At 43.6% G+C, this 142851-nt stretch overlaps 9 protein-coding genes across 17 annotated transcripts in view; 6 read left to right on the top strand and 3 right to left on the bottom strand.

The window, feature by feature from the left end:
- Positions 1–8027: 8027 nt before the first annotated feature.
- On the bottom strand, positions 8028–31628 carry si:ch211-67f24.7 (uncharacterized). 2 transcript variants are annotated; one of them, XM_031829313.1, is made up of 15 exons: positions 31317–31628; positions 29248–29294; positions 28858–28908; positions 27022–27186; positions 26439–26557; positions 25257–25396; positions 21255–21375; positions 18085–18223; positions 17229–17333; positions 17024–17113; positions 16505–16653; positions 15366–15479; positions 14027–14762; positions 9544–9638; positions 8028–9472 (listed from the first exon to the last, which is right to left on the bottom strand). In XM_031829313.1, the coding sequence occupies exons 1-15, from the start codon at positions 31333–31335 to the stop codon at positions 9364–9366; spliced, it is 2199 nt and encodes a 732-aa protein (XP_031685173.1). In that variant the 5' UTR covers positions 31336–31628; the 3' UTR covers positions 8028–9363. The 2 variants fall into 2 exon arrangements, with proteins under 2 accessions (XP_031685173.1, XP_031685174.1); XM_031829314.1 differs by lacking the exon at positions 28858–28908.
- Position 31629: 1 nt separating this feature from the next.
- On the top strand, positions 31630–35251 carry cdkn3 (cyclin dependent kinase inhibitor 3). Of its 2 annotated transcripts, none has more exons than XM_020488432.2 (7): positions 31630–31748; positions 32196–32287; positions 32428–32528; positions 32847–33069; positions 33268–33299; positions 33392–33495; positions 33691–35251. In XM_020488432.2, the coding sequence occupies exons 2-7, from the start codon at positions 32205–32207 to the stop codon at positions 33778–33780; spliced, it is 633 nt and encodes a 210-aa protein (XP_020344021.1). In that variant the 5' UTR covers positions 31630–31748; positions 32196–32204; the 3' UTR covers positions 33781–35251. The 2 variants fall into 2 exon arrangements, with proteins under 2 accessions (XP_020344021.1, XP_031685175.1); XM_031829315.1 differs by having other exon boundaries at positions 31664–31748; positions 32196–32355; positions 33691–34615.
- On the bottom strand, positions 34276–47311 carry cnih1 (cornichon family member 1). The gene is made up of 5 exons (XM_020488433.2): positions 47102–47311; positions 45934–46002; positions 41743–41855; positions 37054–37197; positions 34276–35557 (listed from the first exon to the last, which is right to left on the bottom strand). The coding sequence occupies exons 1-5, from the start codon at positions 47180–47182 to the stop codon at positions 35530–35532; spliced, it is 435 nt and encodes a 144-aa protein (XP_020344022.1). The 5' UTR covers positions 47183–47311; the 3' UTR covers positions 34276–35529.
- A 188-nt stretch (positions 47312–47499) lies between these two features.
- On the bottom strand, positions 47500–54752 carry gmfb (glia maturation factor, beta). The gene is made up of 7 exons (XM_020488431.2): positions 54634–54752; positions 53483–53579; positions 52961–53010; positions 52761–52810; positions 51368–51450; positions 50781–50854; positions 47500–50481 (listed from the first exon to the last, which is right to left on the bottom strand). The coding sequence occupies exons 1-7, from the start codon at positions 54634–54636 to the stop codon at positions 50410–50412; spliced, it is 429 nt and encodes a 142-aa protein (XP_020344020.1). The 5' UTR covers positions 54637–54752; the 3' UTR covers positions 47500–50409.
- Positions 54753–54972: 220 nt separating this feature from the next.
- Positions 54973–57548, top strand: LOC109894730 (uncharacterized). Of its 2 annotated transcripts, XM_031829316.1 has the most exons (5): positions 54973–55134; positions 55463–55477; positions 55587–56636; positions 56883–56951; positions 57083–57548. In XM_031829316.1, the coding sequence occupies exons 3-5, from the start codon at positions 55609–55611 to the stop codon at positions 57150–57152; spliced, it is 1167 nt and encodes a 388-aa protein (XP_031685176.1). In that variant the 5' UTR covers positions 54973–55134; positions 55463–55477; positions 55587–55608; the 3' UTR covers positions 57153–57548. The 2 variants fall into 2 exon arrangements, with proteins under 2 accessions (XP_031685176.1, XP_031685177.1); XM_031829317.1 differs by lacking the exon at positions 56883–56951 and having other exon boundaries at positions 54975–55134.
- Positions 57549–63168: 5620 nt separating this feature from the next.
- LOC109894729 (synaptojanin-2-binding protein) lies at positions 63169–72917 on the top strand. The gene is made up of 4 exons (XM_020488428.2): positions 63169–63397; positions 68176–68312; positions 68652–68747; positions 69015–72917. The coding sequence occupies exons 1-4, from the start codon at positions 63331–63333 to the stop codon at positions 69165–69167; spliced, it is 453 nt and encodes a 150-aa protein (XP_020344017.1). The 5' UTR covers positions 63169–63330; the 3' UTR covers positions 69168–72917.
- An 846-nt stretch (positions 72918–73763) lies between these two features.
- LOC109894006 (deubiquitinase DESI2-like) lies at positions 73764–102670 on the top strand. Of its 3 annotated transcripts, none has more exons than XR_004210682.1 (6): positions 73776–75502; positions 88394–88466; positions 90100–90193; positions 99378–99519; positions 99719–102459; positions 102502–102670. XR_004210682.1 is itself a non-coding variant. In XM_020487222.2 (5 exons), exons 1-5 carry the CDS (start codon positions 75464–75466, stop codon positions 99968–99970), a joined length of 600 nt encoding a protein of 199 aa, XP_020342811.2. In that variant the 5' UTR covers positions 73764–75463; the 3' UTR covers positions 99971–102670. The 3 variants fall into 3 exon arrangements, 1 of the variants encoding a protein (XP_020342811.2); XR_004210681.1 differs by having other exon boundaries at positions 99719–101997; positions 102040–102670; XM_020487222.2 differs by having other exon boundaries at positions 73764–75502; positions 99719–102670.
- Positions 102671–103383: 713 nt separating this feature from the next.
- Positions 103384–111380, top strand: LOC109894728 (serine/arginine-rich splicing factor 5). The gene is made up of 8 exons (XM_020488427.2): positions 103384–103497; positions 103933–104067; positions 104322–104392; positions 104608–104754; positions 107987–108059; positions 109634–109707; positions 109967–110074; positions 110350–111380. The coding sequence occupies exons 2-8, from the start codon at positions 103942–103944 to the stop codon at positions 110687–110689; spliced, it is 939 nt and encodes a 312-aa protein (XP_020344016.1). The 5' UTR covers positions 103384–103497; positions 103933–103941; the 3' UTR covers positions 110690–111380.
- Positions 111381–124877: 13497 nt separating this feature from the next.
- Positions 124878–142851, top strand: part of pacs2 (phosphofurin acidic cluster sorting protein 2) — a 105588-nt gene continuing 87614 nt past the window's right edge. For 2 of the 4 annotated variants that reach the window (XM_031829323.1, XM_031829320.1), the window contains exon 1: positions 124878–125471. In XM_031829323.1, the coding sequence (XP_031685183.1) occupies positions 125356–125471 (116 nt within the window). In that variant the 5' untranslated portion in view covers positions 124878–125355. The remainder of the gene's footprint in view (positions 125472–142851) is intronic. The other 2 variants (XM_031829318.1, XM_031829319.1) reach the window with 2 other exon arrangements.

Consider the following 142851-nt stretch of genomic DNA (forward strand, 5'->3'; position numbering starts at 1 on the left):
AAGGTAAGTAGGGGTGTAAAATCTGTAAATGGTAAGTAGGGGTGTAAAATCTGTAAATGGTAAGTAGGGGTGTAAAATCTGTAAATGGTAAGTAGGGGTGTAAAATCTATAAATGGTAAGTAGGGGTGTAAAATCTGTAAATGGTAAGTAGGGGTGTAAATCTGTAAATGGTAAGTAGGGGTGTAAAATCTAAATGGTAAGTAGGAGTGTAAATGGTAAGTAGGAGTGTAAATGGTGTAAATGATAAGTAGGGGTGTAAATCTGTAAATGGTAAGTAGGGGTGTAAATCTGTAAATGGTAAGTAGGGGTGTAAAATCTAAATGGTAAGTAGGGGTGTAAATCTGTAAATGGTAAGTAGGAGTGTAAAATCTTCTGCAACCCCCTGATAAATTGAAAACTTTTTTGCTAAAACAAAAATGATATAACTACTCCTTATATAATTACATCTGAACACTGACTGAATGCGCGTACACCAAGTAAAGTATCGATTGACTTGTGTTGCGGCCATATACATTTAATCCATAGAAGGGAACCTTTCACTGGTAAACTCAAAATGGCTGCCAATCCTGATTTATAAATGGGCACTTCAGTTCTATTTGTCTTTGTCCTGTCAGTGTATAGCTAATAGGCCTTTTTGCAAATTAAAAAAAATACAATTGTAGGGAAATACTTTTGGAAAGCGACTGCTGAAAAGAGAAGATTTAATCTGTCCGTACAGGCTACTATTTTCTATATCAACAGTGACGGAACAGCACTGTTTTTCAGAAGTAACTTGAGCCTATCTTGAGACCATCACCAGTGAGAAGGCTAGGCTGCGCATATTCATGCTGTCTTTATCATCGGGTGAGTCGGTGATCCTGGAAAGTTGATTTAGTAGTCTACGGTAGCCTATCATACGGTAGCCTATCGTATATATTTCCTCCTGATGTTGTACAATCCCTTCTTTTTATTGGCCCTGGTCCATGTCAAGACGTTTTATTAATCTGTTTGACAGGGGAGAGGGGGATTCCTAGTCAGTTGGAAATGGAGAGGGGGATTCCTAGTCAGTTGGAAATGGAGAGGGGGATTCCTAGTCAGTTGGAAATGGAGAGGGGGATTCCTAGTCAGTTGGAAAGGGGGATTCCTAGTCAGTTGGAAAGAGGGATTCCTAGTCAGTTGGAAAGGGGGATTCCTAGTCAGTTGGAAAGGGGATTCCTAGTCAGTTGGAAATGGAAAGTGGGATTCCTAGTCAGTTGGAAATGGAAAGGGGGATTCCTAGTCAGTTGGAAATGGAGAGGGGGATTCCTAGTCAGTTGGAAAGGGGATTCCTAGTCAGTTGGAAATGGAGAGGGGGATTCCTAGTCAGTTGGAAAGGGGGGATTCCTAGTCAGTTGGAAATGGAGAGGGGGATTCCTAGTCAGTTGGAAAGGGGGATTCCTAGTCAGTTGGAAAGGGGAAGAGGGATTCCTAGTCAGTTGGAAAGGGGGATTCCTAGTCAGTTGGAAAGGGGAAGAGGGATTCCTAGTCAGTTGGAAAGGGGAAGAGGGATTCCTAGTCAGTTGGAAAGGGAAAGGGGGATTCCTAGTCAGTTGGAAAGGGAAAGGGGGATTCCTAGTCAGTTGGAAAGGGAAAGGGGGATTCCTAGTCAGTTGGAAAGGGGGATTCCTAGTCAGTTGGAAAGGGGGATTCCTAGTCAGTTGGAAAGGGGGATTCCTAGTCAGTTGGAAAGGGGGATTCCTAGTCAGTTGGAAAGGGGGATTCCTAGTCAGTTGGAAAGGGGGATTCCTAGTCAGTTGGAAAGGGGGATTCCTAGTCAGTTGGAAAGGGAGATTCCTAGTCAGTTGGAAAGGGAGAGGGGGATTCCTAGTCAGTTGGAAAGGGAGAGGGGGATTCCTAGTCAGTTGGAAAGGGAAAGGGGGATTCCTAGTCAGTTGGAAAGGGGGATTCCTAGTCAGTTGGAAAGGGAGAGGGGGATTCCTAGTCAGTTGGAAAGGGAAAAGGGGATTCCTAGTCAGTTGGAAAGGGGGATTATTAGTCAGTTGGAAAGGGGGATTCCTAGTCAGTTGGAAAGGGGGATTCCTAGTCAGTTGGAAAGGGGGATTCCTAGTCAGTTGGAAAGGGGGATTCCTAGTCAGTTGGAAAGGGGGATTCCTAGTCAGTTGGAAAGGGGGATTCCTAGTCAGTTGGAAAGGGGGATTCCTAGTCAGTTGGAAAGGGGGATTCTTAGTCAGTTGGAAAGGGAAAGAGGGATTCCTAGTCAGTTGGAAAGGGAGAGGGGGATTCCTAGTCAGTTGGAAAGGGAGAGGGGGATTCCTAGTCAGTTGGAAAGGGAGAGGGGGATTCCTAGTCAGTTGGAAAGGGGGATTCCTAGTCAGTTGGAAAGGGAGAGGGGGATTCCTAGTCAGTTGGAAAGGGAAAGGGGGATCCCTAGTCAGTTGGAAAGGGAAAGGGGGATTCCTAGTCAGTTGGAAAGGGGGATTCCTAGTCAGTTGGAAAGGGGATTCCTAGTCAGTTGGAAAGGGGGATTCCTAGTCAGTTGGAAAGGGGGATTCCTAGTCAGTTGGAAAGGGGGATTCCTAGTCAGTTGGAAAGGGGGATTCCTAGTCAGTTGGAAAGGGGGATTCCTAGTCAGTTGGAAAGGGGGATTCCTAGTCAGTTGGAAAGGGAGAGGGAGATTCCTAGTCAGTTGGAAAGGGAGAGGGGGATTCCTAGTCAGTTGGAAAGGGAGAGTGGGATTCCTAGTCAGTTGGAAAGGGAGAGGGGGATTCCTAGTCAGTTGGAAAGGGAGAGGGGGATTCCTAGTCAGTTGGAAAGGGAGAGGGGGATTCCTAGTCAGTTGGAAAGGGGGATTCCTAGTCAGTTGGAAAGGGAAAGGGGGATTCCTAGTCAGTTGGAAAGGGGGATTCCTAGTCAGTTGGAAAGGGGGATTCCTAGTCAGTTGGAAAGGGGGATTCCTAGTCAGTTGGAAAGGGGGATTCCTAGTCAGTTGGAAAGGGGGATTCCTAGTCCGTTGGAAAGGGGGATTCCTAGTCCGTTGGAAAGGGGGATTCCTAGTCCGTTGGAAAGGGGGATTCCTAGTCCGTTGGAAAGGGGGATTCCTAGTCCGTTGGAAAGGGAGATTCCTAGTCAGTTGGAAAGGGGGATTCCTAGTCAGTTGGAGAGGGAGATTCCTAGTCAGTTGGAAAGGGAGAGGGGGATTCCTAGTCAGTTGGAAAGGGAGAGTGGGATTCCTAGTCAGTTGGAAAGGGAGAGGGGGATTCCTAGTCAGTTGGAAAGGGAGAGGGGGATTCCTAGTCAGTTGGAAAGGGAGAGGGGGATTCCTAGTCAGTTGGAAAGGGAGAGGGGGATTCCTAGTCAGTTGGAAAGGGAGAGGGGGATTCCTAGTCAGTTGGAAAGGGGGATTCCTAGTCAGTTGGAAAGGGAAAGGGGGATTCCTAGTCAGTTGGAAAGGGGGATTCCTAGTCAGTTGGAAAGGGAAAGGGGGATTCCTAGTCAGTTGGAAAGGGGGATTCCTAGTCAGTTGGAAAGGGGGATTCCTAGTCCGTTGGAAAGGGGGATTCCTAGTCCGTTGGAAAGGGAGATTCCTAGTCAGTTGGAAAGGGGGATTCCTAGTCAGTTGGAGAGGGAGATTCCTAGTCAGTTGGAAAGGGAGAGGGGGATTCCTAGTCAGTTGGAAAGGGAGAGTGGGATTCCTAGTCAGTTGGAAAGGGAGAGGGGGATTCCTAGTCAGTTGGAAAGGGAGAGGGGGATTCCTAGTCAGTTGGAAAGGGAGAGGGGGATTCCTAGTCAGTTGGAAAGGGAGAGGGGGATTCCTAGTCAGTTGGAAAGGGAGAGGGGGATTCCTAGTCAGTTGGAAAGGGAGAGGGGGATTCCTAGTCCGTTGGAAAGGGGGATTCCTAGTCCGTTGGAAAGGGGGATTCCTAGTCCGTTGGAAAGGGGGATTCCTAGTCAGTTGGAAAGGGGGATTCCTAGTCAGTTGGAAAGGGTTATTCCTAGTCAGTTGGAAAGGGGATTCCTAGTCAGTTGGAAAGGGGGATTCCTAGTCAGTTGGAAAGGGGGATTCCTAGTCAGTTGGAAAGGGGGATTCCTAGTCAGTTGGAAAGGGGGATTCCTAGTCAGTTGGAAAGGGGGATTCCTAGTCAGTTGGAAAGGGGGATTCCTAGTCAGTTGGAAAGGGGGAGGGAGATTCCTAGTCAGTTGGAAAGGGAGAGGGGGATTCCTAGTCAGTTGGAAAGGGAGAGTGGGATTCCTAGTCAGTTGGAAAGGGAGAGGGGGATTCCTAGTCAGTTGGAAAGGGAGAGGGGGATTCCTAGTCAGTTGGAAAGGGAGAGGGGGATTCCTAGTCAGTTGGAAAGGGGGATTCCTAGTCAGTTGGAAAGGGAAAGGGGGATTCCTAGTCAGTTGGAAAGGGGGATTCCTAGTCAGTTGGAAAGGGGGATTCCTAGTCAGTTGGAAAGGGGGATTCCTAGTCAGTTGGAAAGGGGGATTCCTAGTCAGTTGGAAAGGGGGATTCCTAGTCCGTTGGAAAGAGGGATTCCTAGTCCGTTGGAAAGGGGGATTCCTAGTCCGTTGGAAAGGGGGATTCCTAGTCCGTTGGAAAGGGGGATTCCTAGTCCGTTGGAAAGGGAGATTCCTAGTCAGTTGGAAAGGGGGGATTCCTAGTCAGTTGGAAAGGGGGATTCCTAGTCAGTTGGAAAGGGGGGATTCCTAGTCAGTTGGAAAGGGGGGATTCCTAGTCAGTTGGAAAGGGGGGATTCCTAGTCAGTTGGAAAGGGGGGATTCCTAGTCAGTTGGAAAGGGGGGATTCCTAGTCAGTTGGAAATGGGGGATTCCTAGTCAGTTGGAAATGGGGGATTCCTAGTCAGTTGGAAATGGGGGATTCCTAGTCAGTTGGAAAGGGGGATACCTAGTCAGTTGGAAAGGGGGATTCCTAGTCAGTTGGAAAGGGGGATTCCTAGTCAGTTGGAAAGGGAGATTCCTAGTCAGTTGGAAAGGGAGAGGGGGATTCCTAGTCAGTTGGAAAGGGGGATTCCTAGTCAGTTGGAAAGGGAGAGGGGGATTCCTAGTCAGTTGGGAAAGGGGGATTCCTAGTCAGTTGGAAAGGGAAAGGGGATTCCTAGTCAGTTGGAAAGGGGGATTCCTAGTCAGTTGGAAAGGGGGATTCCTAGTCAGTTGGAAAGGGGGATTCCTAGTCAGTTGGAAAGGGGGGGATTCCTAGTCAGTTGGAAAGGGGGATTCCTAGTCAGTTGGAAAGGGGGATTCCTAGTCAGTTGGAAAGGGGGGATTCCTAGTCAGTTGGAAAGGGGGGATTCCTAGTCAGTTGGAAAGGGGGGATTCCTAGTCAGTTGGAAATGGGGGATTCCTAGTCAGTTGGAAATGGGGGATTCCTAGTCAGTTGGAAATGGGGGATTCCTAGTCAGTTGGAAATGGGGGATTCCTAGTCAGTTGGAAATGGGGGATTCCTAGTCAGTTGGAAAGGGGGGATTCCTAGTCAGTTGGAAATGGGGGATTCCTAGTCAGTTGGAAATGGGGGATTCCTAGTCAGTTGGAAATGGGGGATTCCTAGTCAGTTGGAAAGGGGGATTCCTAGTCAGTTGGAAAGGGGGATTCCTAGTCAGTTGGAAAGGGAGATTCCTAGTCAGTTGGAAAGGGAGAGGGGGATTCCTAGTCAGTTGGAAAGGGAGAGGGGGATTCCTAGTCAGTTGGAAAGGGGGATTCCTTGTCAGTTGGAAAGGGAAAGAGGGATTCCTAGTCAGTTGGAAAGGGAAAAGGGGATTCCTAGTCAGTTGGAAAGGGGGATTCCTTGTCAGTTGTAAAGGGAAAGGGGGATTCCTAGTCAGTTGGAAAGGGGGATTCCTAGTCAGTTGGAAAGAGGGATTCCTAGTCAGTTGGAAAGGGGGATTCCTAGTCAGTTGGAAAGGGGGATTCCTAGTCAGTTGGAAAGGGGGATTCCTAGTCAGTTGGAAAGGGGGATTCCTAGTCAGTTGGAAAGGGGGATTCCTAGTCAGTTGGAAAGGGGGATTCCTAGTCAGTTGGAAAGGGGGATTCCTAGTCAGTTGGAAAGGGGGATTCCTAGTCAGTTGGAAAGGGGGGATTCCTAGTCAGTTGGAAAGGGGGATTCCTAGTCAGTTGGAAAGGGGGGATTCCTAGTCAGTTGGAAAGGGGGATTCCTAGTCAGTTGGAAATGGGGGATTCCTAGTCAGTTGGAAATGGGGGATTCCTAGTCAGTTGGAAATGGGGGATTCCTAGTCAGTTGGAAATGGGGGATTCCTAGTCAGTTGGAAAGGGGGGATTCCTAGTCAGTTGGAAATGGGGGATTCCTAGTCAGTTGGAAATGGGGGATTCCTAGTCAGTTGGAAAGGGGGGATTCCTAGTCAGTTGGAAAGGGGGATTCCTAGTCAGTTGGAAAGGGGGGATTCCTAGTCAGTTGGAAAGGGGGGATTCCTAGTCAGTTGGAAATGGGGGATTCCTAGTCAGTTGGAAATGGGGGATTCCTAGTCAGTTGGAAATGGGGGATTCCTAGTCAGTTGGAAATGGGGGATTCCTAGTCAGTTGGAAATGGGGGATTCCTAGTCAGTTGGAAAGGGGGGATTCCTAGTCAGTTGGAAATGGGGGATTCCTAGTCAGTTGGAAATGGGGGATTCCTAGTCAGTTGGAAAGGGGGATTCCTAGTCAGTTGGAAAGGGGGATTCCTAGTCAGTTGGAAAGGGAGATTCCTAGTCAGTTGGAAAGGGAGAGGGGGATTCCTAGTCAGTTGGAAAGGGGGATTCCTTGTCAGTTGGAAAGGGAAAGAGGGATTCCTAGTCAGTTGAAAAGGGGATTCCTAGTCAGTTGTAAAGGGAAAGGGGGATTCCTAGTCAGTTGGAAAGGGGGATTCCTAGTCAGTTGGAAAGAGGGATTCCTAGTCAGTTGGAAAGGGGGATTCCTAGTCAGTTGGAAAGGGGGATTCCTAGTCAGTTGGAAAGGGGGATTCCTAGTCAGTTGGAAAGGGGGATTCCTAGTCAGTTGGAAAGGGGGATTCCTAGTCAGTTGGAAAGGGGGATTCCTAGTCAGTTGGAAAGGGGGATTCCTAGTCAGTTGGAAAGGGGGATTCCTAGTCAGTTGGAAAGGGGGATTCCTAGTCAGTTGGAAAGGGGGATTCCTAGTCAGTTGGAAAGGGAAAGGGGGATTCCTAGTCAGTTGGAAAGGGGGATTCCTAGTCAGTTGGAAAGGGGGATTCCTAGTCAGTTGGAAAGGGGGATTCCTAGTCATTTGGAAAGGGAAAGGGGGATTCCTAGTCAGTTGGAAAGGGGGATTCCTAGTCATTTGGAAAGGGAAAGGGGGATTCCTAGTCAGTTGGAAAGGGAAAGGGGGATTCCTAGTCAGTTGGAAAGGGTGATTCCTAGTCATTTGGAAAGGGAAAGGGGGATTCCTAGTCAGTTGGAAAGGGAAAGAGGGATTCCTAGTCAGTTGGAAAGGGAAAGGGGGATTCCTAGTCAGTTGGAAAGGGGGACTCCTAGTCAGTTGGAAAGGGAAAGAGGGATTCCTAGTCAGTTGTAAAGGGAAAGAGGGATTCCTAGTCAGTTGGAAAGGGGAATCCTAGTCAGTTGGAAAGGGAAAGAGGGATTCCTAGTCAGTTGGAAAGGGGAATTCCTTGTCAGTTGGAAAGGGAAAGAGGGATTCCTAGTCAGTTGGAAAGGGGGATTCCTAGTCAGTTGGAAAGGGGGATTCCTAGTCAGTTGTTCAACAGAATGCCTTCAACTGAAATGTCTCATTTAACCCAACCCCTCTGAATCAGTGAGGTGCGGGGGGGCTGGCTTAATCAACATCCACGTTTTCAGCGTCCGGGAACAGTGGGTTAACTGCCTTGCTCAGGGGCAGAATGACACATTTTTACCTTGTCAGCTCGGGGATTCGATCCAGCAACCTTTCGGGTTACTGGCCCAACGCTCTAACAGACAGATCAATTAAAAAATATATATATTCGTTTCACGTCTCCTTTCATGTAGGCCTAAATAATGTAGATTTCCATGAAATGTGTTTATAAAAATGTCCCCCATGTGTGGAAATCCTCCAAAACGCAGAACTTTATTCAACTATGTGATAAAATATGACGTTAGAATGTGTTATTACAATTTCCTGTAAATTACAATTACCTGTAAATTACAATTACCTGTAAATTACAATTACCTGTAAATTACAATTACCTGTAAATTACAGTTACCTGTAAATTACAGTTACCTGTAAACAGAGAATTACCTGTAAATTACAGTTTCCTGTAAACAGAGAATTACCTGAAAATTACAGTTACCTGTAAATTACAGTTTCCTGTAAACAGAGAATTACCTGTAAATTACAGTTTCCTGTAAACAGAGAATTGGGTGCCATTTGGGACACACATCTTCTCATTTCTCCTGAATGTCTTTTTTTTTCAGGACCTCTGTGTTGGTCAGAGCGACTGATCTGGAATGAGTCCAAATCGCTTCTGATTTTCAAGTGTTCTTCTTGTTTCAGGATGTTTCCTCTCCACTTTATTCTCTTTAGGGGAACTGTGCTGTTACAGGGATGTCTAGTGTGTAATGCTTAGTCATGCAGGCTGGTCAATCTTTCAGATGATGCTGCAGTGAAGACCTTGAAGATGGACTCTGCAGTTGGGGGGAAACGACGTCACTGGCCACCCCACCACCATTGTTATTGTTTTTTTGTTGCAGACCTTAGACCGTCTGTGATCAGGATTATCTCTCTCTCACACACACAGTACAAATTATCTCTCACACACGCAGTACAAAGTCTCTCGCTCACACAGTACTGCAGACCTTATGGGTTGGTCTCTCAAATGATGGTCTCTCTCACACAGTGCTGTTAGTCCTCTGGGTTGGTCTCGTGACAGACCATAAATGCTAATTAAGTAGCCAGCATGCAAGAGATTTGGTTGCTGTTCTGATTGCTCGTTTGGTGTCCCACAGTGCTGTAGACCTCTGGGTTAGTCTGTCAGACAGTCTTTCAGATGGTCTATATCTCACACAGTGCTGCAGACTGTTGGGCTGGTCTCTTAGATGAATCCCTCCCTCACACAGTGCTGTAGACTGTTGGGCTGGTCTCTTAGATGAATCCCTCTCTCACACAGTGCTGTAGACTGTTGGGCTGGTCACTTAGATGAATCCCTCTCTCACACGGTGCTGCAGACTGTTGGGCTGGTCTCTTAGATTGAATCCCTCTCTCACACAGTGCTGCAGACTGTTGGGCTGGTCTCTTAGATGAATCCCTCTCTTACACAGTGCTGTAGATTGTTGGGCTGGTCTCTTAGATGAATCCTTCTCTCTCACAGGGCTGTAGTCTTGGTCGGTTGATCTCTCAAATAGTGCTGCAAACTTCTAAATTGGTCTCACAGACAGTCTCCCTCTCTCATACGGTGCTACAAGGCCCCTCACTGTCCTCCTCACTCTCATCCCACACTGCAACACCTCCCATGGCTCCTGCCTGGACGTGGCCAACTCTCGGCTGGGTTTCGAACCTAGGAGACGGGGAATGAGACCCTTCTTTTAACCTGTTATTATAATGTTAAAAATAACCAGTATTCCTTACCTTAGCTTTTTGAAGTTAGGAAATGTCTGCCTCTCAGTGGCTTGAACCGGTCTGAAGCCTTGTGGTGTATTTTCCTTTACGGGTGCTGCATCTTCCTAGTTCACACAGTGTAAAGGGAACAGGATTAGATGTGTCTCCAGTTCACACAGTGTAAAGGGAACAGGAATAGATGTGTCTCCAGTTCACACAGTGTAAAGGGAACAGGATTAGATTTCTCTCCAGTTCACACTGTGATAAGGGAACAGGATTAGATTTCTCTCCAGTTCACACTGTGATAAGGGAACAGGATTAGATTTCTCTCCAGTTCACACTGTGATAAGGGAACAGTATTAGATTTCTCTCCAGTTCACACTGTGATAAGGGAACAGGATTAGATTTCTCTCCAGTTCACACTGTGATAAGGGAACAGGATTAGATTTCTCAACAGTTCACACTGTGATAAGGGAACAGGATTAGATTTCTCTCCAGTTCACACTGTGATAAGGGAACAGGATTAGATTTCTCTCCAGTTCACACTGTGATAAGGGAACAGGATTAGATTTCTCTCCAGTTCACACTGTGATAAGGGAACAGGATTAGATGTCTCTCCAGTTCACACTGTGATAAGGGAACAGGATTAGATTTCTCTCCAGTTCACACTGTGATAAGGGAACAGGATTAGATTTCTCTCCAGTTCACACTGTGATAAGGGAACAGGATTAGATGTCTCTCCAGTTCACACAGTGGTACGGGAATATGATTAGATGTAGATACTGTAGAGAACATTGTAGCAGAGATCATATCTGTCCTGGCCAGATCCTAGCCTGGTCCCTATTCTTTTTGCAATGACAAGACAAGTATTCACCCTTTGCCTTGATGACAGCTTTACACATTATTGGAATTCTCTCAACCTGCTTCACCTGGAATGCTTTTCCAACAGTCTTGAAGGAGTTCCCACATATACTGAGCACTTGTTGGCTGCTGTTCCTTCACTCTGCAGTCCAACTCATCCCAAACCATCTCAATTGGGTTGATGTCGGGTGATTGTGGAGGCCAGGTCATCTGATGCAGCACTCCATCAATCACTCTCTTAGGTCAAATAGCCCTTACACACCCTGGAGGTGTGTTGGGTCATTGTCCTGTTGACAAAACAAATGATAGTCCCACTAAGCACAAACCACATAGGATGGCGTATCGCTGCAGAATGCTGTGGTAGCCATGCTGCTTAAGTGTGCCTTGAATTCTAAATAAATCATAGACAGTGTCACCAGCAAAGCATCCGCACACCATCACACCTCCTCCTCCATGCTTCACGGTGGGAACCACACAGGCAGAGGTCATCCATTCACCTACTCTGCGTCTCACAAAGACACCACGGCTGGAACCAAAAATCTCAAATTTGGACTCATCAGACCAAAGGACAGATTTTCACCGGTCTAATGTGCATTGCTTGTGTTTCTTGTTCCAAGCAAGTCTCTTCTTATTATTGGTGTCCTTTAGTAGTGGTTTCTTCGCAGCAACTCGACCATGAAGGCCTGATTCATACAGTCTCCTCTGAACAGTTGATGGTGAGATGTTTCTGTTACTTGAACTCTGTGAAGCATTTATTTGGGCTGCAATCTGAGGCTGGTAACTCTAATGAACGTATCCTCGACAGCAGCGGTAACTCTGGGTCTTCCTTTCCTGTGGCGGTCCTCATGAGAGCCAGTTTCATCATAGTGCTTGATGGTTTTTGCGACTGCACTTGAATAAATGTTCAAAGTTCTTGAAATGTTCCGTATTGACTGACCTTCATGTTTTAAAGTAGTAATGGACTGTTGTTTCTCTTTGCTTCTTGGAGCTGTTCTTGCCATAATACGGACTTGGTCTTTTACCAAATAGGGCGACTTCTGTATACCACCCCTACATTCTCACAACACAACTGATTGGCTCAAACACATTAAGAAAGCCAAAAATTCCACAAATTAACTTTTAACAAGGCACAACCTGTTAATTGAAATGCATTCCAGGTGACTACCTCATGAAGCTGGTTGAGAGAATGCCCAAAAGTGTGCAAAGCTGTTATCAAGGTAAAGGGTGGCTACTTTGAAGAATCTCAAATATAAAATATATTTTGATTTGTTTAACACTTTTTTGGTTACTACATGACTCCATATGTGTTATTTCATAGTTTTGATGTCTTCACTATTATTCTACAATGTAGAAAATAGTAAAAAATAAAGACAAACTTTTGAATGAGTAGATGTGTTTTAACTTTTGACTGGTACCGTATATATTGATATAATAGTACTGTATATATTGATATAATGATACTGTATATACAGTTGACATTGGAAGTTTACATACACCTTAGCCTGAAGGTACCACGTTCATCTGTACAAACAATAGTATGCAAGTATAAACACCATGGGACCGCGCAGCCGTCATACCGCTCAGGAAGGAGACGCGTTCTGTTTCCTAGAGATGAACGTACTTTGGTGCGAAAAGTGCAAATCAATCCCAGAACAACAGAAAAGGACCTTGTGAAGATGCTGGAGGAAACAGGTGCAAAAGTATCTATATTCACAGTAAAACGAGTCCTATATTGACAAAACCCGAAAGGCCACTCAGCAAGGAAGAAGCCACTGCTCCAAAACCGCCATAAAAAATGCCAGACTACGGTTTGCAGCTGCACATGTGGACAAAGATTGTACTTTTTGGAGAAATGTCCTCTGGTCTGATGAAACAAAAATAGACCTGTTTGGCCATAATGATCATCGTTATGTTTGGAGGAAAAAGGGGGAGGCTTGCAAGCCGAAGAACACCATCCCAACTGTGAAGCACTGGGGGGTGGCAGCATCATGTTGTGGGGGTGCTTTGCTGCAGGAGGGATTGGTGCGCTTCACAAAATAGATGGCATCATGAGGAGGCAAAATATTGTGCATATATTGAAGCAACATCTCAAGACATCAGTCAAGTTAAAGCTTGGTCGCAATTGGGTCTTCCAAATGGACAATGACCCCAAGCATACTTCCAAAGTTGTGGCAAAATGGCTTAAGGACAACGAAGACAAGGTATTGGAGTGGCCATCACAAAGCCCTGACCCCATCCTATAGAAGTGGTGGGCAGAACTGAAAAAGCGTGTGCGAGCAAGGAGGCCTACAAATCTGACTCAGTTACACCAGCTCTGTCAGGATGAATGGGCCAAAATTCACCCAACTTATTGTGGGAAACTTGTGGAAGGCTATCCAAAACGTTTGACCCAAGTTAAACAATTTACAGGCAATGCTACCAAATACTAATTGAGTGTATGTAAACTTCTGACCCACTGGGAATGTGATGAAAGAAATAAAAGCTGATTCACTCTACTATTATTCTGACATTTCACATTCTTAAAATAAAGTGGTGATCCTAACTGACCTAAAACAGGGAATTTTTACTAGGATTAAATGTCAGGAATTGTGAAACACCTTAGCCAAATACATTTAAACTCAGTTTATGTAAACTTCCGACTTCAACTGTATATTGATATAATGGTACTGTATTTGTTGATATAGTGATACTGAATATATTGATATAATGGTACTGTATATATTGATATATTGATACTATGGTACTGTATATATTTATTTAAATGTACTGTATAATGGTACTGTATATATTGATATATTGGTACTGTATATATTGATATGGTACTGTATATATTGATATATTGATACTATGGTACTGTATATATTGATATGGTACTGTATATATTGATATGGTACTGTATATATTGATACTATGGTACTGTATATATTGATATGGTACTGTATATATTGATATGGTACTGTATATATTGATATGGTACTGTATATATTGATACTATGGTACTGTATATATTGATATGGTACTGTATATATTGATATGGTACTGTATATATTGATATGGTACTGTATATATTGATATATTGATATATTGATATATTGGTACTGTATATATGTATATATTTATTTAAATGTACTGTATAATGGTACTGTATATATTGATATAATGGTACTGTATATATTGATATAATGGTACTGTATATATTGATATAATGGTACTGTATATATTGATATAATGGTACTGTATATATTGATATGGTACTGTATATATTGATATAATGGTACTGTATATATTGATATATTGGTACTGTATATATGTATATATTTATTTAAATGTACTGTATAATGGTACTGTATGTGTTTATATAGGGATGTAATAATATCTGCCAGTTAGCAGGCGCCTTCATCCAAAGGGACAGTCATGTGTGCATACATTACTAGACAGGGGTCAGAGTTCAAGTCAAAGGTCAGTGTCGACAACCACAGCACTTTGACATTTTAAACGTAATTACGCTTGGGTCGACATCCGTAGCGTTCACCATGAGTGCGATCTCTGGGAGCCTTTAAAAGACGTGCTGTCGATCGAGAGTGCATTGCGCTTGACGACAACGTGCCATTGATTTGAACACAGCCAAGGTTGTATAAAGATGGATAAAGACCTGTTTTGGTGGTTCATCCCAGATGGGTCTGAAGACACTGGTGGGGATGAGAGGAGGTGGTCCCTTAGTGATGTTGATGACTCTGTTCCCATAGGGTCCTGCTGGCCCTGATGTCTGACCCTGTCCCTCCAGGCCCGCTGGTCCTGCGTGGTGTCGAGGACTTCGAGAAGAAGGGTACGGCAGCCTGGGTATCTGCCACCTCAGACATACCGTCCGTTCTCTGGGCGAATCCCTCAGCGACTGCTGCTGTGTGTACGAGGGCTTCAACAGAACAGGCACCTGACTGTCTGTGTCCTCTTCCTCGTCCTCGGTATTACTCGCTTCCCCCCTCAGGGTCCCGTCTGGGCTACAGGTGGTGACGGAGGAGTAGTCGAACACGGAGGTGTCCCCAACGTCCTCCTCCGTGTCACAGTCATCAGTGCTTCTCTGGACCATGTGAGGACCAGGGGTCTGGGGGCCGTGTCCATGTACCTTAACCCCCGTAGCCTGGCTAGGAGACTCCTGTCCAGAGTCGCTGTCCCCCCACCCAGGGGGTGCCGTATGGAGGAAGGCGCTGATGTCCCCACCGTAGACCAGTCCGGCCATGCCGCAGGAGTCATGGAGATGAGACTGGAAGGTCCCACCTGTCCTGTCTCTGTAACAGCTCTTCTTCCGTACAGTACCGGTAGACCAACGGGCAACAGGCATGCCCTGGCAGCCGGCGGCACAGTTAGATAGACGTGGCTGTTGTTCCTCTCTAGGGAGAGAGAGAGAGAGAGAGAGAGATCACATTAAAATAGCTTCACGTCAATTATAACAACACTTACAGGTAGCAGACAGACACTGTTATCCAGTAACTACAGAGAGTACATGCAGAAATTTTGTTGCATATGTAGCCGATGCAAAAACGGCGAGCTAGTTAGAGGTGGTGCGCGCTGGTCGCGTTTCAATCGGTGACGTCACTTGCTCTGAGACCTTGAAGTAGTGGTTCCCCTTGCTCTGCAAGGGCCGTGGCTTTTGTGGAGCGATGGGTAACGATGCTTCGAGGGTGGCTGTTGTTGATGTGTGCAGAGCGTCCCTGGTTCACGCCCAGGTCGGGGCGAGGGGACGGACGTAAAGTCTATACTGTTACACATACTCTGACATTTCAGCAGCCATTTTGTTGTGTAGTATGCATGCCATTTCAGCAGACGTTTTGTTGCAAACTATGCCATTTTAGCAAACATATTTGTGGCATTTTCTATCTGCGACTTTTGACAACGTTTCACTGCTGAACATGACTTTGGTGTATGTTCTGCATTGTGCCTCTAGAGGCCTCTTACCCTCCCAGGGCACCAGATGGCGACAAAAACACACTCACCGTTTCCCAGCAGCATCACGGGACTCCTGTCTGTGTTTCTGTGTGTCCGTGGCAGGGCAGAGCTGGCTTCTGTGATCGCACGACTTGGCACAGGGGCAGGCAGAGCAGCTGCCACTGAAAGACAGAGGAACTGCTGAGTAGGGGACGGTCTGGACACTCCAATATGTCGTGCATCAGGCAGATCTTAAAATAAGCATGACAGTCTATGTGACCGCCTGTCTATGTGACCATCTGTCTGATGATTGAAATCTCTCCCACAGAATCCCTTGATGGATCTTGGATTTGGAGAACATTTTTGGAATTATATTGAATTTCAAATATATATATACATTTTATATGGGTGTCTGCTTATTTTGTTTTTGAAATGTTTGGCCTGTTTATTGGCTTGTAAACGACTAAATTCCATGATTATTCAGGGAATGGTCTGTTTGACAGACCATTAACTGTCAAATTGAGTAAGCTGCCCAGTGTGCACATTGTGATTTAGTTCTGAATGGATTCCGTGATTCTGTGTGAAATGGAACCCTGGTCACTATAGGGTTTACTGCTTTAGACCAGGGCCACAGAGACTAACCCATAGGGCCCTGGTCACTATAGGGTTTACTGCTTTAGACCAGGGCCACAGAGACTAACCCATAGGGCCCTGGTCACTATAGGGTTTACTGCTTTAGACCAGGGCCACAGAGACCAACCCATAGGGCCCGGGACACAGCCAGGGAGTGTCTCTTACTAACCTGGGCCACAGAGACCAACCCATAGGGCCCGGGACACAGCCAGGGAGTGTCTCTTACTAACCTGGGCCACAGAGACCAACCCATAGGGCCCGGGACACAGCCAGGGAGTGTCTCTTACTAACCTGGGCCACAGAGACCAACCCATAGGGCCCGGGACACAGCCAGGGAGTGCCTCTTACTAACCTGGGCCCGGGACACAGCCAGGGAGTGTCTCTTACTAACCTGGGCCACAGAGACCAACCCATAGGGCCCGGGACACAGCCAGGGAGTGTCTCTTACTAACCTGGGCCACAGAGACCAACCCATAAGGCCCGGGACACAGCCAGGGAGTGTCTCTTACTAACCTGGGCCACAGAGACCAACCCATAAGGCCCGGGACACAGCCAGGGAGTGTCTCTTACTAACCTGGGCCCGGCCATTCTTCCTCCGTCTCCCCATCGAACATCGTCCTCCAGGATGAGGTGACAGCGGGAAAGGATGTTCCTCAGGACCCTCTCTGACCCCTGGAGGAGACTGCAGTCTGGGTGATCGCTGTCAGTCCACTGCAACAGACTCTACAGGGGAACAGGATTATACTCAGAGAAACCGATATATAATATACTAGAGTTGCATTCTGGGTGATCACTGCCTGTAGACAAACACTCTATAGGGGAACAGGATTATACTCAGAGAACCGCAATAATATAAAAATATATTCCATTTAGCAGACGCTTTTATCCAAAGTGATTTACAGTAGTGTATACATATTCATATGGTTGGGCCCAGTAAGAAATGAGCCCATGACCCTGCTGTTGCAAGGGCCATGTTCAATTAACTGAGTCATACTTCTTCTTAGTGTCACCGGTCCATTTGAGATTATCCTCACTAGATTGGCTATCACAGAGAGACACTCCAAAAAGAAAGAGAAGGAGAGGTGGTCCAAACCTGAATGAGGGTTAGGTAGCTGTGGATTCGAGAGACTGGTGCCAACAGCAGAGAGAACAGTTGAACTTCCTCTCTTTCCTTCGTATAGCTCTGTAAACAGCGTGAACGTGGAGATATTCAAAATCTTCCTCACTCACTACCACCATTTTGAAAGATAAAGACCTGTACATTAAAGATCCAGTAACAACCTATGGGATTTACCTACCTGTGTGCTTTGTATTTTCCCATTGAGCATTATTCTGTTGAATTCTATAGAAAGAAACGTGGCCAGCGCTGTCGTGTATCCGTGGTATATGTCCAAGAAAGATGACTTGAGGAGACAAACAGGAATAGTTGTGAGGAGGATATAAATGAAGATGATGTAGATAGATATGTATTATAATCTCTACAGTTTGAAAGAACAACCAAAAATATTTTTATTTATTTATTTTATTTAACCAGGTAAGTCCGTTAAGAACAAATTCTTATTTTACAATGACGGCCTACCAGAAGGCAAAAGGCAACACATAACAACATGGTAGCAACACGTAACAACATGTTGGCAACACGTAACAACATGGTAGCAACACGTAACAACATGGTAGCAACACGTAACAACATGTTAGCAACACGTAACAACATGTTAGCAACACATAACATGTTAGCAACACATAACAACATGGTAGCAACACATAACAACATGGTAGCAACACATAACAACATGGTAGCAACACATAACAACATGGTAGCAACACATAACAACATGGTAGCAACACATAACATGGTAGCAACACATAACAACATGGTAGCAACACATAACATGGTAGCAACACATAACATGGTAGCAGCACGTAACAACATGGTAGCAACAAATAACAACATGGTAGCATCACAAAACAACATGGTAGCAACACGTAACATGGTAGCAACACATAACAACATGGTAGCAACACGTAACATGATAGCAACACATAACAACATGGTACAAACATTATTGGGCACAGACAACAGCACAAAGGGCAAGAAGGTAGAGACAACAGTACGATAGTCAAGATGGGATTTCTGTATGTTTCCGTACTTACATCATTGTGGCCTACGAGTTGGACAAAGATGTCTCCCACAAGGCCTTTCCAGTCGTGAGCAGACAACCTCTGCTCCAGAGTGTTTCTGAACAGAAGGTGGCGCTGCAGCAACTCCTCCACAAACTTCAGGTAATTCTGACTAGAGGAGAAAACAAAGAGAAAACAGAGAGAAAACACAAGGAGAAAACAATGGGAAAACAAAGAGAGAAAACAAGGAGAGAACGAGAGAAAACAACGAGAAAACAAGGAGAGAAAACAAGGAGAAAACGAGAGAAATCAACGAGAAAACAAGGAGAGAAAACAAGGAGAAAACGAGAGAAAACAACGAGAGAAAACAAGGAAATCCCCAAAGACTTGGTTTTTAAGGGATGTAGTACTGTCAACATGGCCTGACTATTGATTGACAGGTGTCTGCATCCCAGTGGCCACCACATTGTTTTTGTTTGTACTTATACCCCATTTCTCTACCCAATGTCGTGGTTTCCAATTGGTAGTTACAGTCTTGTCCCGTCGCTGCAACTCCCGTACGGACTCGGAAGAGGCGAAAGTCGAGAGCCGTGCGTTCTCTGAAACACAACCAAGCCGCATTGCTTCTTGACACACTGCTCACTTAACCCAGAAGCCAGCCGCAGCAATGAGTCAGAGGAAACACTGTATACCTGAGGAAACACTGTCCAGCTGGCAACCGAAGTCACCTTGCAGGCGCCCGGCTCACCAGAAGGAGTCGCTAGAGCGCGGTGGTACAAAGAAATCCTGGCCAGCCAAACCCTCCCGTTACCCGGACGACGCTGGGCAAATTGTGTCGCCGCCTCATGGGTCTCCCGGTCACAGCCGGCTGTGACACAGCCTGGGATCGAACCTGGGTCTGTAGTGACGCCACTAGCACTGAGATGCAGTGCCTTAGACCGCTGCACCACTCGGGAGGCTGGCACCCTATTTTCTATAGCTGGAGCCCATAGGGCTAGTGAATAGGGCGCCATTTGGTACACAGCCTACAGATGTAGGATCTTAATTTGATCACTCTGTTACAAGAGACCTTTCCTGCCAAACTTGTAGTGCATTTGAGGTTTAAAAAGGCTTCTGAAGTTTGTAATTTCCACATTGAAATTTCAGACTTGATTTTTCCTTGTGAAAAATGTATCAAACCCTACAAAAATGTCCATTAATTATAATCCCATAATAATCCCCACTGGACTGTGGTAGCATGATAGTTTATAATCCCATAATAATCCACACTGGACTGTGGTAGCATGATAGTTTATAATCCCATAATAATCCCCACTGGACTGTGGTAGCATGATAGTTTATAATCCCATAATAATCCACACTGGACTGTGGTAGCATGATAGTTTATAATCCCATAATAATCCACACTGGACTGTGGTAGCATGATAGTTTATAATCCCATAATAATCCACACTGGACTGTGGTAGCATGATAGTTTATAATCCCATAATAATCCACACTGGACTGTGGTAGCATGATAGTTTATAATCCCATAATAATCCCCACTGGACTGTGGTAGCATGATAGTTTATAATCCCATAATAATCCACACTGGACTGTGGTAGCATGATAGTTTATAATCCCTATAATAATCCCCACTGGACTGTGGTAGCATGATAGTTTATAATCCCCATAATAATCCACACTGGACTGTGGTAGCATGATAGTTTATAATCCCATAATAATCCACACTGGACTGTGGTAGCATGATAGTTTATAATCCCATAATAATCCACACTGGACTGTGGTAGCATGATAGTTTATAATCCCCATAATAATCCACACTGGACTGTGGTAGCATGATAGTTTATAATCCCATAATAATCCACACTGGACTGTGGTAGCATGATAGTTTATAATCCCATAATAATCCCCACTGGACTGTGGTAGCATGATAGTTTATAATCCCATAATAATCCCCACTGGACTGTGGTAGCATGATAGTTTATAATCCCATAATAATCCACACTGGACTGTGGTAGCATGATAGTTTATAATCCCCATAATAATCCACACTGGACTGTGGTAGCATGATAGTTTATAATCCCATAATAATCCACACTGGACTGTGGTAGCATGATAGTTTATAATCCCATAATAATCCACACTGGACTGTGGTAGCATGATAGTTTATAATCCCATAATAATCCACACTGGACTGTGGTAGCATGATAGTTTATAATCCCATAATAATCCACACTGGACTGTGGTAGCATGATAGTTTATAATCCCATAATAATCCCCACTGGACTGTGGTAGCATGATAGTTTATAATCCCATAATAATCCACACTGGACTGTGGTAGCATGATAGTTTATAATCCCTATAATAATCCCCACTGGACTGTGGTAGCATGATAGTTTATAATCCCCATAATAATCCACACTGGACTGTGGTAGCATGATAGTTTATAATCCCATAATAATCCACACTGGACTGTGGTAGCATGATAGTTTATAATCCCATAATAATCCACACTGGACTGTGGTAGCATGATAGTTTATAATCCCCATAATAATCCACACTGGACTGTGGTAGCATGATAGTTTATAATCCCATAATAATCCACACTGGACTGTGGTAGCATGATAGTTTATAATCCCATAATAATCCCCACTGGACTGTGGTAGCATGATAGTTTATAATCCCATAATAATCCCCACTGGACTGTGGTAGCATGATAGTTTATAATCCCATAATAATCCACACTGGACTGTGGTAGCATGATAGTTTATAATCCCCATAATAATCCACACTGGACTGTGGTAGCATGATAGTTTATAATCCCCATAATAATCCACACTGGACTGTGGTAGCATGATAGTTTATAATCCCATAATAATCCACACTGGACTGTGGTAGCATGATAGTTTATAATCCCCATAATAATCCCCACTGGACTGTGGTAGCATGATAGTTTATAATCCCCATAATAATCCATACTGGACTGTGGTTGCATGATAGTTTATAATCCCCATAATAATCCACACTGGACTGAGGTAGCATGATAGTTTATAATCCCCATAATAATCCCCACTGGACTGTGATAGCATGATAGCATTGATAGCATTGGCTCTGTCCCAAATGGCACACGATTCCTTATACAGTGCACTACTTTTGGGTATATATATAGGAAATAGGGTACTAGTTGGGTTTGTCCTTACTATGGCTCCAGGTCCATCTGCAGAGCAGGAGGTGTTCTGTACTTTTCGTAGAGCTGGTTTAAGGTCGACACGTATTCCCATTCTGAGTGGAGAAGCTGCATCGTCACTTGGTGCCTTGCATCTGTGATAGAGAAGCTGGTGTAAAATTATTGTCGCGCCGGTGTTGTGCCGAAAAAGAGTCAAATATTTTCCGTGACACACATCAGAGTCAAATACTTTCTATAGAACAAACTTCGTCAGGAGGGACAGGGAAAAACATAGAGGAGGGAGTATAATGTTGGCAAGCAATAAACATTTCAGAACAATTCTAGCTGAAATATTATCCTTACACTTTCAAAAATACAAGTCGAATAAAACATGCGAGAGATCACGAATTTTGGCAAAGAGATTTATTTATAGACTAATACAAAAATCAGTAGCGGATTTAGGTACGGGCGATTTGGGGTGAAGGGGGTGTTCGCCCAGGACGCCATACAAGCTAGAACCGACACATACATTTGAAACAAATAGCCAAACCGAAAACTGCAGACCAAAAAATGTTTTCTGCTACTAAAATCAGTGAAACGTAGGCTAAACTGACAACGGAGTGAAAAGCAGACATCTCAACTAGCTAGCAAGTTGCAGCAATGAAGAACGCAAAGAGGGGAGATTTCTGTCAGGTGGAGATTTTCGGCACAACACCGGTCATCACGACAATATAGGCTTTGGTTGAAGCTCAATGTAAAATTCTGATCTCCCTACCAACATGATGCCAATGTCGAGGAAAATTTTGACAATTGAGGTCTGAACAAATGTTCTTAACTTTGTATTGAAATATATATATATGGGGGATTGGAAATGATGCAGACAATTACATTGATGGAATCCATAATATATCTGCACTATTAAAGCTGATCTCTCCACTAAATTAATGACGGTGTTGGAGTCGTGCCTGGCCGTGCATTCGTGGGTGAACAGGGAATACAGGAGGGGACTAAGCACGCACCCCTGAGGGGCCCCTGTGTTGAGGATCAGCGTGGCAGATGTGTTGTTGAGATGTTTAGTCCCAGGTTCCTTAACTTAGTGATGAGCTTTGAGGGCACTATGCTGTTGAATGCTGAGCTGTAGTCAATGAACAGCATTCCTACATAGGTGTTCCTTTTGTCCAGGTGGGAAAGGGCAGTGTGGAGTGCGATTAAGATTGCGTCATCTGTGGATCTGTTGGGGCGGTATGCAAATTGGAGTGGGTCTACGGTTTCCCGGCATGATGGTGCTGATGTGAGTCATGACCAGCCTTTCAAAGCACTTCATGGCTACCAACATGAGTACTACGGGGCGGTCATCATTTAGGCAGGTTACCTTCGCTTCCTTGGGCTCAGGGACTATGGTGGTCTGCTTGAAACATGTAGGTATTACAGACTCAGACAGGGAAAGGTTGAAAATGTCAGTGAAGACACTTGCCAGTTGGTGCTTTGAGTACACATCCTGGTAATCCATCTGGCTCTGCTGCCTTGTGAATGTTGACCTGTTTATCGGCTACGGAGAGCGTGATCACACAGTCGTCTGGAACAGCTGATCCTCTCATGCATGCTTCAGTGTTGCTTGCCCCTAAGCGAGCATAAAAGGCATTTAGCTCTTCTGGTAGGCTCGTGTCACTGGGCAGCTCGCTGCTGGGATTCCCTTTGTAGTCTGAGGTCCCGAGCGCTCTGGAGCAGGTTTTCATCATGGATCTCTCCGTACTTTGTTCCGTTCATCTTTGCCTTGATCCTGACTAGTCTCCCAGTCCCTGGCGCTGAAAAACATCCCCACAGCCATGATGCTGCCACCACCATGCTTCACCGTAGGGATGGTGCCAGGTTTCCTCCAGACGTGACGCTTGGCATTCAGGCCAAAGAGTTCAATCTTGGTTTCATCAGACCAGATAATCTTGTTTCTCATGGTCGGAGAGTCCTTTAGGTGCCTTTTGGCAAACTCCAAGCGGGTTGTCATGTGAGGAGTGGCTTCCGTCTGGCCACTCAACCATAAAGGCCTGATTGGTCGAGTGCTGTCGAGATGGTTGTCCTTCTGGAATGTTCTCCCATCTCCACAGAGAAACTCTGGAGCTTTGTCAGAGTGACCATCGGGTTCTTGGTCACCTCCCTGACCAAGGTCCTTCTCCCCCGATTGCTCAGTTTGGCCGTGTGGCCAGCTCTAGTCTTGGTGGTTCCAAACTTCTTCCATTTAAGAATGATGGAGGCTACTGTGTTCTTGGGGACCTTCAATGCTGCAGACATGTTTTGGTACCCTTCCCATGATCTGTGCCTCGACATAATCCTTTCTCAGAGCTCTATGGACAATTCCTTCAACCTCATGGCTTGGTTTTTTGCTCTGACATGCACTGTATTTATGGTAATAGTTTGTTCAAAAACGGTTTAGAGCTGTTAGAAGGCAACAGTCAGCAGGGTTTAAACCAGCAACCCTTGTAGTTATGCCAGCACACCACCTGTGCTATTAAGGCCCAGACCTTTTTGTCAGAGGCCAAATTAAAGGTTACAATAGCACTGCCAATAGCAAACTTTTGATTGATCAAAACAAATCTGTCTTTGCATGTGGAAATGTACGATGCACTTTTAACAGAACATTACCTGCCAGCGTAAAAAAAAAAAAAAAAAATGTTTTAAGTGAGAAGTAGGCATTGGTCTGAAAGAAAGGAAATTCACGAGCACCACAATGCCTACTTCACCCATGCTCCACCAAGGTTTTCCAGCACACAGCTTTGACCTACTACAGTAGTTATGTTGGTATTGTACTTCAAACAGGTTGCTTACGATTCAAACCTTCTCCAACAGCCTGTGATAGTTAGGATTCAAAACTTCTCCAAATGCCTGTGAAGGTTAGGATCCTGTTCCTGTTCCTGCTCCTCGCACTCGCCCTGAGGTGCGTGTCATCAGCCCGGTGCCACCTGTACCGGTCCCATGCATCAGGTCTCCAGTGCGCCTCCACAGTCCAATAAGTCCGGAGCCTCCAGCGACGGTCCCCAGTCCGGGGCCTCCAGCGACGGTCCCCAGTCCGGGGCCTCCAGCGACGGTCCCCAGTCCGGAGCCTCCAGCGACGGTCCCCAGTCCGGGGTCTCCAGCGACGGTCCCCAGTCCGGGGCCTCCAGCGACGGTCCCCAGTCCGGGGCCTCCAGCGACGGTCCCCAGTCCGGGGCCTCCAGCGACGGTCCCCAGTCCGGGGCCTCCAGCGACGGTCCCCAGTCCGGGGCCTCCAGCGAAGGTCCCCAGTCCGGGGCCTCCAGCGAAGGTCCCCAGTCCGGGGCCTCCAGCGAAGGTCCCCTGTCCGGAGCCTCCAGCGAAGGTCCCCTGTCCGGAGCCTCCAGCGACGGTCCCCAGTCCGGAGCCTCCAGGGACGGTCCCCAGCCCGGGGTCTCCAGCGACGGTCCCCAGCCCGGGGTCTCCAGCGACGGTCCCCAGCCCGGGGTCTCCAGCGACGGTCCCCAGCCCGGGGTCTCCAGCGACGGTCCCCAGCCCGGGGTCTCCAGCGACGGTCCCCAGCCCGGGGTCTCCAGCGACGGTCCCCAGTCCGGGGTCTCTGACCTTAGATATCTCTGTTTTCTATATATTTTGGTTAGGTCAGGGTGTGACTAGGGTGGGTACTCTAGTGTAGTATGTCTAGGGTTTTGTATGTCTAGGGTTGTTGTATGTCTAGGGGTTTTTGTATGTCTATGTTGGCCTGATATGGTTCCCAATCAGAGACAGCTGATTATCGTTGTCTCTGATTGGGGATCATATTTAGGCAGCCCTGTTAACCACTTTCTGGTGTGGGATCTTGTCTATGTATAGTTGCCTGTCTGCACTATTTGTATAGCTTCACCTTTCGTTTGGTTGTTTGTTGTTTTGGTGAGTTTCAGTTTATTAAAATGATGTGGGACTCTACTCACGCCTTGGTCTAATCATTATGACGAACGTGACATGCAGCCCCTTGTTTGGGGAACGTTGAGTAAAGGATTTACAGAAAGAGTGTATTTGAACAGTGTGGACCTACCTGTCCCCTCATACATCCCTGCTTTGAGCCCCTGCAGGTAGCAGTGGAGCAGGACTCTGCCCCGGTTCGAAGAGGAGGATGTGCTGCTACTGGCACTGCACTCACAGTGGCTCCTCCCATTCACCACAAGACCTGTATCACTACCAGAGAGTACAGACCAGAGAGTACAGACTTGTATTACCACCAGAGAGTACAGACCAGAGAGTACAGACCTGTATTACCACCAGAGAGTACAGACCAGAGAGTACAGACCAGAGAGTACAGACCTGTATTACCACCAGAGAGTACAGACCAGAGAGTACAGACCAGAGAGTACAGACCAGAGAGTACAGACCTGTATTACCACCAGAGAGTACAGACCAGAGAGTATAGACCAGAGAGTACAGACCAGAGAGTACAGACCAGAGAGTACAGACCTGTATTACCACCAGAGAGTACAGACCAGAGTACAGACCAGAGAGTACAGACCAGAGAGTACAGACCAGAGAGTACAGACCAGAGAGTACAGACCTGTATTACCACCAGAGAGTACAGACCAGAGAGTACAGACCAGAGAGTACAGACCTGTATTACCACCAGAGAGTACAGACCAGAGAGTACAGACCAGAGTACAGACCAGAGTACAGACCAGAGTACAGACCAGAGTACAGACCAGAGAGTACAGACCAGAGAGTACAGACCAGAGAGTACAGACCAGAGTACAGACCAGAGTACAGACCAGAGTACAGACCAGAGAGTACAGACCAGAGAGTACAGACCAGAGAGTACAGACCAGAGAGTACAGACCAGAGAGTACAGACCAGAGTACAGACCTGTATTACTTACAGATACTAAAGAAAAAGTAAATCAGAAATCAATCTGGGTGCCCGGATTCTCCTAAAACACACTTTGGCAACAAAAGGAGATAGCTGCTAGTCTGAAATCTAGAACCTGTTATATGTTGTACCATTCCACTCTTTGTACTCCGTGTCATTGCCAAACATTTGGAACGACAAGGAGTGGAATGATAGCAGAAACAGACTGGTACCCATGCTAGACAGCTACTGGACACTATTGATCTAATGCAATATATGTAGTCCTGTTTAGACAACAACAGTCTTTTTTTATTAAGATTTCTAAAAGACCAGCATATTAATCAATCATTACTATCTACAGATGATTTATTTGGTGTTTATGGATTACCTGTCTCTCTGGGTTGCCAGAGCTGATTGTGTCACCTTTACCTCCTGCTGTATAGGAGACCTCTGCCTGTTGCTACCACAGAGTTGCAGGATCTGGCAACGCATCTCTCCCAGTTCATCCTGTGGGGTAAACAATTGTTCGATGTTAACTTCATCTTCTCTGGGTTGCTGTTTTAGCAAATTATTGATTCAAAACATCATGATCGGGATCCCCATTCCATTTTTTATAAAAACAATTTTTAAAATGACCTTTATTTTACTAGGCAAGTCAGTTAAGAACAAATTCTTATTTTCAATGACGGCCTAGGAACAGTGGGTTAACTGCCTGTTCAGGGGCAGAATGACAGATTTGTACCTTGTCAGCTCGGGGATTTGAACTTGCAACCTTTCGGTTACTAGTCCAACGCTCTAACCACTAGGCTACCCTGCCGCCCCAAAGTTATCCATAGTCTCTATGCTCTTTATAAAAGCCTCGGCTGAGATTAAATCTGATCACACTTTCTAGAGCGTTGTCGACCATTTAAAGGCAGTGTTCCTGGGAACCCATCTCTCTGGTATCATGACCTGCTTGAACTCCATCTCACCCTGAGAGATTCAACCAGGGTCTCCATGCGCAGGGCCTTTCTCTCACAGCTCCTCCGGGCTTCTCCCACCTCCTCCCTGATATCACTGTCTCCATGCTGGATCTGACTCAGCTCATACAGAGCACTGGAGAAGCCCACCTTCAGCTCTGACACCAGGCCCTGGAGCTGGAGGAGGGAGAGAGAGATGGATGGATACATGGATGGATGGATGGATGGATGGAGGGATGGATACTTTGATGGATGGATGGATGGATGGATACATGGATGGATGGATGGATGGATACATGGATGGATGGATGGATGGATGGATGGATACATGGATGGATGGATGGATACATGGATACATGGATGGATGGATGGATGGATACATGGATACATGGATGGATGGATGGAGGGATGGATGGATGGATGAACAGATGCAGGACATGGATAGATAGTGTCAGATTGTTATAGGTACAGAGTATGTGTTCTCAATTACTTCGGCCAGGATTCAATCCGATTGTGGGTTCGCGACAACGCGGCTTTTAAATGTAGGCTAATTTCTAATTGAGACGACATCTACAGTGTTTACCGTGAATAGTCTCCGCGCACGAGGGAACATAGCCTTTAAAAGCCACGTTGTCGGTTAGGCGCGATCGGATTGAAACCAGTTTTTTCTTGGTTAATTAAAGGCAAAATGACATTACACTGAACAAAAATATAATTGCAACATGCAAAGTGTTGGTCCCATGTTTCATGAGCTGAAATGAAAGATCCCAGAAATGTTCCAGGTGCACAAACATTTTATTTCTCTTAATGTTTGGGCACAATTTTGTTTACATCCCTGTTAGTGAGCATTTCTCCTTTGCCAAGATAATCCATCCACCTGACAGGTGTGGCATATCAAGAAGAATGACTATTACACAGGTGCACCTTGTGCTGGGGGACAATAAAAGGAACCTCTAAAGATGTGCAGTTTTGTCACACAACGCCACAGTTTTGAGGGAGCGTGCTGAATGCAGGAACGTCCACCAGAGCTGTTGCCAGAGAATTGAATTTGTAACCTTTATTTAATTAGGCAAGTCAGTTAAGAACACATTTTAATTTACAATGACGGCCTACTCTGGCCAAACCTGGAAGACGCTGGGCCAATTGTGCGCCGCCCTACGGGACTCCAAATCACAGCCGGATGTGATACAGCCTGGATTTGAACCAGGTACTATCGTGACACCTCTTGCGCTGAGATGCAGTGCCTTAGACCGCTGCGCCACTCGGGAGCCCATGTTGAATGAATGTTCATTTCTTTAATGCCTCAAACGTTGTTGTGACCAACAGATGCACATCTGTATTCCCAGTCATGTGAAATTCCTTAGATTAGGGCCTAATTCATGTATTTCAGTTGACTGATTTCCTTCTATGACTTGTCTGTAACTCAGTAAAATCTTTGAAATTCTTGCATGTTGCGTTTTATATATTTTGTTGTTCTGTATAAATAAAAGAGAGATGGTGGGCTACACAACGGTTGTGTAAACATTTGTGTAACAGACAAACTCTCCATTGCACAATCATAATCATCGTATCAACTCCAATGCATACTTTATTGGCCCTGTACACACTCAAGTTGTACAACTGATTTTACAACACATTTGGCACAATCGTTGTGACACAAACGGAGAGTTTTACTGCACACAAGTAATCACACAAGGGTTGTGGAGACACTACAGAATGGTTGAGTAAAAAAAAATAAAAAATATAATTGTGCAGACAAACTCTTTCTATTGTTTCACAACAAAAAAAACATATATCCAGTTGTATTACAGCCATTGTGTCAAACTCATTATACATCAGTTGTACAACCTGGGTGTGTAGGTGACCATTGTCCTCAGAAAGGAAAAGTATTTCCACAGCCTGTCAACATAAAGATCAACATTCAATTAGATAACACACAACAACAACAACACACAATACAGTAGTGTAGGCTAGAACATGAAGCCGAGGAAACGATCAGAGGCAGCTACATCAGAGAGGGTCTATAATGTAACAGGGAAGTTAGTAACCCAAATGGCTCCCTATTACCAATATAGTGCACTAGTCCCTATAAGGGCCCTGGTCAAAAGTAGTGCACTATATAGTGAATAGGGTGCTATTTGGGATTACAAGCCAGACTTTGGGTGTGTTTTAAACATGGGGAATACACCGAGGTAGTTAATATGTGAGAGAGGATAATCAGGGAGTAAACAGGTTTACCTTGGAGATCTCACTGACTAGCTCTCCCTCCTGAGGCTTCATAACCTCTGTGGGAAGAAGAGCAAACATTTATAAACACAACTCCTCTGTCAGCTCAGCACAAGCTCGCAGATGTGTTCATTCATTACACTGCACTCTAACTGCAGTTACACTGCACACTAACTGCAGTTACACTGCACTCTAACTGCAGTTACACTGCACTCTAACTGCAGTTACACTGCACTCTAACTGCAGTTACACTGCACTCTAACTGCAGTTACACTGCACTCTAACTGCAGTTACACTGCACTCTAACTGCAGTTACACTGCACTCTAACTGCAGTTACACTGCACTCTAACTGCAGTTACACTGCACTCTAACTGCAGTTACACTGCACTCTAACTGCAGTTATACTGCACTCTAACTGCAGTTATACTGCACTCTAACTGCAGTTATACTGCACTCTAACTGCAGTTATACTGCACTCTAACTGCAGGTATACTGTAAAATTACTGCAGTAAAAAAATATATTTTGGATTCAGTATTTACAGCATACTGGAGATATACTACACTATAACTGCAATCTCTTTTTCTTAAGGGCTGCGGCTGTGGAGAGGAATCTCAGCTTTCTTTCCAAATGTTTAGCCCTTCACTGTGCGTGAATGCAACAACTGTTTAGCCCTTCACTGTGCGTGAATGCAACAACTGTTTAGCCCTTCACTGTGCGTGAATGCAACAACTGTTTAGCCCTTCACTGTGCGTGAATGCAACAACTGTTTAGCCCTTCACTGTGCGTGAATGCAACAACTGTTTATCCCTTCACTGTGCATGAATGCAACAACTGTTTAGCCCTTCACTGTGCGTGAATGCAACAACTGTTTAGCCCTTCACTGTGCGTGAATGCAACAACTGTTTAGCCCTTCACTGTGCGTGAATGCAACAACTGAGTACAGCATTTGTTTCCTCATGTTTTCTGAACGGAGTTGTCATTATTTTGGTCATATTCTTGTCATGTAGTATTTGATGCACTTGTTTTTATGCCTGCTAAGTAACTTTTCCTGTCATATTAGCTGGCTAGCTAACGAAGTTGTTTCCATTTTGTGTCTCGTTTTGAATCATTATATATATATTTTACCCTCTTCGTCATGGCTTTACCTCTCAGATCACAGGTTAGCACAGAGAGCAGAGCTCCATAATTCCTCTGGGAATTTCCTATACTCCAAACCAGATTGGATATCAGGAAGGCAGACAATAGTGACAAAGACTCGGCATTTAACCTCCTTTCTCTCTGTAGTCATGGTAACCTCTTCCTAACCATAGAAATATAATCTATAGAATGAGTGTACCACTCAAATTGCCAGGGTTTAAAAGCTCTTTCAATAGATTCTATGTTCCTGACTAACCTAGTCACTGACTGACCCAATAAAACATGTAAAAACATAGATCAAAAGTTTTGTATTTCCTTATAAAAATACGAAGTGAAACATTAACAAGTTGTTAGTCCTGACAACCTGACTGAATGTTATGTCCGGCTGTCTTGTCTTGATAAATATTTTTCAAGGAAACCTGCACCAAATCATAAATGTAGTATACTTATTGTACTATAGTCAGTGGTCTGACAGTGTCTGTTTATAGTACCCAAGCTAGAACTGCCCCTGCCAGCAATTCCCCTGGTGAGGGGGAAGTGACTAACCTGCCAAAGAGCTCTACACTGCAGGGGAGAAAGACAGAGGCCAAACTACCTCCTTCTAAGCCTAACAGCAGAAGGACAGATCAGATACAGTATTAAAACATAAAAGACAGCCCATACACCAGTTAATTCCTACAAGTCTTCAGATGGTTGATAAGTGGATAAGTAATTATATTCTCTATTCTATTTTAATATATTAGGTTCACTGGAAAGAAAAGTGAAATCTGATTCATATGAAATTACAATATATCCCATTTATTCTTTAAAAATAGCAGCTACATCTAAAAGTTATAATAATTATATAGTCTAAAATCAAGTCAACCTACCCATATTAAATGATGAAACATCTTCAAATGAAATTCTACCAACAATTTGATGAAACTATAAATGTTATCTTACCGTTATTTGCCACCGCCATTCAGATCATCAAGAAATATCTCATCAAGTGAAATTTTCTCCATCCAAATCCACTTATTTGAGCAAAAACTGACATTTCATTCATTGACACTGCACTCGTGGCGGCGCCCTGAACCTTTGAAAGCAGGTGCATTTGTGCAAGGGATGCACCGACGGATGCCTGATACAGTTCGTATCTACCTGGGTGCGTCCACGCAAGACGAGCAGCCTGCGTTAAATCATATGAATTAGTTGTTTTGACCGGCCGGGCTACTCCGAGCCTTAAATCGAGTGCACTCTTGGGCGTGGACGAGTCGAGCCTGGATCTGATTGGCTGGTTTGGACACTCGGTGTTTTTTTAAATCGTAGCTGACAAGCGTTCATGAACTCTGTCAAAATTTGTACAAAAAAAAACGTCAATTCATTGTGTATTTGGTAAGAAAGTCTTTATATTTTTTTTAGCTTCTGATTAACTTCAGGCAATGTTCTCACGATGCTATTAAAAAATATATATATAATAATTTGCTTTCCATTAGCTAGCTAGCACGATGGTAACTCCATAGCTAGGTCAGACAGGTCGTTAGATAGGTCGTTAGCTTGTGTATCATTCATATCAAATTATTATTTAGCTAGCTAACAATTCATGTCTAACACCGATTCCACATTAGCACAGATATGAGAGATCTTACAGGAGTTAACGTTAACTTGAAACAGCACTTGACCAAGACGGTCATGTAGACATGGAGTGTGTGTGTGTGTGTTTGGTCGCCAGTGGACCAAGTGCACCTACTTGTTCTGTCATTACAGTAACTAGCTAGCTATCGGTTAATGTCGTTTAAAAATGTGTGTGACTGACATAGCTTCCTTCCAACCCCGCCTCAGCCAGAAACAATGAGGACCACCAGTGAGTTTGATTCATCCTCTGATGAAGAGGAAATTTGTGAAGAGCATCTGACACCTTTCCAGATCTCCTGGCAAGTTGCTAACTGACACATGACTCAGGGCAAAGGTCACTGGCCTGGTTACACATGTCACTGATCAAGTAGGTGACCCATGTATCTATACATAGCCTAACGGACCTGGTAGTACATTGATCAACCATTCTCCCTGACAGGTTGCCCTTGTCCATAGTGGATTGTTCTCTGTTTCTTGGAATATGTCCTCTGCCAGGGTGCAAATTCAAAGATATCAGAAGAAATTTACTGAGAGATGTTGGTAAGTTGACCTATTTCTGTGAAATCAAGTGTCCTAATAGTAGGCTAATTCCCCTGAGAGGGCTATGGTGAGATTGGATGGGTTGTGAACTGTTATGTCTTTGTCATCATGGGTAATCATTGTTAGAGGGAGGGGGGGGTAAATCTTCTCTCTGTCTTTCGGTGCAGTCAAGGCCGACGTGACTAGTGTTGTTCTGAATCCGCTTGTTGACATTGTGTCCCAAACGGCATCCTATTACCCTATGGATGCTCTTTTATAAGGGAATAGGGGGACATTTGGTCCACATGCCTACAGTATCTTCACATCTTCTTTGTCCAGGTGAGCTGCATAACCAGGGGGTGCAGGATGTGTTTGTGTTCTGTACCAGAGGAGAGCTCCATAAGTACCGTGTGCCTAGCCTGCTGGAGACCTACAGGCAGCAGGGGCTCGTGGTGCACCACCTGCCCTTCCCTGACGGGGGCACCCCTGATCTGCAGCAGTGCTGCCAGATACTGGATGGACTGCAAGCCAACCTACACAACAACCGGAAGACTGTCATCCAGTGAGTACGAAAGTGTTATGCAATAAAAGTTCATCGTTTGACTTGATGCATTAATTTTTAGCCCCTATTAGTGCAATCTCAAAATATTTGAGATGGGGGGGGGGGGGGGGTGTTCGTTTTAAAGTGCCGGTAGCACGTTCGTCTTCACAAAACGAACACGTGTTTAACTACTAATATATTCTGTGCTTCTCTCGCCAGTTGTTATGGAGGTCTGGGTCGCTCTGGACTAAGTATGAATTATTATTATTATTATACATTTTTTGCTAGTCAGTCATTTTGCCTCAACAACATGACTCTGAACGGGTGTCACTGTCTTCAACAGTTGCTGCCTGTCTGCTGCTTCAACTGTCCGTCTCCATGACTCCCAACAAAGCCATCGAGATCCTAAGAGAGCACAGAGGGGGTGGGGCCATTCAGACAGTCAAGGTGAGGAGACACTTCTAATCTTTCTATCAAAAATCTCTTATTGTAGAAGCCTGGTCCCAGATCTGTTTTTGCTCTTGCCAGCTCCATTGCTGAGCCATAAATTCATTGTTGTCAAGAGAGCAGAAACAGATTTGGAGCCACTAATGTATTGTCTGTCCAGATTCTCTATAATGTTGCTGTAACTTCCTCTTTCAGCAATACAACTTCCTGCATGAGTTCCGGGAAAAATACTCTGCCTACCAAGAAACCAAAGCAGTCTCAACAGAGCGATCGGTGTCGCGGTGATACCATTACCCTTCAACTGAACTCTGTCCTTTTTAAATTAATTGGGAGTAATAAAAGCATTGAATATTAACCGCTCTCGAGAAGAGATGGTTTGACATGATTGTATGTGTTCTCTTATAGCACTTTTTAAAGCCCTATTCTTAAACTAAACGTTTTAGAGATTATCGTGTTGCTGTGCTCTGATATCTGCTTTACATTATGATTAACTTTGAAAGAACTATTTGAATCCCAATACAGTGGCTTCTATTACGTGGGACTGTTGTGAGGCGTGAGCTCCATGTTTGTACAGCATAATGGTAGATCAGCTCTGTCCATTGAGCCAGGAAATTAAACCAATCTGGTGCACATCAGTGTAATGAGGGTAGGTTTATTTGGAGTCAATCACTAGTTGTGATTTTGGGTCTAGATTCAATCTGTACTGTGGAAAATCCGCTTTAAAGACTATTCCCCCCCCCGATTCTATGCAGCACTTACCATGAATGTGTTCTCAGAACATTGCCTTGAAAATATTTTAATATTTTCCTTTGTGAAATGAGCTACTCTAGTATGAACATGAGGAAAGTGACACATCAATTTACTTCCTGATGACTTTACAGGTTGGATAAGTCAATTACAGAAGACAATGGGATAAATATTCTTTATCTTTTTAGAAAGTAGTCAAATTCCTGCAAATCAAATCAAATCAAGACAACCTGATTAGAAATCCTGAAATTGTCACAATGTAATAGGAGTGTGAAACTTGGCAAAAGACATAAATAAAAATGGATATTTTTTTGGTAGCCAAAATTGAAATACATTTTTAAACCAATTCAATAAAGTCAAATCTAAACAGGTACATGATGGAATTGGTTGTTTCTGAGTACATAGCAGGTTCAATGGTTACGTTTTTATGATCACACATTTCAGAAATGTCTACTCGGGATTGCTGTAGCGTCACATCAAAATAGCCTATTAGCATCTACAAACAAAAACGCCCCTTAAAAGCAAGTATGTATAACAAGGGGCCACAAAAGTAGAATGATAAGTTTTCAGAAAGCATAGTAAACCTAAACTAAATGTGTTTGATATAAGACAACCATACTGATTGTCCCTGTCTGTGCAACACATTTTCCATCAGGTGATCAAGATTAGACTCATTCACCTATTTAGGTGAGTTCTAGTTTTCAAATGTCTCTGGGCAAGAAAAGTATTTAATATTCTACAATTGAATAAGCATGTAATTATGACAACCCCAACACAAAATAAATTTTCACAAGCTTGGCATATAATTCACATCCTTAATACAGTATTTATTAGATAATAAGCAACACAGCTCTGAATAACTGATGGTGTTGATCACAACAGAATCTCTTCTAATTTGTAAACAGTCAAAAGTAGGGGGGGGGGGGGTCAAAAAAACTATTTGAAATCAATTTTAAAGCATCAGATAACCACCTAATGGGGGGGAAAAGGGTCCAAATGTCTGTCGTTGTTAGTCTTCCTCTCAGAAAGCATTCAGTGGACTGACTAAAACTATGAACGAGAGGAAAGCTGTGACCCAATTTGAAGATAAAAATAAAAAATGGGAGAAATGTTGTTTGTTTAGTTAGTAATGTCTGCTCTGGGTAGCGGAGGTTAGTCCATCCTGTTGAAACGGCAGACATCTTGTATGGCTCTGTGGTAAATAATCTTCCTTGCAGGTCCCGGTTTCAGCTTCTCCACTAAAACCACAGTGTTTCATCTCGTACATGCAGATCATTCCTCTGACCACTAAGAGCTCACCAACACGTAGATCATCCTGTTAGAGGAAAATAAATACATCAGGAAAATAAAGAGCATTTGTTTTAAGTTGGGGATGTTTAAATTGATTCTCTGGCATATCGTCTGGAGTGAAGACTGGATTAAAAAAATACACAAAAATGACTAATGGTGTGATATTCGTTAGATCTTCTCTATTTCAAATAATTATCCTAAGATTTTCCGTGTATTTACTATAAATGGCAAGTAACAACTTGAAAACAACGGAAAACCAGACAGCCTTTGAATAGGCAGATGATATTACATACCCATAGAGGTTGTAGAGATAACATACCCATAGAGGTGGTAGAGATAATAACATACCCATAGAGGTGGTAGAGATAATAACATACCCATAGAGATGGTAGAGATAATAACATACCCATAGAGGTGGTAGAGATAATAACATACCCATAGAGGTGGTAGAGATAATAACATACCCATAGAGGTGGTAGAGATAATAACATACCCATAGAGGTGGTAGAGATAATAACATACCCATAGAGAAGGTAGAGATAATAACATACCCATAGAGAAGGTAGAGATAATAACATACCCATAGAGAAGGTAGAGATAATAACATACCCATAGAGAAGGTAGAGATAATAACATACCCATAGAGAAGGTAGAGATAATAACATACCCATAGAGAAGGTAGAGATAATAACATACCCATAGAGAAGGTAGAGATAATAACATACCCATAGAGAAGGTAGAGATAATAACATACCCATAGAGAAGGTAGAGATAATAACATACCCATAGAGAAGGTAGAGATAATAACATACCCATAGAGAAGGTAGAGATAATAACATACCCATAGAGAAGGTAGAGATAATAACATACCCATAGAGAAGGTAGAGATAATAACATACCCATAGAGAAGGTAGAGATAATAACATACCCATAGAGAAGGTAGAGATAATAACATACCCATAGAGAAGGTAGAGATAATAACATACCCATAGAGAAGGTAGAGATAATAACATACCCATAGAGAAGGTAGAGATAATAACATACCCATAGAGAAGGTAGAGATAATAACATACCCATAGAGAAGGTAGAGGTGGTAGAGATAATAACATACCCATAGAGATGGTAGAGATAACAACATACCCATAGAGAAGGTAGAGATAATAACATACCCATAGAGATGGTAGAGATAATAACATACCCGTAGAGATAGTAGAGGTGGTAGAGATAATAACATACCCATAGAGAAGGTAGAGATAATAACATACCCGTAGAGGTAGAGACAATAACATATCCGTAGAGATAGTAGAGGTAGAGACAATAACATATCCATAGAGGTAGAGATAATAACATATCCATAGAGGTAGAGATAATAACATATCCATAGAGATAGTAGAGGTAGAGATAATAACATATCCATAGAGATAGTAGAGGAAATAGAGATAATAACATATCCATAGAGATAGAGATAATAACATATCCATAGAGATAGTAGAAGGAGAGAAGGCAGAGATAATAACATACCCATAGAGATAGTAAAAGAAGGAGAGGAGGTAGAAGGCCAGTTTGCACCAGCCCTCCTTTTGACAGAAGGCCAGGATGTCAGCGTTCATGATTGTTGTTGGATCATAGAGGCCTGGACCACTCATCACCGGCCTGCTCATATACCTGCAGAAAAACATATGAGACAAAATGTATGATTACCCTTTAGTGACATATGAAACATTTGACTCGTATACCTGCATGAAAACACAAGACATTAGCTGTGTTCGAATACTCATATAAACAGCACTATTTGTGATGCAATTTGAGTACGTAGTATGCTTTTTTGGTCATGGTATAGATAGTATGCTAAAAGTTCCCAGATGTCGTACTACATTCGCCAAAATACAAAGTATACAAACAGTTGGACACGATTTCCATGCTTTTAGGGCCCATCATGCAATTCTTCAGAAAATGGGCGTGGCTTCATAACGTTTCAGAATTGAAGAAAATGGCGGAAAATATGAAGCCGAAGTCCGACGAGAGCGGATACAAATTCATTGCTTTAACTAATGACAAAGGTTGAGCAGTGTAATAAAGTAATTACTTTTCAAATAAGTTAAGCTACACGTTATGTTGGCGGACATTTTTTTTTGCCTACGCTATCCTTACGCATAGCATATCATTACAGCAGTATGTAGCTGTATGTTAGCTAGCTAGCTAACGCTAATTGGCTACTAAATCCAAATCAAATGTATTAATATAGCCCTTCTAACATCAGCTGATATCTCAAAGTGCTGTACAGAAACCCAGCCTAAAACCCCAAAACAGCAAGCAATGCAGGTGTAGAAGCTACTAAAAGATGGAACTTGCCCTTATATTAACTAGATGATACCTAACTAATTACCCAAAGTTCATTGACGTGATTATTCAAGTCATTCTAGGCTAAGTGGTATAGTCGTTGTGCTTTCTCAATGGACATAAATTAGCTCTGGCTATCTACTCTGATTTCAGACCACTTTCGCCTTAGTGTGCCAGAACGCAGAATAACTGACGAATTTACGAACGTGCGACACCAGTTGAATGGCTGGTGTCGGTAAACGTCAACAAAAAAAGCAGAATTAAATTGTTGCCTGCAGCAGCAGTTCGTCACCAACGATCTGGATGATATTAAAACAGCCTAACCAGCTCTGCTAGAGAGGTTGAATGAATGGTCATTTGTGTCTGGAAGTAGCTAGTCTCTCGCCGAGAGGGAACGGACAAACAATTTACAAATGCCCAGAGCACACTCTGGCACTTCAGACTGCATTTACAAAAGACACCCAAGGTCATAAAATGTATAGCTAGTAATTTGATGCTAAAAAGATAGCAAGAGATTGCATAGCAACAGTATCAACTTCCGGTAGACAGACTTAGTGCTAGTACACTCAACTGAATGGATACTGTTTGTTTACAGTATACTAAAATGAACTAATAGTATATCCTCATTAAGTGTGTAGTATACAGTATGTTAGTATGGGTATTCAAACACAGCTATTTACTCATAACTAAAGGAACACATTAAACATTTATGGTCATTTATGAACATCTTGGTCATGTTCTGTTATAATCTCCACCCGGCACAGCCAGAAGAGGACTGGCCACCCCACATAGCCTGGTTCCTCTCTAGGTTTCTTCCTAGGTTCTGGCCTTTCTAGGGAGTTTTTCCTAGCCACCGTGCTTCTACACCTGCATTGCTTGCTGTTTGGGGTTTTAGGCTGGGTTTCTGTACAGCACTTTGAGATCTGGGCCGGCAGGGTAGCCTAGTGGTTAGAGTGTAGAGGAGGTAGGGTAGCCTAGTGGTTAGAGTGTAGAGGCGGCAGGGTAGCCTAGTGGTTAGAGTGTAGAGGCGGCAGGGTAGCCTAGTGGTTAGAGTGTAGAGGAGGTAGGGTAGCCTAGTGGTTAGAGTGTAGAGGAGGTAGGGTAGCCTAGTGGTTAGAGTGTAGAGGCGGCAGGGTAGCCTAGTGGTTAGAGTGTAGAGGCGGCAGGGTAGCCTAGTGGTTAGAGTGTAGAGGTGGCAGGGTAGCCTAGTGGTTAGAGTGTAGAGGAGGCAGGGTAGCCTAGTGGTTAGAGTGTAGAGGAGGTAGGGTAGCCTAGTGGTTAGAGTGTAGAGGCGGCAGGGTAGCCTAGTGGTTAGAGTGTAGAGGTGGTAGGGTAGCCTAGTGGTTAGAGTGTAGAGGCAGGGTAGCCTAGTGGTTAGAGTGTAGAGGTGGTAGGGTAGCCTAGTGGTTAGAGTGTAGAGGCAGGGTAGCCTAGTGGTTAGAGTGTAGAGGAGGCAGGGTAGCCTAGTGGTTAGAGTGTAGAGGTGGCAGGGTAGCCTAGTGGTTAGAGTGTAGAGGCGGCAGGGTAGCCTAGTGGTTAGAGTGTAGAGGAGGCAGGGTAGCCTAGTGGTTAGAGTGTAGAGGCGGCAGGGTAGCCTAGTGGTTAGAGTGTAGAGGAGGTAGGGTAGCCTAGTGGTTAGAGTGTAGAGGAGGTAGGGTAGCCTAGTGGTTAGAGTGTAGAGGAGGTAGGGTAGCCTAGTGGTTAGAGTGTAGAGGAGGTAGGGTAGCCTAGTGGTTAGAGTGTAGAGGTGGTAGGGTAGCCTAGTGGTTAGAGTGTAGAGGTGGCAGGGTAGCCTAGTGGTTAGAGTGTAGAGGTGGCAGGGTAGCCTAGTGGTTAGAGTGTAGAGGTGGCAGGGTAGCCTAGTGGTTAGAGTGTAGAGGCGGCAGGGTAGCCTAGTGGTTAGAGTGTAGAGGGGGCAGGGTAGCCTAGTGGTTAGAGTGTAGAGGAGGCAGGGTAGCCTAGTGGTTAGAGTGTAGAGGAGGCAGGGTAGCCTAGTGGTTAGAGTGTAGAGGAGGCAGGGTAGCCTAGTGGTTAGAGTGTAGAGGTGGCAGGGTAGCCTAGTGGTTAGAGTGTAGAGGCGGCAGGGTAGCCTAGTGGTTAGAGTGTAGAGGCGGCAGGGTAGCCTAGTGGTTAGAGTGTAGAGGTGGCAGGGTAGCCTAGTGGTTAGAGTGTAGAGGAGGTAGGGTAGCCTAGTGGTTAGAGTGTAGAGGTGGCAGGGTAGCCTAGTGGTTAGAGTGTAGAGGCGGCAGGGTAGCCTAGTGGTTAGAGTGTAGAGGTGGCAGGGTAGCCTAGTGGTTAGAGTGTAGAGGTGGCAGGGTAGCCTAGTGGTTAGAGTGTAGAGGCGGCAGGGTAGCCTAGTGGTTAGAGTGTAGAGGAGGCAGGGTAGCCTAGTGGTTAGAGTGTAGAGGTGGCAGGGTAGCCTAGTGGTTAGAGTGTAGAGGAGGCAGGGTAGCCTAGTGGTTAGAGTGTAGAGGAGGTAGGGTAGCCTAGTGGTTAGAGTGTAGAGGAGGTAGGGTAGCCTAGTGGTTAGAGTGTAGAGGAGGTAGGGTAGCCTAGTGGTTAGAGTGTAGAGGAGGTAGGGTAGCCTAGTGGTTAGAGTGTAGAGGAGGTAGGGTAGCCTAGTGGTTAGAGTGTAGAGGAGGCAGGGTAGCCTAGTGGTTAGAGTGTAGAGGAGGTAGGGTAGCCTAGTGGTTAGAGTGTAGAGGCGGCAGGGTAGCCTAGTGGTTAGAGTGTAGAGGTGGCAGGGTAGCCTAGTGGTTAGAGTGTAGAGGCGGCAGGGTAGCCTAGTGGTTAGAGTGTAGAGGCGGCAGGGTAGCCTAGTGGTTAGAGTGTAGAGGTGGCAGGGTAGCCTAGTGGTTAGAGTGTAGAGGCGGCAGGGTAGCCTAGTGGTTAGAGTGTAGAGGAGGTAGGGTAGCCTAGTGGTTAGAGTGTAGAGGCGGCAGGGTAGCCTAGTGGTTAGAGTGTAGAGGTGGCAGGGTAGCCTAGTGGTTAGAGTGTAGAGGCGGCAGGGTAGCCTAGTGGTTAGAGTGTAGAGGCGGCAGGGTAGCCTAGTGGTTAGAGTGTAGAGGTGGCAGGGTAGCCTAGTGGTTAGAGTGTAGAGGCGGCAGGGTAGCCTAGTGGTTAGAGTGTAGAGGCGGCAGGGTAGCCTAGTGGTTAGAGCGATGGACTAGTTTGCAAGTTCGAATCCCCGAGCTGACAAAGGTACAAATCTGTAGTTCTGCCCCTGAACAGGCAGTTAACCCACTGTTCCTAGGCCGTCATTGAAAATAAGAATTTGTTCTTAACTGACTTGCCTAGTAAAATAAAGGTTACATTTAATTTTTTTTAAATATCAGCTGATGTACGAAGGGCTATATAAAAAAATTTGATTTGATTTGAAACATTTACTTATAGGGGGAAGAATATGAAGTATTTCTGCATTCCAGCATTGAAACAGGACACATAGAAACCAAGCTGAACACAGCTAAGTCAACTACACTGGTTTCTGTAGAAACATTACTAAACACCAAAAGGCAGTATTACAAACGGGAGCATTAACCAAAGCAGAAATCAGTCACCCAGGTCGAGATTAAATCAACAAATCGTTTAAATAAAAAGAAAAATAGCAGTTGTAAGGGTCAACGTTGCAGCGGGACTATCTAAGGGTTAGAACGTTTTAATGGAAGGCTTAGACTCAATCTGATCCAGCGTTAGAGCGCGCTCGACATTTAAAGGTGAATTTCAGATTGAGTTGACATCTGCAGCATTTACCATTAATGTGATATGCTAACGCGGAAACATTGCCTTTAAAAAAAAAAAAAAACATTGGTCAACAGCACTCCATGGGTTGAATCCAGGTCAAAGTCAAGATTGTTCTAGATGTGTACGTACCTCCAGACGTGGTAGGCCAGCAGTGGCATGTTGAGGCCTAGGGTGAGCCACTCAGCAGCACACAGGAACATCACACAGAAGAACACATGGATGAGATACTCCGGGAGTACGAGCTGGGAGGAGCATGTAAACAACAACATTAGTAAACAACACATTATTAGCCTTATACTGAGGGAGTCATATGAACAAGACAAGAGTCAGGAGGAGTCTCTGAAGGCTGCCTCAGACCATTTTACAGATTGGACAAGAGGAGTCTCTGAAGGCTGCCTCAGACCATTCTACAGACTGGACAAGAGTCAGGAGGAGTCTCTGAAGGCTGCCTCAGACCATTTTACAGATTGGACAAGAGGAGTCTCTGAAGGCTGCCTCAGACCATTCTACAGACTGGACAAGAGTCAGGAGGAGTCACTGAATGCTGCCTCAGACCGGTCTTCAGATTTCAGAAATTAAACTGACTCATTATAAACTGAAATAGACTGTAGAATACAACCAATAAATCAGTAAGTAGACATCTCAATCTCTGTTTTACACTTTATAATTACAACAGAACAATAAAATGCACAGGACACCATGAACAGGAACTAACAGTCAGATTTCATCAACATTTTGAAGAAACAGTTTCCCCCCCCCCCCTCAGCACACACATTGTTGATGATTTTAACACACGTTTACATTACATCATACAGTAGATGCTCATTGCACAAGACCTTGGGGGTGGTTGGCAGGGCAGAGAACAGAACGCACCTTTCACCATTCATGCACTACCAAGAGACATACCATGTGAGACATGCATCATATCATATACGTTTGGACCAGAGAGAGGACACCAGGGCCGGAGGAATCAACTCACACCTAGGCTGCATCCAAATGGCACCCTATTCCCTATTTAACAAAAAAAAAAGTGCACTACTTTAAGAACAAAGCCCTATGGTTAATCTATGGGCCCTGGCCTGGTCAAAAGTAGCGCACAATGTAGGGCATAGGGTGCCTTTTGGGGACGCAGGGGTGAGTGATCCTGTCTGTCCCATAGGGCAGGACAGGGCTACTGTGATGTCATCTGGTGTAGGCTCTGGCTTGTGAGGAGGAGGAGGGGGGGGGCAGATGGAATCACTACATGGAAGCCATGCATTTGATCAAGGAGGGGTGGTTCAGGATGACCCGCCACTGCCCACAGATGGAAGGGGGGTGGGGTGGGAGGGGGTGGACACAGTGGGTTTTATCCCTGCACTGCTACATTTAAAACATGTGGAAGGAGACGGAACCCTATTTCCTATAGGGACCCTGGTCAAAAGTAGTGCACTACATAGGGAATAGGGTGCCCCTTTGGGACACAAGCTATATGACGTTGCCCATAGGAGAAAACGGAAATATTAAGGGCAAATTTGATTACTTAAGATTAAACCCGTGAACTAAAATCTGCAGGTCTGTGATGCGGCGCCCATCTTGAACAGAACTAGAGATTAGGATGAAAACCCAAATCGCACTCTATTCCCTACATAGTGCCTTACTTTTGACGAGGGCCCTGGTCTAAAGTGGTGCACTACATGGGGAATAGGATTCCATTTTGGATTCACCCTATATACCTAGATTAATTCATGTTTTATGTAAGTTAACTCCACCCGTCTTTACTATTCAAATCAGTGATTCCTACAAAATGTTGATCTAGAGGGTGTTAGATACTACAGCCATCTGTTCCAAAACCCCCCCAGGTGACCATATATAGGCTTGAGCCAAAGTCTAGTAAAATATACTGTCGTTGTGTTTACAAACAACTATTAAACTCAAAACGCTAGTCTAGAAAGCATGACGGTCAAGCAATTGGGGATAAAAAAAAAACTCTGCATTTTACAGCACTACTTTATTTTGACAATTTAGAATTGATTCTTATAACGCTGCTTTAAAAAACAAACTGGCAACCTTGGACTAGTTAAGGCATACAAAGGCAGTAGGGTTGTGGTACAACAACAGGTCTGAATGATCCAGGCCAGAGTAACACAACACAGATTAACCAGTCCAGAGATCCACGGTAACACAACACAGATTAACCAGTCCAGAGATCCACAGTAACAACACATATTAACCAGTCCAGAGATCCACAGCAATACAACACATATTAACCAGTCCAGAGATCCACAGCAATACAACACATATTAACCAGTCCAGAGAACCACAGTAACAACAAAGATTAACCAGTCCAGAGATCCACAGCAATACAACACAGATTAACCAGTCTGGTTTAAGGAGCCTCCTGTCACTGTCCACACAAAATCCATGTTAAACTGTCGGGAGACCCGTCAGTGAAACTACAATACTCCCTCTTTAAATATTGAATTATATCCTAACCTATTAGAATGTAGGCTTGGCCCTACTTAAAATCTCTCCTTGGGGAAAATAAATAAAAATAAAATAGTATTCCCATTAAATCCTCAGCCAACTAGTGAATAAATAGGTCATTTTAATATTAGGGATATTACAGACGTATCCTTATGACAGCACTATATGGAGACAAAGGGTAGGTTGTATAGATTCATGCATGTTCTGAGCATTTGCAAGTCTTTTCAGTTAACCTTGGCACGTAGTGCTATACAGGTCAATAACATTGGTGTCTGCATTGATGCGTCTTCCACACATCCCAATGCGTTTGAAGAACACCTCTTTCAGTGTAATACAAATAAACTACACTTCCTACAGACCAAGGCCCCTCTTGGTGAGCGTCCTGAATGGCATCCCTACTCCCTATGGTGGCCCTGGTCAAAAGTAGTGCACTAAATAGGGAATAGAGTGCCTGTTTTTGGGATACAAGCTTAAAAATAATTTTAAATGAAAGTGTACGCAAACACGTTTCGGACCAGTTCCCCCCCCCCCATTTCCTTATGCTTTGATATCTGAAGCAGTGAAGAGCCAGTTACAGACATAGAAACATAGCAGCCTGTTAAAAGTGGTTGAAATGAAGTCTATGCTATAAGCTACTGTACTCTCCAATCACGAAGGATCTATATATCTCACAGGGGGAAATGGGCTGGGTGATACAGAAGGCACACAACTCAGGAAGCAATGCAACGTAGTAACATGTGTACATTACTGCTATGCTACTGGCTCAGGCACGAGAAAGAACAAAACAAGAAAAGTAGAAATGGAAACTGACCGTTGAACTTCATCGGGGGCGGCAGGGTAGCCTAGTGGTTAGAGCGTTGGACTAGTAACCGGAAGGTTCCAAGTTCAAACCCCCGAGCTGACAAGGTACAAATCTGTCGTTCTGCCCCTGAACAGGCAGGTAACCCACAGTTCCTAGGCTGTCATTGAAAATAAGAATGTGTTCTTTAACTGACTTGCCTAGTTAAATAAAAGGTAAAATAAAAAATCGGACTCAACTCTTGAGGATGTTCGACCGAGTCAGGGTCTAACAACATCCTATAAACTGCGTTGAGCCGGTTTGGCTATGCTAAGTCATTTTGTAATATCAATCAGCACAGAAAGCTGAGACTCCAATCCATAACCCTGATGTAAATTAGTCCAATGAGGGCAACTATTTTGAGAATTGTTCACTGAAAAGACATTTGCAAACACCCCCCCCCCGTGCAGAATGACAGACTGGAGACTGAACTTGAACTGGCATTTTAAATCGAAGATTGGTACAAACCTTCAACGCAATTTTGACTCTTTTAATCTTTTTGACCTTTTCAACTGTCTTTATGCCGATAAAAATTGTAGATAAAAAAAAAATGTTAGAGTTTGACAACTGACAAGATCACTGTAGATTAACAGTCAGATACTCAGGTTAGAATTAAGCATAACAGCAGAGAAATCCCTTAGTGTGACTACTAGGCCATAACCTCATCCCTCCTTAGTGTGAATACTAGGCCGCAACCTAATCCATCCTCAGTGTGACTACTAGGCCGTAACCTCATCCATCCTTAGTGTGACTACTAGGCCGTAGTAACCTAATCCCTCCTTAGTGTGACTACTAGGCCGTAACCTCATCCATCCATCCTTAGTGTGACTACTAGGCCGTAGTAACCTCATCCATCCTTAGTGTGACTACTAGGCCGTAACCTCATCCCTCCTCAGTGTGACTACTAGGCCGTAACCTCATCCATCCTACTACATACATACATTATAGAAAGCAAATCAGTATGCGGTCAAAGAAGCTAGGAGAAAGATGTCACCTACAACCATACATGTTTTACTTACCGGATTCAAAGTGTTACATTGATCAATGGGATTCTTGTAATCAGTCTTCAGTTCATCAAATGCAATGATCTGTAGAGAAAGAATGTTTAAGTAAACGACTTCATCCCACATCTTGTATGACAGAGACAACTGCATCATTGAACATAAACAACGATTGCAAATCATCAAGATTGGCATTTTTTTTGAATGTGAACGTAAATAGTCAAATATAGTTAAAAATCAACATTGTCCGAGAGAGTTTTACACGGTTATCAATACATCACGCAAAAGTAGGCCTATATGAAACACAGGCCTTATTTTATGTTTCTAAAAATTCCCAAAGGGGAAAAATGAATCGTGGAAAAACGATTGGAACCATTTCCCTGTTCGACCGCTAGGTTTTATGGGTATTAGGACACGTCCACTGTGGTCATTAACAGTGAGGAGAAATGAGCTTTGTAGAAATTAGAGAACATATATCCCCAGGAAGATACTGTTGTACTACAGTGTTTGTTTACAACGTCCTCAAGCACTAGCTAACGTTAATAGCTACAACAACAGCCAGCACAGGGACTAATACATTATGCAGGCATGTGGATTAATAACTGGTATCCCAATAACAGTCTAACTCAGGAGACTTCAGAGGCATCGAAAGCGAGTTATTATCCGAGAAGAAATAGAAAGTATAGAATCTGGAAGACTGGGACAAACAGAAAACATGGAAAATGGCACTAATCAAGTCAGAGGATTGTCATGTTTCGACGAGGCCCCCGGTTAATTAGTGTATTAGCTTATCTTATTTCGCCAACTAATGTTACACCCTATTTAGATACCTCCATATAGCTAGGAAGCTACCGTTAGCTATAGCAATCATACGCTGATGTTACCATTCAAAGTTAGCTAAATGCTAACGGGTGGCTAGCTACGTATTGTATGTTTTAATATTTCGAGTAAAATAAATAGTTACCCATTTGTTTCTGGATAGCTAGTTAGGACACATATTCTGGTCGTGGACATAAACGAATGAGTATTTTCGGTCCAACAACACGAATTGGTGTGTGTGCCATTCATTCTTGGTTAGGGTGCCAAAAGCCCGTTTGCCACTAGTTTAGAACAAAACATTCTCTCTATATAATACCTACATTCACTTTCAAATCATACCGTTTGATTAAGACATCATTATACTTACGTGCCAAATGGCGAAGAAAATAAGAGCGGCCGTAAGCAATAGAGCAAGCATGTAACAAAAGGCCGCGAATGTGAACGCCATTTTTGTGTTGTGTAGCTTGACACAGAAACTACAGAACGCTGTGACTGCAGAGGAACGCCAGACAGGAAGGAAGGAGAAACAGAGTATGCGCACATATTTCCCCTACTTCCGGATGCGTTCCACAGTGTCGCGACAGGCGCGATTTTGGCAACACATGGGAGTTTCACGAAAGAATAAGCATTTGAGACCCCCTCACCCTGAAAAACAGTTTTATGTAATGAATTGCCATATTATAATCGGACATATATTATAACTAGACACACGTAAGAGATTCAACAAGGTGATTTTGGATATTAAATGCAGGCAACAACATTAAACATATTTTAGTTTTGTTTTATTGGGACAAGTGTATAAAGCATGGAAAAATACAAATATTTCACAAGTTTCACTCACACCATTGGGTAGCTGAATATGTGACATGTTTGAGACGCTGTTTTGGTTAAGAAAAAATGTAATAAAAGCTGTTGATCTGAGAAAGTACAGAACTATTATAGGAAAAATACATCAATTCAGAGCGATCAAGACACTTAATAAGCCACATGATTTTACAAGGATATAGCTATATCTTATTCATGAATGCATGTTGAAGAATTCTTCCCAAGGCGGATTATCTCCATGTATCAGTTCCAAATGTCAGCCTATTCCCTTCATAGTGCACTATAAAAGCATAGGACTAAGAAGTGCACTATAAAACCATAGGACTAAGAAGTACACTATAAAAAGGGAATAGTGTGCCATTTGGAATACACTCCATATTATCAACAAAAAAACAAAACATGTTGATAATTATCAAACTACTGTAGTGTTTAACCTTAACACACTGTCAGCAATTTCCCACTTGGATTGCCATTTGCATGCATGTTCCCTATATTAGTGCTTGTGTCAACTAAAGTACGCCAATTTTTTAAATCATTATTGGAGGATACATTCACGGTGTAGAACAAAGAACATGCAGTACATACTGCATATTGAAGGTTTGTTTGGGATAGTTTTTTTGTTGTTGTTGTCATAACGCAAACTGTCGGGACAAAAGACACACTGACGAAAGCATATGCACTTGTATATGAAAGTAGCTTACCACATCAAAGTTATATATATATTTTTTTAGAACAGATTATTAAGCATTTTCATTTTTCACATCGACCGACACCAGCCGATTGCACAATTCAGAGTAAAAACAGGAATGTTCCAGTACAGTTCAGATATACGGACTATGAGGCGATGTTTAAAGCTGTAGTCTTATTTTTGCTTTTCAATGTCACGTTTCAGCAGATGGGAAGACATGTCATAATGTACATCCCAAATGGCACCCTATTCCCTTCTTATAGTGCACTACTTTTGACCACAGTCCCATGGACCCATAGTGCACAATACAGGGGGGGGGGAGAGTGTAACTTGGGATGTACACATTGTTTGTTTACATTTTAAATCTGTTCTTCAGAAGAATACTCTGATGGAAAGAGAGACAGCCTTAAGGCATATTACCGGTTTAAATGTATTACACTATATTTTTAGGGCGGTTTCTCAAACATACTGTAGATTAAGATTTGTCCTGGACTAACAGGCATGTTCAATGGGCAAAACGGTTTGTTTTTTTAATGTCCAGGACTAGCCTTACTTTGTGCCCAGGAAACAGGCTCTTCAAGTTTCATTTTTTTTTTAACGCCTGCTAAAATAAAAGATTTAAAAAGGCAAAAAGATGATTCTCTAATCTCCCAGTTTATTCACATCTGTCCAAGGTTGGGACACAACCTGATGTTTCTAGGGTCGGTTTCCCCAGACACACATTAACTGAGTCTCTATTGAAAAATCGCTTTCTAGTTCAGGACTAGGATGATTAATCTACATCTGACAAACTGGTCCTGAATCAAACACGAGGTTTCTTTCAAGAATCTTCACGCCGCGAAAGTAACGCACACCTATTTAGGCGAGGTGCTGGCTCGCGGAGTGGAACACTTTAAATAAGATAATAAAGGAGCCGCAAACTCCAGCTCAGATGCAAAAAAATGTTTTATGTCCAACGTTTCGACAGACAAGCTGTCTTCATCAGGGTATAAATCAAAACACGAGATTTCTTTCATGAATGTATCAATGAAAATCTGTGTAGGTGAAACAGGTGCTCCACTTTGAAGGACACAGTTCAATGGTAAAACTCTGTCCCAAATGGCACCCTATTTCATATATAGTGCATGACCAAAAGTAGTGCACTATGTAGGGAATAGTGTACCATGACCTCACTGCAAAGTCTCACTGAGAATCACAATGATTCTACTCTAAAACAAAGATGAACAGAGATAACCAACTGTCCTTTGTGTCACTCAGAAACACTCTCAAGGAAGTTAGCTGCAGGCTCTTAAAATGTTACTTATCAACCAAGAGCATCAATGATTCCTTTTCCCAGGGGATCAACTGCAATAAGAATATATAGATCCAGAAACAAGATGGTGAATTGTATTTTTAGCTGTCTTTTTTTTTAGTATTGTAATTTGGATTAATATTCTTTGTTGTCATATGTTGTCATATAAACTTCAATCAGTGAGTGAATGTTGTAAGAAATGAATGTATTTCTTTATACTGATCTACCTTTCCAAGCAGAGGGAGAAAGTACACACAACATAGTCAAAGATACATTGAATTTGGATGTAAAATTAATAGCTATGATTGTGTGATTTTAAGGTCAAAAGTGCTTCAAGCCTGGAGGCACTTCCATCTTGAAAATGTATAAAGAAGAATCAAAGCAGTATTGTATCTTCACAACCCAGCGTCCCTCCCACAAGTCATATATTTATGACTTCATCAAAAAAAATTAAACAGCTCCCCAAATCACAGATCACCTCTTACTATCAGAACTATCCTTTTGGTTCCAGTAAAATAAAATAAAAAGTGGTTAGAATCTAAATCTATCAGGTCATAATTATGAATTATTACTAAACGAGCGAAACTCAAATGAAATTGCCACCGTGACAAATTCCTTTCAATTTCCCTTGAATTTTGCTGGTGTAGGACAAGGAAAGCTCTGTCCATCTCAGAAGGAGTGGTAGTGTTAATTTCATTAAGGACACAGGAAACTGGCACATGTTGAGGAGGAGGGGGGTGTTGGGAATAGGTACATCGGAGGAGGGAAATGGGGGGAAAGGGAAACGTAAGAAATGGTGTAGTTTTCTTTCCAAGTGTCTCGTTCCTCCTCTAAACCCTTCAGTCCATTAGATCACCAAAATGGCCTGGTCTTAACCGAAGAAGCCCAGCTTCTCTCTCAGCCATTCCTCTGTCAGGTCCTCCGTGTTTCTGATCTCAAACACCTGGAAGAAATGAGGAAGAGCCGATAGAAGATTGATAACTGACCCCCCCCCCCCCCCCCTTTTTTTTTTTTACACAAGAAATAAGTCAACATCTTGAAACCAATTTCATGTAGAACACATACTAGTATATTTATGGAAGCAGCTGTGTTTCAGTACTAGTTGATTAAATAAATACAGATAGCATTGAGCGCCAAAGACGCATAAATATATACAGATAGCATTGAGCGCCAAAGACGCATAAATAAATACAGATAGCATTGAGCGCCAAAGACGCATAAATAAATACAGTTAACACAAACCTTGGTCAACTGGACAGTTTGCACCAGTTTGTTTTTGCTTCCGGCGTACATCATCTGTTGCTCGGGTTTACATCCTGACAGAAAAAAAAAAAATAATACTATAGAAGACGTGGTAAAACCAGAGAAATAGAACGAGGAAGTACAATGATATGTTTCTCTACGGGGAAAAGTAATACCCGTTATATGCATGTATTGGCCTTTTTATTGCCTTTACCTCCCTTATCTTACCTCATTTGCACAAACTGTATATAGACTTTCTACTGTATTATTGACTGTATGTTTGTTTGACTCCATGTGTAACTCTGTGTTGAACTGCTGTGCTTTATCTTGGCCAGGTCGCAGATGTAAATGAGAACTTATTCTCAAATAGCCGACCTGGTTAAATAAAGTTATTTTTTTAAGTATTAAATTAAACATATTTTACTATCCAATAATAATAATAATAATAATAAGGTAACCTTAGTTACCATGCCCTCATTGGTTAAAATGGCAGACTGAATTCATCTTTCTTTTTACAAGAATGGGCCAACACCTGTTGTTACAGGTATAGTCGCTACAGGGATGTCGAGGACCAGATGTTATCTTACCCACTGGACTGGAGAAGATGAAACAGAGAGGGTAAGAGACTCTCCCGTCATCATGTTCGTACTTGTAGCTGTACACCACAAATGTGCAGAAGGTTAAAGAGAACTTTTAAAATAAGAGAGATTTGACTGTGCTCAACCCTTTGGGGCGGCAGGGTAGCCTAGTGGTTAGAGTGTAGAGGAGGTAGGGTAGCCTAGTGGTTAGAGTGTAGAGGAGGTAGGGGAGCCTAGTGGTTAAGAGCGTTGGACTAGTAACCGGAAGGTTGCAAGTTCAAACCCCCGAGCTGACAAGGTACAAATCTGTCGTTCTGCCCCTGAACAGGCAGTTAACCCACTGTTCCTAGGCTGTCATTGAAAATAAGAATTTGTTCTTAACTGACTTGCCTAGTTAAATAAAGGTAAAATAAAAAATGTAAATTTCCCTTTAAATCACGCATTCATGTCAAATGGAAGAATTTGTTTACGTCCCTATAGTCCTTTACCAAAGATAATTCAATCCATCTGACAGGTGTGGCATATCAAGAAGCTATTTAAACATCATGATCTCTTGTTTTTTTTTTTTTTTACACAGGTGCACCTTGTGCCAGGGACAATAAAAGGCCACTCTTAAATGAGCAGTTGTCACACAACACAATGCCACAGATGTCTACATTTTGAGGGAGATGGCATGCTGATTGCAGGAATTTCCACCAGAGCAGTTGCCAGAGAATTTAAAGTTAATTTCTCTACCATAAGACGCTTCCAACGTTGTTTTAGAGAATTTGACAGAACGTCCAACCGGCCTCACAACCCCAGACCACGTGTAACCACGCCAGCCCAGGACCTCCACATCTGGCTTCTTAACCTGGGGGATAATCTGAGACCAGCCACCTGGACAGCTGATGAAACTGAGGAGTATTTATGTCTGTAATAAAGCTAATTCTAATTAAAACTAATTCTGATTGGCTGTGCCTGGCTCCACAGTGGGTAAGCCTATGCCCTCCTAGGCCCACCCATGGCGGTGCCCCTACCCAGTCATGTGAAATCCATAGATTTGGGCGGCAGGGTAGCCTAGTGGTTAGAGTGTAGAGGCGGCAGGGTAGCCTAGTGGTTAGAGTGTAGAGGCGGCAGGGTAGCCTAGTGGTTAGAGCGTTGGACTAGTAACCGGAAGGTTTCAAGTTCAAACCCCCGAGCTGACAATCTGTCGTTCTGCCCCTGAACAGGCAGTTAACCCACTGTTCCTAGGCCGTCATTGAAAATAAGAATTTGTTCTTAACTGACTTGCCAAGTTAAATAAAAATAAAAAGATTAGGGCCTAATGAATGTATTTCAATTGACTGATTTCCTTATATGAACTGTAAAATGGTTGAAATTTTTTGCGTTCATATTTGTTTGTTCAGTATAGATCAAAGGATATCTGGGCTGTCTTTCAGGCAGCTCATCCTTCAGATCATCAGGAGAAATATCCTAGAATGAGAGAGAAGGTATTCAATGTTAAATATGTACTGTACAACTGTAGGTTCACGCTACATCATACAAGACACTATAAGCGGTGTGTGGATAAAGACACGTATCAACACTGACGTCATCATAACAATAACCAATCTGGCAACTTACCTCATGTTCTTCATCAAGGATGACAAGCTGCTTGTCCTTGTCAATCTTCACTGAGAAAGAGAAAACACACCCCACCCCAAAAAGAAATATTTAGGAAAAATGTTCCTCAACAGTCAATATGTTGGTCCTTCCCAAGCACTTGACCCTAGCACAATATGTATGTAGAAGAAAAAAGAAAAAAAAAACGGTCAACTTTAGATTCTTTATGATTAGGAGGATACTGACTGATTTATGATTAGGAGGATACTGACTGATTTATGATTAGGAGGATACTTACTGATTTATGATTAGGAGGATACTGATTTATGATTAGGAGGATACTGACTGATTTATGGTCAAAGGATACTGATTTATGATTAGAGGATACTTACCGATTTGTGATTAAGAGGATACTTACTGATTTGTGATTAAGAGGATACTGACTGATTTGTGATTAAGAGGATACTGACTGATTTATGATTAGGAGGATACTGATTTATGATAGGAGGATACTGACTGATGAGTGATTAAGAGGATACTTACTGATAATAGCAGCGTTGTTAGTCTCCTTCCGGAAGCGGAATTCCCGTAGCTTCTTCACTAGGTCTCCATCAACGTCACACACAACCAGTGATTCACTCTAGAAGTAATGGAAAGCCTTCATAAAGCCTCTCAAGAGTTGAGAGTGCTGATCTAGAATCAGTTATGCTTTTGATGATAATAAAATACGATTACGTAGACAGGGTGAGACCTGATCCTAGATCAGCACTCCTACTCAGAGATGCTTAATGAATATGGGGCCAGGAATAAGAATTGTCATGATGTCTCATTTCAAAGGAGATCAGCTCCTTCTTACACATGATTGGGAACTTTTAATGACAGCCTCCAGAATAATTATTGAGATGGTCATTAGATATAAAGATATATCTCTGAACTTGCAAATTCTATTAACTTGTGATACATTTTTGCGATCAATGTTCTGACCACAAGCCACACCTGATAATTGATGTGTCTTGGAATGAGCAGGGATCTTCATTTACGTAACATTTCTGAATCATTTTTCACGATGGGTTAAATTCCTTTGTTCAATGGCCTACTCTGGATATGATTTGACAGGTAACAGGAAATAACGACGTGCACCGATTTAGCAACTACAGGGTTATACAAATATTTTTAGTACTCTCAAATATGAGAGATTGCGCATCCCTGACAATGCCGAGTTTAATTTGTCTTGAAGCCAAGTTTAGCTAGCTAACTAGATAGGTCTCGAAAACTACAGGAAATGCGAATCTAGCTAGATAGCTGGCTGGCATGCATTTTATACACAAAGAGCATAACATCTGATAGAATAGTCAATGCACTTTGACGATCTGAAATGAGCTAGTTTCATCGAGTAGCTAGGGTAATTACACGGGAATTTGATGTGGCTAACTTTCTCAGACAATGCATGGAGTTATCCGTTAACCAGCTAGCTAGCTAGCTATCTATCTATGCTCATATCGTGACATGTTGCAGCATATCACATCGAGCTGGGTGGAACAACTGCATATTTAATTAAAAACAAGCGAAACTCATTTCGAATTAAAAAGAGGCGATTATGCAGACAGAGGATCTCAAACGGTTGCAACTTGAAAATAATCCCTGGCTAAATACATTTTAGTAAGGTTTTTCAACCCATCTCAGGAACAACTTACCATTTTTCCCTGAAGCGCAGACTCAATTGTTCTGTCTAGACCGGAGGAGGGCAGTACAGAACAGTCTCTTTTTTTTCCGCCCGCACATAATCTTGTGACTCTGATCTGACCAATTCCCGCCCCCACAATAAAATAATTTATTTGGGAATATTTTTTCGTATCACATCATACTAGTTGATTTTTACTCATATAAAGTTGAGAGAGAAAGGGTAAGATATTATTTTATATATATATATATTTTTAAAAATGTTTTGTCATCTTCCTTTGCCGGACTGTAATCTAAGAAAAATGTCTGTGACTCTGGAACGTACCCATTCGGTTCCAACCCCGTTTCCTTCCGCCCAATGTTGACGTCATATTCTAGGCGCGAGTGCAGACTGTACACTTCCTTTATTCCATGAGTTTTTTGTACAGTATTATTTTAAATTTTTATCTCTCAACTGGCAAATTCTTGTTGTTTCTAACTTTAGAATTTGTTAAAGACGTCCCTCTTTTGTCGAGGTAATGTTGAAAAGCCTAACATACTTTAAAAACATTTCTTTATTGTACTTTGATCGTTTGAGCAGCATAAACATGTAGAATCAGTTGGTAGCTGGCTAATGTTTGCTAGCTAATGTTAGATCATGTTAGCTGTACATCGAGCCAGCTAGCTTTCTACACGTGAACAACACTAACCAGCCTGCAATCCAGTTTAATTTAAAGTTTATAGGTAGCTTGTGATATCTTAACTATGTTGCTATTTACTTCAGGCTGTTATAACTAAAGTAGCTAATAGGCTATAATAGGTTATGCTTCAGACCTAACAACTTTACCCCCCATTACCTTTCAGGACATGGATTTCTCGGTGAGTTAGCTACTTTTATTAATCACGTTTATTATCAAGGCCTGTTTTAAGATGATAAATGTGTTGGTGAAGATCATGTTAGCAACCTCCCTGTTTTTCTTGTATGTAGCTGGCAGATGCCATAGCTGACGATGTCCCGGGCCAAGCTGAGAAAGCGGCTAACCCCAACCCAGCCGCCCCCAACGCCCCTCCGCCCACTAACCCAGGATGGCCTGGTGCGGCCCCCGGAGCCCCCACACAGCCCTCTGCTCCTGGGGGATTCCCTGGGGGGCCACAGTCTGGTCCAAGGGCCCCAGGGCAGTTCCCTGGAAGTCAAGGACCCTTCTCTTCCGGTCCCGGAGCACCAGGGCAGTATCCTGGAGCTCCCTCTGCCCCTGGTGGGTTCCCACCCGGCCCAGGGGTACCGGCACAGTACCCAGCTGGGCCTGGAGCCCCGGGACAGTGCCCAGCTGGGCCTGGAGCCCCGGGACAGTACCCAGCTGGACCTGGAGCCCCGGGACAGTACCCAGCTGGACCTGGAGCCCCGGGACAGTACCCAGCTGGACCTGGAGCCCCAGGACAGTACCCAGCTGGACCAGGAGCTCCGGGGCAGTACCCAGCTAGGCCTGGAGCCCAGGGACAGTACCCAGCTGGACCTGGAGCCCCGGGACAGTACCCAGCTGGACCTGGAGCCCCAGGACAGTACCCAGCTGGACCAGGAGCTCCGGGGCAATACCCAGCTGGGCCTGGAGCCCCGGGACAGTACCCAGCTGGACCAGGAGCTCCGGGGCAATACCCAGCTGGGCCTGGAGCCCCGGGACAGTATCCAGCTGGGCCAGGAGCTCCGGGGCAATACCCACCCGGGCCTGGAGCACCTGGACAGTTCCCTGGAGCCCCCATGCAGTACCCGTCTGGACCCTTCCAAACTAGCCCCGGAGCACCAACAGGACCCTACCCCAATGTGCCTTACCCAGGAGCCCAGCCTGGTGGGGGGATGTATGGGCCTGGAGGTCCAGGAGCTGCCTTCTCTCCTGCAGGAGGCACCTTCCCTGGTGGAGCCTTCCCTCCCATCCCCCCTGGATCATGGGGTCCTCGCGGTGGTGGAGGCTTCCCTTCCCAGCCCGGCCACCCAGGGCCCATGGGACCATACGGGGGGCAAGCAGCTCCAGGAGGCATGCCGGTGAGTAAATACATGCTTTTAAAACACCACACGTTGTTGCTCGCTTGCTTGCTCCCGTCCTGGTGCACTTCTGTCCTAGTCTTCACTGTAGGATCTCTGTATACGTGGTGTGGCTCTTTTTTTGGGGGAGGTGGGTTCTTGCCTCGTTTTACCTTCCTGATTTCGCAAGCTTACATTAAGCGCAGCAGTCAGGATGGTGGATCAGAGATTTGCTACAGGGCTGTAAAAATGGTGTTTGTCTCCTAGAAACAGCACTGCAATAACATTATACTGGTCTGAGGTGTTTTCTGCAGGGCGCAAACCGCAAAAGACAAGGCAAGGCAAAACAACAGAACGTTTACAGTAATATCGCAATGTATCATTTACAGTAATATCGCAATGTATCATTTACAGTAATATTGCAATGTATCATTTACAGTAATATCGTATGTATTCTTGTCTTTCAGCCCAGACATAATATACCATATCCACCACATTTTTGAAAGCACTGAACTCTTCAGATTTTCAGTCCGATGAGGACACCAAAGCCACAGAAAATCACCTTGTGGTTTGGTTTAAGAACTACAAGAAAGCAGCAGCATCATGTATTTGGTTGAAGAGGTTTTTACTAGCTAATACCTGGGGGAAGGGGAAGGGGGGGGGGGCAATAATGTTTGCTGTCATTCAAGTGCAATACATAGCCTCGGCTTTTTGTGAAACATCACATTTTATATTATTTCACTCTTAAACTTTCATTAAGTCACACTTGTCTTTTATAATAGCATTTATTTGCTACTTTCAAAAAAAAAATAAAAAATTTAAAAGCCAAACATCATTTGGGTAGTAAATGTCCTGTACGTGTGTGTTTTGCCAGCATTGATAAAATGTCCAATTGTGTTTAAATATTTGAAATAAAGAATTCTATCACTTGTGTTCTGATTATTATTAGTTATTTTTTGCATCGCAGTGTTTAAAGAAGTCGTTTGGGATGTATGCCCGGTTAAGTTAAATTAATCAAGAGGTGATGCTGTATATATATATATTTAATTTAATATATACCACCTGTATATATATATATTTTTTTAAATATATACCAACTGTGTATATATATATATATATACACAGTTGGTATATATATATATTTTTTAAAATATATACCAACTGTGTATATATATATATATATACACAGTTGGTACCACTGGTTGAAGGAAATTTCAACTTATCCAGTTAATCCTGTTGAGACTCGGCCCTATTAGGCTCATGTAGAGTATCAGGTTCTGGTTTGTTTGGTGTAGGGCGTAGTGGAGACTTCTTAAGGGAGGGTGGGGGTTGGTGACTCATTTTTCCAGTGGCGTTTGGAATGTAGGCGAGGTTCTAGAGTTCGCCAACATAGTCGTTTCATTACTCATGAGATATTACTTTTTTTTTTATCAATAAGGAAATGTTTTGAATTTGTCAGGAAGCTTGATTTGTATTTCTTCCTTGATATAATAAGGATGTATCTACTATGTCTTAATTATGACTAAGTGACAGTTTTAGTGGCAACACTGGATAGTGGTCAATTTTTCTTGAAACCTGATACAATGTCACTTATTAAAGCTCATATATTCAATATTTTTACCAATTCTTAATCCAATCCTCTCTTATTTTTATTGAAAGGTGTACTTATTAATATTGAAAGGGTGTACTTATTAATATTGAAATGTGTACTTATTAATATTGAAAGGTGTACTTATTAATATTTTAAGGTGTACTTATTAATATTTTAAGGTGTACTTATTAATATTGAAAGGTGTACTTATTAATATTGAAATGTGTACTTATTAATATTGAAAGGTGTACTTATTAATATTGAAAGGTGTACTTATTAATATTGAAATGTGTACTTATTAATATTGAAATGTGTACTTATTAATATTGAAATGTGTACTTATTAATATGGAAATGTGTACTATTGGATCTGTTGTTGAGAAAGGCAATTTCTATTAGTTTTGTCTTTTTAATGAAACATACAGTATATATATATATATATGTTACAAATGTAAGCCCTTTACTATTGTCCTTCCAGAACCTGTACTGTTTATGCACCATCAGCTTCAGCCAGTGCCCTACGAACTGCCTCTCCTTGCTGGCATAATGCCCAGGCTACTGATCACCATAGTAGGGGAACCCAACCCCGGAAGGGACCAGTAGGTGCTCACACTACTACACTAGGCTACAGGATTCATCAATCCGTTCATGCTCCCCTTTAATTTATCCATTCAATTACATATGTTCCAGTAATGCTGACACAGGGTGTTTTCACATATACAGTGCCTTGCGAAAGTATTCGGCCCCCTTGAACTTTGCGACCTTTTGCCACATTTCAGGCTTCAAACATAAAGATATAAAACTGTATGTTTTTGTGAAGAATCAACAACAAGTGGGACACAATCATGAAGTGGAACGACATTTATTGGATATTTCAAACTTTTTTAACAAATCAAAAACTGAAAAATTGGGCGTGCAAAATTATTCAGCCCCCTTAAGTTAATACTTTGTAGCGCCACCTTTTGCTGCGATTACAGCTGTAAGTCGCTTGGGGTATGTCTCTATCAGTTTTGCACATCGAGAGACTGACATTTTTCCCATTCCTCCTTGCAAAACAGCTCGAGCTCAGTGAGGTTGGATGGAGAGCATTTGTGAACAGCAGTTTTCAGTTCTTTCCACAGATTCTCGATTGGATTCAGGTCTGGACTTTGACTTGGCCATTCTAACACCTGGATATGTTTATTTTTGAACCATTCCATTGTAGATTTTGCTTTATGTTTTGGATCATTGTCTTGTTGGAAGACAAATCTCCGTCCCAGTCTCCATCAGGTTTTCTTCCAGAATGGTCCTGTATTTGGCTCCATCCATCTTCCCATCAATTTTAACCATCTTCCCTGTCCCTGCTGAAGAAAAGCAGGCCCAAACCATGATGCTGCCACCACCATGTTTGACAGTGGGGATGGTGTGTTCAGGGTGATGAGCTGTGTTGCTTTTACGCCAAACATAACGTTTTGCATTGTTGCCAAAAATATCAATTTTGGTTTCATCTGACCAGAGCACCTTCATCCACATGTTTGGTGTGTCTCCCAGGTGGCTTGTGGCAAACTTTAAACGACACTTTTTATGGATATCTTTAAGAAATGGCTTTCTTCTTGCCACTCTTCCATAAAGGCCAGATTTGTGCAATATACGACTGATTGATGTCCTATGGACAGAGTCTCCCACCTCAGCTGTAGATCTCTGCAGTTCATCCAGAGTGATCATGGGCCTCTTGGCTGCATCTCTGATCAGTCTTCTCCTTGTATGAGCTGAAAGTTTAGAGGGACGGCTAGGTCTTGGTAGATTTGCAGTGGTCTGATACTCCTTCCATTTCAATATTATCGCTTGCACAGTGCTCCTTGGGATGTTTAAAGCTTGGGAAATATTTTTGTATCCAAATCCGGCTTTAAACTTCTTCACAACAGTATCTCTGACCTGCCTGGTGTGTTCCTTGTTCTTCATGATGCTCTCTGCTCTTTTAATGGACCTCTGAGACTATCACAGTGCAGGTGCATTTATACGGAGACTTGATTACACACAGGTGGATTGTATTTATCATCATTAGTCATTTAGGTCAACATTGGATCATTCAGAGATCCTCACTGAACTTCTGGAGAGAGTTTTCTGCACTGAAAGTAAAGGGGCTGAATAATTTTGCACGCCCAATTTTTCAGTTTTTGATTTGTTAAAAAAGTTTGAAATATCCAATAAATGTCGTTCCACTTCATGATTGTGTCCCACTTGTTGTTGATTCTTCACAAAAAAATACAGTTTTATATCTTTATGTTTGAAGCCTGAAATGTGGCAAAAGGTCGCAAAGTTCAAGGGGGCCGAATACTTTCGCAAGGCACTGTAGTCCTCCTGTAGAAGGTCTGATCTGTCCTCCTATAGAAGGTCTGATCTGTCCTATAGAAGGTCTGATATGTCCTATAGAAGGTCTGATCTGTCCTCCTATAGAAGGTCTGATCTGTACTCCTATAGAAGGTCTGATCTGTCCTCCTATAGAAGGTCTGATCTGTCCTCTCATAAAAAGATCCGATCTGTCCTCCTACAGAAGGTCTGATCTGTCCTCTCATAAAAAGATCTGATCTGTTCTCTTATTGCAAACAAATAGACTCAACTAAAAATTACACAACATATTTTGGTATTTCTGTGCATCCTTGATCATTGCTAATCAATATCCAAAAATGACACACGTTTATTTTCGGCCAACCTGCACATCATCTCTCTTGTGTGGCACTAATGTGAGGAGTTATGACAGGGGAAATTGGGTTGTGTAAAGAGAAGGTGATGCCATCTCCCTGAAGGATGGCACCATGGGAGATGGCATCTCCCTGAAGGACTGCACTATGGGAGATGGCATCTCCCTGAAGGACTGCACCATGGGAGATGGCACCTCCCTGAAGGACTGCACTATGGGAGATGGCATCTCCCTGAAGGACTGCACTATGGGAGATGGCACCTCCCTGAAGGACTGCACTATGGGAGATGGCATCTCCCTGAAGGACTGCACCATGAGAGATGGCATCTCCCTGAAGGACTGCACTATGAGAGATGGCATCTCCCTAAAGGACTGCTGCATCATGGGAGATGGCATCACCTCTTTATTGGAATATGACTTTACCCAGATGAGCATCACATTCCATAGAAACCTTTTATTTTCTGAGCTGTGTCTGTCCTGTCCTAGTGGAAGAGGACTCATTTAAAGTAGCCGTGGATGGGAACCATTGTCTGGAGGATGAGCACAGAGCCGGAGGGTTTGAAGACGTCACCCTGCTGCGTGTAGTGGCGGGATGTCACTCTCTACAGCGTGGACCCTAGTTTGATCTAACACTCAGAGACTACGGACTGAGTCCCGAATGGCACACTTTTCCCTATGTAGTGCACTACCTTGCAATCGAACCAGGGTCTGTAATGATGCCTCTAGCACTGAGATGCATTGCCTTAGACCATTGTGCCACTCGGGAGCCCCCAAAATATGTTAGTGTATTTTACTGTCTATAATCACAGTTTTGGTTCACCTTTCAGAGTTATGGTGTGTGTGGGTGGGTGCGTGCATGTGGGTGCGTGCGTGCGTGTGGATGGGTGGGTGTGTGTGTGGGTGCGTGCGTGCGTGGGGGTGGGTGCGTGTGGGTGCGTGGGTGGGTGGGTGGTGCGTGCGTGCGTGGGTGTGTGGGTGGGTGCGTGTGGGTGTGTGGGTGCGTGGGTGGGTGGGTGGTGCGTGGGTGTGTGTGTGGGTGCGTGTGGGTGGGTGTGTGTGTGGGTGGGTGCGTGCGCACGTGTGGGTGCGTGGGTGGGTGCGTGGGTGGGTGTGGGTGTGTGGGTGCGTGCGTGCGTGGGTGGGTGCTGTGAGAATGAGAGGCTGCGAGGCTGCGAGAATGCGAGGCTGTGAGGCTGCGAGGCTGTTTTTTTTACATTTTTTTATTTTTTACCTTTATTTAACTAGGCAAGTCAGTTAAGAACAAATTCTTATTTTCAATGACGGCCTGGGAACTGTGGGTCAACTGCCTGTCCAGGGGCAGAACAACAGATTTGTACCTTGTCAGCTCGGGGGTTTGAACTCGCAACCTTCCGGTTACTAGTCCAACGCTCTAACCACTAGGCTACGCTGCCGCCCCAAGGCTGTGAGGCTGTGAGACTGTGAGGCTGTGAGGCTGAGGCTGTGAGGCTGTGAGACTGTGAGACTGTGAGGCTGAGAGACTGTGAGGCTGTGAGGCTGAGGCTGTGAGACTGTGAGGCTGTGAGGCTGTGAGGCTGTGAGGCTGAGGCTGTGAGGCTAGATGGACTTGGACAGACTAGCATAATAGACGGAGCCTTGGGTGGCTGCACTCGTTCTTCCTTTAGCTAGATCGAGCTCGTAAATCGTAGCAAATGTGTATCTTTTAATTTGTCAGTATTAATCCTCGACTGTCTGTCATCTCCCGATTCGACTTGAGGATCACATCATGTTATCACTGATTTTATTTTGCAAAAATTATTGCAAGAAGAAGACAGATCTACAGTAAACATGTGATTGAACTGTAGTAAATCAATGTATGACTTTGTAGATTCGTTGCCAAAGACAAGGTATTGTTTTAATAATAAGGGTTGTCTAAGATTACAGAGTGCTGATACATTAAGACTGGTTATCAATGGGGTTTCTACAGCTACAACAGTCACACATTGCTCTGCCTGAAGTACACCTTCATGTGCGACTGTCTGATCAGGTGTAGGGTTTAGTTACCCCACCTAGACGCTGATCTTGGGTCAGTTTTGCATCCCCCCCAAGGGTTAAGGGAGGGGAATCTGATCCTAGACCTGTACCTAGGAGAAACTACCCCAGAGCGATTATCATTAGGTTCTTACAATTATGTACAAGTACTCCCTGTGGATAGGCCAGGCACCCCCAGGGGTACTACTAACCAGCTAGTACCCCCAGATTGAGAAACATTCGTTTCTCTTGATCGACAGTAAGAGTTACGGGTGTTTCAATCAAAGGTCACGAGTAGAGCGGTAGATTGAAGAGCATTCTGGGAAGTGGAGTTCTAGTCCATCAGAGAGCAGGAAACTGCAGGCAATAGAGACGGTACTCCTGTATGAGTTCACCTTCACATTTATAACTACCATCAAAACAGCTATTTAGCTTGTCCTCTGGATTCCTAACATCATGAACGGGTCAGCAATGTATACTGCGCCTATCGTGCTGGATATAAAGTTGAAAAGAGGACCACAAGGTAAGAAAATAGCTTTCAGTCGCAACTCTGAAATATCTACTGTTAGTTGGCAAGCTTGCAAACGGATGGCCTGGCTAGCTAACTGTTCTTAGCTAGCTGGCTGTCTTTATTTAATTTATGCCAATTTGGTAGCTAATCTGGATATTGCAAATAGGCTTCAATTTGAACGCCACGAGATCGGGGTTTTGCTACTGAGCCAAATGAGGACCTAGCTAGCAGCTAGCAATGCTAACTACACTGAACTAAAATATAAACGCAACAAACAATTTCAAAGATTTTACTGAGTTACAGTTCATATAAGGAAACCAGTCACTTGAAATTAATTCATTAGACCCTAATCTATGGATTTCACATGACTGGGAATACAGATGTACAGTACCAGTCAAAGGTTTGGACACTTCATTCCAGGGTTTCCTTATTTTTACTATTTTCTACATTGTAGAATAATAATGAAGACATCAACACTGAAATAACACACATGGAATCATGTAGTAACCAAAAAAAGTGTTAAACAAATCAAAATATATTTTATATTTGAGATTCTTCAAGGTAGTCACCCTTTGCCTTGATGACAGCTTTGCACACTCTTGGCATTCTCTCAAACAGCTTCATGAGGTAGTCACCTGGAATGCATTTCAATTAACAGGTATGCCTTGTTAATTTGTGGAATTTCTTTCCTTAATGCGTTTGAGCCAATCAGTTGTGTTGTGACATGGTAGGGGTGGTATACAGAAGATAGCCCTATTTGGTAAAATAGGAAAGGAAGACCCAGAGTTACCTTTGCTGCATAGGATAAGCTCATTAGGTGCCAGCTTCAGAAATTGCAGGCCAAATAAATTATTCACAGAGTTCAAGTAACAGACACATCTCAACATCAACTGTTCAAAGGAGACTGTATGAATCAGGCCTTCATGGTTGAATTGCTGCAAAGAAACCACTACTAAAGGACACCAATAAGAAGAAGAGACTTGCTTGGGCCAAGAAACACAACCAATGGACATTAGACCGGTGGAAATCTGTCCTTTGGTCTGATGAGTACAAATTTGAGATGCTTGGTTCCAACCGCCATGTCTTTACGAGATGCAGAGGTGGTGAATGGATGACCTCTGCCTGTGTGGTTCCCACCGTGAAGCATGGAGGAGGAGGTGTTTTGGTGTGGGGGTGCTTTGCTGGTGACACTGTCAGTGATTTATTTAGAATTCAAGGCACACTTAACCAGCATGACTACCACAGCATTCTGCAGCGATATCCCATCCCACTATCATTTGTTTATCAACTGGACAATGACCCAACACACCTCCAGGCTGTGTAAGGGCTATTTTACAGAGAATGAGCGTGATGGAGTGCTGCATCAGATGACCTGGTCTCAACATTCACCTGACCTCAACCCAATAGAGATGGTTTGGGATGAGTTGGACCACAGAGTGAAGGAACAGCAGCCAACAAGTGCTCAGCATATTGTTTTTCCAAGACTGTTGGGAAAGCATTCCAGGTGAAGCTGGTTGAGAGAATGCCAAGAGTGTGCAAAGCTCTCAAAGATAAGGGTGGCTACTTTAAAGAATCTAAAATATATTTCGATTTAACACTTTTTGGGGGGGGTTACTACATGATTCCATATGTGTTATTTGATAGTTTTGATGTCTTCACTTATTCTACAGTGTAGACAATAGCAGAGAAAAAAAAACTTGAGTAGGTGTCCAAACTTTTGACTGGTACTGTACATATTTACTTCAATTAAATCGTACCCCTTCACATCGACTCGGTACCCCGTGTATATAGGCAAGTTATCGTTTCTTATTGTGTATTTAAGTGTTTTACTTTGCTATTATTCGTTTATTTTCTTTCTCTCTGCGTTGTTGGGAAGGGCCGGTTAATATACACTTGTTGACGAAGCATGTGACGAATACAAATGAGGTTTTTCTAGCCAGTAACCAGTGAGAATACCTTTTTTATGTAGCTAGCTCGCCTCAATCAAATCAAATTGTATATGGTCACATGGTTAGTCACATGGTCACATGGTTAGTCACATGGTCACATGGTTAACGTATGTTGATGGGAGTGTAGCAAAATGTTTGTGCTTCTAGTTCCGACTATGCAGTAACATCTAACAAGTAATCTTAACAATTTCACAACAACTACCTAATACACACAAGTGTAAATTAATGAATGAATTAATAAGAATATATAAATATATGGATATGCGATGGCCGAACCGCATAGACAGGATGCAGTAGATGGTATAGAGTACATTATATACATATGAGATGAGTAATGTAGGGTATGTAAACATTATATGAAGTGGCATTGTTTAAAGTGGCTAGTGATACATTTATTGCATCCAATTTTTTTACTATTCAAGTGGCTAGAGATTTGAGTCAGTATGTTGGCAGCAGCCACTCAATGTTAGTGATGGCTGGTTAACAGTCTGATGGCCTTGAGATGGAAGCTGTTTTTCAGTCTCTCGGTCCCAGCTTTGATGTACCTGTATTGACCTCGCCTTCTGGATGATGGCGGGGTGAACAGGCAGTGGCTCGGGTGGTTGTTGTCCTTGATGATCAATTTGGCCTTCCTGTGACATCGGGTGGTGTAGGTGTCCTGGAGGGCAGGTAGTTTGTCCCCGGTGATGCGTTGTGCAGACCTCACTACCTTCTGGAGAGCCTTACGGTTGTGGGCGGAGCAGTTGCCGTACCAGGCAGTGATACAGCCCGACAGGATGCTCTCGATTGTGCATCTGTAGAAGTTTGAGTGTTTTTGGTGACAAGCCAAATTTATTCAGCCTCCTGAGGTTGAAGAGGCGCTATTGCGCCTTCTTCACGATGCTGTCTGTGTGGGTGGACCAATTCAGTTTGTCTGTGATGTGTACGCCGAGGAACTTAAAACTTACTACCCTCTCCACTACTGTTCCATCAATGTGGATAGGGGGGTGTTCCCTCTGCTGTTTCCTGAAGTCCACAATCATCTCCTTAGTTTTGTTGACGTTGAGTGTGAGGTTATTTTCCTGACACCACACTCCGAGGGCCCTCACCTCCTCCCTGTAGGCCGTCTCGTCGTTGTTGATAATCAAGCCTACCACAGTTGTGTCGTCCGCAAACTTGATGATTGAGTTGGAGGCGTGCGTGGCCACGCAGTCGTGGGTGAACAGGGAGTACAGGAGAGGGCTGAGAACGTACCCTTGTGGGGCCCCTGTGTTGAGGATCAGCGGGGTGGAGATGTTGTTTCCTGCCCTCACCACCTGGTGGTGGCCTGTCAAAGTCCAGGACCCAGTTGCACAGGGCGGGGTCGAGACCCAGGGTCTCGAGCTTGATGACGAGTTTGGAGGGTACTATTGTGTTAAATGCTGAGCTGTAGTCGATGAACAGCATTCTTACATAGGTATACCTCTTGTCCAGATGGGTTAGGGCAGTGTGATTGCAATTGAGTTGTCTGTGGACCTATTGGGGCGGTAAGCAAATTGTAGTGGGTCTAGGGTGTCAGGTAAGGTGACAATGCCCCAGGGTAGTGATTGGGGACACTGCCCTGTGTAGGGTGCTGTCTTTCGGATGGGACGTTAAACGGGTGTCCTGACACTCTGAGGTCATTAAAGGTCCCATGGCACTTATCGTAAGAGTAGGGGTGTTAACCCCGGCTAAATTCCCAATCTGGCTCTCAAACCATCATGGTCACCTAATAATCCCCAGTTTACAATTGGCTTATTCATCCCCTGTAACTATTCCCCAGGTCGTTGCTGCAAATGAGAACGTGTTCTCAGTCAACTTACCTGGTAAAATAACGGATAAATAAATAAAAAGGGTGGAGGTGATATGATCCTTGACTAGTCTCTCAAAGCACTTCATGATGACGGAAGTGAGTGCTATGGGGCGATAGTCGTTAAGCTCAGTTACCTTTTGCTTTCTTGGGAACAGGAACAATGGTGGCCCTCTTGAAGCATGTGGGAACAGCAGACTGGGATGGGATTGATTATGTCCGTAAACACAACAGCCAGCTGGTCTGTCCATGCTCTGAGGACGCGGCTGGGGATGCCGTCTGGGCCAGCAGCCTTGCGAGGGTTAACACATTTAAATGTTTTACTCACGTTGGTTGCAGTGAAGGAGAGGTTTTGGTAGCGGGACGTGTCGTCGGCACTGTATTGTCCTCAAAGCGAGTGAAGAGGTTGTTTAGTTTGTCTGGGAGCAAGACATCGGGGTCCGTGACGGGGCTGGTAACTACAAGATGAGTTGAGTTAAATGAGCGTTTCCATGGCATTTACATTGTTTTTTTATTTCTTTGGAGTTCCGTTAACCGCTCTTCCGCATCTGCAATATTATGACAAGACTGACTGCATGGAAGGGAATTTATAGGCAACTTCTGGAATGGTTCTGCTTGTACCTTGTCCCACATAACAACATTGTAATCAGCAGACATCTCCTTCTGTCCACACCTCTCCTGACCTGTCTCCAACTAATACTTTCTGCACTACCATAGTTACATAGCCTTAGAGAGAGAGAGAGAGAGGTCTTTATGGTCTTTTCCTCTTTCAATATCCAGACGGTAAATTTATTTATTAATTTCACCTTTATTTAACCAGGTAGGCAAGTTGAGAACAAGTTCTCATGTGCAGCAACACCTAGAATATGTGGACAACTACAAATACCTAAGTTAGAACCATCCAGAGTAGTGATGCTAGGCGATCAGTCAGCAAATGTCCATGTAATGAGAACTCCATACTAAGTATCTCACCTGAGAACTTTCACTTTAATTTCCTGTTCTCTCTTTCTCTTTCTCCCCCCCCGTCCCTCCAGGTCTGGGGTTTAACATCGTGGGGGGTCTGGACCAGCAGTATGTCCTGAATGACAGTGGGATTTATGTGGCGAAAATCAAACAGAATGGAGCAGCAGCGCTGGATGGAAGATTACAAGAAGGAGACAAGATATTGGCGGTAAACATTGACTTTCACTTTACTTTTTTTTTTGAGGTTTGGAGAAGATAACCTCGTCCCCAGCGGCTCAATTTCTAGAGAGCCGACTGGTGGACTAGATTAGAGATCAGAGGGTAAGAAGGGGGAATGTCATGTGATGTTTGAATCAATCAATCAATCGTCTATCTGGGAAATTTGTATTAGGCTTGAGATTCCAGCCATCTACTGTAGAATTGTGGCTTTAATTTCATGAGGCTTTTCACTGCACGGGAGATCCTAAACGATCGTGGTACTGACAGTTATAGTCCTCGATAATGTATCAAGCTCCTATGATGTTATTTTCCCTCTGTCTTTATGCAGATTAATGGTCACAAGCTGGAGCACCTGTCACACAGTGCTGCGGTGGATCTCTTCACGTCAGCGGGAGAGGACGTGCAGCTTCGCGTGCAGCAGAGGGTGTGTGTGTGTGGGACAAACGCAGGCTCTTTTTCTTCACTTGTCTGAGACTTCTCAATCAACTGTCTTGGACGGGTCATATTCATTAGGGCACATTGTAGCAAAGTGTTTCGCAACTGATAACAAAACAACAACAACAAAAAGAAGCATTTCTTATTGGACACATTCAGATATACTGAGGGATATATAGCCTAGTGCTGTTTGGGGCCCACTGAACACAACTCAGATATATGTGTTATTTTGTTGTCCTCTTCTCTGTCCCAACAGCCCACCATGGCCATGAATGTTCCCCCCAGTTCCAGGCCTGACGGCGACTCTTCTGTCTCCTCCTTGGTAATACTTGTGGCCGTCCTGGGAGCTGCTGCAGCCGTTACTGTCCTCTACATGCGCTTCCAGCCACAACTGAGGAGGCATTTTTAACACGCTAATTTTCTCTTCCAAAGCTTGTTATTTATTTATTTTGTTTTGTTTTTTTTGAGCAAAAGCTGAGACTGAACTTTGCTGAAGGCCAAACAAAAACAAGAAGAGGAAGAAACGAACTAGAAAATAACAAGTAAGCCATGTTTCCAATTTATAGTTGTTCATGTGGTTAGAATTATAATTATGCATCCCCCCCCCCCTTCCTCCTGTGTATTTTGTTGTCTTGCCACAGGGATAACAACCATGACATGACGAGCTAACCTTGTCGTTGTATAACTAAGAAAGTATGTAGGATTCACAATAAACATGGCATTCCTACTGCTGAGCGGAGCTGTGCTCCTCAGACAGAAGGACTTTGGTGGTTAAAAAGCGTGTTTATTCCAAGTATATAATTTTTTATATCCGTCAGGAGGAGAGGGATTTATTTGTAGAGTTTCTAGGCAGAGTTTGAGCCCCTGACTCATTCTGACGGCTCATTAGTTTCGTGTTCTCGCAGGGAGGTTTTTTTTGTTTTTGGAAAGGGCCATGTTGTTTTCTGTCACTCAGAGGACCTTTTGTAACTGAATGGCTGATCTGTTTTGGGGGGAGCCTGGCTATGAGAACTCACTCGCTGTATATTTTGATTTAGCTCGTCTGTTTTATACAGATGCATATTAGCTATGCGTTTTTGTTGTCATGTTTATGTTCTGACCCCCCTGTCGTAAAAACCGTCTCTATAATGTTGCAAAAATACTTCCAGGTGCAGTAGCTGTATATGTTGGGAGGTGGTTCAAACTGGTCACAATGACGAGGTCGATGTTCAATCAGTGATGTGCTGTGAACATAGTAGCCTGGTCCCAGATCTGTTGTCTCCTCCTGTAGCCTGGCCCCAGATCGGGTGGCTCCTCCTGTAGCCTGGCCCCAGACTGGGTGGCTCCTCCTGTAGCCTGGTCCCAGATCTGTTTGGCTCCTCCTGTAGCCTGGTCCCAGACCGGGTGGCTCCTCCTGTAGCCTGGTCCCAGACCGGGTGGCTCCTCCTGTAGCCTGGTCCCAGACCGGGTGGCTCCTCCTGTAGCCTGGTCCCAGACCGGGTGGCTCCTCCTGTAGCCTGGTCCCAGACCGGGTGGCTCCTCCTGTAGCCTGGTCCCAGACCGGGTGGCTCCTCCTGTAGCCTGGTCCCAGACCGGGTGGCTCCTCCTGTAGCCTGGTCCCAGACCGGGTGGCTCCTCCTGTAGCCTGGTCCCAGACCGGGTGGCTCCTCCTGTAGCCTGGTCCCAGACCGGGTGGCTCCTCCTGTAGCCTGGTCCCAGACCGGGTGGCTCCTCCTGTAGCCTGGTCCCAGACCGGGTGGCTCCTCCTGTAGCCTGGCCCCAGACCGGGTGGCTCCTCCTGTAGCCTGGCCCCAGACCGGGTGGCTCCTCCTGTAGCCTGGCCCCAGACCGGGTGGCTCCTCCTGTAGCCTGGCCCCAGACCGGGTGGCTCCTCCTGTAGCCTGGCCCCAGACCGGGTGGCTCCTCCTGTAGCCTGGCCCCAGACCGGGTGGCTCCTCCTGTAGCCTGGCCCCAGATCTGTTTGTCTCCTCCTGTAGCCTGGCCCCAGACCGGGTGGCTCCTCCTGTAGCCTGGCCCCAGACCGGGTGGCTCCTCCTAGAGCTGGCCCCAGACCGGGTGGCTCCTCCTGTAGCCTGGCCCCAGATCTGTTGACAGTTTGGCGTGACAAGGGGTCAGCATGATAGTACAAATCGACGGGCACTGAGGTTGATGTAAACCAGACATCTCTGGTTTACCTCCCACGTGTTATGTGTCTGAAAGAGAGATGGGTATTTTAAATGCTTCCGGGTTCACATTGAGACTTGGGTTTATTGTTAAGGCATTTTCTGTTAATCTAATCCAGATGTGTGCATCACGTGAAACAGTAACGGCCGTAGGCTACATGTTTTACGGAAAGGGAAATATGTCGCTTAATCTATTGTTTTCGTTTGTTTGCAAAGGAAAACTAAATATTGTGACTTTGAAAGGAATGACGAAAGGTCAAAGAACTCCATGGGAAGCCATTCTGTTGATCCAGTCCTCTGATAACGGCCTGAGGCTGCCACCTAGTGAACGTTTAGCATTCCTGCAGCTCATCCAATCACTGTAATAGACGCTGGACTAACTAGGTGTCATAGGGTGTGCAGCAGGCCCTGTGTTGTCCTAAATGGCGCAATATTCCCTATCTAGTGCAGCTGGAGCGCGGGGGAGCGCGCTCTTTTCAATTTGAGAATACACATAGCTGGTAAAAATATTTCTGTACAGTTACATCTGATAAATATTTGAAATTTAATCACCGCAGAAATGTCATGAAAAACCAAATAAATATGTATATCAGCCTAAAGGTAACAAGCTCGCTTTAGTGCGGTGCCGAACTGCGGCAACTAGTGTCAAAAATAGGGCGGGTATTGAGAACGGGCTAGGTGGCGCGTTCTTTCCTGGTCCAACACGCTCTGCGCTCACTGCGCGCGGGCCCAGATCAGGACAGTAGTCTGGTAGGCTTGCGTCACCTGGACAGCGATAATATAGCTGTACTGCCAATGCTGTGTGTGTGTTTTTTGTTTTTGATGACGTTAGGGCACCTATTAAATTCATGTTGAATTTGCGTGCACCAGCATGAGTCATTGTAATGTAAATTTTAGACTGTTCGTGTATCACCTTGGACTGGAGTCAGGACACCGAACTGGGCCTCAGCCAGACACTGGCTGTCCCATCACTTGAGTACAGCATATCACCTCTCCAAACTGATTGTTTCAAATGTCATTAATGATTATTGGTATAACAAATTAATTGCTATGGAGTTTTGACCTAGTTATCTCTACACTTTGTCCATGAAACAAGAATCAAGCTAGTATGATGATAAAATAAAAGCTGACCTCTCTATGTTTATTCTGCTTCTATGTGTCCACCAGTTTGGTGTAGTAAAGTTCCACTTTTGATCGACTTAAAACGTTTTGCCACGAATTGTATTGAATTGGGTCAGTGAACTTTGTGGAGCAGAATAAATTGTGTTGCCCTATTCTCACTTGACTTGACACTAAAAACGTTAGGAAACTAGAATGGAACATTGGACTTGTCATGTGGTGTAATGATTTTTATGGGAATATAAGATGAAAGATCGAATAAAAGTGTAACAAGTTTGCACTAGATATTTTCTAGACAAGGAGGCTGAATTGGTAGCTAAGTTGAGTTAACCTGAGAGACAGTGTCTGTCCTGTGCTATCTTGTCGTCTTGACAACGAGCAATGGGATGCCATCAAGTAAGAAGTATTGTATTTACTGTGGGCACTGACAGAACACTTGTACAGTGTTGTAGAATGGTATTATATGGAGTCATAGGGGTGACACTAGCCATTACTAATCTAGTCTGTTTTGTGTCCCAAATGGCACCCTTATGTAGTGCCTACATAAGCCTCTGATCAAAAGTAGTGCAGTGTATATAGGGTGCCATTTCAGACAATACTATGTATTTGTTTTAAGTTAAAGCACATTAGGTGTCTGAAATAACTCACTTTATCTTCCCTTTTTATTATCAATTTTCTGTAAGATACCTACTGAATGCCGCACATTCAAGTTCACAATTCATGTATGTTTTTTGCCCTATATTGTTGTTAGCCAGTACTATATTTTTGGATTATCAATGTTATGCATTGTCATTGTATACTTTTTTTGCCTTTAAAATAAAGCAGTATTTAGTTTTCAAATTGAATAAAACAATCAAATAAAGAATCATTTATGGTCAGCATGTTTCCCGTTATTTTTCTTGTAAGTATTTGCATATCCTCGTCTCCTACTGTGCATATCCTCGTCTCCTACTGTGCATATCCTCGTCTCCTACTGTGCATATCCTCGTCTCCTACTGTGCATATCCTCGTCTCCTACTGTGCATATCCTCGTCTCCTACTGTGCATATCCTTCAAGCGAGTTAATTTTTGTTGTAATGCACTGTACCCGGGGCGGCAGGTAGCCTAGTGGTTGGAGCTGACAAGGTAAAAATCTGTCCTTCTGCCCCTGAACAAGGCAGTTAACCCAATGGTTCCTAGGCCCCATTGTAAATAAGAATTTGTTCTTAAATGACTTGCCTAGTTAAATAAATAATAAATCACCCTAATGCATGGGTCTCCCCTATACTCATGTTCTGCACAATCTAACATTACTACAGATTCTGCTGTAAAGATTCCACCCTGTGGCTTTGGATGATAAATAATTTTAAAAGTGATCTCTTGGTAAAAGCTTTGTTGAATTCTGCAACTCTGCCCATTTATGCAGCCCTTTATCAATTTGTGGCGGGGAGAATGTTGGAGGCATTTATGCTTGATCCGAAAATGGTCGGAGGCGCCGAATGTATGGTGCGACTCAATAGCGGAGCCTCGGGTGGCATGCAGAGGCCAGATTGAGCAGATTGCGCAAATTTTGTAACAAGGCTGAGGGCTTCATATAGCTCAGCATTGACATAATTAGTGGCGGAAGACATTTACTCGTTCACAGAGAAGCATGCCCCCCTCCCCGGCCCGTACAGAGGGCCAGCTGCGACGCGCAACACAGGTCATGGCTAGAAGGGATACAGCGTTTGTTAAATTAACATAAACGTTTTAGCTTTTTTTCCCCTAATCCTTTTTCTAATTCTCTGAACCTGCGACGTAAATTCTAACCTGCTACGTAAGGCCAAATCGGACAAATACTGTATCAAATCTAGTCATAACCCCCACACGGATCGGATGATTTCATTCACTTTCTTTTGAGCAGTTTCTGGAGACCAGAGGACACCTTTTTTTGTTGTTGTTCCGGTGAGAGAGAATGTTGGGATGGGGAGGATATCATTGGACAGACAGGCGGAGGACAGTAGCCAACTACAGGAAAACGACTCGACTCTCAATCTGTGTGATGAAAAGCCACATCATCCGCGACTGTTGTTTACTAACTCAACTGCTTCACCTGCTACAATGATCATGGTTTGGATACGTCCTATACCTGCGCTATTGCTAGCTTTTACCACCACAGTTGACAAGACCAAAGTGAACCTTAAAACAATACGGACATCTATTGCCAGCTATCTGTTATATGCTATCTATATATATATATATTTTTGTTGCTTTATCGCCGCCTTTGAGAGAAGTGATATTCTGCAGTTAATATCCCGGATTCGTACAAAAAGCACACAGATTAACCAGATACTCGAGTGATTAACCAGATTCTCGAGTGATTAACCAGATTCTCGAGTGATTAACTAGATATTCGAGTGTTAAAACCAGATAGTCGAGTGATTAACCAGATATTCGAGTGATTAACCAGATAGTCGAGTGATTAACCAGATACTCAAGCTCTGTTAAAATGACTGTCTTCAAAATGGAAAGCAGTCGGTAGGAGGCAAGATCAGGTGGGACCATTCTAGCCAATGAGAGGACAGATCTCCGATATAAAGTTATTTTTTTCTCTCAAATGTTTCCGCGATATCACGTGTCCTACTTATACCGGTAACGTTACACTCATAACAACTTAAACAATACTAAACTTCTATTCGATCAAATAAGCCACACCTTGCAAATAAACCATTACTTTTTTGTTAACCAAATTCCCCACTCATTGTAAATAAGAATTTGTTCTTATTCACTGACTTGCCTAGTTTAAATATAGTTTTTTTTTTTTTTACTTTCAAAAAACGCCACCTGCTGGATAAGACAGATTTTGGGCCCATTTATCAATCTCTCTTCGTCTCAACCTCTGATTATCATCATCATCCTCCCAGGCCAGCTGTGCTGTTTTAGCTGATCGCAGTTTATGCGATAACAGAGGCAACCGAAGGTTTGGTTTCCAGAGCCCTTATTTTTCTCGCTTGGTAATGGGCCTTGTTAATAAAAGTTCTGCAACTGGCTAGTTCGAGCTAGCTAGTGAGCTAACTACACGGATTTGTTTTGTGCGTGCCTGTGGTCTTTACAGCCAGAAAGCGAAATATTACGTTTCCCCGCTTTGATATTTGATACTTTTATATCGACCTCTAGAGTCTAGATACTCGTAGCTTTTGAACGGACAGAATTATTGGACAGAATGTATTATTTTGGCTGAGGACAGAGCATGACAGACATTATTATAATAACCATCATTCATCTACCCTGGTGCTCCGTTCAGTCCAATACGCCGCGGTGTGAGTAGCCCATCCGGGAAGCGCACATCAGCAGAGGACCATCCTATGCGCGTCTTGGGTGTCGGGGGCGAGAGGTGCAAAGTATTCCCAGATCAATTACGTCGGAGGGAGAGGACGACGTTGCCTTGCCATCTCAGGATTAAACCATGGCTAATGAACCTGTTATCCTTAATGTGTATGATATGGTAAGATTGTGTGTTTACACTCAGTGACATTATTTTGCATGGGAATCAATGTAACATACTTAACCTACTATTGTCACACACACACACAATATACAATAGTTAGTCTCTTTGCACACACACACACACGCGATTTGTTCTATTCTCGTGGGAACCTAAAATGAATTTCCATTCAAAATCCTATTTTCCGTAACCCAAACCCTAAACCTAATTCTAACCCCTTTATCCTCAAGGGGACGTAGGAAATGTCACCACGAGGGATTCTTTTTCTTGTTTTACTATCCTTGTGGGGACTTTTAGGGGATTTTATGTCCCCACAAGGATAGAAGAACCAACACACACACACAGGGATGGATTTGACAACCAGGCAGGTGCATAGTTGGCTCCTCACCTCTCCTCTGATGTCTCCAGGCCAGCAGTCACAGATGAGGACCCCAGTGGAGCTGAAAGTCACAGCTGCTAAAAACGCCTGATTAAATCCCAGTGTTGCTCTGCTTTGTTGGGAGTAGGGACAGACTGGGACCATAAATCAGCCCGGGCATTTCTACCACACCGGCCTATTGTGGTAACAGTATTTTGCTCGAAACTCCACCATTTAGACCGGCCCACTGGGCTAAAGATGTACCGGCCCATCTGGCATTTGCCCGGACTGCTCTATGTCTGGGACCCTCAGGTTGGCACACTACAGGTCATGCAGGGGCTGCTGGAGAAGGGTGTGACCCCAGAGAGAAAGAGAGAGAGAGAGAGAAGGGTGCGACCCCAGAGAGAGAGAGAGAGAGAGAAGGGTGCGACCCCAGAGAGAGAGAGGGAGAGAAGGGTGCGACCCCAGAGAGAGAGAGGGAGAGAAGGGTGCGACCCCAGAGAGAGAGAGAGAGAGAGAAGGGTGCGACCCCAGAGAGAGAGAGAAGGGTGCGACCCCAGAGAGAGAGAGAGAGAAGGGTGCGACCCCAGAGAGAGAGAGGGAGAGAAGGGTGCGACCCCAGAGAGAGAGAGAGAGGGAGAGAAGGGTGCGACCCCAGAGAGAGAGAGAGAGGGAGAGAAGGGTGCGACCCCAGAGAGAGAGGGAGAGAGAGAGAGAGAGAGAGAGAGGGAGAGAAGGGTGCGACCCCAGAGAGAGAGAGAGAGAGAGAGAGAGGGAGAGAAGGGTGCGACCCCAGAGAGGGAGAGAAGGGTGCGACCCCAGAGAGAGAGAGAGAGAGAGAGAGAGAGAGAGAGAGAGAGAGAGAGAGAGAGAAAAAAAAGTGATCATGGGTTGGGACTCGGGAGCACCTCATTGAAAAGCAATGAGTCGATTTGAAATGGAATTCTCCCCAACCCTTGTTCGTAGAGCTCTAGTCCTAAACCATTTTTGAATAGCAGCAATAAGAACCGTAGACAAGTGAAGACAGGAATACGTTTGAATTACTGTACTCCGTGCCTGTGCATTGAGAGAACTGAAGGAGTGATGGGTTGATTTCTAAAAGACAGTGATGCAGAGAGAGAGAGAGAGAGAGAGAGACAGACAGAGATATTGGAGGATGGGTGTGAAATGAGGCATGATATTTCTGCATGGAAAGACAATTGAATGTAATGTGAGAGTTCCTCAAGAGACTGAAACCATCATTCCAGTGTTAGACTGCATAGATGCAAGACATGGTTTTACCAAATACTAAAGGTGATTCTTTCAGTGGTGTGTTTCAGATAATGTCAAATTCAAATGAAAGACCAATAGCAAAGCACTCCAGTAATCTAGTCCACAAAATAAAGTTAGCTTCTTTGCATTATCAGTTTACCAATTCTAATTAAGACAGAATAGTTGGTTGGATACCGTATGTGAGAGCCTGCAACAGTAAGCTTATAGATAGTAGATATAGATAGATAGTCCACTAGCACTGTGTCAGTCAGGAATGTTTCTATTATTAATGGAGGGTCCAGCTGTGAATGTCTTTTACCCCCTCCCCCCCTTTCCACCCCACACACACGGGTACAGGATGAGGTCTGATGACTAGCACAGACTGGAATATGTTCCCGGGGATTTATCCGATGGCATTGAGAAGTGTATCACATCAGTCACAGGCTTCATTAATAAGTGCATCGACGACGTCGTCCCCACAGTGACCGTACAAACATATCCCAATCAGAAGCCATGGATTACAGGCAACATCCGCACCGAGCTAAAGGCTAGAGCTGCCGCTTTCAAGGAGCGGGACGCTAAATCCAGACGTTTGTAAGTAATCTCGCTACGCCCTTTGATGAACCATCAAACATGGCAAAGCGTCAATACAGGACCAAGATCGAGTCTTACTACACCGGCTCTGACACTCGTCGAATGTGGCAGGGCTCGCAAACTATCACGGATTATAAAGGGAAACCCAGCCGTGAGCTGCCCAGTGACGCAAGCTGAACCATGCATAAGACCACCAGCTGTTCTAGATGACTGCTGTGATCATGCTCTCTGTAGCTGATGTGTGTAAGACCTTTTAAACAGGTTAACATTCACAAAGCCGCAGGGCCAGACGGGGTGTGCGTTGACCACCTGCCAAGTATCTTCACTGACATTCCCAACCTCTCCCTGACCCAGTCTGTAATACTTACATGTTTCACATAGACCACCATAGTCCCTTTGACCAAGAACTCCAAGGTAACCGGTCTAAATAGCTATCGGCCCGAAGCACTCACATCTGTAGCCATGAAATGCTTTGAAAGGCTGGTCATGGCTCACATCAACACCATCATCCCAGAAACATTAGACCCACTCCAATTTTCATACCGCCCCAAAAGATCCACAGATGATGTAATCTCTATTGCACTCCACACTGTCCTTTCCCACCTGGACAAAGGGAACACCTACGTGAGAATGCTGTTAATTGACTACAGCTCAGCATTCAATACCATAGTGCCCTCCAAGCTCATCACTAAACTAAGGACCCTGGGCTTAAACACCTCCCTCTGCAACTGGATCCTTGACTTCCTGCTGGTTAGAGGTGGTTAGAGTGGGAAACAACACATCCTCCACTCTGACCCTTGGCATTGGGGCCCCTCAGGGGTGCGTGATTAGTACTCGCTATTAACCCACGACTGCATGGCCACACACAACTCGGTGGTAGGCCTGATCACCGATGATGAGGAGTTAGCCTACAGCAAGGAGGTCCAAGACCTGGCAGTGTGGCGCTAGGACAACAACCTCTCCATCAACGTCAGCAAGACAAAGGAGCTGATCGTGGACTACAGGAAACGGAGGGTCGAGCACGTTCACATCGACTGGGCTGTCATGGAGAAGGTCGAGAGCTTCAAGTTCATCGGTGTGTCCACATTACTAAGGAATTATTATGGTCCTACCACACCAACACAGTCGTGAAGAGGTCACGACAACACCTGGGCCCTTAGATTCTCAAAAAGTTATATGGCTGCAACAATGAGAGCATCTTGACTGCCTGCATCACCGCTTGGGGGTCGGGTCCCAAGCAACTGCTTGGGACCCGACCACTAGGCACTACAGAGGATATTGCATACCGCCCAGTCACTGGGGCCGAGATCCCTACCAGCCAGGACCTCTACACTAGGCAGTATCAGAGGAAGGCCCTAACAGTTGTAAAAGACTCCAGCCACCTAAGTGATAGACTGTTCTCTCTGCTGCTGCTCGGCAAGCGATACCAATGCACCAGGTCTGGAACCAACAGGACCCTGAACAGCTTCTACCCCCAAACGAAATACAGTGCATTCAGAAAGTATTCAGAACCCTTGACTTTTTCCACAATTTGTTACATTACATCCTTATTCTAAAATGTATTCAATTGTATTTTCCACTCAACAATCTACACACAATACACCATAATGACAAAGCAAAAAAAACGATTTTTAGAAATGATACACATTTTATTAAGCATAAGAAACTGAAATATCACGTTTACATAAGTATTCAGTTCCTTTACTCAGTACTTTGTTGAAGCACCTTTGGCAGTGATTACAGCCTCGAGTATTCTAGGGTATGACGCTACAAGTTTGGCACACCTGTATTTGGGGAGTTTCTCCCATTCTTCTCTGCAGATCCTCTCAAGCTCTGTCAGGTTGGATGGGGAGCGTCGCTGCACAGCTATTTTCAGGTCTCTCCAGGGATGTTCAATCGGGTTCAAGTCCGGGCTCTGGCTGGGCCACCCAAGGACATTCAGAGACTTGTCCCGAAGCCACTCCTGCATTGTCTTGGCTGTGTGCTTCGGGTAGTTGTCCTGTTGGAAGGTGAATCTTCGCCCCAGTCTGAGGTCGTGAGAGCTCTGGAGCAGGTTTTCATCAAGGATCTCTCTGTACTTTTCTCCGTTCATCTTTCCCTCGATCCTGACTAGTCTCCCAGTCTCTGCCACTGAAAAACATCCCCACAACATAATGCTGCCATCACCATCCTTCACCGTAGGGATGGTGCCTGATTTCCTCCAGACGTGACACTTGGCATTCAGGCCAAAGAGTTCAATCTTGGTTTCATCAGACAAGAACACCTTATTTGTCATGGTCTGAGAGTCCTTTAGGTGCCTTTTGGCAAACTCCAAGCGGGCTGTCATGTGCCTATTACAAAGGAATGGCTTCCATCTGTCCACTCTACCATAAAGGCCAGATTGGTGGAGTTCTGCAGAGATGGTTGCCCTTCTCGAAGGTTCTCCCAACTCTGGAATTCTGTCAGAGTGACCATCGGGTTCTTGGTCACCTCCCTGACCAAGGCCCTTCTCTCCCGATTGCTCAGTTTGGCCCGGGCGGCCAGATCTAGGAAGAGTTGGTGGTTCCAAATTTCTTCCATTTAAGAATGATGGAGGCCACTGTGTTGTAAACATTTTTTGGTACCTTTCCCCAGATCTGTATCTCGACACAATCCTGTCTCGGAGCTCTGGCAAATCCTTCGACCTCATGGCTTGATTTTTTTGCTCTGACATGCACTGTCAACTGTGGGACCTTATATAGACAGGTGTGTGCTTTCCCAAATCATGTCCAATCAATTGAATTTATCCACAGATGGACTCCAATCAAGTTGTAGAAACATCTCAAGGATGATCAATGGAAACAGGATGCACCTGAGCTCAATGTAGAGTCTCAAAGCAAAGGGTCTGAATACCTGTTTATTAATTTAAAAAAAATGTGTACTTTTTTAACCCCTTTTCTCCCCAATTTCGTGTTATCCAATTGGTAGTTACAGTCTTGTCCCATCGCTGCAACTCCCATATGGACTCGGGAGAGGCGAAGGTCGAGAGTCGCGTGTCCTCCGAAACACAACCCAGCCAAGCCGCACTGCTTCTTGACACAACGCCCACTTAACCCGGAAGCCATCCGCACCAATGTGTCGGAGGAAACACCTGGCGAACCGTGTCAGTGTGCATTGCGCCCAGCCCGCCACAGGAGTCGCTAGTGCGTGATGGGATCGTAACATCCCTGCCGACCAAGCCCTCCCCTAACCCGGACGACGCTGGGCCCACTGTGGTCTCCCGGTCACAGCCGTCTGCAACAGAGCCTGGACTCGAAACCAGAACCTTTAGTGGCACAGCTAGCACTGCGATGCAGTGCCTTAGACCACTGCGCCACTCGGGAGGCCGGCCTGAATGTTTTTATTTGTAATAAATTTGCTCACATTTCTAAAAAACTGTTTTCGCTTTGTCATTATGGGAACCCCGGGGATATAGCCAAGTTATTACCTGGACCCCGGGTATATAACCATGTTATTACCTGGTACTCCCTGTATATAACCATGTTATTACCTGGTACTCCCTGTATATAGTCATGTTATTACCTGGTACTCCCTGTATATTACCATGTTATTACCTGGTACTCCCTGTATATAGCCATGTTATTACCTGGTACTTCCTGTATATATCCATGTTATTACCTGGTATCCCGGGTATATAGCCATGTTATTACCTGGTACCCCGTCTATATAGCCATGTTATTACCTGGTACCCCGTCTATATAGCCATGTTATGACCTGGTACTCCCTGTATATAGCCATGTTCGTACCTGGTACCCTGTCTATATAGCCATGTTATTACCTGGTACTTCCTGTATATAGCCATGTTATTACCTGGTACTTCCTGTATATAGCCATGTTATTACCTGGTACTCCCTGTATATAGCCATGTTATTACCTGGTACTCCCTGTATATAACCATGTTAGTACCTGGTACTCCCTGTATATAGCCATGTTATTACCTGGTACTCCCTGTATATAACCATGTTAGTACCTGGTACTTCCTGTATATAGTCATGTTATTACCTGATATTACCTGGTACTTCCTGTATATAACCATGTTATTACCTGATACTCCCTGTATATAGCCATGTTATTACCTCCCTGTATATAGTCATGTTATTACCTGGTACTTCCTGTATATAGCCATGTTATTACCTGGTACTCCCTGTATATAGCCATGTTATTACCTGGTACTCCCTGTATATAGCCATGTTATTACCTGGTACTCCCTGTATATAGCCATGTTATTACCTGGTACTTCCTGTATATAGCCATGTTAGTACCTGGTACTCCCTGTATATAGCCATGTTATTACCTGGTACTCCCTGTATATAGCCATGTTATTACCTGGTACTCCCTGTATATAACCATGTTATTACCTGGTACTCCCTGTATATAGCCATGTTATTACCTGATATTACCTGGTACTTCCTGTATATAACCATGTTATTACCTGGTACTCCCTGTATATAGCCATGTTATTACCTGATATTACCTGGTACTCCCTGTATATAGCCATGTTATTACCTGGTACTTCCTGTATATATCCATGTTATTACCTGGTATCCCGGGTATATAGCCATGTTATTACCTGGTACCCCGTCTATATAGCCATGTTATTACCTGGTACCCCGTCTATATAGCCATGTTATGACCTGGTACTCCCTGTATATAGCCATGTTCGTACCTGGTACCCTGTCTATATAGCCATGTTATTACCTGGTACTTCCTGTATATAGCCATGTTATTACCTGGTACTTCCTGTATATAGCCATGTTATTACCTGGTACTCCCTGTATATAGCCATGTTATTACCTGGTACTCCCTGTATATAACCATGTTAGTACCTGGTACTCCCTGTATATAGCCATGTTATTACCTGGTACTCCCTGTATATAACCATGTTAGTACCTGGTACTTCCTGTATATAGTCATGTTATTACCTGATATTACCTGGTACTTCCTGTATATAACCATGTTATTACCTGATACTCCCTGTATATAGCCATGTTATTACCTCCCTGTATATAGTCATGTTATTACCTGGTACTTCCTGTATATAGCCATGTTATTACCTGGTACTCCCTGTATATAGCCATGTTATTACCTGGTACTCCCTGTATATAGCCATGTTATTACCTGGTACTCCCTGTATATAGCCATGTTATTACCTGGTACTTCCTGTATATAGCCATGTTAGTACCTGGTACTCCCTGTATATAGCCATGTTATTACCTGGTACTCCCTGTATATAGCCATGTTATTACCTGGTACTCCCTGTATATAACCATGTTATTACCTGGTACTCCCTGTATATAGCCATGTTATTACCTGATATTACCTGGTACTTCCTGTATATAACCATGTTATTACCTGGTACTCCCTGTATATAGCCATGTTATTACCTGATATTACCTGGTACTTCCTGTATATAGCCATGTTATTACCTGGTACTTCCTGTATATAGCCATGTTATTACCTGGTACTCCCTGTATATAGCCATGTTATTACCTGGTACTCCCTGTATATAACCATGTTAGTACCTGGTACTCCCTGTATATAGCCATGTTATTACCTGGTACTCCTGTTACCTGGTACTCCCTGTATATAACCATGTTATTACCTGGTACTCCCTGTATATAGCCATGTTATTACCTGATATTACCTGGTACTTCCTGTATATAACCATGTTATTACCTGGTACTCCCTGTATATAGCCATGTTATTACCTGATATTACCTGGTACTTCCTGTATATAGCCATGTTATTACCTGGTACTTCCTGTATATAGCCATGTTATTACCTGGTACTTCCTGTATATAGCCATGTTATTACCTGGTACTCCCTGTATATAGCCATGTTATTACCTGGTACTCCCTGTATATAACCATGTTAGTACCTGGTACTCCCTGTATATAGCCATGTTATTACCTGGTACTCCCTGTATATAACCATGTTAGTACCTGGTACTTCCTGTATATAGTCATGTTATTACCTGATATTACCTGGTACTTCCTGTATATAACCATGTTATTACCTGATACTCCCTGTATATAGCCATGTTATTACCTCCCTGTATATAGTCATGTTATTACCTGGTACTTCCTGTATATAGCCATGTTATTACCTGGTACTCCCTGTATATAGCCATGTTATTACTTGGTACTCCCTGTATATAGCCATGTTATTACCTGGTACTCCCTGTATATAGCCATGTTATTACCTGGTACTTCCTGTATATAGCCATGTTAGTACCTGGTACTCCCTGTATATAGCCATGTTATTACCTGGTACTCCCTGTATATAGCCATGTTATTACCTGGTACTCCCTGTATATAACCATGTTATTACCTGGTACTCCCTGTATATAGCCATGTTATTACCTCCCTGTATATAGCCATGTTATTACCTGGTACTCCCTGTATATAGCCATGTTATTACCTGGTACTCCCTGTATATAGCCATGTTAGTACCTGGTACTCCCTGTATATAGCCATGTTAGTACCTGGTACTCCCTGTATATAGCCATGTTATTACCTGGTACTCCCTGTATATAGCCATGTTATTACCTGGTACTCCCTGTATATAGCCATGTTATTACCTGGTACTCCCTGTATATAGCCATGTTATTACCTGGTACTTCCTGTATATAACCATGTTATTACCTGATACTCCCTGTATATAGCCATGTTATTACCTCCCTGTATATAGTCATGTTATTACCTGGTACTTCCTGTATATAGCCATGTTATTACCTGGTACTCCCTGTATATAGCCATGTTATTACCTGGTACTCCCTGTATATAGCCATGTTATTACCTGGTACTCCCTGTATATAGCCATGTTATTACCTGGTACTTCCTGTATATAGCCATGTTAGTACCTGGTACTCCCTGTATATAGCCATGTTATTACCTGGTACTCCCTGTATATAGCCATGTTATTACCTGGTACTCCCTGTATATAACCATGTTATTACCTGGTACTCCCTGTATATAGCCATGTTATTACCTGATATTACCTGGTACTTCCTGTATATAACCATGTTATTACCTGGTACTCCCTGTATATAGCCATGTTATTACCTGATATTACCTGGTACTCCCTGTATATAGCCATGTTATTACCTGGTACTTCCTGTATATATCCATGTTATTACCTGGTATCCCGGGTATATAGCCATGTTATTACCTGGTACCCCGTCTATATAGCCATGTTATTACCTGGTACCCCGTCTATATAGCCATGTTATGACCTGGTACTCCCTGTATATAGCCATGTTCGTACCTGGTACCCTGTCTATATAGCCATGTTATTACCTGGTACTTCCTGTATATAGCCATGTTATTACCTGGTACTTCCTGTATATAGCCATGTTATTACCTGGTACTCCCTGTATATAGCCATGTTATTACCTGGTACTCCCTGTATATAACCATGTTAGTACCTGGTACTCCCTGTATATAGCCATGTTATTACCTGGTACTCCCTGTATATAACCATGTTAGTACCTGGTACTTCCTGTATATAGTCATGTTATTACCTGATATTACCTGGTACTTCCTGTATATAACCATGTTATTACCTGATACTCCCTGTATATAGCCATGTTATTACCTCCCTGTATATAGTCATGTTATTACCTGGTACTTCCTGTATATAGCCATGTTATTACCTGGTACTCCCTGTATATAGCCATGTTATTACCTGGTACTCCCTGTATATAGCCATGTTATTACCTGGTACTCCCTGTATATAGCCATGTTATTACCTGGTACTTCCTGTATATAGCCATGTTAGTACCTGGTACTCCCTGTATATAGCCATGTTATTACCTGGTACTCCCTGTATATAGCCATGTTATTACCTGGTACTCCCTGTATATAACCATGTTATTACCTGGTACTCCCTGTATATAGCCATGTTATTACCTGATATTACCTGGTACTTCCTGTATATAACCATGTTATTACCTGGTACTCCCTGTATATAGCCATGTTATTACCTGATATTACCTGGTACTTCCTGTATATAGCCATGTTATTACCTGGTACTTCCTGTATATAGCCATGTTATTACCTGGTACTCCCTGTATATAGCCATGTTATTACCTGGTACTCCCTGTATATAACCATGTTAGTACCTGGTACTCCCTGTATATAGCCATGTTATTACCTGGTACTCCTGTTACCTGGTACTCCCTGTATATAACCATGTTATTACCTGGTACTCCCTGTATATAGCCATGTTATTACCTGATATTACCTGGTACTTCCTGTATATAACCATGTTATTACCTGGTACTCCCTGTATATAGCCATGTTATTACCTGATATTACCTGGTACTTCCTGTATATAGCCATGTTATTACCTGGTACTTCCTGTATATAGCCATGTTATTACCTGGTACTTCCTGTATATAGCCATGTTATTACCTGGTACTCCCTGTATATAGCCATGTTATTACCTGGTACTCCCTGTATATAACCATGTTAGTACCTGGTACTCCCTGTATATAGCCATGTTATTACCTGGTACTCCCTGTATATAACCATGTTAGTACCTGGTACTTCCTGTATATAGTCATGTTATTACCTGATATTACCTGGTACTTCCTGTATATAACCATGTTATTACCTGATACTCCCTGTATATAGCCATGTTATTACCTCCCTGTATATAGTCATGTTATTACCTGGTACTTCCTGTATATAGCCATGTTATTACCTGGTACTCCCTGTATATAGCCATGTTATTACTTGGTACTCCCTGTATATAGCCATGTTATTACCTGGTACTCCCTGTATATAGCCATGTTATTACCTGGTACTTCCTGTATATAGCCATGTTAGTACCTGGTACTCCCTGTATATAGCCATGTTATTACCTGGTACTCCCTGTATATAGCCATGTTATTACCTGGTACTCCCTGTATATAACCATGTTATTACCTGGTACTCCCTGTATATAGCCATGTTATTACCTCCCTGTATATAGCCATGTTATTACCTGGTACTCCCTGTATATAGCCATGTTATTACCTGGTACTCCCTGTATATAGCCATGTTAGTACCTGGTACTCCCTGTATATAGCCATGTTAGTACCTGGTACTCCCTGTATATAGCCATGTTATTACCTGGTACTCCCTGTATATAGCCATGTTATTACCTGGTACTCCCTGTATATAGCCATGTTATTACCTGGTACTTCCTGTATATTACCATGTTATTACCTGGTACTCCCTGTATATTACCATGTTATTACCTGGTATCCATTATGTATTTATTCCTTGTGTTATTATTTTTCTGTAATTTTTCTATTTTTCTCTCTGCATTGTTGGAAAGCATTTCACTCTTCGTCTACACCTTGTTTGTTAATGAAGCGTGTGACAAATAAAATGTGATTTTAGGGAGGAGAATCTGTGGTGATGGGGTGTTACCGAAAGTCTGGGTCCATACGTACAAAGTTGATCTCGGATCAGGTCTTCCCTGTCCCATGTGACCTTATTAACTCTGCTCTATAAGGCTAAACTGAAAACAGCACTTCTAATCTGAGACACTCGATTAGCCTTTATTACAGGTACCTTGATTGGGAAGAGAGGGTTTCTGTAAGAGAGAGGGGGAATAGGACCACCACTGTATGTGTAGAGGAAATTATGAGTAGCATCCTTTTTTAACTTTCCTGGTGTTTCTGTGAACATGTGGTTTGGTGGTCAGACATGTTTCTATTAACACTTTGCTTACAATTTTACTGTGCATTTAATTTCAGGATTTGAAATTCAAAATATAAAATGTGCGATATATTATTATTTTTTTAAACACGCAAACTCGCTCTCATAAGGGGAAAAAACGGCATTCCAACCGTTCCAGGACATCTAACTGTTGAATCTCTCTCTCCCTCTCTCTCTGTCTCTCCCTCTCTCTCTGTCTCTCCCTCTCTCTCTGTCTCTCTCTCTCTCTCTCTCTGTCTCTCTCTCTCTCTCTCTCTCTGTCTCTCTTTCTCTCTCTCTCTCTTTCTCTCTCTTTCTCTCTCTGTCTCTTTTCTCTCTCTTTCTCTCTCTCTCTCTGTCTCTTTTCTCTCTCTTTCTCTCTCTCTCTCCTCTCTTTTCTCTCTTCTCTCTCTCTTCTCTTCTCTCTCTCTTCTCTTCTCTCTCTGTCTCTTCTCTCTCTTTTCTCTCTCTTCTCTTTCTCTCCTCTCTCTTCTCTTTCTCTCTTCTCTCTCTTCTCTCTCTGCTCTCTCTCTTCTCTCTCTTCTCTCTTCTCTCTCTCTTCTCTCTCTTCTCTCTCTCTTCTCTCTTCTCTTCTCTCTCTCTTCTCTCTCTCTCTCTCTCTTCTCTCTTCTCTTCTCTCTCTCTTTTCTCTCTCTCTCTTCTCTCTCTCCTCTCTGTCTTCTCTTTCTCTCTTCTCTATCTTCTCTCTCTCTTCTCTCTCTCTTCTCTCTCTTCTCTCTCTCTTCTCTCTTCTCTCTTCTCTTCTCTCTCTCTTCTCTCTCTCTTCTCTCTCTCTTTTCTCTCTTCTCTCTCTCTTCTCTCTCTCTTTTCTCTCTTCTCTTTCTCTCTTCTCCTCTTTCTCTCTTCTTTTCTCTCTTCTCTTTCTCTCTTCTCTCTCTTCTCTTTCTCTCTTCTCTCTCTCTTCTCTCTCTCTTCTCTCTCTCTTCTCTCTTCTCTCTCTCTTTCTCTCTATATATTCAGTACTGGATCAACGAGTACACTTCCACTCTGGGTGTTGGAGTCTACCACTCAGGCATTGAGATCTATGGCCGAGGTACAGAGGAAGACCTTCATTACTTTTTCATTCATTCATCCAGCCATTCACTCACTCACTCACCCATTCATTCATTCAGTCAGTGTGCTGTTGGCTAAATGGAATGTTCGATGTGGAATGTCTCTCTACAGCTTCCATCCCACTGAGGTTCTGTCATTTTGTTGTTCTTTCCTCCTGAGTTACTCACCATTGAATCATAATGTGTGGAGAGAGAGAGTTTTCCGACCGACCGACCTTATTTATTAAACACTTCATGAAAGGCATCTGGCAGATGTAAATACACCCATAAACACACATGTGATTTTTATGTATCTCTTACACATGTGATTTTATGTATCTCTTACACGTCTGCATTTTCTCGAATTTGATGATATAATCGTCAAGCCCGTTCAAAAGATTAGGGGACACGACCCAGAAGTAACGCAGAAGATCACGTAACTTTCACAGGGTAATTCATCGTTTAAAAAAAAAATGAGGATGTTTTTTCTGCGTTATAATAGATTAAGTAGTCATGAGGAGCCTATCAGCCAGGATGACACATTGATCGAACACCACACGATATCTTCTCACACCACATGATATCTTCTCACACCAACACGATATCTATCTTCTCACACCAACACAATATCTTCTCACACCAACATGATATCTTCACACACCGACACCACATGGTATCTTCTCACACCAACACGATATCTTCTCACACCAACACGATATCTTCTCACACCAACATGATATCTTCACACACCGACACCACATGGTATCTTCTCACACCAACACGATATCTTCTCACACCAACACGATATCTTCTCACACCAACACGATATCTTCTCACACCAACACGATATCTTCTCACACCAACACGATATCTTCTCACACCAACACGATATCTTCTCACACCAACATGATATCTTCTCACACCAACACGATATCTTCTCACACCAACACGATATCTTCTCACACCAACACGATATCTTCTCACACCAACACGATATCTTCTCACACCAACACGATATCTTCTCACACCAACACGATATATTCTCACACCAACACCACATGATATCATCTCACACCAACACGATATCTTCTCAAACCAACACGATATCTTCTCACACCAACACGATATCTTCTCACACCAACACGATATCTTCTCACACCAACACGATATCTTCTCACACCAACACCACATGATATCTTCTCACACCAACACGATATCTTCTCACACCAACACCACATGATATCTTCTCACACCAACACGATATCTTCTCACACCAACACCACATGATATCTTCTCACACCAACACCACATGATATCTTCTCACACCAACACCACATTATATCTTCTCACACCAACACCACATGATATCTTCTCACACCAACACGATATCTTCTCACACCAACACGATATCTTCTCACACCAACACCACATGATATCTTCTCACACCAACACCACATGATATATTTTCACCACACACAGTATCTTCGCACTTTCAGCTTGCTACACAGTTCCTTTGTTAGAAGGCGAGGTGGTGACAGCATTTATTTTTCTCTTTTCATTCCTCACACCTGTAATGTGAGCGACGATACATCTCTGATGTTCAATGTGTTCCTTTTCTTCTCATCTTTATTACAGAGTTTGCGTATGGAGGTCATCCGTACCCATTTAGTGGTATATTTGAAATAAACCCTGGAAACACTACTGAATTAGGAGAGACCTTCAAATTCAAGTGAGTTTACATCATCACAGACACACACACACACAGGGTTCTACAGAGTGCCTTGTCACATAAAAAAAGTGGTCAATGGCCTCTGTTTCACAACAGAAGATCAGAATGCAGTTTTAAGAGTTCTCATCAGAAGTGAACATTCGATCCCGGTCCGATCCAAGTCCGGTGAGCTGAAACCCGAGCCCAGGCCTGGTCCGACATCACAGATATTAAATGAGCTGAAACCCGAGCCCAGGCCTGGTCCGACATCACAGATATTAAATGAGCTGAAACCCGAGCCCAGGCCTGGTCCGACATCACAGATATTAAATGAGCTGAAACCCGAGCCCAGGCCTGGTCCGACATCACAGATATTAAATGAGTTGAAACCCGAGCCCAGGCCTGGTCCGACATCACAGATATTAAATGAGCTGAAACCCGAGCCCAGGCCTGGTCCGACATCACAGATATTAAATGAGCTGAAACCCGAGCCCAGGCCTGGTCCGACATCACAGATATTAAATGAGCTGAAACCCGAGCCCAGGCCTGGTCCGACATCACAGATATTAAATGAGCTGAAACCCGAGCCCAGGCCTGGTCCGACATCACAGATATTAAATGAGCTGAAACCCGAGCCCAGGCCTGGTCCGACATCACAGATATTAAATGAGCTGAAACCCGAGCCCAGGCCTGGTCCGACATCACAGATATTAAATGAGCTGAAACCCGAAAAAAAGCCTGATTTCTAAAATTTAAATAAATAAATAAAAAACAGTAGGCTATATTTACTGAAACTAGTGTTGGGATGAACATGGTGGAGGCAGGCGGCAGCGGAATGAGGAGAAAAGAATGAGAGAACGATAACCTAGAAAAAGCACAGAGAGGAAAACTATATATATATATATATATATATATATATATTGTAATAAATTAGGCTAATGCTATTAATTGAAGGCATGTATTCAATTTTTGCTTACACTGAAACTCCCAAAGTCATATCCAACCGTTATACTAATTTAAAGCAATAGTCATGCGTGGTCGCCTACAGTAGCTGGTCATTTCAGCGCCATTTTGATTGGGACAGCCCAATCGCGCTGCTTTGATTCAAGTTTGGGGGACTCCTCTATAAATCATTCCATTTTTGTTTTCACTGAATCATTAGGTAACAATTAGAATGGGGAAATGTGCGCTAAATTGAGGTGAGCGCTAATGAGCATTATTCATGTTTGCTCATATATTAGCCAATCAGAACATTTTTCTAACTTGTTATGCAAGTGTATATTTGGTTAATTGATCTCTGGCTGGACAAGTAAAAGTGGTAGATAATTTATTTGTTTGCTCATCGATCACTAATCAGAAACATTTAGCTTGCAACAATGTAACCTAAATCAAGAGTATTATGTATCTATTGACTCGCGTCGTAGCCTTCTATAGAGTCTAGGCTATTTTTCTATCATCCCAATCGCAAAATTCTGACTCCTGTCTCGCATAAATTCCTAACTTTATTCTGTAATCCATAGGTTGCATTAAAAAGCACGTCTCTTGCCTATCTATGTCAAAATACTGCTTTAAAACATTTCACCCGCTTCTCTGCGCTGTCTCGTATTGCTGCCCCTATGAGAGCTTCAGTAGAGAATGTGTGATCAACAAACCGTAGGAGAGGAGATATGGATATTTTTTAAAAACAGTTACCTTGATATTTAAACTATTTCCACTCTCCATCGCCCCTTTATTCATGAGCTGATCTGCTATCTGTATAATCATCAACTTGATTTTTGACAAATAGGAGATATTCTGTCATTCGTTGGAGGTTATCTAGTAAGCTTCGAAAACTTCGGTCATTTGCATTTTGTTTAATTGCGTTTGTATGATTGGACAACGCTGCGCTCTCTGTCGAGATAGACTAGACCTACTGCTGAAATGCACTGAATTAACTGAGGAACATAATAACGCTCTGAATGCATATTTCGCAATTCACAACAGTGTCATTGGCGATCAAAGTTACTGTGTCATTATCACTTTCACTTTGCTCTGATGTCTTTACATAGTGGCGCAGCCAAGCCGGTAATGTGGCGCAGCGAAAATCTTATTTTCGGAGAACCCTGGCATAGTGACCATATATTGGTTTTAAACGCTTTAAATTTGCATTTTTTTTGCGGTATTTTGAATGTTTAATTTCTCTACATCTTTTCAGAGAATTTGGTAGTACGTCAAACCGGCTTTACAACCGCGGACCACGTGTATAGAATGGTGGGGGCGAGCGATTTGCTGGTGTCAATGTTGTGAACAGAGAGCCCCATGGTGGCGGTGAGGTTATGGTAAGGGCAGGCATAAGCTACGGACAACGAACACAATTGCGTTTTATCAATGGCAATTTGAATGCACAGGAATACCATGAAGATATACTGAGGACCATTTTGTTTATTTCTTTTTTTTACCATTTTCTTTCTCCCCAATTATGATTTTGTCTCATTGCTGCAACTCCCCAACGGGCTCAGGAGGCGAAGGTCGAGTCATACGTCCTTAAAAACACCGCGCTTCTTAACAGCCGCCCCACTTAACCCAGAAGCACCTTTCACCTGACGATCCGAGGTCAGCCTGCAGGCGCACCGCCCCGCTCGCTAGAACGCGATGAGCCAAGTCATGTGAAATCCATAGATTAGGGCCTAATGAAGTTATTTAAATGGACTGATTTACTCATATCAACTGTAACTCAGTAAAAATATTGAAAGTGTTGCATGTTGTGTTTTTATATGTTTTGTTCCGTATTGTTTAGGCTTACATTAGACCCATACAGTGGTGGAAAAATTACCCAATTATCATACTTGAGTAAAAGTAAAGATACCTTAATAGAAAATGACTCAAGTAAAAGTAAAAGTCACCCTGTAAAATACTACTTGAGTAAAAGTCAAAAAATAGTTGGTTTTTATATATATATATACTTAAGTATCAAAAGTACAAGTATAAATAATTTCAAATTCCTTATTTTAAGCAAAGCAGACACATTTTCTTATTTACAGATTGGGGCTCAATCCAACACTCAGACATCCTTTACAAACAAAGCATGTGTTTAGTGAGTCCTCCAGATCAGAGGCAGTAGGGATGACCAGGGATGTTCTCTGTTTAGTGAGTCCTCCAGATCAGAGGCAGTAGGGGTGACCAGGGATGTTCTCTGTTTAGTGAGTCCTCCAGATCAGAGGCAGTAGGGATGACCAGGGATGTTCTGTGTTTAGTGAGTCCTCCAGATCAGAGGCAGTAGGGATGACCAGGGATGTTCTCTGTTTAGTGAGTCCTCCAGATCAGAGGCAGTAGGGATGACCAGGGATGTTCTGTGTTTAGTGAGTCCTCCAGATCAGAGGCAGTAGGGATGACCAGGGATGTTCACTGTTTAGTGAGTCCTCCAGATCAGAGGCAGTAGGGGTGACCAGGGATGTTCTCTGTTTAGTGAGTCCTCCAGATCAGAGGCAGTAGGGATGACCAGGGATGTTCTCTGTTTAGTGAGTCCTCCAGATCAGAGGCAGTAGGGATGACCAGGGATGTTCTCTGTTTAGTGAGTCCTCCAGATCAGAGGCAGTAGGGATGACCAGGGATGTTCTGTGTTTAGTGAGTCCTCCAGATCAGAGGCAGTAGGGATGACCAGGGATGTTCACTGTTTAGTGAGTCCTCCAGATCAGAGGCAGAAGGGATGACCAGGGATGTTCTCTGTTTACTGAGTCCTCCAGATCAGAGGCAGTAGGGATGACCAGGGATGTTCTCTGTTTAGTGAGTCCTCCAGATCAGAGGCAGTAGGGATGACCAGGGATGTTCTGTGTTTAGTGTGTCTTCCAGATCAGAGGCAGTAGGGATGACCAGGGATGTTCTCTGTTTAGTGAGTCCTCCAGATCAGAGGCAGTAGGGATGACCAGGGATGTTCTCTGTTTAGTGAGTCCTCCAGATCAGAGGCAGTAGGGATGACCAGGGATGTTCTGTGTTTAGTGAGTCCTCCAGATCAGAGGCAGTAGGGATGACCAGGGATGTTCTGTGTTTAGTGAGTCCCCCAGATCAGAGGCAGTAGGGATGACCAGGGATGTTCTCTGTTTAGTGAGTCCTCCAGATCAGAGGCAGTAGGGATGACCAGGGATGTTCTGTGTTTAGTGAGTCCTCCAGATCAGAGGCAGTAGGGATGACCAGGGATGTTCTGTGTTTAGTGAGTCCTCCAGATCAGAGGCAGTAGGGATGACCAGGGATGTTCACTGTTTAGTGAGTCCTCCAGATCAGAGGCAGAAGGGATGACCAGGGATGTTCTCTGTTTAGTGAGTCCTCCAGATCAGAGGCAGTAGGGATGACCAGGGATGTTCTCTGTTTAGTGAGTCCTCCAGATCAGAGGCAGTAGGGATGACCAGGGATGTTCACTGTTTAGTGAGTCCTCCAGATCAGAGGCAGAAGGGATGACCAGGGATGTTCTCTGTTTAGTGAGTCCTCCAGATCAGAGGCAGTAGGGCTGACCAGGGATGCTCTCTGTTTAGTGAGTCCTCCAGATCAGAGGCAGTAGGGATGACCAGGGATGTTCTCTGTTTAGTGAGTCCTCCAGATCAGAGGCAGTAGGGATGACCAGGGATGTTCTCTGTTTAGTGAGTCCTCCAGATCAGAGGCAGTAGAGATGACCAGGGATGTTCTCTTGATAAGTGTGTAAATTAGACCATTTTCCTGCTGAGCATTTAAAATGTAAGGAGTGCTTTTGGGTGTCAGGGAAAATGTATGGAGTAAAAAGTACATAACCTTTATTTCACTACATTCCCAAAGAAATGTTTCAAAAATATGTAAAGTAAAGTACAGATGCCACAAAAAATACTTAAGTAGTACTTGAAAGTATTTTTACTTAAGTACTTTACACCACTGGGCCTATATGAATCCAACCTTTCGAAGCACATCTTCCGAGAAGCTAATCCTTTTCCGTTCCTCCTGGGCCAATCAAATGTGCCTAATCCTACTGTCAAGTTACCATGTTGTTAGCTAGCTAGGTAACATGACTGAACAACGCTGTTTGTTACTATTGTAATGAAACGGCAGGGAGCATCCCACTTCTGACACCAATGTAAAGAAACAGGCAGGGAGCAGGCCTTGAACCCTCGACATTCTAGCCCAAAGTCCAGCACGCTATCGACTGTGCTGCAAAAGCATGCTCGTGCGGCAGAGTCGATATCCGCGCTTATAAACCCAGGGTCGTTACAGTATGTTGTTTGTTACCATGTTGCTAGGTAATATGACTGAACAATGTTGTTTGTTACCATGTTGCTAGGTAACATGACTGAACAATGTTGTTTGTTACCATGTTGCTAGGTAACATGACTGAACAACGCTGTTTGTTACCATGTTGCTAGGTAACATGACTGAACAACGTTGTTTGTTACCATGTTGCTAGGTAACATGACTGAACAATGTTGTTTGTTACCATGTTGCTAGGTAACATGACTGAACAATGTTGTTTGTTACCATGTTGCTAGGTAACATGACTGAACAACGCTGTTTGTTACCATGTTGCTAGGTAACATGACTGAACAACGTTGTTTGTTATCAAACCAATAACTATATAATATGTCATATTTTTAACCGTTTAGGCTAGAGACAAGTAGTTTTCTTTGCTGTAAAGCTGCAAACATGCCCTCCGTTAAGCTGTATGTAGAGCAGGTGAGTGAGGGCTGGTAGGAGATGTGAAGAGGGGACAGAGAGCAGGTGAGTGAGGGCTGGTAGGGGATGTGAAGAGGGGACAGAGAGCAGGTGAGTGAGGGCTGGTAGGAGATGTGAAGAGGGGACAGAGAGCAGGTGAGTGAGGGCTGGTAGGGGATGTGAAGAGGGGACAGAGAGCAGGTGAGTGAGGGCTGGTAGGGGATGTGAAGAGGGGACAGAGAGCAGGTGAGTGAGGGCTGGTAGGGGATGTGAAAGGGGACAGAGAGCAGGTGAGTGAGGGCTGGTAGGGGATGTGAAGAGGGGACAGAGAGCAGGTGAGTGAGGGCTGGTAGGGGATGTGAAGAGGGGACAGAGAGCAGGTGAGTGAGGGCTGGTAGAGGATGTGAAAAGGGGACGGAGAGCAGGTGAGTGAGGGCTGGTAGGAGATGTGAAGAGGGGACAGAGAGCAGGTGAGTGAGGGCTGGTAGGAGATGTGAAGAGGGGACAGAGAGCAGGTGAGTGAGGGCTGGTAGGAGATGTGAAGAGGGGACAGAGAGCAGGTGAGTGAGGGCTGGTAGGGGATGTGAAGAGGGGACAGAGAGCAGGTGAGTGAGGGCTGGTAGGGGATGTGAAAAGGGGACAGAGAGCATGTGAGTGAGGGCTGGTAGAGGATGTGAAAAGGGGACAGAGAGCAGGTGAGTGAGGGCTGGTAGGAGATGTGAAGAGGGGACAGGGAGCAGGTGAGTGAGGGCTGGTAGAGGATGTGAAAAGGGGACAGAGAGCAGGTGAGTGAGGGCTGGTAGGGGATGTGAAAAGGGGACAGAGAGCAGGTGAGTGAGGGCTGGTAGGGGATGTGAAAAGGGGACAGAGAGCAGGTGAGTGAGGGCTGGTAGGGGATGTGAAAAGGGGACAGAGAGCAGGTGAGTGAGGGCTGGTAGGGGATGTGAAAAGGGGACAGAGAGCAGGTGAGTGAGGGATGGTAGGAGATGTGAAGAGGGGACAGAGAGCAGGTGAGTGAGGGCTGGTAGGAGATGTGAAAAGGGGACAGAGAGCAGGTGAGTGAGGGCTGGTAGAGGATGTGAAAAGGGGACAGAGAGCAGGTGAGTGAGGGCTGGTATGAGATGTGAAGAGGGGACAGAGAGCAGGTGAGTGAGGGCTGGTAGGAGATGTGAAGAGGGGACAGAGAGCATGTGAGTGAAGGCTGGTAGGGGATGTGAAGAGGGGACAGAGAGCAGGTGAGTGAGGGCTGGTAGGGGATGTGAAGAGGGGACAGAGAGCAGGTGAGTGAGGGCTGGTAGGGGATGTGAAGAGGGGACAGAGAGCAGGTGAGTGAGGGCTGGTAGGGGATGTGAAGAGGGGACAGAGAGCAGGTGAGTGAGGGCTGGTAGAGGATGTCCCTGGATGAGTACAGCTGCCACTTGATATGAGCATGAAAGTGAAATGGATATCATTGCACCTGCTCATACAAGAGACTAGTGGCTGTTGCTTAAATTCAACTGAATCTATAAACACTTTTTTCCTTTATTTTGCCTTTATTTAACCAGGTAGGCTAGTTGAGAACACCTTTATTTAACCAGGTAGGCTAGTTGAGAACACCTTTATTTAACCAGGTAGGCCAGTTGAGAACAAGTTCTCATTTGCAACTGCGACCTGGCCAAGATAAAGCGTAGCAATTCGACATATACAACAACACAGAGTTACACATGGAATAAACAAAACATACAGTCAATAATACAGTAGAACAAAACAAAACAAAAAGTCTATATACAGTGAGTGCAAATGAGGTAAGTTAAGGAAATAAATAGGCCATGGTGGCGAAGTAATTACAATATAGCAATTAAACACTGGAATGGTATATTGGCAGAAGATGAATGTGCAGGTAGAGATACTGATCAACATGGAAACAGGAAACAGGATGCATGTTTTGGAATAGCTGTATTCTGTACATACTTCCTTATTTTCACTCTGTCATTAGGTTAGTATCATGGAGTATGTATGTTAGTATCATGGAGTATGTATGATACTAACCTAATGACAGAGTGAAAATAATGAACTTAGTACTCAGTACTTATAGGTAAGAACCTCAGTACTTACAGGTAGTATCCTCAGTACTTATAGGTAGGAACCTCAGTACTTATAGGTTGGAACCTCAGTACTTACAGGTAGTATCCTCAGTACTTATAGGTAGTATCCTCAGTACTTATAGGTAGTATCCTCAGTACTTATAGGTAGTATCCTCAGTACTTATAGGTAGTATCCTCAGTACTTATAGGTAGTATCCTCAGTACTTATAGGTAGTATCCTCAGTACTTATAGGTAGGAACCTCCAGTACTTATAGGTAGGAACCTCCAGTACTTATAGGTAGGAACCTCCAGTACTTATAGGTAGTATCCTCAGTACTTATAGGTAGTATCCTCAGTACTTATAGGTAGTATCCTCAGTACTTATAGGTAGGAACCTCAGTACTTATAGGTAGTATCCTCAGTACTTATAGGTAGTATCCTCAGTACTTATAGGTAGTATCCTCAGTACTTATAGGTAGTATCCTCAGTACTTATAGGTAGTATCCTCAGTACTTATAGGTAGTATCCTCAGTACTTATAGGTAGGAACCTCAGTACTTATAGGTAGTATCCTCAGTACTTATAGGTAGATCCTCAGTACTTATAGGTAGTATCCTCAGTACTTATAGGTAGTATCCTCAGTACTTATAGGTAGTATCCTCAGTACTTATAGGTAGTATCCTCAGTACTTATAGGTAGTATCCTCAGTACTTATAGGTAGTATCCTCAGTACTTATAGGTAGTATCCTCAGTACTTATAGGTAGTATCCTCAGTACTTATAGGTAGTATCCTCAGTACTTATAGGTAGGAACCTCAGTACTTATAGGTAGTATCCTCAGTACTTATAGGTAGTATCCTCAGTACTTATAGGTAGTATCCTCAGTACTTATAGGTAGGAACTTCAGTACTTATAGGTAGTTTCCTCAGTACATATAGGTAGTATCCCCAGTACTTACAGGTAGTATCCTCAGTACTTATAGGTAGTATCCTCAGTACTTATAGGTAGGAACCTCAGTACTTATAGGTAGTATCCTCAGTACTTATAGGTAGTATCCTCAGTACTTATAGGTATGAACCTCAGTACTTACAGGTAGTATCCTCAGTACTTATAGGTAGTATCCTCAGTACTTATAGGTAGGAACCTCAGTACTTATAGGTAGTATCCTCAGTACTTATAGGTAGTATCCTCCAGTACTTATAGGTAGTATCCTCCAGTACTTATAGGTAGTATCCTCCAGTACTTATAGGTAGTATCCTCAGTACTTATAGGTAGTATCCTCAGTACTTATAGGTAGTATCCTCAGTACTTATAGGTAGTATCCTCAGTACTTATAGGTAGTTTCCTCAGTACTTATAGGTAGTATCCCCAGTACATAGTTACAGTAAATAATATACTGGAGATGAATTAATGAAATATTTCCCCGTTACACCCAGCACCGCTATCTCCAAGTTTGGTATGTCCGTATCAGCTTTGTTTTCTCCTCGTTCTACACAGGGAGGCCATCGCTTTGGGCACAACAGACTTTGCTGTGGAGGATATGGATAAAATCATGGAGGACCTGGGAACAGATTTCAAGGGCAACTCCTACCATCTAATGCACAAGAACTGCAACCACTTCTCATCCTCGCTGTCTGAGGTCAGTATGAGAAACATTCATGCAATTATTCAACATTTTGTTTCTTTGATCACACGTACAATATCTGAAATATATTTACGTTATTGTGAATAACTTGATAACTGGATAAAAAAACGTTTTTTAAATTAATAATGCCTATTGAATATAAAATACATTTTTAGGTGGAGTATATATTTTTTTTGTACTCGTTCTATTCCAGCTGTTGTGTGGGCGTGAGATCCCTCGCTGGGTGAACCGCCTGGCCTACTTCAGCTCCTGCGTGCCCTTCCTCCAGACCTGCCTCCCTAAGGAGTGGCTGACCCCAGCTGCCCTCCAGAGCCACATCAGCATGGGGCTCCACAAGGAGGAGCGGGAGGCTGGAGAGTCCAGCGACGAGGACCCCAACTCAGCCTCCGGGACCGCTGGGGCTGGCACCGGATCCTCACACAGTTGTCGCCATACACGAGTCTGAACCAATAACTGTAGGTCTGAAGAGAATAGCCAATAGGACTCTCTTTCAATGACCTTTGACCTCTGGACCAGAAGGTCACCAGCTCAGCCCTGCAGGGGATGTGTAGTGATATTATATCTGTGGGCCTGACTGAATAACCACCTGACCTCATAGTACCACCACTCTGAGAACAGAGACGTGGGACGGATGATTAGTTAGCCTGCTAGTACTAACTCATAAAGCCGCCGGGCCAAGGGGACCTGCAAAATCCACTTGGATCCTTTTCCTGCTTTTCTCCCTTTTTTTAGAGTACGGTAGATATATTCTGAAGGAATTGTTATAGGCGTTGACAAACTAACTCAGAGCATGACATGGTTCTCTCAGATTGACCACAGCTACGTTATGTAGGGACGGCAGGGTAGCCTAGTGGTTAGAGCGTTGGACTAGTAACCGGAGGGTTGCAAGTTCAAATCCCCGAGCTGACAAGGTACAAATCTGTCGTTCTTCCCTTTGAACAGGGGGTTAACCCCCGGTAGGCCGTCATTGAAAATAAGAATTTGTTCTTAACTGACTTGCCTAGTTAAATGAAGGTAAAGTATGTACTGGGGTAGGGGTACTTTCTAGTGTCTTTTTCCCAGGAATTTTTAAACCTTTGTCAGCCTTCATCCCTAATGCCCTCCTTCCAGAGCAGCTTCTTTTTTAGACTAGACGTATATCTGACACCACAGAGACACAGAGACACAGAGATGCACCCTATGCCAATTTCGGGATGCAGTCTTAAGTATCTCTCAGTCTGAGACTACTGGTATTGTGGCATTAGCAGAAGAGGTTCAAGAACTCCCTTACTTGGCCTTCAGTTGTAATCATCAGTGATGCCTGTTTTGTTGATGTGTTTGGGGGTAAGTTAATATGCTGGCCATTTTAGAAGTTGAAGAAGTAGAACCATATATAGCGATATATATTCTCTGTTTGGGAGTAACTACCTGTGGGTTGTTTTGAACGTTTCTGTTAAACGTCTTGACTGAAAACAATGTGTCATGAAGAAGCAAAGGATTCGACAACAAGAAGTTGAAGACATCTAAATTTAATCTCTGATCGTATTCATTTTATCATATTAATATTTATATTATAGGGTGTTATTTGTCCATAGCATGGTCTCGTGCATTGTTTAACAAGATGGTGTCTTGCACCCCATGTATTTTTGCCAATTTACCACTATCGTGAATAACACTGTCAGATGACTCTGAAAGTTGCATTTACACTCTTCTTCCATGGAAATCTTTCATGATGAAACTCATAGTAACTGTTGAATCACAGGCCTTGGATGATACTCCCCGCTGCCTCCCCTACTGCCTTCCCAGCTGATTTCACAGAGTGATTGAGTTGGTGTGTATGGGGGGGCTGGGTTACAGTGGGAGCATTGTGTGAAGGAAAAGGGGTTTTGTTTTCTAAATGTCTTTTTTTGAATTGATGTGGAAATGTCTCTGAATGAGTCTGATTTACACACGTGCTCCCTGAAACAAGGGGGAAGTGGTCCTACCAGTCAAGTCCTGGACTAGTGTACTAAACTGACTACTATCCCATTAAAAAACAACATAAATAATGCTGTTTTCAGATGAGACAGACATGAGGATACATGTTATTCGCCCTTTTCGGTTCATGCGTTTATAATGCTGCTCTTGTAGATTCAATAGTATGCCTTGTGAAACCCACTCCATTGTATTCCACACATATTCCTGGAGAATAATATTGTCCTTTCTTTCTCTTCTCCTTGGTTTACTGTCTCTGTCTGTCTGCCTCCACCCCCTCTGTAACCCACATCCCCCTCTCAGGAAGGAAATCACATGACCTGTGGTTGTTACACAGATGTCTCATTACCATACACCATCTCCATGACAACTGGGTGGGGGAAAACTATTTATTTGTTTATATACTTATATTTTTAAATAATCTATATTTGTATTTATTTTTTAATTGCAGTAACTCCTTCTTTTTTTTGCATTATCAGGAAGATTTGTGTTCTTCTTGTTGAAATGTGTTCTATAGAGGTCAGGGAATTGAACCCATGGAATGAAATGTGTTCTATAGAGGTCAGGGAATTGAACCCATGGAATGAAATGTGTTCTATAGAGGTCAGGGAATTGAACCCATGGAATGAAATGTGTTCTATAGAGGTCAGTGAATTGAACCCATGGAATGAAATGTGTTCTATAGAGGTCAGGGAATTGAACCCATGGAATGAAATGTGTTCTATAGAGGTCAGTGAATTGAACCCATGGAATGAAATGTGTTCTATAGAGGTCAGGGAATTGAACCCATGGAATGAAATGTGTTCTATAGAGGTCAGTGAATTGAACCCATGGTTTGAAATGGGTTCTATAGAGGTCAGTGAATTGAACCCATGGAATGAAATGTGTTCTATAGAGGTCAGTGAATTGAACCCATGGAATGAAATGTGTTCTATAGAGGTCAGGGAATTGAACCCATGGAATGAAATGTGTTCTATAGAGGTCAGGGAATTGAACCCATGGAATGAAATGTGTTCTATAGAGGTCAGTATTCCATACTTTACCATTGACACTTTCTACAGAGAAGAACAGTCGGATAACTTTTTCTATTGTGTCAATTTTAACCTCAATTGGTAATGTGCTTTTCCCTGAATTGAAAGACGATGACACAATTTTAAGAATGGTAATGGAATAAAAAGATACAAGAATAACACCAATATATTTTGTCCTGTTGCATTGCATACAATAAGGCCGCACAGAGTCTGACACAAACCACATTGAATGGGAGGAAAATCGAACTATGTATTTGTTTTATAGAACCTTTATTTGATTAGGCAAGTGGGAGTGGAGTTGATGGGCGGGGGATAGAATGATGGTCAAAGATAAAAGTGTAAAAAATAAAGTCAAAATAAAATAACAAGTATATTTTGAATGACACTGAGGGGCAGTGTTGTACACATATTCATTCAGTGTGGGAATGAGATATATGGGGGTCTTGGGGTGGAATTATTTTTCGGGGGGGACTGTGGGGCTCTCGGATGGTTGAGGGGCAACTGTGGGTGGATGGGCCGGTGGCGGATGGATCGCTGGTTCGGGTCCCTGTTTTTGACTTTGTGGGAGATCTGTCGACGTGACCTTCAGTTGACCCTGGTTGCTTCTGTGTGTCTGGTTGGGAGTCTGTTAGATGACTAATGTGATGTAGATGTTGAGCGGCTTCACTGCAGGTAGATTGCATGTTTTAAATATTGAAATAAAAAATAAAGTTGGTTAAGAACAAATTCCTATTTACAATCACGGCCTACCAGAAGACAAAAGGCCTCCTGCTGGGATGGGGATAAAAAATATATATATATATATACTTTTTTTGTTAGTTAATAATGTTGAGCTTGTTCATTTACAGATCAGGGGTTTTGTGTAACTTGTTTTGATAGGTCTAAGAACACACCCATTCACCTTGGTCCTGAAGTACATCCGGTTACCTCTCGCTGTCGCCATTTTGATACACAAACGAGCAAGAAGTAACGAAAAGACGACAGAAAGGTGAGCTTCATGTTTATAATCATTTAGCAGATTGGCACACATATTTGGCAAATACATAATGTAATGATTAACAGTTCATCCGAATGCCGAGCTAATATTGTAGCTAAGCTAGCAGAAAGATACCTGCACGACATACTTAACGACTTTCTCGCTAGCTAGCTAGTAACGTTAGCATGCTAACGTTTACATACCCACGCTTTATCGATTTGGATTTATTTCATATAGAACGGTATATAACTGGTGTTGCTTATGTATATCTAGTTAAATATACTGTTGACGTTGCCGAACCTAGACTAACTGACTATCTAACTAAAACGACTAACGGCTGCTTAATTTGGCAACGTATTGTTAGCGCTTTGGCTAGTTAGCTACCACACTGGTCTGGGCCTTCTCAGTAAATGTTAGTTATCTACGTGTTTTTTTTTTTAAATGCAGAGTATCATCATGAGTGGATGTCGTGTGTTTATCGGCCGTTTGAGCCCCCACGCCCGTGAGAGAGACGTGGAGAAATTCTTCAAGGGATATGGACGGATCCGAGAAGTAAATTTGAAGAACGGATTCGGCTTTGTGGTAAGTCGGTCTTGCCAATTGGCGGCGTTAGGGGCAGCTAACGGTTATAGCTAACCTATAACTATTAATTTTCAGACCGGGCTAGTAGAACATGTTCCTAACTTAGCCCGCCGAGTGGTGAAATGTATTTTCCCCAAAATTACATGGGACATATTTCAGACCCTGGACAAGCTCGGCTGACGAGTGCCCCAGTTCAACGCTCGTTTTTTTGAATGCATCCTTAATTACATAACCCCCCCCATGTCTTTCATCAGGAGTTTGACGACCACAGAGATGCGGATGATGCCGTATATGAGCTGAATGGCAAGGAACTCTGTAGTGAAAGGTAAAGATTTGGATGCATTCTTCAAAGTATTTAAGACGGCTCAATGGTGAAATGTGTTTTGGGCGGTTACTCCATATAGTAGTAGTGGTATTTACACAGAACTGCTTCGCCCTTTCTCTGACTTGGGCCTAGCTGCATTCAGTGCGTGAATTTAATTTACTTTATCAGTCATTTCTGGTAGCCTCAGTATTAACTGTTTTGTCTCGTCTCTATAGGGTGACGATAGAGCATGCCCGCTCCAGAAGAGGGAGGGGTGGTGGACCAGGGATGGGGGGTGGTGGTGGAGGAGGAGGAGGAGGACGCTTCTCACCTCGTTTCAGCAGCTACCGCCAGGGCTCTGGCGGTCATAGTGGTGGCTCCAGGTATAGACTCCTCAAACCTCCTTTCACGACCTCTTCGCTTGCAGTTTGGCCTTCCAACATTATGTAAACTTCCTTAACTTCTTACGGCTGAAATACCGTTAACAGGATCGATTTGACAACAGCCAGTGAAAGGGCAGGGCGTCAAATTCAAACAAACAGAAATCTCATAATTAAAATTCCTCAAACATACAAGTATTATACACCATTTTAAATAAACTTATTGTTAACCTGTCCGCTGAAAAGGCAGCACGGGAATTTAAAAAAATATATATTTTTAGAAATATGAAGCTTTCACACATTAACAAGTCCAATACAGCAAATGAAAGATTAACATCTTGTTAATCTACCCATCGAGTTCGCTTTACAGCGAAAACACAACATATGTTAGATCACCACCAAATAAAAAAAAACACGCAGCCATTTTCCCATCCGAAGAGAGGAGTCACAAACACAGAAAGAGATAAAAAATAATAATCACTAACCGTTGATCCTCATCAGATGAGACTCATAAGACATCATGTTACACAATACATGTATTTTGTGTTCGGTAATATGCATATTTATATCCAAAAAATATTAGTTTACATTGGCGCTATGTTCAGAAATGCCTCCAAAATATCTGGAGAAATCTAATAACATAAATACTCATCATACACCTTGATGAAAGATACATGTTTGACATATAATTAAAGATGCCCGTGTTCTTAATTTAACCGCTGTGTCAGATTTTAAAAAAAAACTTTACGGAAAAAGTCTGAGACGGCGCTCAGAAATGCACAACATTTCTCCGCCATGTTGGAGTCAACAGAAATACGAAATTACAACATAAATATTCCATCACCTTTGATAATCTTCATCAGAACGCACTCCCAGGAATCCTAGTTTGACAATAAATTGTTGTTTTGTTCGATAATGTCAATTATTTATGTAGCTACTTTTGCTAGCGCGTTCAGTACACATATCTAAACGCTCGTGCAACCCGCGCATAACGTCGGACGAAATCTTCAAAAAGTTATATCACAGGTCGAATAAACTTGTCAAACTAAGTAGAGAATCAATCTTCAGGATGTTGTTATGATATATATCCAATAACGTTCCAACCGGAGCATTCCTTCATGTCTGGGAACGCAAGGCGATATCATGTGGAATGTGCGTGACCAGGAACTGGCAATCTGCCAGAACACTGACTCATTCCCCTCTCACCCGGCCCCACATCACAGTATAAGCTTTATTCAACTTTCTACAGACTGTTGACATCTAGTGGAAGGTGTTGGAAGTGCAAACAGATCCATATCTTACTGGGATTTGAATAGGCAATGAGTTGAAAAACAACCAGCCTCCGGTTTGGAAGTTTGCCTGCCATATGAGTTCTGTTATACTCAGACATAATTCAAACCGTTTTAGAAACTTCAGTGTTTTCTATCCAATGGAAATGACAATATGCATATATTAGCATCTGGGACAGAGTAGGAGGCAGTTCACTATGGGCACGCAATTCATCCAAAGTGAAAATGCTGCCCGCTATCCCTAAAGTTAATCCCACCACAGTGTCCGATTTTCAAAAAAGCTTTACGGTGAAAGCATACCATGCGATTATGTTAGGTCAGCGCCTAGTCAAAAAAAAAACATACAGCCATTTTCCACCCGAAGAGAGGAGTCACAAAAAGCAGAAATAGAGAGAAAATGAATCACTAACCTTTGATCTTCATCAGATGGCACTTATTGGACTTCATGTTACACAATACGTCTATGTTTTGTTCGATAATGTTCATATTTATATAAAAAAAATCTCGGTTTGCATTGGCGCGTTATGTTCAGTTATGTTTTGCTTCCAAAACATCCGGTGATTTTGCAAATAGCCACATCAATTTACAGAGATACTCATCATAAACGTTGATGAAAGATACAAGTGTTATGCATATAATTAAAGTTAAAAGTTCTCGTTAATGCAACCGCTGTGTCAGATTTCAAAAAAGCTTTACAGCGAAAGCACACCATGGAATAATCGAGTACAGCGCTCAGACACCAAAACAAGCCATACAGATACCCGCCATGTTGTGGTGTCAGAAATAGCATTATACATATTCACTTACCTTTGATGTTCTTCATCGGAATGCACTCCCCGGAATCCAAGTTCCACAAATGTTCGATAAAGTCCATTTATGTCCAAATACCTCCTTTTTGTTTGCGCGTTTAGTCCAGTGATCCAAAATGCACAAGGTGCGGGCACTAAGTCCAGACAAGTAAAAAAAAATTAGAAAATACAGATTCTATTGCATAGAATCAATCTTTAGGATGTTTTTTTATCATAGATCTTCAATAATGTTTCAACCGGACAATTCCTTCTTCTTTAGAAATGAAAAGGAACGGAGCTCACGGCCGCACGCGTTTCTTAGCTCATGGCTTTCAGCCAGACCCCTGTTTCAAACAGCTCTTATTCTCTCCCCCTTCACAGTAGAAGCCTGAAACAACGTTCTAAAGACTGTTGACATCTAGTGGAAGCCTTAGGAAGTGCAATCTGACCAAATTTACACTGTATATTGGATAGACAAATCACTTAAACTACAAACCTCAGATTTCCCACTTCCTGGCTGGATTTTTTAAAACCTTTTATTTAAATAGGCAAGTCAGTTAAAAACTAATTCTTATTTTCAATGGCAGCCTAGGAACAGTGGGTTAACTGCCTGTTCAGGGGCAGAACGACAGATTTGTACTTTGTCCGCTCTGGGATTTGAACTTGCAACCTTTCGGTTACTAGTCAAACACTCTAACCACTAGGCCTGCCATATGAGTTCTGTTATACTCACAGACATCATTCAAACAGTTTTAGAAACTTCAGAGTGTTTTCTATCCAATCTACTAATACTATGCATATATTAGCTTCTGGGCCTGAGTAGCAGGCAGTTTACTCTGTGCACCTTATTCATCCAAGCTACTCGATACTGCCCCCCCCCAGCCCAAAGAGGTTAATTAAAAACTCCTAGTTGGGGACCTCCTGAATTTCCTGCTTATTCCTTTACAATTCCATCAATCTTGCATATATGAATTCTGGAACACCGGGCAATTTTAGGAGCGTGGAAGTTTATTTTGCAGTGAATGGAGTTTAGCCAATGTGATTACAGTTTAGTGTTAAACGTGTGAAAGTAAATGGGGTTTCAGTCATTTTCTGATTTGAAACCTATAAAACACTATCTCTTCCACGTTACAATTTCGCTCTCTCCCACCCATGCAGTAGGTATGGTCCCCCGGTGCGAACGGAGCACAGAATCATTGTGGAGAACCTGTCGTCACGGATCAGTTGGCAGGTGAGCGGTTACACTCATCTGGTTCAATGTGATACAAAACAATTATCCTTTACTTAATCTGGTACTGCCTTTTTAGTCTGTGTGAAGCAGCATTTTTATTTTATTTTATTGAAACATGCAATTTTATTTATTAAAAAATTGTAGCAATATGCTCAATAGCCCATTAGGTGAATAGAATGGCAAGGACCCATTTCGATGTTATGAATTCAGAATTGTTTATTTCTTGACATCGTTTTAACTGTATCTTTCAAATAATAATCACCTCTTAGACTTTAAGGTAAATGTAACCGAACACATCTTAACCCCCTTTTTTAATTTTTTTTAATGAGCTTAAAATTCTTATCTGGTTATTAGTTTATGAAGGAGTTGCATGCACTGCCTCCCCTGGAGGTGTCTGATGTGCATAGCGCCCTCTGCTGGTTGTGTTTTCAAAAGTGTCCATTTGGTGCCTCTCCTCACACGCAGTTGCCGATGGTCTAAATCTTGGCTGGGCCAAGAGCTGGTGAAAGGGCTCTAGCGCAGGATAGCCTTAGGATGGTCCCTCGTAAAGCCCCAGTCTGGAGGTTCTGTGGTCTGGTCTGGTGGAAACACCCCACCCCCCCCCCCTGACTGCAGCCAGCCTGTAACTCCCTCAATCCACTCCACGTTCCCTACACTCTCCCGTTTGGTTCTTTATCTGTTGCTGATGGAGCTGGGTGTGTTGACAGTTGGGCACACTGCACACCCTCTTCCTTCGTTCCTTCCCCTACTTGCTCTCTGGTGGTCCCTTGTGGAGGCTGGCCGGAGTCCGGGTCTGTCAAGGCTGAGGGAGGTCGTTTCTCAAGGGCTTAACACTGTGACTGCATTGGTTCCCATTGGTCCTCTATTTGGACACGTGGCTCTTTGCTAATGTCTTCCTGGGTATGGAACGGTAAGTAACATATAACTCATGTGATTGGGTTTAAGGGTTGGGAGGAACAGGAAGTAGAATTATATACCTTAGTCTTACTGGAGAACGCTTTCTATCAGTCTTTATAAGCCCTTATGGAATCATACTAGGCTACGTAATAGGTTAATGAAAGAACCCCTTGATTAAAGTAGGAGTTTAAGGTAAAATCAAATTGCATTGCATATAACTATTTTTAAACGATACCCCCCTAAAACCACGATAGTAGTCAAACCTCTTAACATTTCCAAGCCGCCCTCTCCCGGAAGGGATTTCTCGCTGCCATGGTATCTTCTGTTTTAAAAATAAATAAATGTGTAGTCTCCGTCAATCCTAGTTGTTAACGAACACGAAGCAAATACAATACCAAGGAAACGAATAGTGTTACCATGTTATCTCCTTTGGGTAAGATCAGTTAAACCAAGTTGGTCTACCCGTGAAGCTATTTCAGTGGCTCATCACTTAAAACGGCCTGGTCTGAAAATGCTAAAACATGATTATCGTGTTTTTGTTGGAAGTCAGTATTACGGGGTGGGTGGATTTTGTTGTTGTGGTTTACTGATTTAGTCTTTCCCAGGTTCACAGAAAACCCTCTCAGCCACATTATACAGTCTGTTAGCTCGTCACTGACTCGTATGCTTCATCGTAGGACCTGAAAGACCTGATGAGGAAAGCCGGAGAAGTCACCTTTGTGGATGCACACAGAACCAACAAGAATGAAGGGTGAGTTGAGTTCCTCTGTCCAGTTGGCCCAGGATCTGGACTTTATTCATTAGTTATATTCCGTACCAAAACTGTTGGTCTCGTTGCACGATGACCCATGTTCGTTATGGACTGAGAAAGGAAGAGACTACCTCGGGCTTGTCCAATAATAAACCCACATTTTCTGTTTTCTACTTGAAAACAAACCAAACATACCATAGGTTGAATGGTTGCTATTATGAAATGGAGCTTGTTGACTGAATGTGATTTGATACTACAGGGTGGTGGAGTTCGCATCACACAGTGATATGAAGAATGCCATTGATAAGCTGGACGGAACGGACTTGAATGGACGCAAGTTGAAACTATCTGAGGATCGCAAGAGCCGGTTAGTGTCTCCTTTTCCAATTGCAACTTAATAGTTTCACTGAGACGAGACACACAGGAACTAGGGACTGTCATTTTCCAGCTAGTTGTAAACCAATGCTTTCATTATTTATATCTTATTTGTTTAGTTTTGACACAATTCTGACAGTAAGGAAATGAGTTGGAGACAGGCATGTGGGTGAAAGTGGGGACTGACAAGTGTCCAGGGAGAGTTAGTAATATATTACGGCTCTTGGAGGAGGGGAAACAAAACCTGTCATTCTTCTGTTCCAACAGCCACAGCAGGAGTCGTTCCCGCGGCTCTCGTAGCTACTCCCGGTCCCGTAGCCGTTCCCCACGCTCCAAGTCCCGTAGCAGGAGTCGTAACCGCTCCAGGAGCCCCCGATCTCGCTCGGCCAGCCGTACCCCGGAGAAGAAGCCTTCCTCTGCAGGAGGGGGCAGGGCTGCACATCGCTCCACCTCACGCTCTCCGTCCCGGTCCAGATCCCCTGCCCCTCGCTCCCGTACCCCTCCCCCACGCTCCCGTTCTCGCACTCCTCCTCCCAGTTCCCCTGCCCCGGCCCGGAAGCAGTCTCAGTCCCGGTCTCGCTCCCCCTCGGTTGAGAGCCAGCACTGAGCCCCACTGGGTGTGTGTGTAGTTCGGTGTTGTAGTGCAGTGGTGGCTGGAGGGAGGACCGTCTCATTGGAATGGCTGGAATGGAATGAGAGGAGCAGAATCCTTCATAGTGTTCCATTTAATCCATTCCATCTATTCCAATAAGCCTGTCCTGATTTTTAATGTGACCACCAGCCTCATAGTGGTATGGACTGAAGAGTTGTCATGCTGAGACCATGGCGCCTGGCTTTGTGGCGGCCTGCTTGCTTGCTAGTGTGGAATGAATGGAGAGGCTTGCCTTTGGCGACACACTCCCACAATCTCTCATTTTTAAAATCAGAGAATTGGTTGTTGTGCCAGTATCTTAGATGCCCTGTAATGTTTCTCTCTCTGTTTTGGGAGCCTTTTGTGTTTATAGGTTCGGATCATGCTTCCTCAATTCAACTTCTAATTGTTTTTGATTTTTGCCATATTGAATAATATAATAACATGTTCCTTGGGGAAAACTGAATCGTTTCAGGAAATGTACAGTGTGATTTTTGAGATCTTTGGATTGAGTCACATTCCTGTTGATTTATCTTATCGTTCTCACTGCAGATTGTACGTCTCATTGTGATTTAATGACATCTGTACCATTTTTGAAGTGAAACTTTCTGTCCCCTGAGTTTTCTGTTATGAGTCTAATCAATACAAGGTTATATTTCCATCATCAGTTTGGTCCTGTCTGTTATTCCAATCTACACCTCAGACAGACCTCGTGTAAATTAAACACATTATAATTTACAGACACAAGGTTACGTTTTAACATTTGCTAAAAAATACTATATTTCTTATTAAATGGTACTTCTACTTTTAAATTTAACTCAACAATTTTAATATTTATTTTCTACCCAAGAGAACAATACTTGAAAATGTATATTTTTATTAAGAAAACCGTTAAAATATATTATATTTGGCAAGGAGTTGAATGAAATGGCACATAGATCTGGAACCAGGCTAATGTTCTATAGACGATTAACAGAACATGGATGGTAAATGTGATCTGCACAACATACCAATTGACATTCCTTTGGTATGCTTCATCTGGATACGTACAGACACAAGTGATCAGTACAGTCATCTGCACCCAATAGAGCTAGCCTTCCAACATTCTTGAAGCCTACGGAGACAGGTAACCTAGTGGTTAGAGCATTGGGCCTTCCAACATTCTTACAGGTAACCTAGTGGTTAGAGCATTGGGCCTTCCAACATTCTTACAGGTAACCTAGTGGTTAGAGCATTGGGCCTTCCAACATTCTTACAGCCTACGGAGACAGGTAACCTAGTGGTTAGAGCATTGGGCCTTCCAACATTCTTACAGGTAACCTAGTGGTTAGAGCATTGGGCCTTCCAACATTCTTACAGGTAACCTAGTGGTTAGAGCATTGGGCCTTCCAACATTCTTAAAGCCTACGGAGACAGGTAACCTAGTGGTTAGAGCATTGGGCCTTCCAACATTCTTACAGGTAACCTAGTGGTTAGAGCATTGGGCCTTCCAACATTCTTACAGCCTACGGAGACAGGTAACCTAGTGGTTAGAGCATTGGGCCTTCCAACATTCTTACAGCCTACGGAGGCAGGTAACCTAGTGGTTAGAGCATTGGGCCTTCCAACGTTCTTAAAGCCTACGGAGACAGGTAACCTAGTGGTTAGAGCATTGGGCCTTCCAACATTCTTACAGGTAACCTAGTGGTTAGAGCATTGGGCCTTCCAACATTCTTACAGGTAACCTAGTGGTTAGAGCATTGGGCCTTCCAACATTCTTACAGGTAACCTAGTGGTTAGAGCATTGGGCCTTCCAACATTCTTACAGGTAACCTAGTGGTTAGAGCATTGGGCCTTCCAACATTCTTACAGGTAACCTAGTGGTTAGAGCATTGGGCCTTCCAACATTCTTACAGGTAACCTAGTGGTTAGAGCATTGGGCCTTCCAACATTCTTACAGGTAACCTAGTGGTTAGAGCATTGGGCCTTCCAACATTCTTACAGCCTACGGAGACAGGTAACCTAGTGGTTAGAGCATTGGGCCTTCCAACATTCTTACAGGTAACCTAGTGGTTAGAGCATTGGGCCTTCCAACATTCTTACAGCCTACGGAGACAGGTAACCTAGTGGTTAGAGCATTGGGCCTTCCAACATTCTTACAGCCTACGGAGACAGGTAACCTAGTGGTTAGAGCATTGGGCCTTCCAACATTCTTACAGGTAACCTAGTGGTTAGAGCATTGGGCCTTCCAACATTCTTACAGCCTACGGAGACAGGTAACCTAGTGGTTAGAGCATTGGGCCTTCCAACATTCTTACAGCCTACGGAGGCAGGTAACCTAGTGGTTAGAGCATTGGGCCTTCCAACGTTCTTAAAGCCTACGGAGACAGGTAACCTAGTGGTTAGAGCATTGGGCCTTCCAACATTCTTACAGGTAACCTAGTGGTTAGAGCATTGGGCCTTCCAACATTCTTACAGGTAACCTAGTGGTTAGAGCATTGGGCCAGTAACTGAAATGTTGCTGGATCAGATCCCTGAGCTGACAAAAGGTTAAAAAAACTAAACATTTGTCGTTCTACCCCTGAGCATGGAGGTTAAACCACTGTTATCTGAAGACGTGGAGGTTGATTAAGGCAGCCCCCCCCCCCCCCACACACTTCTCTGATTCAGAGTGGTTGGGGTAAATGCGGAAGAGGCAATCAGTAATACAACTGAGCCCTTTATACATATCCTTAGATCTATTGATTGATATCCATTGAATTGTGTCCATTTGCACAAATATGAAAAGATAGATGATATTACCATAAAACAATATCAGTTTAGATTATACCAGGGACAAACCTTTCCTTAACTGAAAAATGTAAAGATCACAATTCAAGTGCACCTGCTGTCCTTTCAAATCCAAATGTTTCAGTTGGGCAGTTAGGTTCCCACAAGAACCCCCACCAACTAAGGAGGTTCCCACAAGAACCCCTACCAACTAAGGAGGTTCCCACAAGAACCTCCAACTAAGGAGGATCCTTGATGAACCCCAGCTTCTATGGGGTTGGGGTTCTAAGAACCTTAGAACCCTAAGGTTCTTCAAAGAACTTAGAAGAACCATTGTTGAAACACACATTTTTAGAGTGTCGTTATATTTAACTGTCTGACAAGACGCTTTGATGAAAAGGCTTGACTTGATTTTTGTAATAACCCAGAATATTGGAAAAAGATCTTGGTTCCTTTCTAAACATAGCAATGTGAATGCAAAGAGGACTCGGACACCACAAAATAGGTGAAGTGAACTAAGTTCATTAGCTTTCTTTATTTTCTTCCCAGAGTTCACTTTAAAGAGGACTGAGATCGTATCTTTTAAAGACGACAGATCGTATCTTTTAAAAGTGGACTATATGTGAAAACACCCGTAGTTACACATTTCAAATATGGACATTCCAGGGATATCTTAACCCCCCCGATTTTGATCAAATGTCTGGTATGGTCATTTATTTTACAGACGCTTGTCTTACTGGACATAAATAGGAAATAAATAAAATAGGCGACACCAACACTATTTTCCATTCATACAAAGGGTCGGGTAAATTGCTTGCCCTGGCAAAGAAAGGAAATCCTAGATTTGTTCCAAGGTATACTGATGTAAACGTTGTGAACAGCGTAGCGATTTGAATGCTCAGAGATACCGTGACGAGATTCAGGCCCTTTTTGGTTTTTAAGGTATCTGTGACCAACAACAAAACATTATTTATATATTCCCTGTCATGTGAAATCCATTCGATTAGGGCCTAATGAATATTTCAATTGACTGATTTCCTCATATGACTTGTAACTCAGTGAAATTCTTGCATGTTGCGTTTTTATTTTTGTTCAGTATATTTTGGAAGACTTTGGTTGCAAAGCAGAACACAGAGAGGTCATGAGGTGACTGTTTGCTAATCATTCTATAGGCTACCAGTTAGCCTAACCATTGTCACATAATGAAAGGTGTGAAAACGGACAATAGGCTACTGATTTGGGCCATCAGTTGATTGACAGATGTAGGCCATCGGTTGATTGACAGATGTAGGCCATCGGTTGATTGACAGATGTAGGCCATCGGTTGATTGACAGATGTAGGCCATCGGTTGATTGACAGATGTAGGCCATCAGTTGATTGACAGATGTAGGCCATCAGTTGATTGACAGATGTAGGCCATCGGTTGATTGACAGTTGTAGGCCATCAGTTGATTGACAGATGTAGGACATCGGTTAATTGACAGATGTAGGCCATCAGTTGATTGACAGATGTAGGCCATCAGTTGATTGACAGATGTAGGCCATCAGTTGATTGACAGATGTAGGCCATCGGTTGATTGACAGATGTAGGCCATCGACAGATGTAGGCCATCAGTTGATTGACAGATGTAGGCCATCGGTTGACTGACAGATGCAGTTGATTGACAGGTGTAGGCCATTGGTTGATTGACAGATGTAGGCCATCGGTTGATTGACAGATGTAGGCCATCGGTTGATTGACAGATGTAGGCCATCAGTTGATTGACAGATGTAGGCCATCAGTTGATTGACAGATGCAGTTGATTGACAGATGTAGGCCATCAGTTGATTGACAGATGTAGGCCATCGGTTGATTGACAGATGTAGGCCATCGGTTGATTGACAGATGTAGGCCATCGGTTGATTGACAGATGTAGGCCATCGGTTGATTGACAGATGTAGGCCATCAGTTGATTGACAGATGTAGGCCATCGGTTGATTGACAGATGCAGTTGATTGACAGATGTAGGCAATCAGCTGATTGACAGATGTAGGCCATCGGTTGATTGACAGATGTAGGCCATCAGTTGATTGACAGATGCAGTTGATTGACAGATGTATGCAATCAGCTGATTGACAGATGTAGGCCATCAGTTGATTGACAGATGCAGTTGATTGACAGATGTAGGCCATCGGTTGATTGACAGATGTAGGCCATCTGTTGATTGACAGATGTAGGCCATCAGTTGATTGACAGATGTAGGCCATCGGTTGATTGACAGTTGTAGGCCATCAGTTGATTGACAGATGTAGGACATCGGTTGATTGACAGATGTAGGCCATCAGTTGATTGACAGATGTAGGCCATCGGTTGATTGACAGATGCAGTTGATTGACAGATGTAGGCCATCGGTTGATTGACAGATGTAGGCCATCGGTTGATTGACAGATGTAGGCCATCGGTTGACTGACAGATGCAGTTGATTGACAGGTGTAGGCCATCGGTTGATTGACAGATGTAGGCCATCGGTTGATTGACAGATGTAGGCCATCAGTTGATTGACAGATGTAGGCCATCGGTTGATTGACAGATGCAGTTGATTGACAGATGTAGGCCATCAGTTGATTGACAGATGTAGGCCATCGGTTGATTGACAGGTGCAGTTGATTGACAGATGTAGGCCATCAGCTGATTGACAGATGTAGGCCATCGGTTGATTGACAGATGTAGGCCATCAGTTGATTGACAGATGCAGTTGATTGACAGATGTAGGCAATCAGCTGATTGACAGATGTAGGCCATCAGTTGATTGACAGATGCAGTTGATTGACAGATGTAGGCAATCAGCTGATTGACAGATGTAGGCCATCAGTTGATTGACAGATGCAGTTGATTGACAGATGTAGGCCATCGGTTGATTGACAGATGTAGGCCATCTGTTGATTGACAGATGTAGGCCATCGGTTGATTGACAGATGCAGTTGATTGACAGATGTAGGCCATCAGCTGATTGACAGATGTAGGCCATCAGTTGATTGACAGATGCAGTTGATTGACAGATGTAGGCCATCGGTTGATTGACAGATGTAGGCCATCTGTTGATTGACAGATGTAGGCCATCGGTTGATTGACAGATGTAGGCCATCGGTTGATTGACAGATGTAGGCCATCGGTTGATTGACAGATGTAGGCCATCGGTTGATTGACAGATGTAGGCCATCTGTTGATTGACAGATGTAGGCCATCGGTTGATTGACAGATGTAGGCCATCGGTTGATTGACAGATGTAGGCCATCGGTTGATTGACAGATGTAGGCCATCGGTTGATTGACAGATGTAGGCCATCAGTTGATTGACAGATGTAGGCCATCGGTTGATTGACAGATGTAGGCCATCGGTTGATTGACAGATGTAGGCCATCAGTTGATTGACAGATGTAGGCCATCAGTTGATTGACAGATGTAGGCCATCGGTTGATTGACAGATGTAGGCTGACCATAGAACGACCATCTTCACTCCAGTGTGGACGTCTACGTTGTTACGTTGTCGTCTCTAAGCATTATCACATATACCTGATTGAGATTGAATTGACTTATTTTTTATTTTAACTAGGCAAGTCAGTTAAGAACAAATTCTCATTTTCAATGACGGCCTAGGAACAGTGGGATAACTGCCTTGTTCAGGGGCAGGACGACAGATTTTTACCTTGTGTCAGCTCTGGGATTAAATCTAGCAACCTTCCTGTTACTAGTCCAATGCGCTAACCACTAGGCTACCCTACCTCCTCTACACTCTAACCACTAGGCTACCCTACCTCCTCTACACTCTAACCACTAGGCTACCCTACCTCCTCTACACTCTAACCACTAGGCTACCCTACCTCCTCTACACTCTAACCACTAGGCTACCCTACCTCCTCTACACTCTAACCACTAGGCTACCCTACCTCCTCTACACTCTAACCACTAGGCTACCCTACCTCCTCTACACTCTAACCACTAGGCTACCCTACCTCCTCTACACTCTAACCACTATGCCACCCTGCCACTGTTCTATATCATAGTAACGTTAACGTGTGTGATATGAGTGTAACGTGTTTAAAACTAAACACGTTTTTTTTATGCAGTGTCAGGTCTTTTTAGATGAACTTGCTGAAGAGGGAGAGTTGAAGGTGTGTTTTGAAATAATACCCAAACAATGAAACCAAGCACGACAGATCAATAGGGAGCTTCTATGTCACAGAGGTCACAGGTCAATACAGAACATGAGGTAAGACAGAAGCAGAGCATCTAGAAGACCTGGAACGACATCTTGGAGCCTTTACCTGGACTAGACAAGACAAATCAGAAATGTGCTGACAGAAGAAGTCTCTGGCATCTTAAAAACACTCTGTAGTGAAGTTTCTTTTGGACTGGGGCTGAAGGAAGAGAAAATTATGTCAAAATTATATTATCTTTTTGGGAGTTGAATTATTATTTTTATTTTTTAAGAAATAGAGCTTATTTGAAGTTAGTTTTTTAATCACTTCTCTATGGAAACCAACTTTGACAAGTACAACGTTCTGTTTGTCTTTGATGGTCTGGATGAGTGCCGACTTCCTCAAGACTTCCAGAACAACAAGAGCTGTTGTGACGTCACAGATTCAACCTCAGTGCATGAGCTGCTGACAAACCTCAATCAAGGGGATTCTGCCTACCACTCCTCTCTTGTGGATAAATCTCCCATTCTGCAGCAGCCAATCAAATCCCCATCGAGTGTTCATCGACCCACAGAAGGGGAAGTACTTTAGGAAGAGAATCAGTGATGAGATCCTGGCCAGCAGAATAAATCCCACACATAAAGGCATCAAGGAGCCCCGACGTCATGTGCAATCTTTAGTTGGATCTCTACCACTGTTATAGAAATACATTTGGGAGAAGCAGAGAGAGAGAGATAGCGGGAGAGATGCACAACACTCTGACTGAGATTTACTCACACTTCTTGAACTACAACGTATTACACAAAACCCCAGAAATATTAATGGGGGACAAGAGAAAGCCGAGACAGATTCACACACAAGAGATTCTGAAGATGGGGGGAGAACTGGCCTTCCAACAGCTGGAGAAAAGCAATCTGATCTTCTATGAGGTAGACCTAAGAGAGTGTGGCATTGGTGTGAGAGAAGTGTCAGTGTTCAGCTTTGTTCATCTGAGCATCCAGGAGTTTTTTGCTGCTGTGTTTGTGTTTGTCACATTCACCAACGATAATGTAAATCTATTAACCAAGCAAGAAAACCTACCCCCCTAACCAAAAAAACTTCAGATGTCTGAAGACACACTGCCTCAAGACATGGCCTTACTGAGTAAGAATGGACACCTGGACCTTCTGGGCCTCTCACTGGAGTCCAATCATACTCTCCTACAAGGCCTATTGACACAGACAGGAAGCAGCTCACAGACCAATGAGGAAACAGTGAACTACATCAAGGAGAAGATCAGGGAGAATCCCCTGTCTCCAGGGAGCTGCATCAATCTGTTCCGCTGTCTGAACAAGCTGAATGACCATATTCTCTAGTGGAGGAGATCAAAAGCTAACTGAGCTTCTCTCAGAAGCCAAAGTGTCACATGCACATTGGTCAGCTCTGGGCTTTTTGTGTTGCTGATTTCAGAAAGGGGCAGCTGTACATGTTTGAACTGAAGTCAAAAATACCTCCAGATCAGACGAGGTGATTTCTGAGTCTCCAGCCTCGTCAGTAACACATAGCAAACCAAGCTGCAGGAGATTTCACGTTGTCATTATGCTCATTGGTATCGATATGCCTTGACTTGCACATGTATGTCTATGGATTTATACTCCAATAATTGATCATCATCAAGGTAAAGATAATTGATCCCAGAATTCTGCAAGTTTTCGGCAAATTTTCGAAACAGAATCATTTTATTTTGTAGGGCCAATAGTTTGTCAGATTCTGATCTCAGTTTAAACGTTCTCCATTATGGCCGTGCTGTAGCACGCTTGACATTTCAAGGTCATTTCCGATTGAGCCGACATCTCTTGCGTTTAACGTTTAAGTCAATCACGCAGGAGCAGCGCTCAATGGTTTGTATTCTGATACAAATACACTATGAACTATTGTTTTACAACCCCACATTGTCTGGATGGAGGGAACCTTACATAGAGATGCTGTGAAAGCATTTGCCTCCGCTCTCAGCTCAAACACCTCACAAGAACGAGAGCTGGACCTGAGTGACAATAACCTGCAGGATTCAGGAGTGGAGCTGCTCTCTGTTGGACAGCAAGGTCCACACTGTAAACGGGAGACACTGAGGTCAGTACTTCTCCCGTGTGTTGTATTTGACATGAATGGATATTATTCGGGTTCAGAGAGTACCAATGGGTCTATTTCTAAGAGTGAACTTCTTCCTGCAGGTTGTCATTCTGTGGAGTCAGAGGAAGGCTGTGTTCATCTGGCCTCGGCTCTGAGGTCAAACGTCCTCCCACCTGAGAGAGCTAGAACCTGAGCTACAATCAAATCAAATAAAAATAAAATGTATTTATAAAGCCCTTCGTACATCAGCTGATATCTCAAAGTGCTGTACAGAAACCCAGCCTAAAACCCCAAACAGCAAGCAATGCAGGTGTAGAAGCACGGTGGCTAGGAAAAACTCCCTAGAAAGGCCAAAACCTAGGAAGAAACCTAGAGAGGAACCAGGCTATGTGGGGTGGCCAGTCCTCTTCTGGCTGTGCCGGGTGGAGATTATAACAGAACATGGCCAAGATGTTAAAATGTTCATAAATGACCAGCATGGTCGAATAATAATAAGGCAGAACAGTTGAAACTGGAGCAGCAGCACGGCCAGGTGAGCTGGGGACAGCAAGGAGTCATCATGTCAGGTAGTCCTGGGGCATGGTCCTAGGGCTCAGGTCCTCAGAGAGAGAGAAAGAAAGAGAGAAGGAGAGAATTAGAGAACGTGAATTAGAGAACGCACACTTAGAATCACCCAGAAAACTCAGGAGTGGAGCTGCTCTCTGCTGTACTGATGAATTCAAACGGTAATTTGGAGAAACTCAGGTAAATTCACTCATTGAATGTTGAGTCAAAATCTGGTGAATGCATTTTGACTGAACCCTTTTTAGGGAAATTACTGCATAAAATATTATCGACCACAAGCTGTGGTATTCAGTTTTGTGTTCATATCTTTCACAGCTATTTGAAATGTTCTGGTCATTTTGGAGAGTCTGAACACTCAGTGGACCGTTTAAGAAACACAGGATTGTTTAAGAAACAGTAATAATGAGAAGATAGTACAAAACTATTTATTATTGTATATTATATTTTAGTAATTATTTAACAGGTCGGAACATGGCTTCTGTTTTCATTGGGGTTTTTAAAATCCTAAAACACTTGAAAAATATATTTTGCTGACTGACAGTGTGGACCATGATGCAGAGTGTTGGTTAAAATCAGCGCTTAAGATATGTTAACATTGTTCACAGGACACGTCCCTGGGGTGCCCCTGGGTTCAGAGAGAGGACATGCCCCTGGGGTGCCCCTGTGTTCGGGGTCAGTTCATCAGAGAGACCTGAACCAAGGGGCACCCCAGGGGCGTGTCCTCTCTCTGATGAACTGACCCCGAACACAGGGACACCCCAGGGGCGTGTCCTCTCTCTGAACACAGGGGCACCCCAGGGGCGTGTCCTCTCTCTGATGAACTGACCCCGAACACAGGGACACCCCAGGGACGTGTCCTCTCTCTGAACACAGGGGCACCCCAGGGGCGTGTCCTCTCTCTGATGAACTGACCCCGAACACAGGGACACCCCAGGGACGTGTCCTCTCTCTGAACCCAGGGGCACCCCAGGGACGTGTCCTCTCTCTGAACCCAGGGGCACCCCAGGGGCGTGTCCTCTCTCTGAACACAGGGGCACCCCAGGGGCGTGTCCTCTCTCTGAACACAGGGGCACCCCAGGGGCGTGTCCTTGCACCACTGTTGTTTCTTTATCTACGCTGACCAGGTGAAGATCCAAGGAAACAACGTGAGGCTTTTCATGTACGTGGATGACACAACTCTGGTGGGGCTCTTTATTAAAGATGCTCTGTCAGATGGGGACAGCTGTTTTAAAACAGACCAACAACCTTCAAGAATGGTGTCGGTCAAGTGGCCCTCCACATCAATGTGGAAAAGACAAAGGAGCTGATCAACAATGACAACAACCTGCCAATGTCCCAACCACTCACTCTGAACAACCAATCAGTGGAGGTGGTTGAGTGTTTTAAATACCCAGGGACACAAATGGATGACAAGCTGAGTTTTACAGAGAAGACAGACTGTTTTTCTCCTCTTTTTTTAAAAGCGAGCCAGCGCCTGCTTTTAGTTAGGAAATTGAAGGGTTTAGGGGTCAACCAGGATGTTCTGGAGAGGGTGTACAGAAGTCTGGTGGAGAGCATCCTCACGTTCAATATGACAGTCTGGTATGGTAATCTGAGCGTGAGGCGCAAAAGAAAACTGATCAGAATAGTAAACACAGCCAGCAGAGTAATTGGTCCGACCACAAGCACAGTTGAGCGTTCTGTTCCACAAGGCCACCCAAAAAGAAGACACTGACTGTCGTTGGCGATGACCCCTCCCACCCTCAGTTGGAGAGACTTCCCTCTGGCCGGCGCTTCAGAATTCCCACGGTCAAGAAGAACTTGTTCAAACATTTGTTCCTTCCTTGTGCTGTTGTTGGACTACTAAATTGCAACTTAAATTGTATCGGTATATGTACATATCTATCTAGTGCATTTAGGACAGCGGACAGTTGTGAGTGAATGTATTAATATCCTCTATGTTGTTAGGTTATGCAGTGTGATTGAGTGTTTGTGATGTGAGAACACATGTGTATGTAATCTTTTTAATGGAAGGTGATGCCACCAAATGAAAAAATGTCCACCCTGGGATGGACAATAAAGTTTTATTCTATTTGACTCCCTGTCAAAATAAAGGTGTAATAAAAAATTATCTTTGCCAAGTAATGTGAAGTATTTTGGGAATACAATTTGCAATTTGAAAAATAAATACTGTATTTTACAACTGCATACTGTATCACGATTTATAAACTGGGTGGTTCGAGCCCTGAATGCTGATTGGCTGACAGCCGTGGTATATCAGACCGTATACCACGGGTAGGACAAAAACATGTATTTTTACAGCTCTAATTACATTGGTAACTAGTTTATAATAGCAATAAGGCACATTGGGGGTTTGTGTTATATGGCCAATATACCACGGCTAAAGGCTGTGTCCAGGCACTCCGCAATGCATCATGCATTAGACTGGTGTGTTGGCCATATACCAACCCCTAAACCTTATTGCTTAAATATACCACTAGGTGGCATCATTGAGCTGTAAGTGTAGACTGAACGTTTCAATGAGATTACCACACATTGATCGCTCAGAAATGGTAATGATGTCATGAAGCTGTCTCAAATCAATGCATTTTCTGGAGTTGTGTCCCCAGTTACACACAATGTAAATGAAGCATTGGTGAAATAATTTAGATTGTTCGTTTTTTTTGTTTTGTTGCCTAAATTTGAATTGTCCTGCATAAATATGGATCAGGTAACCCATTATTGCCTCTATGGGGGGAAAAGTCCTCTTTCTGTTTCTCAAATAAACTCCCACAAAATTAGTGACGATTCCTCTAGGTCATACAACGATGTATGTGGGATAAAAAATAACTGTGTGACAGTCCCAATAGATGGTGTTTATACAGTACATATGTCCAAAGTCAGACAGTCCCAATATATGGTGTTTATACAGTACATATGTCCAAAGTCAGACAGTCCCAATAGATGGTGTTTATACAGTACATATGTCCAAAGTCAGACAGTTCCAATAGATGGTGTTTATACAGTACATATGTCCAAAGTCAGACAGTCCCAATAGATGGTGTTTATACAGTACATATGTCCAAAGTCAGACAGTCCCAATAGATGGTGTTTATACAGTACATATGTCCAAAGTCAGACAGTCCCAATAGATGGTGTTTATACAGTACATATGTCCAAAGTCAGACAGTCCCAATAGATGGTGTTTATACAGTACATATGTCCAAAGTCAGACAGTCCCAATAGATGGTGTTTATACAGTACATATGTCCAAAGTCAGACAGTCCCAATAGATGGTGTTTATACAGTACATATGTCCAAAGTCAGACAGTCCCAATAGATGGTGTTTATACAGTACATATGTCCAAAGTCAGACAGTCCCAATAGATGGTGTTTATACAGTACATATGTCCAAAGTCAGACAGTCCAGCCTCCTCTCTTCTGTTTGTCTTGTAAAACTTTAAAATTCTGCAACAGAACACCCACTAAATTAGAACGCTGAATCGTCAGGGTTACCCCCATTGTCCTTGATCATGACTCATTACACATAAATCATTGGAGGAAAGCATCTTCTGTAGGGGGGAGTTTTGTTAAGAGCCGCGAGCCGCTTGGCCTTGAACATTAACACACATCGCTTTACGGTGTGCCTGTTTTGGAAACATATGGATACTCACCTTAATAGGGGTTACGGTTCCCACACAGCCACATCTCCACGTTACAGCGCTTGTTTACAGACAACAGGCAGATGACAGAGTGCTGTACTAATTAGCTGTGTCTACAAAACACCTGCGTTTAAAAGGAAGACAGACGCCACAAACATGTGGTCACTGAAAAATACTGTCTTCTGCAACTGTGTTAAAACCCAGTGAAAACAGTGTACAGCATTGGCGGCTGGTGGGAGGAGCTATAGGAGGACGGGCTCATTGTATTGGCTGGGATAGAATAAACGGAATGGTATCAAAAACACACGAAACATATGGAAACCACATATTATGACTCTGTTTCATTGATTCCATTCCAGCCGTTACAATGAGCCTGTCCTCCTATAACTCCCCCCACTAGCCTCCATTGGTGTATAGTAAGTGTGTATTTTTGGTTGTTGTTGTTGCATTTCTGAAATGATTTTGATGTGATATGAAAGTAGAGGGTAACGAGATTGAGAATCGATTCATCTTTAGATGGACTATTTCGTTGTTTTGGCTTCCAGAGCCATTTCGCCCTTTAAACAGAACACGGAAGGAAGGTCCTTCGACAAAAAAAACGTAACGTTGAGACTCCTTTAGTCCGATATTGGTCGAAGTTACCCGAAGCAAACTTGTAACGATGTAATGGAGAAACGAAAAAAACAAACATCTGTGCGACAGTCTCAATTATGTTAATATATGTAGAGACAATCTTTAACGATACATTTTTTTACACATTTCAATGGGCTGATGTTAATGCAGGAAATATGTGCACTAATCTAAGGAGCGGCAAAAAACAACAACATTTTTTGAGAAGATGCACCTGCAGACCGCGCCTAGTCGGTTGCTTGGAGACGAGTGAAGATGTAACATATTTTTGTAGTAACTCCACTTGTTTCAGAGGTCTTCGAGCTAGATAACAATACATCTATTCATATACATTATAAATGATACATTTTCTTGACATATTTTTGCCTGTAGGTTGGGATGAATCGCACGGTTCAAGGACATTGCTTGCATGCCACTTCGCCAGCCTGTGCCCCTGATCTGAATGAAGGCTGCGTCCATGGCCAGCAATGACGTTATTTCCTGGGGGGTGGCAGTGGGAGCAAAGTACTGCAGTTCTAGGGAACAGTGTATGCAAGTCTGACATGTGAGCATTTGGTCCGGAACAACCTGCTGCACTAATTCCACATTGTACGAATTTAATCTCATGAAGAACTGTTTTTTGTTTTTTTTGTGTGTGTGTGTATGTGTGTGTTTTTAAAAATATTTTTACCATCGCACTTCAAGACAAATTCATTTTTAAAATTCAGATAGGTATATATTTTTTGTACCGCCTCGGTTCGTGTGGACGTTCAGGCAGATTCATAACGAACCATGGCGGAGAGAAGTGGCCGGTTGAGCTTCGGTGGCGGGGCGCTCAACAGACCGGTGCCAATGAACCTGTTCGCCACATGGGAAATAGATGGATCGTCCCCGAGTTGTATCCCGAGGTAAGTCGTGTTCCTTGTCTTGTCCCCCCCACAGTATCTATACTTTGATATACTTGATAGTGCTAAGACAAGCAGGCAGTTTGTTCTGATGAACGATACAGCCGCTGAGCTGCAGTGATGGTTATATTGTCGCATCAGAAGAACAACCAGCCCCATTGCATTGACCGTGTGACTAAATGTTAGACAATTACTATCCTATTCAATTGGACGTTTCTTCCTAAGTTAAATGACTAGCTAGCTAACAACTGCTGTAGGTCTACTCTCTCTCTGCCAAAGTTTAGGCATAGCTAAACTAGCCAGTAGCCTTGTCCCAGGACCAATGAGTTTCAAACAGAGATGGATGCCACCCATCCAATTGATTTTGAAGGTTTGGACTCCCTCATCTCTCTAACGTCCCATCATATGGCTAGCATTTCCAGGAACATGAGAGTTGGCTATTCTTCACCACTTATGGTTGTTGTCATGCCAAACATGAAAACATATTCTGAAGAGGAAATCAAATGTTATTTAGGGTAGAGGGAAGCCTGGATGGGGAAACCAGCCTGACTGATGGCTGCCTGTTTCCTCCAGACTAGGGGTGGTAGCTCACTGCAGTGCCAAGGCAACACAGACCACCAGCCAGGCTAGGGGTGGTAGCTCACTGCAGTGCCAAGGCAACACAGACCACCAGCCAGGCTAGGGGTGGTAGGTCACTGCAGTGCCAAGGCAACACAGACCACCAGCCAGGCTAGGGGTGAGAGCCCACTGGAGGGCCAAGGCAACACAGACCACCAGCCAGGTTAGGGGTGAGAGCCCACTGAAGGGTCAAGGCAACACAGACCACCAGCCAGGCTAGGGGTGGTAGCCCACTGGAGGGCCAAGGCAACACAGACCACCAGCCAGGCTAGGGGTGAGAGCCCACTGAAGGGTCAAGGCAACACAGACCACCAGCCAGGCTAGGGGTGGTAGCCCACTGAAGTGTCAAGGCAACACAGACCACCAGCCAGGCTAGGGGTGAGAGCCCACTGAAGGGCCAAGGCAACACAGACCTCTGAAACATAAAGCCAGTGTCACATGGTGTAATCTGGTGCTGCAACAAGGGAGAACATAATCAAGGGATTCTGATTTATTTCTTCAGGCACCTTATTGTGTCATATAGGCCTAGTCCAATGGCAGAACAGGAATAGAGGCCTAGTCCAATGGCAGAACAGGAATAGAGGCCTAGTCCAATGGTAGAACAGGAATAGAGGCCTAGTCCAATGGCAGAACAGGAATAGAGGCCTAGTCCAATGGCAGAACAGGAATAGAGGCCTAGTCCAATGGCAGAACAGGAATAGAGGCCTAGTCCAATGGCAGAACAGGAATAGAGGCCTATTCCAATGGCAGAACAGGAATAGAGGCCTAGTCCAATGGCAGAACAGGAATAGAGGCCTAGTCCAATGGTAGAACAGGAATAGAGGCCTAGCCCAATGGCAGAACAGGAATAGAGGCCTAGTCCAATGGCAGAACAGGAATAGAGGCCTAGTCCAATGGCAGAACAGGAATAGAGACCTAGTCCAATGGCAGAACAGGAATAGAGGCCTAGTCCAATGGCAGAACAGGAATAGAGGCCTAGTCCAATGGCAGAACAGGAATAGAGGCCTAGTCCAATGGCAGAACAGGAATAGAGGCCTAGCCCAATGGCAGAACAGGAATAGAGGCCTAGTCCAATGGCAGAACAGGAATAGAGGCCTAGTCCAATGGCAGAACAGGAATAGAGGCCTAGTCCAATGGCAGAACAGCAATAGAGGTCTAGTCCAATGGCAGAACAGGAATAGAGGCCTAGTCCAATGGCCGTACAGGAATAGAGGCCTAGTCCAATGGCCGTACAGGAATAGAGGCCTAGCCCAATGGCAGAACAGGAATAGAGGCCTAGTCCAATGGCAGAACAGGAATAGAGGCCTAGTCCAATGGCAGAACAGGAATAGAGGCCTAGTCCAATGGCAGAACAGGAATAGAGGCCTAGTCCAATGGCAGAACAGGAATAGAGGCCTAGTCCAATGGCAGAACAGGAATAGAGGCCAAGCCCAATGGCAGAACAGGAATATGGATTCCAATACTGAATCTAACAGAATGATTTAGCAGAAATCTCTTGAACGCTGATTGCATCCCAAATGGCACCCTAACTATTCCCCGACACACTACTTTTGACCAGATCTCTGGTGAACAGTGCGACACCGTAGGGAACAGGGCGCCATTTGGTTTGGCAACACACCCTCGACAGCTTGTTTCTCTGATGAAGCTGAATGACTTTCAGCAACACTCGGTCCTCTAGAAGCTGTTTGTATCATGTCATGGCTTTATCCAGGCAGGCCTGCACTGTCTGTCTCAGGGTAGGAGTGCTGATCTAGGGTCAGTTTTGTTTTTAGATCATAATAGAATAGAACACAGGGGATCTGATCCTAGATCAGAACTCCTACTCTGAGACATTTCATGAATACAGACACTTCAGTGTGTTCGTTTGCTTTACACGACATTATTCCCCCTGCGTGTGTCGAGGCTTGTATACTAGTAAACCCTTGGCATCATTTTCAGAGTTCATTCTTGAAAATCAGATAAAAAAAATTTTTTATACAGCCTTTGTAAAGTTGATCTCCTTTTGGTCTCTCTTCTCTGACTTCCCCCCCAATAACTTCTTCATGACAGTATCTTGGGGTCAATTGAGAGAAATTTCTGTATTGCACATGACTTCCATTGGACGTACATACTGTAGGCTAATCAATGAAATGTCATTGGTGTTCATTACATGGCTTTCTTTCTACCCGTTAAAGGTGAATATGCAGAAATCTCTCCACCATTTCCTGGTTGCTAAAATTATAATAGCTTGCCTATGTTCAGTTTATGTGTCAAAACAAGCAGTCATTGTGTTGAGAATCATTGCACCATCTAATCCGCTGTGGAAATATATTTTCCAAACCAGAAATATTGTATTTTCATCAGTTTTTGAAGCTGGTTTACAAAACCGAAAGGAAAAGATGCAAAAATTAATCTTAAGAATGGGAAGTATAGAAATAGCTCACGTAGAACAGATCTACGGCGTCGTAGACTGGCTTACGAGACAAATGGCAGATCTATAACTTACATTTCTATGTGAATTTTGTCCCCCCCCCCCGCATTTTGCATATTATATATTTTAAATTTGTATTTGTATTTTTCACTGATCTACAGCAACGTATTTTGTCGAAAGAGGAAGCTATAGGTAGTGTCGTTAGATTGCTTATCTGCAGTAGATTTATTCAAATACAGTTGCAGTTGACGCTTGATTTAGAGTTAGATTGACACACGTGGGACTGGTTCAGTGTGAATCGAACTGTCACTCAGTGTGTCTCTCTTGTCCTGTGGTGCATCAGTGTGACTTTGTATTGATTCCACCTCCCTTTTTATAGTTCACTCTCTGCACCTCAGCTTCTGCTCCTCTCTTCAAGCTAGGCTTCTGGTATCCAAATGGTATCCTGTTTCTTACACAGGGCTCGCTCTAGTCAAAAGTAGTGCACTATGGGCCCTGGTGAAAGGTGTGGAGAATAGGACACCATTTGGGACTCTGTCTAGCACGGCAGTGTCCCGTTTATATAAATGTATTTCAGTACCCTGACTCTATAGGCCTGTATTACAGTACCCTGACTCTATAGGCCTGTATTACAGTACCCTGACTCTATAGGCCTGTATTACAGTACCCTGACTCTATACGCCTGTATTACAGTACCCTGACTCTATACGCCTGTATTACAGTACCCTGACTCTATAGGCCTGTATTACAGTACCCTGACTCTATAGGCCTGTATTACAGTACCCTGACTCTATAGGCCGGTATTACAGTACCCTGACTCTATAGGCCTGTATTACAGTACCCTGACTCTATAGGCCTGTATTACATCACCCTGACTCTATAGGCCTGTATTATATCACCCTGACTCTATAGGCCTGTATTACAGTACCCTGACTCTATAGGCCTGTATTACAGTACCCTGACTCTATAGGCCTGTATTACAGTACCCTGACTCTATAGGCCTGTATTACATCACCCTGACTCTATAGGCCTGTATTATATCACCCTGACTCTATAGGCCTGTATTACAGTACCCTGATTCTATAGGCCTGTATTACAGTACCCTGACTCTATAGGCCTGTATTACAGTACCCTGACTCTATAGGCCTGTATTACATCACCCTGACTCTATAGGCCTGTATTACAGTACCCTGACTCTATAGGCCTGTATTACATCACCCTGATTCTATAGGCCTGTATTACAGTACCCTGACTCTATAGGCCTGTATTACAGTACCCTGACTCTATAGGCCTGTATTACAGTACCCTGACTCTATAGGCCTGTATTACAGTACCCTGATTCTATAGGCCTGTATTACAGTACCCTGACTCTATAGGCCTGTATTATATCACCCTGACTCTATAGGCCTGTATTACAGTACCCTGATTCTATAGGCCTGTATTACAGTACCCTGACTCTATAGGCCTGTATTACAGTACCCTGACTCTATAGGCCTGTATTACAGTACCCTGACTCTATAGGCCTGTATTACAGTACCCTGACTCTATAGGCCTGTATTACATCACCCTGACTCTATAGGCCTGTATTACAGTACCCTGACTCTATAGGCCTGTATTACATCACCCTGACTCTATAGGCCTGTATTACAGTACCCTGACTCTATAGGCCTGTATTACAGTACCCTGACTCTATAGGCCTGTATTACATCACCCTGACTCTATAGGCCTGTATTACAGTACCCTGACTCTATAGGCCTGTATTACAGTACCCTGACTCTATAGGCCTGTATTACAGTACCCTGACTCTATAGGCCTGTATTACATCACCCTGACTCTATAGGCCTGTATTACAGTACCCTGACTCTATAGGCCTGTATTACATCACCCTGATTCTATAGGCCTGTATTACAGTACCCTGACTCTATAGGCCTGTATTACAGTACCCTGACTCTATAGGCCTGTATTACATCACCCTGACTCTATAGGCCTGTATTACAGTACCCTGACTCTATAGGCCTGTATTACATCACCCTGACTCTATAGGCCTGTATAGTCATGTGACTTAATAATGGAAGAAAGATCTGAGGGACTTCCCTGCGTTCTGATGTTATTGTGTATTATTACATTAGTTTTATTTGATGACTTTATTATTTCATTCCAAGTCATCATCTCATCCTCTATAGAGCTGCTGCCTGTGCTGAATACCAACTATCAATCATGCAACTGCCCTCTCTTCCTCTCAGTCACTCATTCTTCACTCTTCTCTCCGTTGTTGTGTCTGCTCCACACAGATCTGCTCCACACAGATCGGACAAGTAGACACGCAATGGATTATGGTCATTGTAGTTCATTCCCTGCACTAAACTATACTGGAAAAACATTTATAAACGCAACAATTTTCAATGATTTTACTGAGTTTACAGTCCATATATGGAAAACAGTCAATTGAAATACATTAATTAGACCCTAATTTATGGATTTCACATGACTTGGGAGTACAGATATGCATCTGTTCACAGATACCTTAAAAACAGGTAGGGCCGTGGATAGGGCTGTTGCAGTGACCGTATTACTGCCACGTCGGCTGTCACGAGTCATGAAGGCAGTCAAATTCCACATGATCGTTTAGTGACAGTAATTAGGCTTCTCCGAGCTCTGATGCTGCTTGTGGTCATTAATAGCCAACCAAACTTGCTTAATTAACTGCCTGGCACTCAGCACTCTGACATCAATGCAAATGTAATTGAAAATCGAATCAAACACTTCATGAGAGCCGATGAGCTCATGTTGCTCAACATTTCTATCGGCTCTACAATTGTGGGAGAAAACAGAGTGATGGCCTCTATTAAAAAGAGGAGGATCCCATCAGCTTTCTATAGGCCAGGCATACTATATTTATTTCTCAACTTTCTTAATATGAAGCACATTGCTTATCTTTACAACAGGAGTATAGCCTACCTGGCTGGCATGAAAATGAACCAAGGGAAAAGCCTCGTCCATTTGCTATTTAAGTGCGTAGATGACATGTCTTTTTCCCCCTCTCCCTGTTTCCAGACAGGTGCATGATAATGGACCATTCTAAATCAAAACAAATGGCACACATATATTATTTAGTACATGTAAAGACAAGATTACATCAGGAATAGTTTGATGGCCGTCATTGTAAACAAGATTTGGTTCTGAATTTACTTGCCAAGTTAAATAAAATAAAAAGATAAGGTGACAATATTAGCCTATCACTTGTGAATGATTCCCAGCATAAGAAACATCTTTTTTATTTATTTTTTTGTGACTTTTTTGAATCATAGTCGCACACCTCATGTAGCCTAATCCCTAGGGCCTATGTGTTTTCATAAGGTTTGTATCACAACTAAAGTGGCCAAATAACTTCTTAAAATTGAGCACATTAATCTGCTTTACACGGGTGTAGAGCCTAACTAGCATGCATAAGCAGCGTGTGAGTTTCCAGTTTAAAAATGCATAAAAACGCACCTTCATAATAAAAGCGTTACCTGCATAATTGCATTTGCGGTCACTTTTGATAATGGTGTTTTCCACTAATGGAACATTTGTGCTTATAGACTAATGCCATGTGTTCATTGCTGTGCTTATAATGTGAAGAAATAGTCTAATAGTGTGTTCATTGCTGTGCTTATAATGTGAAGAAATAGCCTAATAGTGTATCAACGTTTTAAGCTAAATCTGTTCTGATCTGTTGCGTCAGCCACGTGGCATAATTTAACATTTGATTATTTTTTAAATGGGAGTGGTTGTATTACTTTGGGGATCTATCGCATCCCACAACTGTCTCAGACTATATTTGGAATATGTATTTCTCACACAGATTAGAATAGGTCAAATTTTGTACTATGGGGGAGAGTAGATTGACATAGGCTCGTGCTTTTGCTGTTCGTTAGGCCTACTCTTCTTGTTGGCTGACGAAATGTAAATGTGCACAGTTCTTCCAATATCTTTAATATGCACCTCGGAATTGGATAAGGACTCGCGCAGTTGACTCCCCGATGTGTCTGTCTTCACTTGTAGCCTGTGAGAAAGACCCGATCACATGATGGAGAGCCATGTGAGTGAGAGGTGCTTCGGACCACACAGCACTCCAGGCCAAGGGCAAACTGGCCACTGGCCACAAAAGGCATGGATTTTTTTTAGGGTGCATTTACAGCCACACAAAGGGGATGCCGCTGTGAAATTCGGGGCATTAATCAAGTGCTTGTCAAATTGTGAATGAGAGACTGATGAAGTGTGTACAGCCTGCACCAAAAAACAAAGCAGAGCTCATGCCTTTCAAGCTACTTTTTTATAATCTTCATTAGAGTCGCATCATGGAGCCTTACAATGTATTACAAATCAACACATACAGCCCAACGTTTGTAGAACAACTGAAGTTACAGTAATAACTCTAAATGAAGCATATAGGAGGACGGGTTTCTTTGTTAACTGCACAACACAGAATAGCCGTATGTTCTCACTCCCTCAAATCTTTTGGAGAAAATATCCTTTCTATTCTATTCAGCTTTGTTGAATTGTATTCTTCATGCTATAAAATAGTATAAAATTCTAAGCAAATCTTGTCTGCTAAATGAGCTAGCGTAGCCCACAGCCATTTGGCATAGTCAGATCAGGACCTAACATAAGGACAATTCAGAGTATGTTATTCTGTTCTTCTGAAATAGACTACATTTTCTTCGTATCATGTTTCTTTAGACCTGTCTAAAATAAATCATGGATTTATCGTGACGGTGTAGACTATATTACATGGATTTATTAGACTTAAAAAAAAACGTAGATGTTGAAAAGGTACACATCAGTGGCTTGTAGGCTAGGTGTGAATGTGACGGTCAATTACAGTGAGACTTCTAGTTATTTGCTTGACAATCACCGGCTGGTGAAATTTCGTGACCGCCACAGCACTAGACGTGGATCAGAAAACCAGTCAGTATCTGGCGTGACCATCAGTTGCCTCATGCAGCGCTGGATAGGAAGTTGCTGGATATTGGCGGGAACTGGAACACGCTGTCGTACACGTCGATCCAGAGCATCCTTTAACAGGCTCAAATGGGTGACATGTCTGGTGAGTATGCAGGCCATGGAAGAACTGGGACGTTTTCAGCTTCAAGGAATTGTCTACAGATCTTTGCGAAATGGGGCCGTGCAATATGATGCTGAAACATGAGGTGATGGCGGAGGATGAATATCACGACAATGAGACTCAGGCTCTCTTCATGGTGTCTCTGTGCATTCAAATTGCCATCGATAAAATGCAATTGTTTTCGTTGTCCATAGCTTATGCCTGCACATACCATAACCTCACCACCACCATGGGGCACTCTGTTCACAACGCTGACATCAGTAAACCGCTCGCCCACACGATGCCATACATGCGGTCTGCGGTTGTGAGTCCAATTGGACGTACTGCCAAATTCTTTAAAACGATGTTGGAGGCGGCTTATTGTAGAGAAATGATCATTCAATAATCTGGCAACATCTGGTGGACATTCCTGCAGTCAGCATGTCAATTGCATGCTCCCTCAACTTAAGACATCTTGAGGCATTGTTTTGTGACAAATCTGCACAGTTTAAAGTGGCCTTTTATTGTCACCCAGCACAAGGTACACCTGTGTAATCATCTTCTTTATATACCACACCTGTCAGGTGGTTGAATTAGCTTGGGAAAGGAGAAATGCTCACTAACGGGGATGTACTCAAATTTATGCTCAACATTTTGAGGGAAGGTTTTTGTGCATTTATGGAACATTTCTTGGGTCTTTTTTATTTCAGCTCATGAAACACGTGGGTGTATTTTCAGGCTTCATCATTGGTTTACTCCAAGTGATTCTTAGCCTATAGGCAACAGGAGAATGGCTGACAGGAACGGTCACTTCTACAACATCTGGCTGTCACCACTTTCCACTGACCTGGTCACTTAGTCAGAAGAGGCTTTCGTTCGTACACGACAGTGGATTGTTCTCCTCAGGCCCTTGATTCCTTGACATAAATATTGTTCTGTACTCCACTCTACTGCACAGCTGTATTTGTCTGCCTGATCAGTGTGTCTGTCTGAACAGTAGTGCTGTGCTGTCGTGAACCGTGTGTGTGTGTGTGTGTGCTATCAGTGTTGTGCTGTAGTGTACCCTTTGTGTGTGTGTGTGTGTGTGTGTGTGTGTGTGTGTGTGTGTGTGTGTGTGTGTGTTTGTTTATTTATTTATATTTAACCAGGCAACTCCGTTAAGAACAAATTCTTATTTACAATGATGGTCTAGGAACAGTGGGTTAACTGGTCTAGGAACAGTGGGTTAACTGGTCTAGGAACAGTGGGTTAGCTGCCTTGTTCAGGGGGCAGAATGACAGATTTGTACCATGTCAGCTCGGGGATTCGATCTAGCAACCTTTCGGTTACTGGCCCAATGCTCTAACTGTGTGTGTGTGTGTGTGTGCACGCACGCTATCAGTGCTATGCTGTAGTGTACCCTGTGTGTGACCCCCCTGACACACAGAGCAGGGTGTGTGTTGAGACAGAGGAGGGGTTGAGTGGGCCCTTGAACAGCAGCAGCTGGCCCCAGTAGGCTGACTAACAGTCCTATTCTGTCCTGTGTGTTGGAGGTCTGAGAATGCTGAGATGTCACTTTACCCTCGTACCAAATGGCACCCCGTTCCCGATGTAGTGCGCTACCGTTGACTAAGGCCCTGTTTAAAAGTAGTGCACTAAATAGGGAATAAAAGGTGCCATTTGGGACGCTAGCCTCGGCGTCCCGGGTATCTGAACACTCAGCTCTTTGTCCCCTTTTCCCGCAGCTCCCTCGCACCGACCGCACCGCACAGGGAATGTAGAGTAGGACGAATGGCAGTCTGGTGGTGGCGCTGGCAGCAGTCGGCTAAATGGGTAGCATTGTTGATGTTGTGAATCCACACATCAACATGAAGGCAAACCAGACCATAGATATCCTGTAATTCATTGTTTTATTGAACAATGTGTGCTAGACATGGTGTAGTATCCCCAAGATGAGGAAGATGCTAGAACTAACTACTATAATACTATGTATATCGAACTACTATAATACTATGTGAAGTATATCTAACTACTATGATACTATGTGAAGTATATCTAACTACTATGATACTATGTGAAGGATTACTAGACCGTAGAGATGGATGATGTCATGGTTTAGTACATCTAACTACTATAATACTATGTATATCTAACTACTATGATACTATGTATATCTAACTACTATAATACTATGTATATCTAACTACTATAATACTATGTATATCTAACTACTATAATACTATGTATATCTAACTACTATAATACTATGTATATCTAACTACTATAATACTATGTATATCTAACTACTATAATACTATGTATATCTAACTACTATAATACTATGTATATCTAACTACTATCATACTATGTGAAGTATATCTAACTACTATGATACTATATATATCTAACTACTATAATACTATGTATATCTAACTACTATAATACTATGTATATCTAACTACTATAATACTATGTATATCTAACTACTATCATACTATGTGAAGTATATCTAACTACTATGATACTATATATATCTAACTACTATAATACTATGTATATCTAACTACTATAATACTATGTATATCTAACTACTATAATACTATGTATATCTAACTACTATAATACTATGTATATCTAACTACTATAATACTATGTGAAGTATATCTATGGGGGTGCCACAGGGTTCAATTCTCGGGCCGACTCTTTTCTCTGTGTATATCAATGATGTTGCTCTTGCTGCGGGCGATTCCCTGATCCACCTCTACGCAGACGACACCATTCTATATACTTTCGGCCCGTCTTTGGACACTGTGCTATCTAACCTCCAAACAAGCTTCAATGCCATACAACACTCCTTCCGTGGCCTCCAACTGCTCTTAAACGCTAGTAAAACCAAATGCATGCTTTTCAACCGGTCGCTGCCTGCACCTGCATGCCCGACTAGCATCACCACCCTGGATGGTTCCGACCTAGAATATGTGGACGTCTATAAGTACCTAGGTGTCTGGCTAGACTGCAAACTCTCCTTCCAGACTCATATCAAACATCTCCAATCGAAAATCAAATCAAGAGTCGGCTTTCTATTCCGCAACAAAGCCTCCTTCACTCAAGCCGCCAAGCTTACCCTAGTAAAACTGACTATCCTACCGATCCTCGACTTCGGCGATGTCATCTACAAAATGGCTTCCAACACTCTACTCAGCAAACTGGATGCAGTCTATCACAGTGCCATCCTACTTTAGACCAGAGCCCTATTCCATATGTAGTGCACTACTTTAGACGAGAGTCCTATTCCCTATATAGTACACTACTTTAGACCAGAGCCCTATTCCCTATATAGTGCACTACTTTAGACGAGTGCACTACTTTGGTCTGGTCTAAAGTAGTGCACTATATAGGGAGTAGGGTTCCATAGGGCCCTGGTCTAAAGTAGTGCACTATATAGGGAATAGGGCTCCCTTCGGAACGCAGGTGTCCTCCCGTCACCCCTCCTGATGTGCTGTGATACCCTCTCTCTCTGCAGGCCGATCAATCCTGCTTTCAGCTGACTCTACTAAGCGTCACTGCACAACGCCGCCACACCTTATTGGCTGCCTGCCTCGTCGCCACGCCTTATTGGCTGCCTGCCTCGTCGCCATGCCTTATTGGCTGCCTGCCTCGTCGCCACGCCTTATTGGCTGCCTGCCTCGTCGCCACGCCTTATTGGCTGCCTGCCTCGTCGCCACGCCTTATTGGCTGTCTGCCTCGTCGCCACGCCTTATTGGCTGCCTGCCTCGTCGCCACGCCTTATTGGCTGTCTGCCTCGTCGCCACGCCTTATTGGCTGTCTGCCTCGTCGCCAAGCCTTATTGGCTGCCTGCCTCGTCGCCACGCCTTATTGGCTGCCTGCCTCGTCGCCACGCCTTATTGGCTGTCTGCCTCGTCGCCACGCCTTATTGGCTGCCTGCCTCATCGCCACGCCTTATTGGCTGCCTGCCTCATCGCCACGCCTTATTGGCTGCCTGCCTCGTCGCCACGCCTTATTGACTGCCTGTCTCGTCGCCACGCCTTATTGGCTGCCTGCCTCGTCGCCACGCCTTATTGGCTGCCTGCCTCGTCGCCACGCCTTATTGGCTGCCTGCCTCGTCGCCACGCCTTATTGGCTGTCTGCCTTCGTTCCCATCTCCTCATTCATTCGTTCTTCTCATTTTAATTTTCACCTGTTACCTCTTCCTTTTGAAATACAATATTTCCTGTATTCAGTTTTTAAAATTATTTCTTGTTGTTGCCTTGTCACTATATTTAGAGTGTTGGACTAGTAACCGGAAGGTTGCAAGTTCAAATCGCCGAGCTGACAAGGTACAAATCTGTCGTTCTGCCCCAGAACAGGCAGTTAACCCACTGTTCCTAGGCCGTCATTGAAAATAAGAATTTGTTCTTAACTGACTTGCCTAGTTAAATAAAGGTTAAATAAATATCCAGTCTTTTAATATGCAACACAGTGTGTATTAATGCCTGTGTTCCATGTCCATTTATACAACACCGTCCACTGCGTTTTAATGTGTGTTCTCTGTACTGTTCTGCGTTTGGGTTTTCCAGTGGTTCCTTCCGCTCTAGTCCAATCACGAGTCAAAGCCAACATGGCAGCAGGCAGCAAACCCTGATAGAGCCAAGATGTACTTCTGCATTCCAAATGGGACTCTATTCCCTTTTTAATCAGGACCCTATGGGCCTACTGCATGATGTAGGGAATAGGATGCCATTTGAAGACGCACACATAAACTACCAGTATATCCACTATTGTTTATGTGCTGCCTCGAGACCTCACCACTCATATTATACTGGTAGTTTATGTGCTGCCTCGAGACCTCACCACTCATATTATACTGGTAGTTTATGTGCTGCCTCGAGACCTCACCACTCATATTATACTGGTAGTTTATGTGCTGCCTCGAGACCTCACCACTCATATTATACTGGTAGTTTATGTGCTGCCTCGAGACCTCACCACTCATATTATACTGGTAGTTTATGTGCAGCCTCGAGGCCTCACCACTCATATTATACTGGTAGTTTATATGCTGCCTCGAGACCTCACCACTCATATTATACTGGTAGTTTATGTGCTGCCTCGAGACCTCACCACTCATATTATACTGGTAGTTTATGTGCTGCCTCGAGACCTCACCACTCATATTATACTGGTAGTTTATGTGCTGCCTCGAGACCTCACCACTCATATTATACTGGTAGTTTATGTGCTGCCTCGAGACCTCACCACTCATATTATACTGGTAGTTTATGTGCAGCCTCGAGGCCTCACCACTCATATTATACTGGTAGTTTATGTGCTGCCTCGAGACCTCACCACTCATATTATACTGGTAGTTTATATGCTGCCTCGAGACCTCACCACTCATATTATACTGGTAGTTTATATGCTGCCTGGAGACCTCACCACTCATATTATACTGGTAGTTTATATGCTGCCTCGAGACCTCACCACTCATATTATACTGGTAGTTTATATGCTGCCTGGAGACCTCACCACTCATATTATACTGGTAGTTTATATGCTGCCTCGAGACCTCACCACTCATATTATACTGGTAGTTTATATGCTGCCTGGAGACCTCACCACTCATATTATACTGGTAGTTTATATGCTGCCTCGAGACCTCACCACTCATATTATACTGGTAGTTTATATGCTGCCTGGAGACCTCACCACTCATATTATACTGGTAGTTTATATGCTGCCTCGAGACCTCACCACTCATATTATACTGGTAGTTTATGTGCTGCCTCGAGACCTCACCACTCATATTATACTGGTAGTTTATGTGCTGCCTCGAGACCTCACCACTCATATTATACTGGTAGTTTATGTGCTGCCTCGAGACCTCACCACTCATATTATACTGGTAGTTTATGTGCTGCCTCGAGACCTCACCACTCATATTATACTGGTAGTTTATGTGCTGCCTCGAGACCTCACCACTCATATTATACTGGTAGTTTATGTGCTGCCTCGAGACCTCACCACTCATATTATACTGGTAGTTTATGTGCTGCCTCGAGACCTCACCACTCATATTATACTGGTAGTTTATGTGCTGCCTCGAGACCTCACCACTCATATTATACTGGTAGTTTATGTGCTGCCTCGAGACCTCACCACTCATATTATACTGGTAGTTTATGTGCTGCCTCGAGACCTCACCACTCATATTATACTGGTAGTTTATGTGCTGCCTCGAGACCTCACCACTCATATTATACTGGTAGTTTATATGCTGCCTCGAGACCTCACCACTCATATTATACTGGTAGTTTATATGCTGCCTCGAGACCTCACCACTCATATTATACTGGTAGTTTATGTGCTGCCTCGAGACCTCACCACTCATATTATACTGGTAGTTTATGTGCTGCCTCGAGACCTCACCACTCATATTATACTGGTAGTTTATGTGCTGCCTGGAGACCTCACCACTCATATTATACTGGTAGTTTATATGCTGCCTCGAGACCTCACCACTCATATTATACTGGTAGTTTATATGCTGCCTCGAGACCTCACCACTCATATTATACTGGTAGTTTATATGCTGCCTGGAGACCTCACCACTCATATTATACTGGTAGTTTATGTGCTGCCTGGAGACCTCACCACTCATATTATACTGGTAGTTTATGTGCTGCCTGGAGACCTCACCACTCATATTATACTGGTAGTTTATGTGCTGCCTGGAGACCTCACCACTCATATTATACTGGTAGTTTATATGCTGCCTGGAGACCTCACCACTCATATTATACTGGTAGTTTATATGCTGCCTGGAGACCTCACCACTCATATTATACTGGTAGTTTATATGCTGCCTGGAGACCTCACCACTCATATTATACTGGTAGTTTATATGCAGCCTCGAGGCCTCACCACTCATATTATACTGGTAGTTTATGTGCTGCCTCGAGACCTCACCACTCATATTATACTGGTAGTTTATATGCTGCCTGGAGACCTCACCACTCATATTATACTGGTAGTTTATATGCTGCCTGGAGACCTCACCACTCATATTATACTGGTAGTTTATGTGCTGCCTCGAGACCTCACCACTCATATTATACTGGTAGTTTATATGCTGCCTGGAGACCTCACCACTCATATTATACTGGTAGTTTATATGCTGCCTGGAGACCTCACCACTCATATTATACTGGTAGTTTATATGCTGCCTGGAGACCTCACCACTCATATTATACTGGTAGTTTATATGCTGCCTGGAGACCTCACCACTCATATTATACTGGTAGTTTATATGCTGCCTCGAGACCTCACCACTCATATTATACTGGTAGTTTATGTGCTGCCTGGAGACCTCACCACTCATATTATACTGGTAGTTTATGTGCTGCCTGGAGACCTCACCACTCATATTATACTGGTAGTTTATATGCTGCCTGGAGACCTCACCACTCATATTATGTTCAGTATAGTTTCAGGGTGTATAGTGTATTCAGACTTTTTTCACATTTTGGTAGTATAAAAAAATCCTCATCAATCTACACACACAACCCCATAATGACAAATCGAAAAAAAGGTATTTTGTAAATTTTTGCAAATGTATAAAAAAAAAAAATAGAAACCAGAAATACCTTACTTACATAAGTATTCAGACTCTTCGCTTTGAGACTCGAAATTGAGCTCAGGTGCATCCTGTTTCCATTGATCATCCTTGAGATGTTTCTACAACTTGACTGGAGTCCACTTGAGGTACATTCAATTCATTGGACATGATTTGGAACGGCACACACCTGTCTATATAAGGTCCCACAGTTCACAGTGCATGTCAGAGCAAAAAACAAGCCATGAGGTCGAAGGATTTGTCCGTAGAGCTCAGAGACAGGATTGTGTCGAGGCACAGATCTGGGGGAGGGTACCAAAAATGTGTCCAGCATTGAAGGTCCCCAAGAACACAGTGGCCTCCATCATTCTTAAATAGAAGAAGTTTGGAACCACCAAGAGTTTTCCTAGAGCTGTCTACCCAGCCAAACTGACCAATCGGGGGAGAAGGGCCTTGGTCAGGGAGGTGACCAAGAACCCGATGGTCATTATGACAGAACTCCAGAGTTCCTCTGTGGAGATGGGAGAACCTTCCAGAAGGGCAACCATCTCTGCAGCACTCCACAAATCAGGCCTTTTATGGGGGAGTGGACAGACGGAAGCCACTCCTCAGTAAAAAGCAGTAAAACCGCCCGCTTGGAGTTTGCAAAAAGGCTCCTAAAGATTCTCAGACCATTAGAAACAAGATTCTCTGGTCTGATGAAACCAAGATTGAACTGTTTGGGCTGAATGCCAAGTCTGGAGGAAACCTGGCACCATCCCTACGGTGAAGCATGGTGGTAGGGCCTGGGAGACTAGTCGGTAACGAGGGAAAATTGAACGGAGCGAAGTACAGAAAGATCCTTGATGAAAACCTGCTCCAGAGTGCAGCGAAGCTCCCCATCCAACCTGACAGAGCTTGAAAGGATCTGCAGAGAAGAATGGGAGAAACTCCCCAAATACAGGTGTACCAAGCTTGTAGCGTCATACCCAAGACGACTCAAGGCTGTAATCGCTGCCAAAAGTGCTTCAACAAAGTACTGAGTAAAGGATCTGAATACTTATGTAAATTTTATTTTTATTTGTAGTACATTTGCAAAAATGTCTAAACCTGTTTTTTGCTTTGTCATTATGGAGTATTGTGTGTAGATTGGTGACAAAAACAACAACACTTTAATCAATTTTAGAATAAGACTGTTTGTTTGTTCTAAATTACTATTATGCTATGAAGCAGATAGGGAGGCTGGCCAGTCTGTCGTCTGGCATCACAGACCCCTGCTAGCCTGGTCCCAGTCTGTCGTCTGGCATCACAGACCCCTGCTAGCCTGGTCCCAGTCTGTCTTCTGGCATCACAGACCCCTGCTAGCCTGGTCCCAGTCTGTCGTCTGGCATCACAGACCCCTGCTAGCCTGGTCCCAGTCTGTCTTCTGGCATCACAGACCCCTGCTAGCCTGGTCCCAGTCTGTTGTCTGGCATCACAGACCCCTGCTAGCCTGGTCCCAGTCTGTCTTCTGGCATCACATACCCCTGGTAGCCTGGTCCAGTATCAGTCTGTCTTCTGGCATCACAGACCCCTGCTAGCCTGGTCCAGTATCAGTCTGTCTTCTGGCATCATAGACCCCTGGTAGCCTGGTCCAGTATCAGTCTGTCTTCTGGCATCACAGACCCCTGCTAGCCTGGTCCCAGTCTGTCTTCTGGCA

This window comes from Oncorhynchus kisutch, linkage group LG7, assembly GCF_002021735.2.
Source record: "Oncorhynchus kisutch isolate 150728-3 linkage group LG7, Okis_V2, whole genome shotgun sequence".
Classification (NCBI taxonomy): Eukaryota; Metazoa; Chordata; class Actinopteri; order Salmoniformes; family Salmonidae; genus Oncorhynchus; species Oncorhynchus kisutch.

Excerpts from the sequence above, each read along its gene's own strand:
- LOC109894006 (XM_020487222.2), top strand. The coding sequence starts at position 75,464 with ATGGCTAATGAACCTGTTATCCTTAATGTGTATGATATG. Across the intron at positions 75,503-88,393 it reads TCCTTAATGTGTATGATATG|TACTGGATCAACGAGTACAC; the intron begins GTAAGATTGTGT and ends CTATATATTCAG. Across the intron at positions 90,194-99,377 it reads GGAGAGACCTTCAAATTCAA|GGAGGCCATCGCTTTGGGCA; the intron begins GTGAGTTTACAT and ends CGTTCTACACAG.
- cdkn3 (XM_020488432.2), top strand. The coding sequence starts at position 32,205 with ATGAGGACCACCAGTGAGTTTGATTCATCCTCTGATGAAGAGGAAATT. Across the intron at positions 32,529-32,846 it reads AAATTTACTGAGAGATGTTG|GTGAGCTGCATAACCAGGGG; the intron begins GTAAGTTGACCT and ends TTCTTTGTCCAG. Across the intron at positions 33,496-33,690 it reads GGGCCATTCAGACAGTCAAG|CAATACAACTTCCTGCATGA; the intron begins GTGAGGAGACAC and ends TTCCTCTTTCAG.
- LOC109894730 (XM_031829316.1), top strand. The coding sequence starts at position 55,609 with ATGTCCCGGGCCAAGCTGAGAAAGCGGCTAACCCCAACCCAGCCGCCC. Across the intron at positions 56,637-56,882 it reads CAGCTCCAGGAGGCATGCCG|AAACAGCACTGCAATAACAT; the intron begins GTGAGTAAATAC and ends TTTGTCTCCTAG. Across the intron at positions 56,952-57,082 it reads CGCAAACCGCAAAAGACAAG|CCCAGACATAATATACCATA; the intron begins GCAAGGCAAAAC and ends CTTGTCTTTCAG.
- LOC109894729 (XM_020488428.2), top strand. The coding sequence starts at position 63,331 with ATGAACGGGTCAGCAATGTATACTGCGCCTATCGTGCTGGATATAAAG. Across the intron at positions 68,313-68,651 it reads AAGGAGACAAGATATTGGCG|ATTAATGGTCACAAGCTGGA; the intron begins GTAAACATTGAC and ends GTCTTTATGCAG. Across the intron at positions 68,748-69,014 it reads AGCTTCGCGTGCAGCAGAGG|CCCACCATGGCCATGAATGT; the intron begins GTGTGTGTGTGT and ends CTGTCCCAACAG.
- gmfb (XM_020488431.2), bottom strand. Across the intron at positions 52,811-52,960 it reads TCCTTGATGAAGAACATGAG|GATATTTCTCCTGATGATCT; the intron begins GTAAGTTGCCAG and ends CTCTCATTCTAG. Across the intron at positions 50,482-50,780 it reads AAACTGTCCAGTTGACCAAG|GTGTTTGAGATCAGAAACAC; the intron begins GTTTGTGTTAAC and ends CATTTCTTCCAG.
- cnih1 (XM_020488433.2), bottom strand. The coding sequence starts at position 47,182 with ATGGCGTTCACATTCGCGGCCTTTTGTTACATGCTTGCTCTATTGCTT. Across the intron at positions 41,856-45,933 it reads AATGTAACACTTTGAATCCG|CTCGTACTCCCGGAGTATCT; the intron begins GTAAGTAAAACA and ends TGCTCCTCCCAG. Across the intron at positions 37,198-41,742 it reads CTGGCCTACCACGTCTGGAG|GTATATGAGCAGGCCGGTGA; the intron begins GTACGTACACAT and ends GTTTTTCTGCAG.
- LOC109894728 (XM_020488427.2), top strand. The coding sequence starts at position 103,942 with ATGAGTGGATGTCGTGTGTTTATCGGCCGTTTGAGCCCCCACGCCCGT. Across the intron at positions 104,755-107,986 it reads GGTCATAGTGGTGGCTCCAG|TAGGTATGGTCCCCCGGTGC; the intron begins GTATAGACTCCT and ends CCACCCATGCAG. Across the intron at positions 109,708-109,966 it reads AGAACCAACAAGAATGAAGG|GGTGGTGGAGTTCGCATCAC; the intron begins GTGAGTTGAGTT and ends TTGATACTACAG.
- si:ch211-67f24.7 (XM_031829313.1), bottom strand. Across the intron at positions 17,114-17,228 it reads GGAAAATACAAAGCACACAG|AGCTATACGAAGGAAAGAGA; the intron begins GTAGGTAAATCC and ends CGCTGTTTACAG. Across the intron at positions 9,639-14,026 it reads GGGATGAACCACCAAAACAG|GAAGATGCAGCACCCGTAAA; the intron begins GTCTTTATCCAT and ends TGTGTGAACTAG.